Genomic DNA, 144,179 nt, shown 5'->3' with positions numbered 1-144,179 from the left:
TCTGGGTGATCTGGATAAAGTTTCAACAAGATAAGGAAGTTTACCTTTTGTACAAAGAAAACTGAAATTTTACTTTTGTAATTTGAACATCATGCTTTGCAGTCTGACTGGAGCTATATGCATAGGCTTTCTCAAAATAGTAGCAAGAGGTTAGTGTTCAGTTTTGATCTGGATAGATCAACCATAAATATAATCATGGAACTTTGAACATGCAAACACAATTGTAAAAGCTCTTTCTCAATCTCGGCATATTGCATCTCAGTCTTGGTAAGAGTTCTCGATGCATAGGCTACTGGTCTACCCTCTTGAAGAATGACTGCACCTAGACCAAATTTAGAAGCATCACAGCAAAGAGTAACTGCTTTGTGAACATCATATTAGTTGAGAGTTGGTGGATTAGCAATTTTCTGTTTCAGGACATCGAATACTCTTTGGTGCTGTTCTGACCATGACCAAATGACATCTTTGCATGTCAGCTCTTGTAATTGTGCTGAAAGTTGGCTTAAATCTGGAATGAACATGCTTAGATAGTTGACCATACCAAGAAAACGTTGCATTGTCTGGAGCTGGCATCTCGAGAATTGCTGTTTGCTTGAAAGGATCTGGTCCTAAGGCTGAACTGGTAAACAAGTGACCAACATAAGCAATTTCTCATAGCCTGAATTTGCACTTCTGAGGATTCAGCTTAAAATTCACTTCAAGTGCTCTTTCCAGAACTTTCTTGGGGTTTCTGTCATGTTCGCCTTCACTATTGCCTCCTACTAAAATATGATCTACTATAATAGCACATGGATAGACAGGAAAAAAATTTGCTCCATTGCACGCTGAAAGACTTCACTGGCAGAATTTATTCCAAGTGGCATTCTCAGAAATCTGTATCTCCCAAATGGAATATTGAATGTGGTTAACGTGATGATTTTCGGTCAAGCAAAATTTACCAAAATGAACTCTGTGCATCTAAGACAGAAAAAAAACAGTGTTTTTGGTATGAGGGTAGCAACCTTTTTGACTGTGTGCATAGGATGATGAGGTCTTTTTAATGTTTTTTTCAGATCTTTTGGATCAGTACATATTCTGATATCATCTGAGTATTTTTTATGAGCTACCACCATGGATGATACCCATTCAGTAGGTTCTTCTACTGGACAAATTACTCCTAGCAGCACCATTTTTTCTAGCTCAGCTTTAACTCTGCTGTGCATAGCTACTGAAACTTTCCATGCTGGTCTGATTACTGGGCTGATCTCTGGGTCTAACTTCATGGAGTACACAACTGGTAATTTGCCTAGTTTGTCTGCAAAAATATCAGCATACTCAGAAAAAAGTTTGGGCAAAATTTGAGCTATTGTCATGCAGGCTTACATGGTGAACTTCTTTATTAAGTGAAAGCAGTCCCATTTTCAAATTGTCTCTGAGGCCTAATAATGACTGCATGTGGCTCTTGACTATGTAAAATTGCAAGTCATAGCTGTGCCCAGCAGAGTAACATGAAAGCACTCCTGACCCCTTGGTTTGAATCTCTTCACCACCATAAGGAACAAGCTTCACACACTTTGTCAGATCAAGTTGTTGTGTAGCTTTTACTCTAGCAAATGTTTCTGCTGACATAACATTGCACTTTGAGCCAATATCTACTTTGAGCTGTACAGGACACCCATTAATCCAAACAGTACAAAAGCTCTCATTCTTTGTCCACAAATCTACTGCACTGACTGTTTCATCAAGCACAGACACACCATCAACATAAAAAATAGGGTCACAGCTTTCTAGTTGATTAACTTGCCTCTTGGAATGTCCACTTTTATATAAAAGAATGTGCCTTATTTGATTTATAAAATCTTTTGAAATGATTCCACTTATTGTAAAAATGACACTGCTGACCAAAAGCCAAGCACTTTTCTTTTTTGGGTTTGTGATTTCCACCACAATTACAACAGTAGACAATAAAACCTTGTACTGCAGATAGCTTAGTTGGTTTTAGTTGGTATTAGAAATGCAGGTAACCATGAACCCTTTTTGCTTTACTGAGAATGTCCTAGAATTTGCTGGAAAGATTCAAGGTTTCCCCAGGGGCTGTTATACGACCTGCAGTAGCTGCCATGTGCTTCGGCCAGTGTCATTTAACCATGTATGGCATACTATCAACATACACTTTGTCACTGTGCCTTCCACAGCTATTCTTATTTATAAGCATACTTGTGTGCCTTTCTGTAAGCTGTTATATCTAACAAATCTCAATGGCCTTATTCAACATTAAATCACTGTGTCAAAGCAAAATCTTTCCTACTGCATCATTATTAATACCACATACACGCCTGTTCTTTATCAACTCATCTCTCAAATCACCAAATCTGCACATTTTAGCCTTGTTTCTCAAGTCAGTTGTATATGTGGCAAATGTTTAAACAGGCTTTTGATCCCTTGTGTAAAATAAGTGCCTTTCCATTGTAATATTCATATGGGGGTTACAAATCTCTCTAAATTTACATTTTAATCACTCGGGGTCTTCTCTTGTTTCAGCCGGTACCACTATATAGTGGTCTTCCCCCTCCCCTGCAAACACAGCAGGTGCATACACAAATGAATGCTCTCTTTCAATGGCCTTTGAAACAGTTATATTAAGCAGAATAAATGATTTTTTACATGTATCTTTGTCAGAAAAAGCATCCTGTATGAAAATATCATATTCCTGTTCAAACACTCTCCAATTTTCTGCAATACTGTTATCAAACACAAGTGGTGTGAGTCTGCAAAAACCTTATGCCATGCCCACAGATTATAGTAAAACACAATGCAAAGTGGTCCTTGTAATTATGTATGAACATTCACACACACTAGGTACTTGTAATAATAATATTCAAATGGACAATAAACTCTTTGAAATACTGTAAATTGTGAAATATGATTTGAAATAACTGTACTTTATGAAATAACTGCACTGTAATATTGCACACACTTGCAAATACTTTACACACTTCAGATACTTTTAATAGCTTTAGTTAATATGAAAAGTAGCACATAGCAAAAAAAAATGGCCATTTTCCTTTTTTTGCACATTTTATGCAATTAAGATATTGTTTCAAACATTTTCATAATTATTTTGAATATTTTTATCAATATGTTGCAGTTTCGGACATTTTGTTTAATAAGAAATTTGTTTGGAGCATTCTGAGTGCTTCATTTTAGATTTATAGTAAAATAAATCATTTAAGCGAGTTTTAGTACCTGGAATTTGTTTCTGACCTGTTTTTGTGAGTTGTTTTAGCAATAGGGATGACTCACTCTTTTATATTTCTCAAACTTTAACCAGTTTCCTCATGGCTGTAACTCTGGATCCCATTCTGACACTATATTGCTCTTCTTATGTGCATTAAGAAGAACTGAGGCTTGGGTATACATTGTTTAAGTAGTTTATTATATACAAATACCGTACATCAGGATGGATGACAGGAACATTAAACTTAAACTATCTAATTAACTGACTGTCTACATACTCGCATGCTTTCACTCTGGATGCTCACTCAAAATGGCACTCTTGCTTGAATGCACTCAGTACTTATATGTACTACTAACTCACTGGAAAGCTTCTTAAAGTTATATTATACACACACTGATCTACAATTAGCATCCCACAATGTGTACCATGTTTGCACAACTCTGCACAGTGTATAAAGCCACTTACCGATACAAAACAGTGCACTACCTTGTGGGCATCAAGTTGCGATGTGCACGTGGATTTAGCAGACCTTGTGGGCTTTATTGAATCTGCCCCATTATTTCAAGTCCAGTGGTTTGTTAAAGTCTATTAACCTTTTTATAACTTCTTAAACATTCACAGACGCAAAAGCAGCTGTGTCAGTTGTTTTTATTATGTCAATAGCTATCTGCTAACTACATTACTTTAGCTGTCATCTGCTTAACACTTGATTCTCAGTTGCCAACATGAAATGATAAGAACTTTCTTAATTCTATGCTCCTTCTTTTCTTAAAAAAAAAGAAAAATCCAACCTAGTTTTCAAAATAAGAATTATTACACTATTTAAAAAAACAGAGATTGCAGCCACACTATAAGTCTTGGCAAAATAATCTGTTTCTAGTAACTGTGTATCTATCATTAGCTTCACTATGTACTATGTTACTAATTTGTTGTGGTGTACATGTTGCTCATACTCTACTGTTTACATCACTGGGCCTAATCAATAGTATTGGAAAAATACTACATCTGATGTAATAAATTCCACTGCAACAGAGTGGCCCCTTAAGTGGTGAGCATGTGTGACTGCGAACCTTGTGACTCAAGTTCATTTAATAGCTTAGCTGCAGGTTTGCATTAGCACTGTTGGGAAAAAGGAATAAATAGTCTAAGCCTGTGTATCTCTTATAGGAAACTGCATCTTGGGTTGCTGTTGGGAGAGGCAGGCTGCTCTTATATTTGGGGTGAAAACCAAAACAAGAGAGTGACAAGCCAGGCTAAGTAAGTAGGGAAGTCAGTGAGCAAGGCATCCCTGGGCCTAGGGCTGGACTGCTCTAGATAACAACTCAAGTCTACTTTCAGCCTCCGGCATGACACCAGCATGCAAGTTGGGCACATTCATTATTCAGTAAAAGTAAGATTCTACAATTGCTGGCATACAGGCTTGTTCACTTCCTGCAGGAGAACCATACTTGACAACCTAAGGAGAGGTTGATGACCCAATCTAAGAGATGTTAAACTGCTGGGTGAGGTGTCTGAACAGCCTTGCAGACTGAGGGTACTAAGGGAAGCTATGAAGCTATTCTGCAATAGTGGTATACACAGCTTCAACTCACCAACAGTAAATCTAAAACAATACATACATATATACCTATATATATGGATCTAGAACTGTCCTTAGAACACGTTTCACCAAAACATAAACCACTGAACACACTTTCGCAAAAGTGCATTTGTCGAAAATGCACTTTCGCAAAAAAAAAAAAAAACTAAAAATAAAAGACTACTTATGTTTATGCAGGGGGGCAAGCCCATCTGCACCCCCATATGGGGGGCTGTGCCCTCCCACACCCCCTGCTTTAATATTCTCAATCCAATATCGCACTACAGTGGAAAAAAGGGGATATTCCCTTATCCCCACTGTACCGCAATCTAAGCAACAGTTTGTTTAATTGTACAATCTACACCACATGTTGTTGTACAACTAAACCTACATGCAAGCAACTTTTTGCTTACATACATTCTGGCAAAACTGCATTTTTGATAAATGCACTTTCGCGAAAGTGTGTTCGGTGGTTTACGTTTTGGTGAAATGTGTGTTTGATGGACAATCCTAGACACACACACACATATATATATATATATATATATATATATATATATATATATATATATATATATATATATGATGCTGACACTTCTGCAAAGAAGAAGGCTAGCTCATTTTCCAGAATCAGCAGATATCATCATCATCATCATCAACATTACTTTTTTTTGTTTTTTTAATTTATTTTTTCTTTTTATATGAAATCCTGTAATTAAGGTTGCTGTTGGAACTTTTCATGCTGGCCTGATTACTGGACTGACATCTGAATCAAACTTCATGGAGTACAGAATTGGAAGCTTCCTTAATTGTCTTCAAAAAGATAAGCATAGGTAGAAAAAAAATGTATTGGGCAAAATTAGAATAGTGGCCCTTCAAGCTAACATGATGGACCTCCTTAGTAAATGAAAGCAGTCACATTTTCAAACTGTCTCTGAGCCCTAATAATGACTGGACGTGCCTCTTGACCACATAAAATAACAAGTCGTAGCTTCTTCCACTCTGCTGGGAGCAACATGAAATCATTACTAAGCCATTAGTTTGAATTTCTTCATCTCCATAAACAACAAGCTTCGCACACCTTGCCAAATCAAGCCTTTCACCATGACACACTCTCACAAATGTTTCTGCTGACATAACATTGCACTCGGAACCTGTGTCAACTTTGAGCTCTGTTGCCATTTATCTGAACAGTGCAAAATACTTCATTCTTTGCCCTCAAATCTACTGCATTGACTGTTTCATGAAGCACTGACACACCATCAACATAAAGAGTAGGGTTTCAGCTTTCTAGTTGCTGAACGCATTTCTTCAAATGTTCCTTTCTAATAAATGAATGTGGGCCTTTTGATTAGCAAAATATTTTGAAATGATTCTATTTATTGCATTTGTGCCATTGCTGATCAAAAGCTAAACATTTTTTCCTTTTAGATTCATGACTTCCACCACAGTTATGACAGTCAGCAATGAAACTAGGTTGAGGCCCATGATTTGAGTTTGCTGACTCACTCTTATGCTTCACTGAGACTGAGTGAACTCTGGAGCTTGCTGGAAAGCTCTGGGGTTTAACAGTGAGTGTTGCAGGGGCTACAGTTGTTGTCATGTGCTTCGGCCTGTTTCTTTTAACCATGTGCTGCATACTATCAACATGAGCTTTATGACTGCCTTCTAGAGCTATTCTCATTTGTAATCATATGTGTCTGCTTTTCTGTGAGCAAATTTTAATGGCCTTATTTAAAGTTAAATCATAGGTTAATACTAGGCTAACTGCCCTTTTGGGCCATTTGAAGCCCAGCCATCTACCCCATGTTAGAATCAAACCCTACACCTTGCGTCTTTAAGGTAAGCACCTTAACCATTTTGTCATCCTCCCACACTGCCATGAAGCAAAAATCCTTCTCACAGCATCATCTTTTATACCACACACAAATCTGTCATTTATCAACTCATCCCTTAAGTCACCATATCTGCACATTTTAGCCTTATTTCTCAAGTCAGTTATATATGCTGCAAAAGTTTTACCAGGCTTTTGATCCCTTGTGTAAAATAAGTGCCTTTCCATTATAACATTTGTCTGTGAGTTATGCATTTCTCTAAATTTATGTTTTAAGCACTCAGAGTCCTCCCTTGACTCAGCCAGTACAACAATATGAGTGTTTTCCCCCCTCCTGTATAGATAACAGATGCATACACAAATGAACATTCCCTTTCTATGGATTCTGACCCAGCTAAATTAAGCAGAATAAATGCTTTGTACGGTCATCTTTATCAGAAAATGCAGCCTGTATGAAAATATCACACTCTTGCTCAAACACTCTCCAGTTCTCCGCAATATTACCATGAAACAAAAGTGCACTGGTTTTTCGAAATCCATCTGCCATGCTCACTAATTATGCACAAATACACTGAAAATATGGCCCTTGTAATTATGTATGAACAAACTCTTCTGTGAGCTTGCAATAGCATTCAAATGCACAATAAACTTTTTGAAATACTATACTTTGTGAAATATGCAATGTAATGGCTGTATCTTGGGAAATAATTTTACTGTAACACTGCACAAACATGCGGACACTTCATGCACTTCTGATAACTTGGATATGTCCGATTAATATGAAAAATATGGATTGACAAATTATGTATTGAAAAATGCAGTCATTTACTCTTGTTTTATTTGTTTTATGCAATTCGGACTTTATTTCAAACATTTTCCATAGTAATTTGAATATTTTTATCAATGTCATACATATCTGTTTATGCGAATATCATTTAGAATGTTCTGTATACCTCATTTCATATTTTGTAAATAAGAAATAGTGCCGAGCAAGTTTAACATCTAAAATTCATTTCTTACCTGTTTTGTGAAGTATACATACACTAGGGATGATTCACTCCTCTATATTCCTCTGGTTACAACCAAGTGCCTTTCAAACTCAAACTGAAGAATTTGGATTCCATCCTGACTTTAAGTCATTTTAGACATGCCATTTCTGACACCATGCCACTCGTCCCTCTCTACCATAGATGACAAGCAGGAGCAGTATTTCATTTAGATCTTTTAATACATAGAAACACATCAGGATGGATAGCAGCATCATAAAATACAAACAAACTGGCTAACAGACAGACCTTACATACATACATGCCTACATCTAAACAACTTTCTACAAAATGGCAGTCAGACTTGCATGTGCTCAGTATTTATACACTTGTGAAAGCCCTTGGATAGCTTTTTAAAGGTGTATACACACACATTGATCTACAGAAATTATGCGTGCTTTAGTCTGTAGCACAAAGCAACAGTTCCATATTCTCAAATAACAATGAACATGCATCTCTCAACTGTAAAAGGAAACTATACATGCATTAGCTGGTAGGACAAAATAACAGTACAGTATTAGAGAGTGGTCTGAGGTTGTAGGTTCAAAAGCCACAATGTTGTTTTCATCATTATTGCAATGTAACTTCAGACCTCTATACCAGTGGCACAAATGGCCTGCTGTAAACTGTAACTTGTAATCAGAATAATGTTGACACACATACATGCTATATATGCACACATCAAGGATTGCTTGCTAAAATCTGTACTATAGTGCGCATCTATTATGAACTGTGTAGTCTTAAAAGTAATAAATAAATTTGCTAGGAGTTTGCAGTATTGAAAGTAAAGGTAACAGAAAAGAGCTAAATAATTCTATCAATGCTTTGTATGTCACATATGAAGATGCTAATGTTATCCCTCTTTTTTCCTCTCACTCCCAACCCTTGACTTTTTTATTTTTTTAAATATTTTTTTCCCCACAGCACAGCGGGAATGCCTGTCCCACAGGAACCTCCTGCCCCCACTCTGCTGCCCAGCATATCTGGGATGCAACCTGTTAGCACCCCCCTCTGCTGTTTCTGCACTACCTGGGCCATCAGGTAGTTCTGCCCTGGAGGAGAGGCCAGTGGTTCCCTCCAAAAGCAATGGTGGAGGAGGTGAAAGTATCACCTGTGATGAACTGCCAGGGTTGATGCATAATATTGTGCACCGCACTGCTGATGCACGTCTTTGCCAGATGGAGTGCCTGCTCTCCAGCCTTGTACAACATACCGGGAGGAGGTGGTGACATCATCCACTGCAGCCAGCAGTGCAGCAAGGTGACAGTGATGACAGTCCAGTGGGTGAGGACTTGATTCTCCTCTCACCCAGATTGACATTCATGGGTCCTTGATGCCCCCCCCCCCAACCCTACCATGGTGCTCACCCACCTCCTTTGTCCTTCACCATCCCTGTCTTGTCTTGTGCAACCAGTCTGTCTGTGATTGCTTCCTCACCTACCAAACCTACCTGACCCAGACATACCTACATCCCTTCCCCAACATTCGTCTCTCTCTCTCTCTCTCTCAAAAAAAAAACGCCCCCCCCCCCAAAATAAATTGACCTATACATAGCTCTTCATTTCTCAAATGTGTCTTCTTGACACTCTTGATTTGGTCCACTTGACTATAGATTATTGTGTTGTGTCATCCCTCCCTCTGGCGGTGACAGTCCAAATTCAGCTAATATTCTGCATATATGATTAATTTTTTATTGTTGAAGAAATGGATAGCTGTGATTATTTCCTACATCACGTATTCTTGCCCTGCTTTCACTTTATTTCCCCCCAGCTTGCTCCTTATTTCACCACTTTCCTATCTTCCTCATTTCTTTTCTTTAAAGAATTATTGAGCAATGATGTGCATCATGCACCAACATGCAGCAATGGTAAACTACAGCAATGTATGTAAACAGACTCTTGTAAAAATACTACCTGTACCCGTATTAGAACCCAGTGACATCTGCATCCAACAACAATGCATTAACACCTGCTGCCACTGAGTCAGTTAAGTAGCACATGCATTTTCATAATTTTACAATCAAGAGTAACTGTCACAGTTTAGCAAGGATCTCCTTTTGTACTTCCCTGTGCTTGGTCACCATATCATCACTATCCTATCTTCCTCATTAATTTTGTATAAAGCATTATTGCACAATCCCCATTGATGTTGTATAAAGCATTATTATGGGATGGTGCACCATTGCTAAGCAACAGTAAAATAAAAGCAGTTAACTCTGTTACATACAGATATATTTGGAATCAGTACCATCTGAACCCAAAAAGGAACATATTACTACATTAAATGAATTAATACCTGCAGTCAGAGAATCAGTTAAGTAGGAGGTGTATGCAACAGAAGTTAAGTCTGCCATTTGCTATTCAGTCTCTAAAATCCACTTGCTACTCAATTGAGTCTGTGGCACCATCTGCTAATGCATTGATCCATTCCTTTCTGGGGCCCAGATGGTACTGTGTTCGAATCCAGGTGTATGTAATCCCCATGTCCTTTCTTTAAAGCATAATTGCACAATGGTGTGCATCTTGCACCAATGAGAAGCCATGTGGAACAGTAGCTATAGATATAAATATAATTAAAAGTAGTATAGATACTTGAAAAAGTGCTACCTACACCTGTAACTGAACCCATTAACATCTGCTTTCAGCAACAATGCATTGCCATTTGCTGCCACAGAATCAGTTAATTAGCAGGTATATTTTAGAGACTAAATACAATTTGGTTGACTTTAGCAATGCGGAACAAGTTTGAACACTGCTTAACTATGAGTCATCCCACTGGTCGCCACTTTACAGAAATCTATATATCCATGTTGCATTAATGGTGTTTCCTGTCCATTTCCTCTTTATGACATAAAAACAATGTGAAAACATTAACAACTAAGGGCCCTATCTCACTACACAAAGTAATATGAAATGTTGTGTGATTTGCAATGCACATCAATCTTGCAACATGCAGAAATACAACTAATAACCCATATGACTATAACAAGTGTTGTGTGCAAGGCTAAGGAAGGTATCAACATGAGCATTATCCACAAGAACATAGGTGACCTCCTAGCCACTTGAGCTGACCTGTATAAACAGTACACAAACTCAAGCCTCATTTCTAAAGTGTGATAGTTGTAAGGAGTATCTAAAATTTACCAGGTCTATATTACCATTTTGACAGGGCTGATCATCGAATGCCCTTACGTCGACACATGTAGACCAAAATACCTAAATGTCGAACGGCCACATAAGCCATTTTTTTCCCAGGGGAAAAAATTACTGGTCCAATAAAAACCAAAACAAACCAACGGACACAATGAAGTGGGGGGCTTCACCTCCCACACCCCCATACTTAACTATACCAACTCCAAGATCATAATATAGTGTAGGAAATGGCAAATTCACAACAACAGCCCAGCGACTGTTTTACCTGGGAAAAAAATCACTTTTGTGGCCATTCAACATTTAGGTATTTCGGTGTACATGTGCCGACATACAGGCATTCAATGAACAGCCCCGTCGACATGTTAATATAGACCCAATTTATCTACTAATTAACTGACTCTGTGGCAGCACACCTTCATGCACTTAATGCAGTAATATATACATTTTTGGGCTAGATAGTACTAGCTTCAAATGCAACTTTAGCTAATGTGGATCAGAGTGTGCATGTACCTTTAAGAAGCTTTCCAGTGAGCTAGCACATATATATAAATACTGAGCACATGCAAGCAAGATTGCCATTTTTAGTGAGCTGTAGAAGTGTAAGAATGTATATGTAATAGTCAGTCAGTTAGTTAGTTTATATTCTATGTTGCTGCAATCAATTCTGATGTGTTTGTATGTAATAAAGTATATAAATGAATACCTGAGCCTCTTTGTCTTAACTAGCTACAAAAGATGAGTGACATGGTGTCAGAACTGGGATCCAAAGTCAAGACCATGAGGTGCACAGTTGAAGCTGTAGGAATATACAAGAGTGGATCATCCCTACTGCTCAAAAGACTCACAAAACAGGTCAGAAATGAATTTCAGGTACTACAACTTGCTTAAATTACTTTGTACTCAATGAATATGAAACAAAGCACTCAGAATGCTCAAAATGAATTTCTAATCGAACAAAATGTCCAAAACTGTGACATATTGATAAAAATATTTAAAATAATTACAAAAGCATTTGAAATGATATCCGAATAACATAAAATGTATAAAACAAGGAAAACAACCACATCTTCACTATATGCTACTTGTTTACATTAACTAAAGCTATTTGAAATATCCAAAGTGTAAAAATGTTTTTGCAAGCTTGTGCAGTATTACAGTGCAGTTATATTACAAAATACAGCCATTTCAAATAATATTTCACAAAGTACAGTATTATGAAGAGTTTCTTGTGCATTTGAATGTTGTTACAAGTACCTGGTGTTTGTGCATGTTTGTATATAATTACAAGGGCCATATATTGCATTGTGTTTAAGCATAATTTGTTGGCATGGCAGAAGGATTTTGCAGACCAGCTCCACTTGTATTGGATAATAATATTGCAGAAAACTGGAGAGTGTTTGAGCAAGAGTACAATAGTTTCATACAGGCAGCATTTTCTGACAAAGATGTACTTACAAAGGCATTTATTCTGCTTAATTTAGCTGGTTCAAAAGCCATTGAAAGAGAATGTTCATTTGTGTATGCACCTGCTTTGAATGCAGGGGAGGGGGAAGTGCCATATAGTGGTACTGGCTGAAACAAGGGAAGATGCAGAGTGCTTAAAATGTAAATTTAGAGAAATGTGTAACCCCCCAAATGAATATTACAATGCCAAGGCACATATTTTACACAAGAGACCAAAAGCCTGGTGAAACTTTTGCAGCATATATAAGTGACTTGAGAAATAAGGCTAAAATATGCATATTTGGTGAATTACGGAATGAGTTGATACAAGATAGGCTAGTGTGTGGTATTAAAGATGATACAGTGAGAAAGATTCTGCTTTGAGACAGTGATTTAACTTTGAATAAGGCCATAGAGATTTGTCAAATATATGAGCTCACAGAAAAGCACACAAACATGCTTACAAATGAGAAATGCATACTTTCATCACCTTCCAAAGCATTTGGTGATAGTATGCAGTACATGGATAAAAGACACTGGCCTAAGGGAGGGGAAATCTCAGTGAAACCCAGAACCTTTCTAGCAAATTCCAAGGCATGATCGGTAAAGTGGACATGCTCAGTGAAACACAAGGGGGAGTCAGCAAATTCAAAGCATGTGCCCTCACCTAGCCTTATAGTCAACTGTCACAATTGTGGCAGATGTCATGTGTCTAAAAGAGAAAAGTGCTTAGCTTTTGGTCAGCAGTGCCAGAAATGTAAAAAGTGGAATCATTTTCAAATATTTTGTAAATCAAAAGCGGTCCATTCTTTTATTAAAAGAGAGCATTCCAAGACACAGGTTGATCAATTAGAAAGTTGTGACCCTACTTTTCATGTTGATGTTTGTGTCACTGCTTAATGAAATAGTTAGTGCAGTAGATCTGTGGGCAAAGAATGAAGTATTTTGCACTGTTTGGATTAATGGGAGACCCATAGAGCTCAAAGCTGATACCGGTTCAAAGTGCAATGTTATATCAGTAGAAACATTTGCTAGAGTATGTGTTGGTGAGAAGCTTGATTTAGCAAAGTGTGCTAAGCTTGTTGTTTATGGTGGTAAATAAATTCAAACCAAAGGCTCAATAGTGTTTCCATGTTACGGTGCTGAGAACAGCTATGATTTGCAATTTTATGTAGTGAAAGGCATGTATAGTCATTATTAGGCCTCAGAGACAGTTTGAAAATGGGACTGCTTTCATTTAATAAGAAAGTCCACCATGTAAGCTTGAAAGACAACTGTTCTAATTTTGCCCAGACTATTTTTTCTATCTATGCTGATCTTTTTGATGACAAGCTAGGCAAACTCCCAGTTGTGCATTCCATGAAGTTAGACCCTGAAGTCAGCCCAGTCATTAGACCAGCACGGAAAGTTCCAGTAGCTCTGCAGAATAGAGTCAAAGTTGAGCTAGACAGAATGGTGCAGCAAGGAGTGATTTGTCCAGTAGAAGAACCGAATGAATGGGTATCCTCCATGGTAGTAGCTCATAAGAAAAGCTCACATTATATTAGAATATGTATTGACCCACAACACTTGAACAAAGCAGTAAAATGGCCTCATCATCCAATGCATACAGTCAAAGAAGTTGCTGCCCTTATGCCAAATGCCACTGTTTTTCTGTCTTAGATGCAAAAAGTTCATTTTGGCAAAGTTAGCTTGCTTGAAAATCTTCATTGCTAACCACATTTGGTACTCCTTTTGGCAGGGACAGATTTTTGAGAATGCCATGTGTGATAAATTCTGTCAGTGAAGTCTTTCAGTGTTGGATGGAACAAATTTTTTTCTGGATATCCATGTGCTATTATAGTAGAAGATATCCTTGTAGGAGGTAATGATGAAGATGAACATGATAGAAACCTCAAGCCTTTCTTGAATGAGTTTGTGAAGTGAATCTTAAACTGAATCCTTAGAAGGGCAAATTCAGGATACAAGAAGTTACTTATGTTGGTCATTTGTTTACCAGTTCAGGCTTACAATCAGATCCTTCCAAGCAATCAGCAATTCTTGATGCAAGCTCCAGACAATGTTTAAGCCCTACAATGTTTTTTTTTGGCATGTTCATTCCAGATATGAGCCAACTTTCATCACTGTTAAGAGAGCTTATATGCAAAGATATAACCTGGTCCTGGTTACAACAACACCAAAGAGCATTTGATGTCCTAAAACAGAGAATTGCCAGTCTACGTACTTTAAGATATTATGATGTTCACAAACCAGTAACTCTTTCTTGTGATGCTTCTAAGTTTGGTCCTGATGCAGTCATTCTGCAAGTGGGTAGACCAGTAGCCTATGCATCGAGAACTCTAATCCAAACCAAGATGCAATATGCTTAAACAGAGAAAGAGATTTTGGCAATTGTATTTGCATGCTCAAAGTTCCATGATTATATTTATGGCTGACCTATTCAAATCCAGACTGACCACCTACCTCTAGTCAGTATTTTGAGAAAGTCTATGCACACAGCACCTGCAAGATTGCAATGCATGATGTTTAAATTGTAAAAGTTTTTTCTTCCCGACCCTGTACCTGGCTGCTGTGCCCCCTGCCTTGGTGCTCAACCTACACTGTGTGCTTCAGTTTGCCCCTACACCAAACAACTGAATTTAATCCGCTGGATGCCACAGAAATTAAATCTAACTAAAGAAGTAGCTACTGGCTCCCTGAGAGACTTTTCCCTTCCTATAAGCCAATGAAACTGTGTGCTTCAGTTTGCCCTTACACCAAACAACTGAATTTAATCCGCTGGACGCAACAGAAATTATATCTAACTAAAGAAGTAGCTACTGGCTCCCTGAGAGACTTTTCCCTTCCTATAAGCCAGTGAAACTGTGTGCTTCAGTTTGCTCCTACAACAATCAACTGAATTTAATCCGCTGGATGCCACAGAAATTAAATCTAACTAAAGAAGTAGCTACTGGCTCCCTGAGAGACTTTTCCCTTCCTATAAGCCAGTGAAACTGTGTGCTTCAGTTTGCCCCTACACCAAACAACTGAATTTAATCCACTGGATGCCACAGAAATTAAATCTAACTAAAGAAGTAGCTACTGGCTCCCTGAGAGACTTTTCCCTTTCAATAAGCCAGTGAAACTGTGTGCTTCAGTTTGCCCCTACACCAAACAACTGAATTTAATCTGCTGGACGCCACAGAAATTAAATCTAACTAAAGAAGTAGCTACTGGCTCCCTGAGAGACTTTTCCCTTCCTATAAGCCAGTGAAAGTATGTATCATTATAACTAAGTGTTATATGCAACTTGATTAATGTTCAAGCTTCTGCTAGGTTAGTCAAAGCTTCCTAGTCAATGTAGCCAGCAGCCAAACCCCCCCCCCACCTAATTATTCTCCTTAAAGTATCCCTACTTCTAACTCCTAACCTCTCTTTTCTATCTGGTCAATTTCCATCTTTTAATTAGCCTGCCATCACCTATAGAAGCCCTAGCTCTTGCAATTAACTTACTGGCCACTAGGTGGCATCACTCTATAAGCTATTGTATTCCAATTTGCTACACACTTGCTAATCCTACCTCTAGCTCATTGTCCCCAGCTTTTTCACTGACCTTTTTACCATCTCTCCTTATTCCACGTATCCTTTTTCCTGCTATTCTCCAACAGCCTTAATCTCTTCCTATCAGCTCCGTTATTTTTTCTCTCACTCTCTCCCTCTCCAACTCCCATTCTACCAAACTTACCTGCTGAATTTCTCAGACTTCACTGATTGTCTTCCTTGACAGAACTCTCTCTAGTCTCTGTTATCCTGCTGTCTTATTCCCCCTATCTCTGGGACACTTGGTCATCTCCCACCTTGCAACCGCAATTATTTCTCCATATCCTCCTCACATTACTGTTAACTGTGAATCACATCTCCCTCCTCGTCTACGGCCTCCTGCATGAAGCTCCTCCCCCCTGAGACTATTCCTACTTATTTCCCTGCTAGCCCTACTCCTTATCTCGCGTATTTTGCCCATACCTGTGTTTGGTCTTTATACCCTCCCCCTCAGCCCCTACGTCCCTTCCCACCTTACAAATATACCCTACATTTAGGGACGCCATCTTTTCTTCCTGACCCTGTACCTGACTGCTGCGCCCCCTGCCTTGGTGCTCAACCTACAATAAGCGAACCAAAGTTTTGTTACTGCTCATTGTTTAATACTTCATTAGTTTGCTTTTCTGGAGTACATATTTAACTGTAGAGGTGACAATTAAGAGGTTGTACAATGTTTATTGCTGTTGCTGTGAACGCTTACAGCGTTGAGCATGTGTGACTTTTTACTGAAGGTTTGTTTGTACACTGGGAAGAAATTATGCTGTATTCCTTCTAACTTTGAATTTCTGTGCTGCGACGTTTGCTCTTTAAGGAAATTGCTTACTTAACCCTTTTACTACTTACTTTTGGCGGCTTGATACTGGTTACATACTCTTTGAAAGCCTCTCTGAGTTAGAACTGAGATAGTGTTATTGAGGCCGTAAATCATTGCAGCTACTTGGTATTGCCCTACTTAGGGCTCAGGTAGCCCTCGCCTTGTCTGGAACTTTAAATTGTACGTTCCTCTGGACAGGTGCTTATCTTTCACATACGGTATACTTTTACTCATTATAGTTTTTGCCCGATTGCCCATTTATTAACTATTTTACTTTACATCGTTCAAGCGGAGCTTTTTGAGCTGTTTTTTAAGCTCCTGTAGTGTATTCTATTGTATAACATAAACAAGTATTCCTGATTTTCAACATTTTCCCTCCACGAATCCCGTGTGTCCTTTTAAACCTGGTATTAGTGCTATGGCATTTGCCGTACAGCTTCGCACAGCTCTAAATAGCGAATACTGTGCGAGGCATTGATATTTACTCTATTTACACTGCCCAAGGGGCGCAGCGCTGCTACGACCGAGCTTTCAAGGCGTCTTACACCTAAAAGCTTAATTAATTGCACATTTAGATGTGCGGCACTGATATGTACTCAATGTACATTGCCCTAGGGCCCACAGTGCTGTACTGACTGAGCTTTCAAGGCGACTTGCCCCTAAGACTACAACTAATTCCTCCTTTAGCTTACATAACAACTATATAGTCAGTTCCTGACTACGACACAGAGATATCCATCGTACTCTGTCCCCAAGCTCTCAGTGCTGTATTAGCCTAGCTTACAAAGCGACTTACATCAGTGACTTTTTCAAACGGCGCTATTGAACGCGGAACTTATAAAGTGATATTTCCCTTGCAGGTGTGGAAAGGAATGTTTTTTCCCTAATACTCTGTATAGCTAACAAAGTAACCATTTATTTTTTAGTCTACATATCTCAGCGCAGTTTACTGATATTAGAGACATATATATACTAAACACACAGTGTAATTTACTTGATTGTCTGTTAATGGATTTTTAATACTTAAATTAGCAAATGCAACTCTGTGTTTATTCTAATTAGCTGACTGAGTTTGTAGCTTAGAGTGCATAAGAGCTTTGATACACCAATAAGAATACTCTTAGAATGTAACATTGAATTAGAGTGCATAAGAGCTTTGATACACCAACAAGAATACTCTTTGAATGTTACATTGAATGCTGTCTATCTAAGAATAACCTTAACCTGATTTCCTGCTGTATGTGTTGCATGCCTCACCCCCTTTTTTTCTTTCTTTCTCTATATTACCAGCTGTGTGCTTCAGTTTGCCCCTATACCAAACAACTGAATTTAATCCGCTGGACGCCGCAGAAATTAAATATAGCTAAAGAAGTAGCTACTGGCTCACTGAGAGACTTTTCCCTTCCTATAAGCCAGTGAAAGTATGTATCGTTATAACTAAGTGTTATATGCAACTTGATTAATGTTCAAGCTTCTGCTAGGTTAGTCAAAGCTTTCTAGTCAAGGTAGCCAGCAGCCAACCCCCCCCCCACCTAATTATTCTCCTTAAAGTATCCCTACTTCTAACTCCTAACCTCTCTTTTCTATCTGGTCCATTTCCATCTTTTAATTAGCCTGCCATGACCTTTTACCATCTTTCTAAAGCCTTTGACACCATATCCCACACACACCTTCTCTCTCATCTCTCCAACCTTAATCTCTCCCCAAATACTCTTTCCTGGTTCTCCAGTTACCTTTCTGACAGATCTTAGGCTGTCAGATGGAAGGACTCTACCTTTTCCTTCTTACCTACTCCAACCGATGTTCCTCAGGGATCCATCCTCGGTCCCATACTTTTCAACATCTTCATAAATAACCTTCACTCCACCCTCCCTAACACTACAGTCATCCGATACGCTGATGACTCTACCTTAGTCTGTGCTGCCCCAAACTTATCTGAACTTTTGTCCAAAACTCAAATAGCTTTTTCCACAACAGAAAACTGGATGCACAAAAAACATCTCTCCCTCAACTCCAATAAATCTAAAATACTAATTTTCCCCCCTACCAAGACTTCTTCATTTGACAAAACCACTTTCAACATCCTAAGCCAAACCAACACTCCTATAGAAGTGGTCTCCTCCACTAAACTCCTTGGCATTATCATTGATGGACACCTCAAATTCGATCTCCACATACAACAAAACATTAAAAAAAAACCACCAAAAGTTAGGCATGCTCTACAGGAATAATCTATTTCTTTCAAACTCCTCTAGGCACACCTTAGCAACCACCTACCTCCTTCCCTCTCTCCTTTATGGTGCCCCTCTTCTAACTAATCTGTCTGCTTTCCTCACCTCTAAACTTGAAGCTTGCTATAGCAAGATCTCTAAACTTGCCACTAAATCCAAAACCTCAACCCACCACTGCCTTACCCTTCAATCTCTGAACTGGTTAGAACTCCCTAACCACCTTGACTATCTTCAACTAACAACCGCTCACAAACTAATATTCTATCCAGAAAAATGCCCAGCTTTATCCAACATCCTTCCCCCTTACATCCCTAACCGATCTTTGAGATCAGAACACCAAAACCTAATCTCCATTCACAGACCTAAACATTCCGCTGGCAAGCTACTACTATCCTTCTGTCTAGGCAAAAAATGGAACTCTCTCCCTCCATCACTGAGGACTATACCTAACACAGATCACTTCAAGACGCAACTCTACTCACACTTTTCCTCCAAATGGATATGTTCCTGCTTTTACCCTATATAAATCATACAGATTTTCTACACTAAGCCCATCTTTACCCCTTCACAAATCTACTCTCAGACTTAATTTCTAATTCCCAAAAATGATTTAGCCTACTCCCTGTTGACTGTAAAGAAGACAATATTGCAAATTATCTAAAAAAAAAAAAAAAAAAAAAAAAAAATGTTTATGTTCTTGTTATTTTGCACTGTTATTATTATGTATTCTTACTGTTTGTTCTTATTATGTATTCTTACTGTTTAGACATTTCATTGATTGTACTGACTTTGGAGCTTTTCTCCCCGGGCCTCCACTGAAAATGGGTACTTCATGGCCCAGTGGACTTCCCCGGTAATCAAACTGAAATAAAATAAAATAAATAAAATATAGAAGCCCTAGCTCTTGCAATTAACTTACTGGCCACTAGGTGCGTCACTCTATAAGCTATTGTATTCCAATTTGCTACACACTTGCTAATCCTACCTCTAGCTCATTGTCCCCATCTCCTCTCATTTCAATCTCACTTCTAATAATGGTACTCTTATCTCACCTGACCCTACCACTAAACTGCTAGGAATAACAACTGACAACAATCTAAACTTTGATACACACATAAACACTACAATAAAATTAATTAATAAGAAACTGGGATCCCTTTACAGAATCAAACCCTATCTTACTCCAGAAGCTAGGTCTGCAATAGATAGAACTCACCTTTTATCCACTCTGCTCTACGCCGCTCCCATTTATACTAACATCTCTAAAAATAACCTCAAGAAACTAACAACTTCCTATAATAATATTACTCGATTTGCTACAGGCTCTCCTTTCAGAACCCATCACTGTCTTAATCTTAAACAATTAAACTGGCTCGAATTCCTTAACCAGCTTCAATTTCACCAGCTTACAATAGCTCATAAGACCCTGTATCAACCTAGCAATACTCATATACTCTCTAGCCTCATCACACCTCATAATAATCTCAAAAATCTACGTTCCTCAAACAAACTGCTGATAATACTACTAAATCCAACAACTCAGCAGGTGACTTTTTGTTCTCCAACTCTGTAGGAAAATTATGGAATAAACTTCCTTCCAATATCACAGCTCAGACTTCTCTTTTTCTTTTTAAAAAACATCTAAAACCATATCTCAATAATCACTGGCTATGCACCTGTACTAACCCTGACTAATTGCCCCCCCCCCACACTCACTTATCTCACCCTTCCTTCATTTACTACCTATTACAAATTAACAATTCATCCTATTGCACACAAATTATATGTATATATGTATATAAGTAAAATGTATCTCTGTACCTTACAGAACTGGATTACTATTCTACATTATTTGTTAAAACTTTTATATTATCTTATATTTTTTTGATTTTTTTGACAACAATGTATAACTTCTAAGCTTTTAGCATCTATTAACTCTGTACAAATACGTGGAGCTTTTCTCCCCGGGCCTCTACTGAAAATGGACATGTATCCAGCTAGACTAGCCCGGTCAACAAATGTAAAATAAATAAAATAAATAAATAAATAAAAGTATAACTTCACTCTTGTTTACACAAAAAACAAATGTCTTTATCTTGCTGATACTTTATCCAAATCACCCAGAAAAAAAAACACTTAACAGCATGAAAATGAGAAACCTGATTTTGAAGTCATGGAAGTGAGAAATTTTTCTTCCACACATCTTGATGAGCTTAGAACTCATACAGCTTCAGATCCAATTCTCCAGAAGCTCAACCACTTTTCAGTCAAAGATGGCTGTCAAAGCAATCTTGTCTCCCACTAGAAGTGCAACCATATTTTCCCTACAGAGAGGAGATCTTGTCTGACAATGTTATCATCATAAAAGATCCAAAAGTGATTGTTCCAAAAGCCTTGCAACAACAGTATACTAACATCTTGTATCGTGGCCACTCAGGAACTGATTCTTCCAAAAGAAGGGCAAGAGGACTAGAATTTTGGCCTTCTATTTTAAGAGATTTTAAGAGAGTACTTTCATCTTGTTCTCTTTGTAATACTATTAAACTGCCTCAACAGAAATAACCACTTCAGTTAAACCACATTCCTGAACTACCTTGGTCGACAGTAGCTACAGACATTTTCAAATGGAATGGTCAACATTACTTGGTAGTAGTATTCTCTTATCCAAATTGGTTTGAGATTGACCTTCTTCCTAATCTCACATCCAGTACTGTCATTACTAAGTTGATAAGACATGTTTCTGTCCATGGTAGTCCGCATAAAGTTATTTCTGACAATGGTGCACAGTTTACAAGTCAGCAGTTCTAGAGATTTGCTGAAGAGTGGGGCTTTATTCATGTTATGTGTAGTCCTGTGTACCCACAGTCAAATGGTTTGGCAGAATATGCAGCTCAAAGTGCAAAACAGCTGTACAGTTTATAGACAAGTCAAAACGAGACAATACCAATTTTTTTTTTAATCTCCTGAATCTCAGAAACATTCCTTGCTATAAACGTCTTGGTTCATCTGCCCAGAAACTTATGTCGAGACAAACCAGAACCACACTACCAATAAGTAGCAATTTGTTGGTTCCCTGTGTTAAGACCAACAAAGCAGTGAAAGCTCAACTCCTGAAAACACATTTGGCTCAGAAGTCTTATTATGATAAGACCAGCAAACCACTCAATCCATTATGAGAAGTGGCGATAGTGAGGATGCAGGCAGCAAAAGGTTTTGATTGGATTGGAGTTGTGAAAAGTTTATGTCCAGAGCCAAGATCATACATCATGGAATCACAAGGAGTAGAATTTATATGGAATTGGAAACATTTAGTACAGGTGTCTGAGCCAATATTGCAGCATCTTACCTATGATAAAGACTCTAGTTCTCAGAGTGACTTATCCAATGTTCCAGTTCCAGAGGACATTCCAGCAAATATCCCTGTTCCTGAGAATATCCCTGAGAGTCCTGAAGTAGATTGTTCATCAATGACTGTCCCTGTTGCTAAACCCAGTCCTAACTGCTGCATTATGAAATCAGGTTGCATTTCCAGACCTTGTTTCAGATACACGGCAACTTGGACAGGACTGTTGTTTTATTTATTATTGTCTGTATAATTTGCACACCAATTCAAATGTCATTATCATTGCCAGACAGCTCAGTAAATAGGGAGGATGTAGATCAGAGTGTGTATGTACCTTTAAGAAGCTTTCCAGTGAGATAGCACATGTATATAAATACTGAGCACGTTCAAGCAAGACTGCCATTTTGTAGTGAGCTGTAGAAGTATAAGCATGTATGTATGTGTAGTAGCCAGTCAGTTAGTTCATTCATATTTTATGTTACTGCTATCAGTCCTGATGTGTTTCTATGTAACAAAGTATATAAATGAACACCTGAGCCTCTTTGTCTTAGCAAGCTACACAAGACGAGTGACCTCTAACAGTTGTAACTGCTTTTTGGCATTACAGAACAAAACTGAAAGCCACTCAATAAAAGTCAGAGTAATACAAAATAAAATACTCTACGGAAATAAATAAAACTCCTGTCAACACAGCTGAAAATGAATTATAAACTTTAATAAAATAGAAAATGTAAAATAACAGGTAAGCACTTTCAGAGATACTCAATCTGCTTCTTCAGACCATATAAAAACCACTAAAGGACGAGCATTTAAAAATCTAACAAAATCCAATCATTGAAATACATGCAGTCAGCTGCCTCAAGAATCAACCAGTGAAGTGTTCACTATAGGCCAAGCTCCCAAAAGTGTAATTTAATGACACAGGGGAGGGATTTCAACACTGGCTTCAATGAAATCATCACATTCAATCCTGGTGGAAGGTGTGCTTGTAAAAGTAGTATCCAATGTAGTTCATGGCATTCTGTTATTTTATTCTGATTTCCATCACGCGCACTCAGTGAAGTCAGCTCCAGCACAAAAAACTTGAACAAGTGATCACTACCTCCTTCCAATACATGCTTGGCCAGGGCATTAGTTACTTTCTTTTTATTTATACCATTTATATCATTTATGTACTCCATGACCCTTTCTTTTAGTCTGTGACTCTTTTTGCCAACATAGAAGGCCCTGCAGACAGTACAGTCTGCATAATAAACCATATATTTATTCTTACAGTCAGCATAAAAGTCTCTCTCTATTATAAAACCAGTACTGGGTTGCAGAAATTAGCTGTTTGTAAGAATACATTTACATGCTCTACAAGTGCGGTGTTTAAAAGTCCCTTTTTGATCAGAGTGAACTGTAGTCTCTGTCAAGTTATTCTGATAGCATAATTGCTGTTGAAGGGAAAGGTTATTCCTAAAACAAAACCTAAGAGAATCATCAATAACCTTTCTGATGTCAGCGTCAGCTTGTAAAATAGGCCAATTCTTTTTCAAAATATTACATACTATGTTCACATCACTCAAACAGGGTAGACAAACCCTATTCTTATGATGTGTTGCAGCAGAAGTCATGTCTCCAATATTATCATTCCTGAATCTCTCAGAAAAGTAGGGTCTTCCATCACTACCCCTCATACAAAGTACCTCATTCATGCATCACAGACATAGCCGATAGAGTGGATGCAGTAGGATTCTGTGGCACAGGCCTACCCGACTGTGCTGTACGAAAATAAAAAAGACAAAAGACAAAGGTTGGGGTGAGAAAAAGAGGGAAAACATTAGCAACTTCATATGTGACATACAGTGCATTGATACAATTATTTGACTCTGTTCTGTTACCTTTACTGATAAGACTACCAACTCCTAACAAATAACCTTTTTACTTTTAAGACTAACCAGCTCATAACAGATGCACACTATTCTACAGATTGCAGCAATCAGTGCTTGATGTGTGCATTTATTTCACATATGCAAGTTCTTATTATACAGATTACAGTTTACAGTGAGCCATTTGTGTCACTGCTATAGAGGTTTGAATGTACTGCACAATATTGATGACAAATTAACAGTATTATATAGCTGGGAAATGTGGTATGTGAACCTACAATGTCTGACTAATGTTTAATACTGTACTGTTGGTTTGGTCTACAGACTAATGCATGCATACTTGCTGTTATAGTTGAAATATGCATGCTCACTTTGATACAACTGTAGGAAATACCCCCTAAAAATAGCTTAAACTTTAAATTCAACAGTAACAGCACTGTTCTGCTACATACATACCACATGCTTCTTTCATACATGCCAATCTAGTGACATGAGTTCGCACATTCATTTATCAGTCTGTCATGGCTGTGGAAAAAAACAAAAGAGAACATAATACCATTATGAATACCAGTCCTGTACATATTCAGCTTTGAACTCTTACAAGTAGTCACTGTAATTGATAATTACACATCTGTGGGATGGCCCTAGTTTACATTCCTCGGTCCAGCATTCAAGGGTATCTCTCTTCCTCCACTGAAGGTCACTGTAGTGATGTCTACATTGCTCAGCAGTGTGGGGGTTACCAGTAGCACTGGCCAAAGCCCAGACAAGGCTATTTCATGCCTCTGACTTGTAATCCAAGTCACAGTAGTCCCTCTGTAATAATCTGGGCCCATGTTCATTCACTAGGAGCCCAACAAACACTTTGGACACCTGGACACCTCATCTTTGAGCACAAAATCTCAATTCCTCTCCATGAATGCCTGCCATGCCTACCACAGAGCAAGACCAATGTAAAATGATATTTTTCCACCAATTGCAGGTATTGTACTTATTGGGAGCGCATACTTTCCCCCCCTAACATTTCAAACTGCTGCACGTCGCTTACCATCGCTCAGAGTGCTCAAGTGTGTGCACTGCTGGGCAATGTGTTTAGTATTGATTGAATGCATCTGGTTTCTATTTGTGGCTGTCTGGCTTCTGTCTACTATCTGAGTGGTCCATTTTTCCAGTTTGTCACTGCTGTGCTTTGTGCTAACCAGATACGCACAGCCAAACCTGTTTGTGCTAAGTGGCGCATCACGCAAACACTGGCTCAAAAAAAATTTAAAAAAGGGAGAAATACTTGAAATAAGGAAAATTAATCTATGCCATACACAGTAGAAAATGTTAGTACACATGAGATATGTCTACATAGGTCTGGATTTCAACTCTCACTCCAATGCACCTTCAGAAAACAGGATAGGTGCCTTATCCGTCTTTGTCACATAAACAGCTTTGCAGCAAAGAACTGAAGTCATTCCTCACACAACCAGGTGCAGCTGAATGTACATTGATATCAAGGTGTAAATTATTTGTGCATTTATTATATTTAGTATATTTTGATGTAGTGCACTTACTGATCACACAACCTGTTATGATTATTTCTTGCAAATATGCACCTCTGTCTTACCTTTCTGTGTTTCTTGGTCATTCATCATTTATCTGACCAGTACTCAGAGACATGCAGTGCGTAAGATGGTTTCATCATTTATCTGACTAGTACTGAGAGACACGCAGTGTGTAAGCCAATCTATATCATTGACCGTACAATCTGTGAGGATATTACCTGGGTATAATATGATATGCAGTTGCCAGCACCTGAAGAGAAGGTTGGATGGCGCAAACAAGCTTAGACTGCTCTTGTGGGGGGAAGGTAAGTTCCTGTTATGGCACATGCAAGGGTACACTGTTCTTTCAAGGGGGGAACAAAGCTGAGTTACTATTATGGCACAAACAAGCACAGAGTGTTCCTTTAGGGAGAGCAAAGGTAAGTTACTGCTATGCATATGTTGCTCTTGTTACTGTCCATTACTGTCCTTGTTTTGCATCCTGCCTGTTGTTTGATCTTGTGAGGGTTGTGAAGTCAGAAACTGCACTGTGTCTCATTCCTTTGTAATTTATCTCTTTAATGATTTTCCATTACAAATGTATGTTGCTAAACTGAGGGCATGCAGTGGTCGTAAATATTTTGGAGCAGTATCAGTGTGTGAATCTTTCATGCATGAGACCTACTACTTGTTAATGGACACATACAAGTCAAATAAGCTTCTGATGTCACATGTTATTGTAATTTGTGTACAATTCTTCTACCTTTGACTTGCTTACAGTACCAAGTGATGAAATGCAAGGATATGCTATGATATTATTAAACAAGATACTCCAGGTTCAGGACATGCCTTGTAAATGCAGCACTTGTCACAGTGTTAGTTCAGGGCTGACTCTGTCTAATGCATACAGTACACAGCCAATACATGGGAAGGGAAGGTAAATGTTGTGTGAGTTGCCTGGTGCCAATGTTAGCATATGTAAGTGAGTAGGAGGAAGGTTTTAGGCCCCTAGGTGGTGACTGAGTGCGGTATGGCATTGTCTCTTTGCCAGGGTAAGGCCATACTGAGCATGTGTATGTCTGCCTAAACCCACAACAGCTGGTGATTCCCCCTGTGACACAAACATAAACAGTGGCAACAAATAAGAACTTTAAATCAAGAACACTAAAGAAAAAAATGCCATGCTGTCATACAGTCCTAAGATCGGAACATCATGGCATGACCTGTGATGTGCACCAGACATTTGGACTTGAAAAGCCTGTAACAGACATGTCAGAAAGTAATTATCCACACTGCAGTTTCCTACTTCACAACCATCTCACAAACATCCACTATAACGTGAGATTTTGATGCTATCAACTATGGAACTTTCCAAGGCCAATATAAGTTAAATGTACAATGGACAGTCAAGCACCACAAATGCAGATATACTTAAACATAAATTAGCTATGCACCCTGAACATCAGATAGACAGCCTTTGCCTCCCTAAATCCAAAATATAGAAAACAAGGATATGGCACAGTTATCATCACTTGCACAGGGTGTTGTGTGGTGGTCATTACAGAAAGAATTTTCAAAGTAATGAAACACATTGCAGTTTCTGACTTCACATCCCTTACAACAGCATTCACTATAAGTTGTGACATGTGGATCTTATCAACTGTCTTAATTTTCAAGGACAGTATAAGCCACAGGTACAATGAACATTTCTACAACAACAATGCAGATATAGTAAGCAGTAAGTTAGCCTTGCACCCTGAGCATCAGATACAGATTTTGTATCCCTGAATCAGAAAGGTAGAATGATACACAAGAAGTTGATGCAGTGGTAAATGAGAAGTTAGAGGGCACAAAGTCAGAAAATCACAAATCCAACTCCAAGAACGCCAAAAAGAATTTCATGCAAAACTTCTTCAGTGCTAATAAATTATTATACTATTACTCATTTTAAGTAGAGCAGGCCTAAAAACATGTGATCACAGTCAGCCAAAAATCACATCCATTCAATAAAAAATGTTCAAGATAAATTAGAAAAACATTTTTTTTTAAAAGGAACATGTCAAACTCTTTAAAACATTTAGAAACTATAACATTCATAAATACAGAAAGTACAAAAATGCAAAATATATGCATCTCTAATAGCCATAAATAATATTTTCATAAATATATTAAGTAACAAAAAGGAACATAGATAATCTACTACTTCACTGTTAGTGAAGCTCCATTTGTCTTTTAGGTAAAATGGGTTTAATACAAACAGTATTATTATTAACCCAGGTTCTGAGTCTGCCTGCAACCTTACTATCCAGCTATATTCTTTATTTTCTAATATATTGTTAACATCCCCACCTCTAAGCTGCCTATGGACAAGTTCAATCATTCTAGATTTAAAACAGTGCTCTGGACCCTTATCCAAAACCTGTTTGGTTACAGCATTTAATTGAACCTGCCTGCGTATGCCCGATTTATGCTGAATTATTTGCTCTTTTAACTTTTTAGTACTTTTACCTACATAGAAGGATGAGCATCTTACGCAGGTCACTAAATATACACCAAACATTGTGTTACAGGTGGCTGCACAGTGAAAAACATAATTCCTCTTTGTAACTGGATGAACAAATGTATTATTACTTGAAAGAATATCTACATAACAACTACAATTTAAGCATGGATGGGTGCCTGTTTTATGTGTAACCAAATTATCTTTGTGGGACTCTAAATCCTTATAGCATAACCTCATTTTCAAGTTATTAGAGTTTCTATACATAAAACTTGTTCTTTCATCAAGAATTTGTTGAGAAGCTTTCAACTGTTTTAGAGAAGAAAGTGCATGCTTACAAGAAGCTCCAGTGGCAGTGGCTAAGCATTAAAGTTTATCTGGAGCTTGGAATCGCACCTCAAGGTTTGCATGTTTTAAAGATGCCATCCTGTACAAACACATACCCTGAGTTGTTAAAAAGATGGCAGCAACTGAACTTAAAATTAAGTGCAGGCTATATGTTATTAATGAATGAGTTTTTCACTTGTATTGAGTCTGACTTAATGGAAGAAATCATCAGAATGGAGACTAAACTCACTAATTTGCTGTCCTTTATCAGTTTGTTAAGTGCCTAAAAACAAATGTAGACTGCAAGTATTGGATAACAAATTGGAATCCGGTAAAAGGTGCACATTATTAAGAGACATGGATGATTACAAACTAGGTTATATATTTTCTTGGCTCAAAACTGAACATGTAAATAAATTAAAACAGACATCTAAGGACAAAATGTATTGGTTAGATTCCATTACCATGGAAAATACAGCTGCAGCCAATAAAATGCTTAGCTGTGTTGAGAACAACAAAGGGAGCACTTCTATTGCGACATCATGGCAGACAGAGAGTAACACCCCCTCATCCTTATTGGAAGCTCTACAGCAACCTGTAATGGCTAAGAAAGCTACTAACACTCAGCATCCTGATAATGGCGTATTGAGTAATGCAGAAGCACTAACATTTACACCACCAACATTTTTAAATGGCAATCAACAAAAGGATGGATCTGCCACCATTAATAACGCAAAACTGTTTTTTTCCAAAACAGATGCATCTTTTTGGCTCAATCTACCAGAGAAGGTAGAAATACATCAATGGAGCCATTTGAGAGGTTGATCCTCACAGCTGCACACCAGCAATGCTGTCAATGGAACCAAAAGAAGGAACAGCAGCCCATTCATTCAAAGCAATAATGCACAGCGATAAAGAACAAAATAGAAGGTACTGTAAACCTCTTTGACTGAACTGTTATCTGCACAAATCTTTAAGGATGTGCAGTCTGCCAGTAAAGATATATGTAAAAAGTCAATTTTGGTTGTACCTGTTAGCTATCCAATTATATCAGTGTTTCACAATGTATGTGATAGAGAGTTAAGGAAGTTATATGCGAGTAAAATTATGAAAAAATACTATAACTTAACACTTGATGAAAACGAAGGACTCAATCAATTGGAAAGAAAGAAAGAAATAACATAATTATAAAACAAGCTAATAAAGGGGGAGCAACAGTAATTATGAACAGAACAAAATATATGTCTACAATGCATGATCTTTTACAGGATGCTGATACTTTTAAGAAAATAAAATTTTCAGATGTTAAAAAATGTATTATGGTTACAACATGTTAGTTTATGATATGCAATTGAATGATAGTATAACTGTAGATTTGTTTAACTTTTTCACAGTGTCATGCCTGAAGATTCTGTTAATTTATGGAATTCCTAAAACGCATAAATCTTTAGTCCATCCACCAATGAGACCTATTGTCTCAGGGAGGGGGTGGATTACAGAGCCTATTTCTTTATATCTTCAAAACTGTTTAAGCAAATTCTGCCACAATTTCAAAGCTATATAAGGGATATGAATGACTTCTTCCTAAAATTGAGTGAATGGTTTGTGATTAACAGTTGTGAGAACTTTTTTTTGTAACTTTGGACATAAACTCATTGTTTACTGTAATACCCAATGAATATGGCATTAAAGCCATTTGTAGTTTTCTTAACATTGAAGTAGGTATGTCAGCAATGGAAATTGAACATATCTGTTATTTATTGGATATAGTGCTAACAAAAATGTATTTTTGTTTGATGAAGAACCATATTTGCAACTAGCATGTGAAGCCATGGGAACTCTCATAGCCAAAACATATGTTAACCTGGTTATGCATCAGTGGGAGGAAGAATTTGTTTTTAGTAAAAAAAAGTGTTTTGAATGAGATTTTGTTTTATCAACGTTTTGTCAATGATTGTTTTTTTTAATATGGAATGGAACAGAAGAAATGTTAAATGGTTATGTGAGATATTTAGAAAGTACCACAGGCTTCTTAAGATTAAAAATGACATGTTCCACAAATAGAACATAATTTCTAGGTGCAGCACTTGAAAAGAATGAAAAATTGATAGAAACTAGTGTGTGTATAGAAAAGATGTGCATGTGAACCGTTATGTTCACAAAGACAGTATGCATCCACCTCATGTATTTAAAGGCATAGTTAAGGGCCATTTTACTAGAGTAAGTAGGCTGAATACTAATGACATTAAGTGTGAGGAGTAATTACATGAGACGGTTGCAGAATTTCATGAGAGGGGTTATGATAAATATATGGTAAAACAGATATTTGAAGAAATTTTAGTTAATAGAACTAGTTTAACAAAATCCATATTTAACATTGAAAAATCCTGTAATATAGTAAGAAATTAACAAAGCAGTAAAATTAGATATATGACTACTTATAATGTTAGAACTAAGGATGTAAAAACGATAACTGAAAAAAAAAAACTGGAGCATTTTAATGGCCATGCCAGAGTTACAAGAAATTCTTGATGAGATCCCAAGTTTTACTTATAGAAAGTATAACAACTTGGAAATGAGGTTATGCTATAAGGATTTAGAGTCCCACAAAGATAATTTGGTTGTACGTAAAGCAGGCATCCATCCATGCTTAAATTGTAGTTGTTGTGTAGATATTCTTTCAAATAATAATACATTTGTTCATCCAGTTACAAAGAGGAAATATGTTTTTCACTGTGCAGCCACCTGTAATACAATGTTTGTGGTATATTTAGTGACTTGCATTAGATGCCCATACTTCTATGTAGGTAAAAGTACTAGAAAGTTAAAAGAGCAAATAACAGAGCATAAATCAGACATACACCGTCAGGTTCAATTAAATGCTCTAAGCAAACATGTTTTGGATAAGGGTCCTGAGCACTATTTTAAATCTAGAGTGACTGAACTTGTCCATAGGCAGCTTAGAGGTGGGGATCTTAACAATATATTGGAAAATAAAGGATATCGTTGGATAGTAAGGCTGCAGGCAGACTCAGAACCTGGTTTGAATAATACTGTTAGCAGTAAATCCAGTTTACTTAAAAGACAAATGCAGCTTCACTAGTAGTAAAGTAGTAGATTATCTATGTTATTTTTTGTTACTTAATATACATGAAAATATTATTTATGGCTATTAGAGCTGTATGTATTTTGTATTTTTGTATTTCCTATATTTATAAATGTTATAGTTTCGGAATGTTTTAAAGAGTTTGACATGTTCCTTTTAAAAAAAGTTTTTTCTAAATTTTCTTGATAGTTTTTTATTGAATGGATGTGATTATTGGCTGACTGTGATCACATGTTTTTAGGCTTGCTCTATTTAAAATAAGTAATAGTATAATAATGTATTAGCACTGAAGAACGGTTGTTACCCGAAAGCTTTGCATTAAATTCTATTTGGCATTCTTGGAGTTGGATTTGTGATTTTCAGAAAAGTAGAATACAAGGATATGGCATAGTTTTGATCACCTGCACAGGGTGTTGTGTGGATGGCAGGAAGCCTAGGCTGACACAAGAGGTTGTGAGTGTGTGTATGAAGGAGAAGAAGGGAGACATTTGGGCAAAAAAAAAAATGGACAGTGAGGCAAAATAATTAACTGTTGTGTGTGTATCTGTAGGGGTCCTCCAGGTGAAATTGGTGTGTGAGTGTGTGCAGGAACAGTCAAGCTGGGTGCTAGCTCTACATGGTGATGTGTTGTACAGGCATGAGATGTGCATGGTAGAGGTGGGAGTTCATGGTTGTCATCCTAGTGATGGTTGGTGACTTCAAATCAAAGAGGTGCTGCAGGAGACAGCTGAATGGGTGGGGCCAACAGGAAGAGTGTGGCAACTTGAAAGGGGTGGAGCTATGCTGCCAGTCAAAATCAAGTATAAGAAGCAAGCAGTACTCAACTCAAAACGCTTCTCCTTGTTCTAAGTATAATTTATATTTAGCTTTATAAAAGTACAAAGTAACATGCTGAAAGTAGCAATCCCTGGGATACCCCCAGTTATAAAAATGTTTCTTATCCAAAAAGGAAAGAAAAAGAAATTATGGCCATATAGTTATTCTTAAATGCTTTGCAACTCCCCCAGATACATGGTATAAGCCATAGCAATACTAGGTTTACATGGATTTCAACAAATAAAATACAATGCATAATAATATTGCAGCCACATCAGATTGGATTTATGTGGAGTCACTGAAATTACTTTCAGTGATAGGAAACAAATCTATAACCTTTCACTGAAGCTACATTCAGCAAATACTACAACAAAATAGTTTTGCAGGGGGCAAGCCTCCCTGCCACTTCCATGTAGGGGGAAACCACACCACCCACAACCCAGATTTATATAAACTAACTCCAAGGTCACAAAAAACAGTGGAGAAAAAAGCAAACTTTATTGTGAGTAAAAGTAGTTTCAGTGAACAGTATCCATTCTTTTACATTTCCCAAAACTTCTGTTTCGAAGTGACGTGTTCCCACCAGATAAAAAGATTGTTATTCAGCAGTGATCAAACAACAGCAGAGAAAAGAAACTTAATCTACAGATCTCCTCCATATCCATCAATTACGGCCAATTTACTGACTGCCTGCACCTCAAATGTGTGCTTGTGGTAAACAATAAAGAAAAATAAATAAACAATAATAGTCAAAGTAAAGCAATCTCAGTAATGTAATCCATCTTTCTTTACACAAATGCACACTAGTACTTATACTAACTGTTTAAACTGAGCAAACAACAAGAAAGTCAGTTACTTTCAATTAACAGCTCCCAATCCCTACCCATTAGTTATAGCTAATTCTAGATGTCTATGAGGCAACTATGATAAAACAATGACACCCATATATTGTATTTCAGCTTTTTCCATTTAAACAGTAGTCAAACATTATGCATTACAAAATTATGTCTCAAGAAATCATTAAAAACATATTCTATTATACTTACTCCATTTATGAAATTACAATAGCAAATAGAAATAATTGAAATTACTGTTATAAAAAGTATTTAAAAACAATACCTGTAGGAATTTGATTCACAGATTCCTAATCCCAAAGTCATAAAATCACTAACTCACCCAATTTACATCTGTGAGATGACATGAGATGCACTGCTTGACTGGAATCTGCTCATATGGCAGTTGTATTTAAATCCCATTCTCTGCATGTGAGTGGATGAACCCTCTTCTTTTGAGTATAATAATCAAAAATAAAAACTGTGTGTTCCTTATGTCTTTAGAAAGATAGCAGAGAGCACACAAAAGAATTAATAACAGCAGGTGTCACATTATTGCCCTTAGAAGGGCATAGGGTTAGACACAAAACAAAAAAAAAATATTATCAGCATAAGAGTTCACCTACACTGCCTCTCTAGTTGTTAGAAAAATAAGTAATAGTAATATGCATGCTTAGTGCATTTAGTGCATTCGAGATTTAAAAGGTTTAATACATTTATTCTGTTCACACTGCATGAATCTGCACAGCCATTAGAAACTTAACAAGAAGCATTCTGTTTCTGCTAATGTCATGAAAATAATAAGAAGTAATTCATTTCTGCTAGTGTCATGAAAATTAACAAAGGGATATTGATTTCTGCTTATGCCATGAGAAAACATGCAGCTGTTAGAAGCTATTGATAAAGAAAACAATAGATGCTTGAAAGTTTAAACCGTAGTCAGCATGACTTGTACTAAAGCTAGAAATGTACCTTGAATCTAGGTAAAATGTAACACATGTGTTAGAACAGTAAAATAGAAGAACTGAAATGCTGAAATGGACTGACATAAACCCAAGGCCAGGTTGTTTTTCTCAAAATGTTTTGCAGAATGACAGATATTTTAACTTGGTCAGCAATAGGTCTAACAATATTTTCTGTAGAATATACAGAAAGCTGTGTCTAACTATGTCAGCAATAGAATGTAACATTTTCTATGTGACAGGAAGAGAACTGTATAAGTATAACCTACTAGTCATTAATCATTTAGACAAACCTTATGCCTACATGCTTTGTCTCCTTGCTGCAAGTAATAAAGGGTGCCTTGCTTGAACCTAACGTGAATTGGTCTTTGAAGTTTTTCCTTTGACAGATTGGTCCTTCGGACCGGAATCCTCTCTTCACCTTGGATCAGACGGGCCAGGTGGTTGAAACTGTACGGGGAAGAAACCAAATCGGTTCTTCTTATCTGAAAAGCCCTCCGGCTGAATTGTCGTTCAAAAGAGGCCAGCCACTTTCTGATCTGTGACTGAAGGGTGGGTCTCCATGAATTGGTGATCAATCACGTGAGCTCAGGTAAGGTGAATCTACTTTTTTCTGTTTTCTGTTTTAGATCAGGGACTAGATATGTATTGTTTTTGTTAGACTGTTTTTTTCTTACAAGTCAGGGACAAAAAAGATTACTGTCTTGTCATAGATCAGGAGAAACAGAATAAGTAGGCAGTCATTCTGAGGAGACTATAACAAAATCCGTTGTACCATGTTAAAAAATAAGAGAAGTTATGTAACGATAAAAGGGTAGAACAAAATGGGTAATAACTGCACAAAAAGACCCCAAAATCTGCCCTTAACAGAAGATGCAAAATACATGCAGTCGCAGTGCGCCGACAATATTAAATATTATTCAAAATGGGTTAATAAGTACGAATTCGACGGAAAATTTGAAAAATCCTCGCTTATCAAACTTATCAAACAGCTCAAAACTGATTCCAAAGGTCGGGTAAAAAAACAACGTAAATTAGGAATTCCTCAGGCACACAGGTGGATTGAGGAAGTAAACCGTAGGGAACAAAAGAACAAAAATTCAAAAGCAATGTTTTTAGATAAGGAGGACAATAACTTAGCAATAACATCAGCACCTCTGCCTCCCTTACCAGAATATGAAGCAAGTGAACAGGTTAGTCCACCCCCACAATATCCTGTGGTCACTGAAGAAAGAGGCATTATGAAAATAAAACAGTTTATTAGAGATCCCATCGAGACCAGGTCTCGAACAAAGGCAGGTAACTCAAATGAAGGCATCGAGTTATGGCAAATGGTTAAGAATTCACAATCTATAAGTGAAGGAGAAGAAATATGTCCACTTATAGAAGTACCCAACCCTCAGGCAGGTCAGGACAATCAGGACCCAACTATTTTAGTGTATAGATCTTGGACTCCGGAAGACATCTGGAAAGCCACTGAGGGAATCCCCCATCTAAAAGTTAATTTTAGAAAATTCTCTGAAGATTTACAAGGAATGAGGCTGAGTTATAACTTAAATGGAGAAGAGGTAGAAAAGGTAGTTAGACAAATTGTAGGGCCAGATTGGCATATGATTAGTGGGAACTGGAATCCCCGTAATGCTGCACAAAGACCCCTCCCACATAGCAGCTCAGAGTTAGACACCAGAGTAAAAGGTCTTACAGACTGCATCTCTGAAAAATGGAAACCTAGGGCAGACTGGACTTGCATTAATCAATGCATCCAACAAGAAGGTGAAACTGTTGACCAGTATTATGCCAGACTATTAGAATGTTTTAATAACCACTGTGAAATGCAGGTTCCTGAAGATCAAACACAAGATTCCCCATACAAACAGCAGTTAAAGAATGCATTTTTAAAGGGCAGTATTGCACCTATAAGCAGTTTTATTACAAAACACATGGTAGATCATCGTACAAGCAGGTTACAATCATTGCTTGAATATGCTAGGCATGCCAAAAGGCATTTTCATAGCAAAAAGAAAAAGAAAGCTCAAATATTTTCTGTAGAAGATGGAGCAGAAGTTTACGTAGTACAGTCCAGGAAAAAGGGCAAGAAAAATGCACAGGGAAACAAACAATCTGATCAACGATCAGAGGACTTTGAAGGGCGAAAGAAAAGGGGTGAATGTTTTAAATGCGGTAAAAAGGGACACTTGGCAAAGGATTGCAGGAAAAATAAGAAGGCAACAACGGAAGACAGGGAGGGTGAGGACTGACTATATGGTAGTCAGGAATCACTAGAAGGGGATAGCAAAGAAGGGACAAATGAGAATGTGATAGAGGGAGTAGAGGAAGTGCAGGGAGTTAGTGACAATGAAGAAGATGAAATATTAGAGCTAGCTTTATTGAGCTTGGAGCTCTATTTAGTGGACACAAAACCAGAAGTTGCACTTTTGGAAGAAGGGAGGGAAGTCAAATTCTTGTGTGACTCAGGGGCATCACGAACCCTGATACATCCCTCCAAACTACCAGAAAACACAGAGACACCTGATTACATACTGGTTAAAGCAGCTAATGGACAGCTGTATCAGGAGCCTCTCTCCCGCAACATTGCAATAACTGATCCAGTTTCAGGATTGACACAAAAAAGCAAAATTGTTGTTTCTGCAAAATACCCAGTATACCTCTTGGGCAGAGACCTCATGCAACTATTTGGTATAGCAGTAGTCCCAACAATGCAGGGTATGGAAGCACAGCGACAAATTGATACCTTTGCAGTGCAATCAGAGGGTGAAATGTTTTATTGGTACAGCCAGGACTTGGTTACAACTGGTCCAGGAACTGTAACCGAAGAGTTAATGAATGTAGCTATCAGCAAGTTCCCCTCCCTTGACATTGACAAGCAACAACTGTTGCACTGTACCCTGCATTATTGTAGTACACCAAGACCTGATAAGGAATATGAGCAAGAATTGTTTAAGAATCATGCAAATAGATTGATATTGCATAACCTATACTGGGACACAGAAGGGAACAGTGTAGCCAGCTGTTCATTGCCCCAGGAGTTCTTTGCACTCTATAAATCTAATCGATTACCACGTTAGCTTAACCAAAAACAGAAATATTGAATGTGCAGACCTAGGAGAAAAAGTCACGAGATGGGAGAAACAGACAGAACTAGAACTGTCAGAACAGGGAATACAAATACAGAAGTTGAATTGGATAACTCAGACCAACCCAGCTGTGCACTTACAGTCTGGTGAGGACAGCTGATTGACACTCCTGTTAAAGGAGAAAGAAAATGCCTTACAAAATATACCAGAGATTCTCTTGTCAACAGGCAAATCAGCTGTAGGACTTATTCGTACAGTGGGACCAGTTATTATCACGTCAAAGTCAGCATTTAGACTACAAAAAAGACAGTATCCCTTAAGAAAAGATGCAGAGGCTGGGATAAAGCCTATTATAGCAGCCTTACTTAAAGGAGGGATACTAGTAGAATCTCCCGATTCACCATGTAACACATCCTTATTTCCAGTCAAAAAAGCAAATGGAGAATGGCATATGGTCCAAGATTTACAAGCTGTAAATGATGCAGTAATACCAAGGGCACCCATGGTGCCAGACCCACACACCCTGTTGAATGATTTAAAACCTCAACAGAAGTATTTTTCTGTGGTAGACATTAGCAATGCCTTCTTTTCGATACCGATACACCCTGACAGCCAGTATTGGTTTGCATTCACATTTCGGGGAAAAGGTATACATATACTCGACTACCACAGGGATATTGTGAAAGTCCAACAATATTCTCATAAGAAATGGCAAGCAATTTGGCGACATTCACCCCACCAAGAGGCAGTCAGATTTTACTTTATGTTGATGACATCTTGCTGGCAGCCCCCACCCAGCAAGATTGTAAAGAAGATACCATAGCACTTTTACAATTTTTAGCCGCTGAAGGACATAAGGTAAATAAAAGTAAACTGCAGCTTTGGAAAAAAACAAGTTAAATACCTGGGATATGTAATATCCAAGGAAGGCAGAACACTAGATGAGGACAGAAAGATAGCAATTTTGAAAGCACCAAAACCCACTACCAAGAAGGAAATGATGTCCTTCCTGGGTACAACTAACTTTTGCCAGAGCTGGATTCCAAACTATGCTTTGGAATCTGCACCTCTGACTGACCTTATATATAAGAAGCCTATGGCAGCGCAAGATTTATTACAATGGACACCAGAAGCAGAATCTGCTTTCTGTAAACTGAAGCAGTTAATAGCGTCCTCATTAGTTCTGGGATTGCCAAACTATCATAAACGTTTTTTCCAATCTGTAGATTGTAAGCAGGGTTACATGACATCAGTATTAACACAGCAGTATGGGGATAAGCAACACCCCATTGCTTACTATTCATAACAACTAGACCTAGTGGCATGATCCTTACCCCACTGTGTACAAGCAGTAGTTGCAGCTGCAATGGCAGTACAGGCTTCGGCCTCAGTAGTCTTATTCCACCCTGTCACTTTGAGAGTGCCTCATGCAGTCACGATTATTTTACTACAAGAAAAGGTGGCATATCTTTCCCCTGCTAGGCATCTTTCCTGTATGACTATATTGTTGAGCCAACCTCACATGACAATTGAGCGATGCACGACTTTGAACCCTTCTACTCTGCTCCTAACCCCTGCAGATGGCACACCACACCGCTGCCTGCAGGTGATTGAGCAAAAGACACTACCTAGAAAAGATCTCACGGATGTCCCCTTGGATGATGCCGAGGTGACATACTACGTGGATGGCTCGTGCAAAAGGGGTCCTGCAGGACAGAACCTAGTAGGATATGCAGTAGTTTCTAATACTGAGATTATAGAAGCAAAACCTTTACCACACAACTTATCTGCACAGGCGGCAGAATTGATTGCCTTGACACGGGCATGTACCTTAGCAAAGGGTAAATGTGTGAACATTTTTACTGACAGTCAGTACGCTTTTTCTACTGTACATGTTTTTGCGCAACAGTGGAAAAACCAGGGAATGATAATATCTACTGGCAAACCTATCAATCATGCACAGTTTATTTCAGATCTTTTAAAATCTATTCAGTTACCTCAGAAAGTAACCATTTGTAAATGCACAGCTCACACCAAGCAACAAGATAGGATTTCAAAAGGTAATGCGAGAGCTGATACAGCTGCAAAACAAGTAGATACAGAAGTATTTCTTTTAAATGAGGAATTACAACCCTCTGAGATTTTAGACTTAGAAATGCTAAAAACAATGCAGACACTCACTACGCAAGCTGAAAAACAATGATGGGTAAAACGAGGAGCAATTCTCGAAAAGGGGCTGTACATCTCTAGAGAAGGGAAACCAATACTACCATCTAATTTGTTTAGATATGTAGCTTTGTTGAGCCATGGGTAGTGCCATGTCTCAACAGGGGGGATGGTACAGCTGGTGAACCAGGTGTTCACAACATACGGATTTACAAACTACTCTAAAAAATTTTGTTTGACATGTCATATTTGTAACAAACATCATGCACAGGGGGCGGTAAAGCCCAAGCAAGGGAGTTTCCCTACACCACCATATCCATTTCATACTATCTGTATGGATTTCATAGAATTGAATAAATGTGAAAATAAGAAGTATTGTCTTGTCATTGTAGATATGTTTTCCAGATGGGTAGAAGCCTTTCCAACCAAAAATCCAGATGCAGCCATGGTGGCAAAAGTACTTGTCAAAGAAATCATCCCTAGATTCGGCATTCTAGAAAGGATCTACAGTGGCAATGGTACACACTTTGTAAACCAAACCATACAGCAGTTAAGTAAGCATTTTGGTATTTCTTTAAAAAATCATTGTGCATACCATCCACAATCTGCAGGGCTAGTTGAAAGGCATAATGGTATATTAAAAAACAAATTGAGAAAATTGATAGCTGAGACAGGGAAAAATTGGATATACTGTTTTCCCCTGGCACTGTTGACCATGAGAACTGTCCCTACAGCAAAAGGATTGACTCCTTTTGAAAAGTTATTTGGAAGGGCTTGCTATATACCCCAGTGGAAACTTCTCATGTCATCAGACCAGGAAGCTGATTTTACACTAGCTGAATATATGAAAAAAGTCATGAATTCTAAACATCTGTTGCAGTCAAATTCTGTTTCAGATAGAAAGCAAACCGAGACATCAGAAGTGGCAGTGACACCCGGGGACTGGGTGTGGATAAAAGTTGTCAAGAAGAAGAATTGGTCATTGCCAAGGTGGGAAGGTCCCTACCAGGTGCTTCTTTCAACACCCACTGCAGTCAAGATAGCAGAGCGAGCTTTGTGGATCCACATGACGCACTGCAAACTTGTTAAGAACTTTGAACTGGACAAAAATCTTACCTCTCCATCGGGGCCCTCAGCACAAAGTCTGGCTACAAAGGGGGGACAGATCAATAGGACTGATCCGTCTCAACCCCAGTGAAGAAACCATCAGTGCTGAAGGTCCTATTAGGGCAGAGAGTAAGAACACGTGTCTGAAATAAAATGACAGAATCCAGTAAGATCCAAATGTACCTATTCGGAAGAGTCGGAGAAAACAGGAATGCAGAACAACCATTTCCTCTGAAGTATTGCATAACCATCCTGTTGATTGTACTAGTGACAATAATCTTTTTGTTGCGGCCATTCCTTTTTTCAGCCACACAAACTGGACTAAACAAACGTGCAGAGTTGTACGCAGAGTGGCACCCAAACTTCAACACTTACCAGGCAATCAAATATGTGTATGCTGAGACCTTCAATGTTTCGAATTGCTGGATTTGTACAGCATTGCCAACAGCATACAGGGGGTTATTGTTAACTTCAGTCCCCCTAGGAGCCAACAAGACCTGGGAAAACTTAGTGTATGATACATCAGATATCACATCACAAGATAAAGTAGCATTGCACTTGTCTGTTCGACAGAAAGGGACTGTGTGTTTTTACAAAAATGATACAGTTCAGGTGGGTTGGAGCAATTGCAATGTGACTGTTCCCTATAGATGCTACAATAAGACTGATAACACAGGATCCTATTGCAACATGAGCTATGATTCATTTGTTGAACTGATGCATAGGACAACTGATGAAGTAAAACATAATGCTGACCTTTATAAACAACTGTCAATGATAGACAAAAAAATGTTTCATCCAGAACCGTGACATAGTAAAGTTACTACCAAAGTAGAAGACTGTTATTTTGTATGTGGTAGGAAAGCATACAAGTGGTTACCTGAGAATTGGTCCGGCAGTTGTTATTTGGGGTACCTGGTTCCGGCCATATGACACACAGCAGTTTTACCTCAAGGGAAAATTTGGAATGTTCGACGAGAAATCAAGAAGCCTGTCAATCCAGTGGGGCAAATCAACGCAGGCTGGAAAAAACATCATGCCATGGGCTTAGGGAAAAATGGACTGTCACATATGTACTTGGGTGATGCCATCATCTCGTGGGCAGGTATACTGCCAGCATATGGAGCAACGAAATCAATCTGGGAACTGAGAAAATTGTCTAAACTTCTTGAAATAATGAGCAATGCAACCTTTTCTGCCCAAGAATTGGTGACTGATGAACTGCCCGCCATGAGAACTGTAGTGCTTCAAAACCGCATGGCTCTCGACTTCACCCTAGCGATTAGAGGAGGTATGTGTGCTTTAATCCAGGAGGAGTGCTGTTTGTATATTCCTGACCATAAACACGAGACAGACAATCATCTTGAGGTAATTCAGCAGGTGTCAGCCATGACCAAACCAGGACCAAATCCACTGATGGACTTTTTCCAGAGATTGTTTGGGGGGTGGGGCAGTATCCTGATGAACATCCTGATTGCCATCTGTGTAGGAATGATCCTACTGGTGGTATGTGTGTGCTGCTGCTGCATCCCCTGCATGAAAAGACTGATTAAACACTTTATAGACATGTCAGTTTCAGAAACCTTATACCAAGGTGCTGAACTTGAAGAATTGTTAAAAATCTGAAAATGCTTTCATAGGTTTAAACTGAATGACTCTCTTAACTGCAAATCCTGAGCAGGAAGAGGTTAGTGGAAGAAAAACTGTTTATGCTTATCTTGAAAGCAGAATAAAAGTATTAAAAGGGGGGAAATGTTAGAAAAATATGTAATAGTAATATGCATGCTTAGTGCATTTAGTGCATTCAAGATTTAAAAGGGTTAATACATTTATTCTGTTCACACTGCATGAATCTGCACAGCCATTAGAAACTTAACAAGAAGCATTCTGTTTCTGCTAATGTCATGAAAATAATAAGAAGTAATTAATTTCTGTTAGTGTCATGAAAATTAACAAAGGGATATTGATTTCTGCTTATGCCATGAGAAAACATGCAGCTGTTAGAAGCTATTGATAAAGAAAACAATAGATGCTTGAAAGTTTAAACCATAGTCAGCATTACTTGTACTAAAGCTAGAAATGTACCTTGAATCTAGGTAAAATGTAACACATGTATTAGAACAGTACAATAGAAGAATTGAAATGCTGAAATGGACTGACATAAACCCAAGGCCAGGTTGTTTTTCTCAAAATGTTTTGCAGAATGACAGATATTTTAACTTGGTCAACAATAAGTGTAACATTATTTTCTGTAGAATATACAGAAAGCTGTGTCTAACTACGTCAGCAATAGAATGTAACATTTTCTATGTGACAGGAAGAGAACTGTATAAGTATAACCTACTAGTCATTAATCATTTAGACAAACCTTGTGCCTACATGCTTTGTCTCCTTGCTGCAAGTAATAAAGGGTGCCTTGCTTGAACCTAACGTGAATTGGTCTTTGAAGTTTTTTTCTTTGACACTAGTAGAACATTATGTTACATTCTGGATGATCATATGTGACACAAGTGATAGTAGAATTTTTATTTTTCTTTATTCCCCTTTTCCTTTTTGTCACTGTCCTTCATTTCATTTGTATATTTGTTCTATTTCTATACATTTATGTTAACACTTTCTACATCATCTGCCACAGTTGTCCTAGGTGGTTTTACATACCTCTCAACCTGTTAACTCAAGAAATCAGGACAAAACCAAAAGTAATGGGGGAGATAAAGATGCAAAATAGGGACACATTTTAATTATTGCTCTTATAAGCTTAAAAACTGCTGGAATAAAAGGTTTTGTATCAGTCTGCATTTTCTTAAGAATATGAAGTTTGACACTCCATTGACTGCCATTATTTTGTGACTAGTTCTCAGTGAATTTCCAGGAAAACATAGATTTTATGAGGAACAGATCAAAAATATTCTAGAAAAACCTGGACAGTTAAGAGGTATGGTGACTGGTATACCAGAAAATCAAAAATTGTATCATACCTCTCAACCTCTTAGAGCAAGAAATCTGGACAAAGCCATATATAAAAGTGGGATAAAGGCCAAAAAATAGGGACAATTTTTAAATATTGCTCTTACAAACTTAGAAAGTTAATAGAATAACAGGGGTTGCATTAGCATGAATTTTCTGAAGGGTATGAAGTCTGAAACTGAAATGTCTGTCATTATTTTCTAACTTTAATCTTTAGAAATTTGCCAGTAATTTGGCAGAAAACCACAATTTTATGAAAAAACAGACCAAAACTATGACTATGAGGCAAAAATCTGGACATTCTGTGAAAATCTGTAGAGTTGAGAAGTATGACTGCATGACGGTCAGATGTCAGGGCAAGCATATGAGAAGATAAACATGAGGATTACAAGTTACAACTACAACTTGAACTTAACTTTTTTTAGCAATCTCGATTGGATTCACTAACCTACTTTATTCAGTTCCACTTCCTTTCCTTCCTTTTTACTTTCCAAGGTAACAGCCAACAGGTCAAAGTAAGGTGCACTGCACTGCTCTCTGTCTGCATTCTCTGCTGTCTGACGACTGAAGTCCAAACAACAAGTACTAGTCTAGTACTGTAGTCTGCTGCTGACTTCCTGACTGTTTCTTGCTCTCTTTTTCCCAAAGCCAGCATGGGAAGAGAGTGAGAAGAAAACCAACCAATCAGTACCCATCCAGCCATCCACATTACATATATGAATGCGGACGTGGCAGTCTGATCCCCTTCCATTTTACTACAGTTACAAACCACTTAAACTTGTGGGCATCTACACTGATTCCTTCTCTTGTAAATCTGGACTGGTTTTACAGCTGTCCAGATTTACAGAAACTAGTTTTTTTTTTAAACCCGGAACTTGTCAAGCACACATGTGCTCGCAGTTCGAGTTCTGGGACTTTAACAGCAGGTCAGTCAGACTCGCAGGAGCTATGCTAAAAGTAAAATATTTTATTTTTTAATTTAAAATGTTACACTTAGTCTTCTTTTTTTCACAGTCCTGCAGTCCGATGGCACGAGCCGCCCCTGTGTCATCCCCAACCACAAGAATTAGCTCTGCCAGGAGTTGTACTGACACATTGACATCCAAGACCATGCTCAGATGTAATGCTGCTAACTGAATGTCACTGTTGTCTGCTGGATGAGCTCCCTTCATAGGAATGCCCAGGACCATGACCCCATGGCTTGCCATGACTGGTGTGTACAGTGCACTCACTGATGGAGCATTGGAAGTACTGCTACTATGGGAGTGTGATCGGACATGGCCATGTTGACTATCAGCAGTTGTAGCTGACCTATGCATAGAAGGAGGACATTCCCCTCCCAGTAGATGTTCCATCACAGAAACTGCTCATTCCATGCCAGACATCCCTTGGTCCATCATAGGCACCCCACATTCCAATGTGTCATTCATCCCATCCAGTGAATTGGCAACACAGTGGAGGCAGTCTCGCATGTTAGTCTGAGTTGCATCCACAATCTAAGCATTTGTCTGCAGCACCTATGGGAATGTGTCTGTGCCTCCATGATTACCCAAAACATAGCTTCATGGTATTATATGCAGATAGTAGCCTAATAGCAGTAGTAGGACAAGGCTGTTTAGAAGCCTAGCTGTGAAGCAACACAAGTTATTGAGCATAGTTGCAGGTTTGAGTTTAGCAGAGTGAGGTAGTGAGCACCACTGAATGGCCATATCCATGATGGAGCACACAGTATTATATATGACACTTTGTAGTGTGGTTGATATCTGCCTGGAAAAAGTACTGAGACCCCAGTGTTGTAGTGCTTGGTGGTGTTTGGGGGGGCAACACATTAATGTATTATAAATATATGATGTATAGTTAGATCAAGCCCTTGGTTTGTAATGTTTCTGCATGTAGTTTTATGTCAGACAAAGGAAATGGACAATAAACATCACTAATGATATATATATATATATATATATATATATATATATATATATATATATACATATACACACAGTCCCATAGTGCAGTGAACAACTGGTTTGTGTTATGGTGAACAAAGTGTAAACACATGCGATATATGTCTGTTTGAGAATGGGTCAGCAGTGCGCAAACGTGAGCTGCATTGCAAACGTCTGGTAGTTCCATCCGTACTCCAGACATTTTTTTGTAATGGCCAAGAGCATTAATTCAATATATCTGGTTTATATTTGTGGCTGTCTGCTTCCTAGGTCATCTGGCTTGTCCTGTTTCTGCAGTGCGGTGCTTTAAATAAACCATATGAGTACAGCCAAACCTGTAATGTATTTGTTTCTGGTAAAAGTAATAGGAATATGGAACTAAAAAAAAAAAAGGAGAAATATTTGAAATGAGGAAAACCAACACAGTATACACATGAGATACTTCTACATAGCTCAGAATTTGAACTCTCACACCAAAGCATCGTAAGAAAATAGATGGATGCCTTATTCCTGTTTCCCACTGAAACAGCTTTGCAGCAAAGAACTGAAATCATACTTCACACAACCATCTGCATCAGATTGTACACTGCTATCAAACCATTAGCTGTGATTTGTACTGTGATGACCCACCAATGGAATAGCACTGAAGGAATCTCAATCGTAACCACTGGTGACAGTGGGGGATGTAGACTGGGAGGATGACAAGTACACACACACACACACACACACACAGTATTTCCAAATACAGCTCTTTGTATTAACTGCAATTTCCCTTAAGAGCAGAGACTACAGTCAGTCCTGGGCTGGTTTCTTCCTCTTTCTCCATATCCCAAATATGACTCCCCACTGGCACAGCAATAGAGTTGAGATCTCAGCTGAGTGGCCAAGCCAAGATCACCAGACGTATATCGCATGTGTTATCTCTACCACCAGCCATCTCCTTATCTGATACTTTAAGACCCTTAACAAAGGGTGTCCAATTTTACTGTGTAACATTAATATTAGTGCAAATGGTAGTTTGACCAAGAGAGAGAGAGGCTATTTGGAGTGGCCCACACATTGTCACCAAATAAACATGCAAGTACTCTCAAAACTTAAATATATTTCACAAAGATCAGCCACAATGAAAGGTTTGCATATATTTAATAATAAATAATAAAATAGCAAGAAAATACTCAGTATATATTCAGAGTGACATCAGAGTTCAAAACCACAGGAAATATTTAAAACAACATTGCAGGACAGTTTCAAATATATAAAGAAGACATCTAAACTATGATTCACTTTATTCCTGACTGAATCTAAGAGAATTACTATACCCTAGTTAACTTACTTAAGAGCAAGGCAGATGTGGTGAATGGATCTTCTAGTTGTTGTTGTCATGTCCAAGAAAGAATACAGAATGCTGTGTCTCTCTAAGAGACTTCTTAAATTAATATATTAAAGATTATTGTTGGGATAGCTTGCTGAATGATATCATTTCTTGTCATCTGTGTCTATCCCAGTTGAAACCCCTACTGCTGGAAGCTAGCAGTATTTAGCATCTATCTGTGAAAATACATAGACCTCAGATCTTTGGCAGATGCTGGAAGCCATAAAACAATTGCATTCCTTCACATTTCAAGCCTAGTAATTATCTCCTTACAGACAATACAGAGAGCTCCCTAGACAGTGTCTCTCGCTGCCATAAAAGTAATTTAATTCCAGCTATTTTTCTGAAGTTTTGCTGTACTGAAGTTAACCTCCTGTGTTACAGTTTCTGCTGTTAAAATATTTACATTTAAACAGTTACAATATGGAATATACATTTTTGTTCTATTCCAGAAAGGCACAGTGTTGATACATCTTTAAGTTCAGTACTTTCCAAAATACCTTTTTTCAGCACATCTGTACAAACAAGTTAGATATACACATGGCATACAGGTCTAATACATTTGTAATACAAGCATCTTATATGAATAATGTTGATATTCACAAATCACATATAATTATTTACAAAATCCCAGATAGGTGTGTTGGGAGTATCTCCCGTTGTCACACTTTTTCTCTCCCTCGAAGACTCAAGCTAGTTTTTCAAGTGACCATTGAGAAATGTTACTTGAGAGGGATGAGCCTATCTGGGAATACCTTACCCCATTCCCTATCTTGAGAGCCCATCTGTGTTGGCATTGCTAACACCACTGCAGTGCTGCACTGCCATATCATATGTCTGCAACCCTAGGCTCCACCTTAGTAACTTGGCATTTTGCTGGCTGGCTCAATATAGCCATGTTAAGGGATTGTGGTCTGTAACTACAGTGAATTTCCTTCCATACAGATAAGGCTGCAGTTTCTGCAGTCTGCACACTATGTCTAGACATTCTTTTTTTACAGCTGCATAGCATTCTTCCCTGGGTTGGAGCCTATGACTGAGGTATACCACTAGGTGCTCTTCTCCCTCTGAGGAAACCTGGCTGAGTACAGCCCCCACCCCATGGTTTGAAGCATCCACATGCTCAACAACTTATTTGCTGTAATCTGGACTGGCTAACACAGGGAGTCCTCCCAAAGCTCATTTAAGCTTCTAGAATGCCTGCTCACATGCTGGGGTCCACAGTACCTTATCTGGCCTATTTTCCTTGTCAGGTCTGTGAGGGGAGTAGCTATACTATTATAATTGGGGACAAATGTTCTGTAGTACCCTGCTGTCCCTAAGAATGCTCTCAGATGCTTTTTGGTAACAGCTGCAGGCTTGCCTGAATGGCTTCCACTTTGTCAGGTTCTGGTCTGATCTTACCATACCCACACTATGTCCCAGGTAGGAGACCTCTGCCATACCCAACTGACACTTACTAGGCTTAATGGTCAACCCTTGCATCTGCAGTCCACGCAGCACCTCCCTGATATGCTGAAGGTACTCTTGCTAGGAATGGCTGTAGATGGCAATATCATCCAGGTAAGCTAGGACAAAATTTCCTGCTCCTGCTAGGATATGATCTCCCAGCCTCTGGAAAGTCACTGGGGCATTTTTCATCCCAAAGGGCATCTTTGCGAACTCATACAAGCAGAAAGAAGTCACAAAGGTTGACCTATCTCTAGCATTGGGAGTCAAGGGCACCTACCAGTAGCCCTTGGTAAGTTCAGTAGTTGTAAGATACTTAGCCCCACCCAGCTGCTTTATGGCTTCATCTGTCCTAGGCATGGAGTAAGCATCTGACTCTGTGTGACTATTTAATTTCCTGTAGTCCACACAGAACCTAGTGCCACCATTCTTCTTTAATATCAGCACAACTGGGGAGGCCCAGGGACTGCTGGACTCCTGAATTACCCCTAGTTCCAACATTTCTGTACCTCCTCCCCCAGAGTCTGTTTGACTCTCTCAGGCATCCTATAAGTGGCCTGCTTAATAGGCTTTTGAGGTCCTGAATCAACATGGTGCTATACCAGGTGAGTGCACCCTGGTCTACCCGTGATCATGCCCCCAAACCCCTGTAACACTGCTCAGATTTTTCAAATCTGGGTAGGGGATAGCTACTGGGACTTTGATATCCCTTCCACTGAGGTGTCAGTCTGAGATTCACTGAGATCAGTCATCAGATCTCCCTCAGACTCCTCCTGCCATCCACTGCAAATACTCACCAAAAAGGCTTCTACATCATGGTAATGTTTCATCATGTTAACATGTAAGGTTTCATCATGTTAACATGGTATAATTTGTGCCCCTGCCTCCTGGCTAGCAGTTCTACCATGTAGTTAACATCACTGACCTTCCATACCACCTTGAAGGGTCCCTCCCAAGCTTCCTGCAGCTTATGTCTAACAGGATTGAGAACCATAACCTGCAGCCCCTCAGCATACTCTCTAGTTTGAGCATTCCTGTCAAACTAGACCTTTTTCTGCTGTTAGGCTTCTGCCAAGTTCTTCTGGACTAAGCACATGAGTTCCCTGAGTCTTGTCCTGAGGTTTAGGACATATGCAACAACAGACTCCTTGTGGGATTCACACTCACCATCCCACTCATCACAAATCAAATCTGGAGGTCCCCTCACTCTATGCCCATACAGCAACTCAAAGGGTGAAAAACCTGTGGATTCCTGGGGCACCTCTCTGTAAGCAAACAACAGGTGAGGAAAGTATGTGTCCCACCCCCTCTTAAACTGGTCTGCAAATGCCCATAGTATGGTCTTTAGTGTAGAGTTTAACCTCTGACCAGACCATTAATCTGGGGTTGGTAGGGGTGGTTTTAGGTGCTTCACTCCACAGTGCTTCCACAGACAAGCCAGAAGGTCTGACATGAAATTGGCACCTCTGTCAGTCAGTATTTAATTTGTGAAACCTACCCTGCTGAAAATCTGTAACAAATCATTTGCCACCTGTTCTGCCTCAATGGAGGACAGAGCTACTGCTTCAGGGTATCTGGTAGCATAATCTGCTACCACTAGGATTTATTTCTTCCCTGTGGAACTTGGGGTACTCAGAGAACTCACAATATTCATAGCTACACTCTGAAATGGCTCCTCAATCACAGGCAAAGGCATCAAAGTAGCTTTGACCTTGTCTCTTACCTTGCCTACTTTTTGGCACTGCTTACAGGTCCTGCAGTACCCTGTTACATCCTTGGATATCGCAACCAATACAAGGTTTGCATAATATGTCTTATGCCCATATGACCTGCAAAAGGAATACCATGGACTATGGCTAGAAGTGCCAGATGGTAGGCTCTGGGCAGTACCAACTGTGGTATTTTCTCACCTTCTAGCCCTCCTTCAGCGGTCCACTGTCTATACAGTAACCCTTTGTCCCAGTATACAGATTCTCCCTTTCCTTGAGAATCAGGTGCCTCACTGGCTACCTCCCTCAAGCCTTGTAATGTAGGGTCTGAGAGCTGAGCCTGTCTCAACTCTCTTTTTGTAATCCTTGCAAGCTCCCCTTCCACAGGAAGTCTGGTATACTCTGACAGCAGTACCTCACTGTCAGCCTGGGTACTACTACTCCCTTCTCCCCTTGCAGTTACTCTTTCCAAGGAAACATCAGTACCCACAAGCAGCTGTGGATCACTTTCAGTCTCACTGCTGTAGGGTAGCTACCTCACCAGTCCTGACTTCAAGTGTGTGGTCTGTCTGCCCCCCCCCCAGGCTACCAGACTCACACGCTTGTCTCTAAGCCTGACTGCATTTAACTGCTTGCACACAAGATACTGCATTATCAAAATCATTCTCTATCAGGACATCTGCAGGGATATCCTCAAACACACCTACTCGCTTGCTTCCTTTTCCACCCTCCCAGTCAAGGTGAACCTTATCCAAAGGTATTTTGAATGGGGTCCCGCCTAATGCTTTGACTGGAGTAGGCTGCCCAAGCAAGTAGTGCTCCTCTTCAACCATTGCAGGCTTCACAATGGTTAAGTCAAAGGCTGTGTCTCTCTTAGCAGTGGCCTGTTTTTCATCTACTAATATCGGATATAAACTCTTGTGGTAGTTTCTTACCCTTGTTGTCTCCAGATAACTTAGTACTGGCATTCTGTCATTCCCACTTACTGGTTTTCCCACCTTTTGTTCCCCACCTTGCCTCTGATGAAATTTATATGCTACGTGACCCCATTGGTTACATTTAAAACATTTAACCTTTGATACTGGCTGTGTACCTGAACTAGCAGGGGGTTCTGTTGGGGCAGTTTAGGCTGCCCACCATGGGTTCCCTTAGACCCATGTGCAGCATTGGGTATCCCTTTTCTGTGCAGTGATGCCCTGCTTACAAGGAATAGGTCTCCATTTTCCAGAACTCATCTGCATTCCTGCATTCCCTGTCTGCCAACCAGATTCTCATGTCCTCAAGCAAAGTGCTCAGAGCTTGTTCCCTCACCAAAAAGTTTGCCAGCCCTTTAAAACTGGTGACCTGATACCCACTCACCCATCTGTATAAATAAGTGCTTAACTCAGCAATATATTCACACACACTTTCATCTCCCTTGTGTCTATGCTTACAACAAAACTTTTTTTCTATAAACTCCAGGTGTTAACTTAAAACACTCTAATAAAAAAAAATCAACAGTATTATAATTTAAGCAATCAGTAAAACAATTTATAAATAGCAGTTACAGCTTTACCATGGAGTAATGGGGTCAGAAACTGTACCCAGACCCCTTGGTCAACATTATACTATTTGCATACTTTTTCAAACATATGAATAAAACTATCAAAATTATCACCCTCTGTAAATTGTGGAAGAAATTTACTGACCTTTATTCTTCTGGGGTTCAGTTACTCCCTCCCCCATTACCTCCATGGCCCTGGTGAAGAGTCAGCACCTCCTTTTCATGTTTCCTCTGCCTCTCATTTTCTTCGGCTTCCAGATGTCTCAGTCTCTCTGCTGATTCTGCTTTAACCTCCAAATGCCGCAGTCTCTCTGCTGATTCTATTTCCAAACGTTTGGCCTCCAGTTCAAGTCTCTTTAACTCCAAATGGATTTTTAAGTCCTCGGAGGCAAAGTTGAACTGTCCATTTTTTTAGATTTGCACATTCCCAAGGCCAGTCTTATTGTTCTGCTTGCTGGTCTATGATGTAGCTGAGATTAAGGCTGCAATCATTTCTTCTTTAGTCAGGTTGGCATGCCCCAGTCCTTTGGCTTGGCACATCTCAGCCAAATAGTTCCTTGTCAGCTTGCCATACTCCTCTGCTGACATTCTTGCCTGCTCTCCCTGACTAATTAAGCTAACAAAAAAATAAATAAATAAAACTATTGTGGTATGAAACTTTGAATGTCTATGTGTGGCTGCTTGAGAGTACAAACACCTTCTTTAGTGACCACTGTTTATAGGCTTCAGGAGTTCAATATCCACACCACTGAATCCCAATATGTGATGTGGTGATCCCACCACTGCCAACCAATAACTGTGATGAACCACCAATGGACCAGCAATCAAGGAACCTCAATCCTCACCACTGGCAACAATGGGGGGCGTACACTGTGAGGATGACAGGTACACATACAGTATTTCCAGATGCAGCTCTTTGCATCAAGTTCACATTTTCCTTAAGAACACACAGTGACCACACTCAGTCCATGGCTGGTTTCTCCCTCTTTCTCCAGATCATCATTAGGACTCCCCACTAGCACAGCTCTAGAGTTAAGATCTCAGCTGAGTGGCCAAGCCAAGACCTCTAGCACCCTTTGTGTCCAACCAGTGCTTCGTGTCCCTGCCCAAGTAGCTGACAGGCACACTCTTTGAGGTTTGATTTACACACACACATACACACACACAAAAACACACACACACACACACACACACACACACACACACACACACACACACACACACACACACACACACACACACTCCTGAGAAAAGCTGGCACAGGTTTACAAGCTATTCTCCCTTTTCCCCCAGACTATAAGGTCATTATCACTGCCATCATCTAACTCCTTATCAACTACTTTAAAGCCCTTAACAAACAGTGTCCAATCCTACTGTGTAATATTAATATTGATACAAATGGTAATTTGACCAAAAAGCAAGGCTATTAGGAGTGGCCCATATAGTGTCACTAAATAAGCATACAAGTACTCTCAAAACTTAAATATGTCGCACAAAGGTCAGCCACAATGAAAGGTTTAAATATATTTAATAACAAGTAAGAAAATAACAGGAAATACTCAGTATATATTCACAGTGACATCAGAGTTCAAAACCACAGGAAATATTTAAAACAGCATTGCAGGACAGTTTCAAATAAATTAAAAATATCTAAACTATGCATCACTATATTTCTGACTGAATCTAAGAGAATTACTATACCCTAGTTAACTTTCTCAGATGCAAGGCAGATGTGGTGAATGGATCTTCTAGTTGTTGTCAGGTCCAAGACAAAATACAGAATGCTATGTCTCTCTAAGAGACGTTTTAAATTAATATCTCAAATATTACTGCTGGGATAGCTTGCAGAATAACATCATTTCTTATCATCTGACTCTATCTCAGGTGAAACCCCCACTGCTGGAAGCTAGCAGTATTTAGCATCTACCTGTGAAAATATGTAGACCTCAGATCTTTGGCAGATGCTGGAAATCATAAAACAATCACATTCATTCACATTTCAAGCCTAGTAATTATTTCTCCTTAAATACAACACAGAGAGCTCCCTAGTATAGAATCCTGTCTCTTGCTGCCATAAGTAATTCAATTTCAGCTATTTTTCTGATGTTTTGCTGGACTGAAGTTATCCTCCTCTGTTCCAGTTTCCACTTTTAATGTATATACCTTTAAACAGTTACAATAGTTAATGTACATTTCTGTACTATTCTAGTAGGGCACACTGTTGATACATCTTTAAACTCAGTACTTTACAAAAGACCTTTTTCCAACATGTCTGTACAAACAAGTTAGTTATACACATGACATACAGTTCTAATAAATTTGTAACACAAGCATCTTATATGAATCTTGTTGATATTCACAAATGACATATAGTTATTTGCAAAATTCCAAATAACTGTGCTGGCAGTATCTACATTTGTCACGTGTACATTTAATTCTCTTTATTATGTTTGGATACAGTGCACTTAGTCATAACAACCTGTTATGATTATGCTTACAAATACACAGCTTTGTCTATCTTACTTGTCTATGTTTCTTGGTACTTCATCAGTTATGTGACCAGTATTGTGAGACATGCAGTGTGTAAGCCATTCCATATCACTGGCATTAAAATGTGTGAGGATATTAACTGTGACTTATATGATATGCAGTTACCAGCAACTGAAGGCCAGGTTGCATGGCACAAACAGGCATGTACTGTTCTTTTGGTGGGAACATAGCTGAGTTACTGTTATGGTGCAAACAAGGGTACACTGCTTTTTTAAGGGGAGCAAAGCTCAATTACTGTTATGTCACAAACAAGCATACCCTGTTCTTTTGTGTAGGAGAAAAGGTGTTACTGCTATGGCACAAAAAAGGATATTATGCTCTTGTTACTGTCCTTGTTATGCATATGCTCTTGTTACTGTCCTTGTTATGCATCCTGCCTGTTGTTTGATCCTGGGAAGGGTTGTGAAGTCAAAAACAGCAATGTGTATCAATGTGTTCTAACTTCTCTCTTTAATGTTTTACCAGTACAAAGGTTTGGTGCTAAACTGAGACCATGAAGTAGTCATCAGTATTCTTGAACAGTATGAATTTGTGAATCTTTGATGCCTGAGGCCTACTACTTACTACTGGACACCTATAAGTCAAATAGGTTTCTGCTGTCACATGTTAAAGTGCATTTTGTATAAATCCACCACTATTTACTTGATTAATTTACCAAGTTACAAAATACAAGGATATGCCATAATATTATTCAATAATACAGTCTAGGTTCAGGACTTAGCTTGCAAATGCAGCAGTTGACACAATTGTAGTTCAGGACTGACTCTGTCTGATTCAAGCAGTACACAGCCAATACATGGGGAGGTAAAGGTTGTGTGAGTTGCCTGACATCAATTTTACTATATGTATGTGAGTAGGAGAAAAGTATTAGGACCCTAGGTGGTCAGTGAATATGCTATGCATTGTCTCTTAGCCAAAGCAAGTGTACCCTGAGCACACCTACATCTGCCACCAGGCACAACAACTGGTGGTTCCCCCTCCAAGTCCTCCCCTGACTGTGGCTGTGGTGACCTAGGTGTTGGTGGGGGATGTGTGTCTCTTCCCTTTATTGATACTGCTGCAGCTGTTTCCACAGGATCAGACTGTGTAACATAGCACATACTGTGAAGACTTCTGTACATGTGTATGGATTATACTGCAGGGCTCCACCATATGTACCTAGGCACCGGAACCATGACTTCTGCAGCCCAAACACATGCTCTATGTTGTTCCTGGTTTGAGCATTTGCCTCAATATGGCATTCTTCCACGGCTGTGTGTGCACTTCTGATTGGTGTCATCAGCCATGATTCCAGTGCATAGCCAGCATCCCTCAGTAAATGGCCTCTGGGATGTCCACCCTAGGAAACATCTGGTACAGCTGTGATGTGTACCAGATATGGGAGTCATGATAACTGCCAGGGTTGCTAGAGCACACACTCAAGATAATTCCCTGGGCATTATACATGACTTGGCAGTTTATGGAGTGGTATCCCTTGAGATTAATGTAGATTCTACCCTGCTCAACAGGTGGTGCTTTAATATGTACATGAGAGCAATCTATGACACCCAGTACTTCAGGGCACTGTGCTACATGGTAGAACTGTCACATATTGCTGGCCATCTCCTCAGAACTACAGGGAAAAGATATGTGCTCACTGGCATGTATGAGCATAGCATACAGGAATTGGTGGAGGATCCTGGATGCTGATGTCTATGACACACCCATCATATCCCCAGTTGGTCTTTGAAAAGTACCTGTAGCTAAGATTCTAAGGGCTACTCATACCTTAGTTTCCACTGGGATGGGTTCCCCCTTGGTTGGCTCTGAAACTGAGATGAGGACAGCAGAGCTCACAATGTTCTTGTAATGTGTCCCTGTCTACCCTGTAGCACTCTACAATTTCCAGGTCATGTGGCATCTGACAAGTTACCCTGGGCCTGTGCACTCTTCTCCTTCTCAGCCTAGGCCTACTGTCACTAGCACCAGCAGCATTGTCTTCGGCCTCTAGCACATACATATGGAGCAAAGCTGCAGCAGCCCCTAGCATTGTGTCCAGTAATCATTTTCTTGTCACTACTCCAATGTTATTGAGGAATTCAGGAAAAAACAGACTGGAGGCTACATGGCGGCGTTATAGCTTGTTGAATAGCTTCACTATGTTGGCTTGGTTCATTACAATGCAATTCACCTGCTTATGCTGTCATTAGCATCTATTACACTCAACTACTGCTTGCTCATTAGTATGCTATGTACACCTCCATGCACCTTCACACACCTTTGTGCAAATAAGGTAAGTACAGGCAAAATTGGTATTACTTTCCTCTGTTCCCGTGATATAGTGCAAACATGGAGAACAAAAAGGAAAGGAAAGGTTGCACACCCTGTGCAAGAACACAGGTCCATCTATACTCTAGCCCTACATATACATGTGCTGCCACAGGAATAGTTACATGAGAAGCAGAGTGAAACCTGCCATTCATTCCTCCATTTGCCATGATTGCGCAAAAAGCCACATCATGCAAACAATGAAAAAAATAAAAAAATACTTAAAATGGACAGAAATGACACAATGTAAGATACATTTCAGATGATGAAACAGAACTTGTGCATTGTGCACTGCTTACATGCACTTTCACCCTTCACAGACTTATAAGTACATATTTTTAAGTGTAACCTGAGACATCCCCCTTATGTCATCATTTACTGTTGACATCCACTGAAAACCAACACTGTGGAAGTGCCTGCATGGAGTGAAACTCCCTACGTGGTTACTATTTTTTGCAATTCAGAAATTCATTTTCTTCTTCACCATGCTGACAGCCCTAAATCTACATGGTTGGTAATTGTGTAGGCAGGGAAACTGAAGGAGGCTCCATTGTTGTAAAGATGAGAGATAGTATTACTTTGCTATATATCTGAGTAGAGGAATACAGTTTTGTATACAATTTGACTGTATTCTATCAGCTACATACTGCATATGCTTACATGACAGTACAAATAGTCTGTTTTATAGGGTTTGCACTTTTAGCTGTCTACATTACTTAGTAATATATTCTTCATTTGTGGGTGGGGGAACAAAGCTACATTTATGTTGTGACGGATAGCTGCTATTGTTACTCTACTTTTGTAGCATCCACCCATTCTAATAATGTCATAATGTGTCTGATGTTACATGCTAAGGTCAGCTCTGTACAAATCAGCCAAAAAAAAATGTGATGATGACAATGACAATGAGGGGCCTGGACCTAGCCCTGCTCAAGCCATTCTGTTTGCGCCCCACTGGAGACATCCCCATAGCCATGATAGACATGATTTTTGGGAGGAGATCTGGGAGATCATTACCGATTGTTGATACACATGTGATGGACATGATGGGGACCTTCTTTGATGAGATAGCATGGGCTATGCAGGATTCAGGATGATAGTTTGTGAGATCATTCAGGAGTTTGATACATATTGGTGTGGTCTCTCCAATAGGTAGCTATTGTCTATGTACTCCACGTTTGCTGCCAACATGGTGGTTGATGTTTAATTGATTGTTTGTAAATGCACTCTTTGTGTATGCATACCATGTATCTGCCATGCTTATATGTTATTATCATGTGCCATTCACTGCGGTTTCAATGTGTTCATGACACACATGAACATATTACACTGTCCACACACACTCAACTGTCCATGTATTGTGGCAGTTAATGTGTTGATACCACTGTAACAGGCATCCTGTAAACTTTCGTCTTACTGAGATGACTGGCAGACAAATATGTTTTCCATAGTCCAACACTAACAGTGTCATATCCCTTGGATGTCTGTTTTGCCATATCAGATATATGCACCATACCTGATATGGGAAAACAGACATCCAAGGCATATGACACTGTTAGTATATATATATATATATATATATATATATATATATATATATATATATATATATATACATGTCATTCCACATACTTTTGGATGACATGATGTGGCATTGTGTCATGGTTTGGCAATACTGATGCCATGTGGGATCAGATACAGGTATACCCTGTGTATGTGCAGTCCTCCTTATCTGAATGCATCAAAGAGCAAAGTAACATTAATCTGTACACAATGTCACAGATTACACAGTGTTTTACAGTACATTACAACATGTTTGTTGTATGTAGCACTTCCACACCCATGATGCAGTGCCATTTTGTCTATCCCTTCCATAAATAGTACAATCAATATACATAATGATTGTATGTATGTGTGCACAGCCAGATACATACTGACACAGATATGTAACTTTGACAAGTAAGCACTCAGTGATGTACCCCAAATGTGATGTAATGATGGTCAAAGAAGTATCCTCTAGTCTGTAATGAGCAGTGTGGCTGACATACACATTTCTTTATTTGACATTTGCTTGACAGTATATGTGCATGTGATTGAAATTTTTAACTTGCTTACTTATGCATGTTCATGTGACAAGATTGCACATTACTATGTATGTGTGTTTTATACACGTCCAGTTTTGTGGACATAAGCAGTCCATCTTTTCATTTGAAATACATTTTCCATTTGTTTAAATGGATGTAGGTGTCTTCTACAGGTGTGTGCTTTACACTTGCATTTGCATTGTGTCACCTTACAGTGTCCTGTTTTACCATAATGTGGTCCCAGGTTGTCGACCTCCCTACACTTTCATATGTCCCTATTCTTTAGTGCAGGTATATTTGCCTTTGTCAAAACTACTGTCCATTGCCAGTTATTAATTTGATACGTGAACATGTTCTAAATGTATGGGCATTTTACAATGTGGGACATGTGCATACAAGTTGCTGGCTAATGCTTGCAATACATCCTTTCTCTCATTCTACTTCTGTGTTTTCCCTGTATATTTTTCACATCTATGTGCACAACCTGCTACATTCAATATTTTGTCCTGTTAGAGTTTTTTAACATTTTATTGCATGTCATCGGTGTATGTATGTGTATTGACCTTGATTTCATGTACATTCCATTTATGCCACTTACACACACACATACATATACATGTACACCTGTGTGTTGTCTTTGACATGGCAACACACAAGTGTACATGTGTATGTGTGTAAGTCTATCTGTATAACTGTATAAGTCTATCTGTATAAGACTTATGAGAGTGTATTTTTTTAGTTATGAATCTCTGAAGTCTCGCCTGTTGAATGATTTGATTAGACAAATGCATGCCAACAGGTGCATTATATTCAACAATGGGTTTAATGAGATTTATTTATTTTTTTATTTATTTTACATTTGTTGACCTGGAAAAGTCCGACTGGACACATGTCCATTTTCAGCAGAGGCCTGGGGAGAAAAGCTCCAGTTACATCTCAGGTACATAAACATATAGGGTCTATATCAGTCCGTTGAAACGGCTGACGATCGAACACCAGATGTTCGAACTGTGAAGTCAAAGCCGCGGAACACCGAATTCTTTCACAGGGAAAGAATTTGGTGGGCTGTTTCTGTGGCTTTGCGATTATCAGGACTGTGGTGGGAAGTTACGGGCCAGGTTCAGGTAAGTGTGCAATTGTGTGGACATTAGAGTTAGGGCACGGGTTAGGTGAGTTAGGGTTAGGGCGTGGGTGATGTGGGTGTGCGATAGTGACAGACTTTAGGGTTAGGGCGGGATAGATGAGTTAGGGTTAGGGCGCGGGTCAGGTGAGTGTGCGATAGTGACAGACCTTAGGGTTAGGGTTTGGATTTAGGTAAGTGGATAGATAGTAGTGTATGTACAGTTTAGTGTAGGGTTAGATGCAGGATTTTAAGTGTTTGTTTGTGGATTACTGTTTTTTTGGTGGCTTGTGTTGTGTGTGTGTTTCTTGGAACAGTGATTTTTTTCCCCTGGGAAAAAAATCGCTGTTCTAAGACTTTGATGTTTTTGTACTTCGTGGTTAGAAATTCGAACATATGGTGTTCAAACTTCAGCCATTTTGGTGAACTGATATAGACCAAAACATATATGATCAAATTAATACAAATGATGAAATACACATACAAAAACAGGTTTCAAGCACAGGTAAATATGGCCTGTTAGAAGGCTCATAGTTAGTTGTCATAATAAATTAATCTTGCAGTAAAATACATTCGGTACATACTCAACAAATGAAGTATATTGTAGCCTTATAGAGCTAGGATATAACAGTTATTCTTAGAATAGCAGATAGCTACGTTAGAAGCTAGAGTTAACATTGCCAGTGACTGTAGATATTTCTAGTATTTCAGCCTTTATCCAGGGGTAAGTCAAGAGCATAGCCAGCTGTTCGTGACGTGTGTTTTTAGTAGTTTTTTTTTATTGTGTTGTAGAGTTATATGATGTTATTTGGGTAGGGAGGGAGATCCAGAGTTTGGAAATGTAGCAGCTAAAGAGAGATTTACCTGACTCATTGTTACGTCTTGTAACTTCAAGGAGGTTAAGGGTACTTGATCTCAGGGTTCTTGTGGTGGTGTGAGGGTGTATTAGGTTTTGGGGGCTGGAATCTTATCTGAGTGATGGTATAACTTATGTGCTAGTGACAATTGATTGAGTTGAAGTATTTGAGGGAACTCCAACCAGTTCAATTTCTTGAGAGCTACACAGTGGTGTGTTCTATATACTGATTCTGTTGCAAATTTAGCTATTGTATTATAGTAGGTTTCTAGTTTGGATAGTTCAGATTTATGCAGGTTGGTAAATACTGGGGATGCATAGAGGAGGGTGGATAGTAGATATGTCCTGACTATTGTAGTTTTAGATTGATTGGAGAGAAATTGCTTGTTAGGGTAAAAGAGTGCCAGTTTTTTGTGAACTTTCTTTACAGTTTGAGCAATATGCAAGTCGAATCTTAGGTGATTGTCTATTTCTACACCTAGAAGTTTGGTGTGGGTAGTTGGGGTAATAAGGGTTTTTTTATTCACAGTAATAGTGAAGTTGTCTGAATGGGGGAGAGCTCTAAAACTTGGTCTAGGTGGCGTGCTACCAAAAATATCTCAGATCAGCAAACATTCAGAATGATGAGAAATACTACAAAAAAGCCATAATTACAGACAAAAAGAACTTCTATTGTAAACTACAACAAACCCACCAAAATAATCCACAAAGGTTCTGGACTAGTATCAATAGACTCCTTCACCCAGGGCACTCTAGTACACCAACCCCTCTAGGGGCCAATCATAATACTCCCCAACAAACTGCCAGTGCCTTCAATACATTCTTCACAGAGGCCATACAATCTCTAGCAAGTCAGCTTTCCCCACATAGCTCAAGCCTTCCTACCTCCATTCCAAGCTCTCTTGATACATTCCAACTGCAACCCATCTCTACCTTCGTCATCTATAAACTTATCCAAAAACTTAAGCCTTGTACTCCTTCTGCTGACCAGTTACCATCTGAATACCTGCAAAAATCAGCCAAAGCAGTAGCCTATCCTATATCTATATTTATAAACAGAACCATTAATGAGGGAACTATCCCTGACATCTGGAAAATCTCACACATTATCTCCCTACATAAAGGAGGTAACTCAAATGATTATTCTAACTATTGGCCTATAGCCCTTCTATGACCCTTAGCAAAAGTCATGGAAAAATGTATTCATCAGCAGCTACCAAACCATTTAATTCAACACAACATACTAGCTAATAGCAAACATGGCTTTAGGCCATTCCATAGCACCACTACTGCCCTCTTATCCTTCACCGATTCCATTAATAGAAACCATAATAATAATATCCTCTCATCTGCAATCTTCATTGATCTCTCAAAAGCTTTCGATATGGTAAACCACCCTCTGCTAATAAGTATTCTTAAGTCCCTTTCTCTTGACACTCAGGCTGTTCAATGGTTCAATTCCTACCTCAGCAATAGGCAGCAGGCAGTGCTCTGGGAGAACAATCTTTCATCCCACTTGCCAGTCACCCTGGGAGTCCCTTAAGGCTCCATTTTAGGATCTCTCCTCTTCTCACTTTTTATCAATGACCTATACATAGCAATTCCTCAAGCCACCTGCATACAATATGCAGATGATTCTATGCTCATCTGTTCAGCCACCTCCTCATCTGAACTGCAATCCTTGACTCAGAAAGTATTTAACAAAGTGGAGACGTGGTTCTTAAAACCTTGTCTCCTCTTGAATCCCAAAAAAAATGAAGCTTCTCCTCTTTACTCCTACAAGCAAGTCCACCCCTATAGAATTCTCAGTCATCTCTAACAATGGCACCCTTATATCCCCTGACACTACCACCAAACTCTTAGGAATTACAATAGATAATAACCTTAACTTTGATAGCCATATTAACAACACTATAAAAACAGTAAACAAAAAAATGGGCTCCCTATACAGGATCAAATCCTTCCTAACTCCAACAGCTAGAACCACAATTGCCCACTCCCACCTAATCTCAACACTTCTTTATGCCTCACCCATATATACTAACCTGAAAAAAAATAACCTTCTCAAACTTGCCAACTCCTATAACATTGCCAGATTTGCCACTGGGAACCCCTTCAGAATCCACTACTGTCAGAATCTACAGCAGCTAAATTGGCTTGAACTTCAAAACCAACTACAACTTTCCCAACTTACCATTGCCCATAAGATCCTTAATCAACCTAATAACACTCCTATACTTTCAAACCTCATAATCCCTTACAAAAATTTCAATACTTTACGCTCTTCTAACAAACTTTGAGTTAGCATAAGCAAATCCAACAACTTGGCAGGGGATTCTCTTTTCTTTAACACTGCAGGAAAAACCTGGAACCTACTACCTAGTGAACTAACTTCACTTCCTTCCCTACCCCTCTTCAAACAAAATCTCAAAAGACACCTCAAAACACATTGGTTATGCCCCTGCAGCAACCCTGACTAATGTTCTGTCTTTGCTGCTATTATCTTCATGATCCTACTTGTATGCTAACTCAATATTGCTTGCTATTTCAGAAAGGCGTACTGTAATCTAGGATACTTAAATGAATTACCTTTTGTTAACATCATGTACGTTTTACTGTAAACATTCTGTTGTATCTTATTCTTAAATGCATTATTTTATCCTGTATACCAATATTTTGTAATATTTTCTTCCTTTTACTACTGCTATGATGTCTTTGTAATAATTTATTATTCAGCTTATTGTTAAGACTGTTTTTTTATTACTGCTTTGTGTTACTCTTGGAGCTTTTCTCTCCGGTCCTCTACTGAAAATGGACATATATCCAGTTAGACTAGCCCGGTCAACAAATGTATAATAAATAAATAAAATAAATAAATTTGGTTTTGGCTAGGTTGAAAATAAGCTGGTGATTGCTAAGCCAGTTTTCAGCTTGTGAGAAGCATTCTTGTGTTTGGGAGTGGAGGTGTTCGAGTGTTGGGGTGGCACATATGATTGTGGTGTCATCAGCATATTGAATTATTGTGGCTTTTGGCATGGAGAAAGAGAATTGATTGGTGGATAAAGTGAAGAGTAATGGACCTAGGATAGAGCCTTGTGGGACTCCTAGAGGTACTGGTAGTAGAGAGGATATCTGGTTCTGCCATTTTACAGCTTGTTGGCAACCTGATAGATAGTTCTCAAACCATTTGAAGGAGGAGTAATTGAGTTTGAGGGTAGATAGAGTATGGAGAAGTTTGTTATGATCCACCATATCAAATATTTTAGATAAGTCTAAGAATATGGCAGAGACTAGTTGGCCATTATTTCTATACTGATTAATACTGTTAGTGAATGCTACTAGTGCAGTGGTGGTACTGTGAAAGGGTCTAAAGCCATGTTGGTTTTTGGATAGCAAATTGTTTTTTTAAGGTAGTCCATGAGTTGTGTGTGTATGACCTGTTCTAAGATTTTTGATAAGGGTGATAAAATAGCAATAGGACAGTAGTTGTTGAATTCAAAGGAGTTACCTCCTTTGTGTAATGGTATAATATAGGAGGTTTTCCATATGTGTGGTACTTTGCATTCGGAGATGGACCTATTGATGAGGATTGAAACAGTATAGGCTATAGCAGGTGCAGCTATTTTGGAGGTATTCAGAGGGTAGGTTATCAGCAGCCAGAGTGGTGGGTTTGAGCTTTTGGAGAAGTTTTTGTATAGTTTTGGTTGATACTGGTTGAAAGGTAAAGTGGGATGTATTAGTTTGTTGTTCAAGTGTGTCTGTTGTAGTTGGTGTGTTTGTTAAGGGGGGGTAGTAATCAGTTGGTTATTAGCTAGGGGTTGGATTGTATCAGTAAAATATTTATTAAACTGGGTATGGATTTTTTCATGGTTGTTCTGAGTTGTGGGTGAGGGTGTTGTTGTTTTTCCAGGTTGCAATGCAGAGCTGATTGCAGCCCAGAACTTCTGGGGGTTGTTTATATGTGTTTGTTGTAAGTTTTGGTAATAGTTGACTTTGTCCATTTTGATGTGTTTTTTGGCTTTATTCCTTAGTGCTAAGTATGTTAGTTTGTCTAGTGGGGTTTTGGTGTTTTAAAATTGGTTCCATTATTTATCCCTTTCTAAGAGAATAGTTTTGGTGGGTTTAGTAAGCCAGGGTGCGTATTTGTTTTTTATTCTTGTGGTCCTAGAGGGAGCATGGTGGTTAAAAATCTGTATGAAGGTTTTGTTGAAGTACATTACTGCCTCTTCTAGAGGTAATTGATTAAGAGGGGTCAATTTGCAGCATCTTAGGTCATTGATGAAGTTGTTAGGGTTAAAGTTCTTTTTAGTTCTGAGTTCTCTTAGAGTTACATGGCTTATTTGGGGAGACTTGGCTCTTAGCAGATATGTTGGTTGGTGGTCACTGAGAATGTCTGGTAGACATCCGGTTAGGGATGCAAGGGATGGGTGGGATAAGAGTATCCAGTCCAGTATGGACTGGCATTTGGATCTTTTGTAATTCCTGGTGGGGGTAGTGATACCTGGATAAAGCCATGGAGGTTGATGTGGGTGAGTGGAGTTTGGCTAGAACAGTTCAGCCAGTCTATGTTAAAATCATCCAGCAAGATATTCTCTTGGGGTAGAGAGGTAGATATGTATTCAAGCAGGTTTTCTAAGGTAGTGATATTCTTTCCTTGGGGGATGTAGCAGCCAATGATATTAATATGTTTGTTTGGGTTTAGTTGAAACTTGGCAAGAATACATTCTGCATTATTGAATTCTGGTAGGGTAATATCAGATTGTTTGGAGATAAGGTGGTCTTTGTACATTATGGTTATCCCCCACCCCGTTTGCGTACTTTGTCTTTGCGAATGCTATTATATCCTGGGGCTGTAATTTCATTATTATGGATTTCTGGTTTTAGCCAGGTTTGAGATAATAGGGCATGAAGGTCATGTTTTTTTTTAAGGATACTCCTTATGTTTAGATTAAGAAAGAGGAGAGAGGATTTTGGTCTATGGAATAAGGGGTTATGTTGATTGGTGTTTGAGATGGTTATTGTGTGTGGTCCTAGTTTGGGGTGAATGTCCCCACAGCATGTGAGTTGCTGGAATAGATATATATATATATATAAGTGTAAAGGGGAAGAAACACTTCTTTGGATCTAGTAGAGATGCCTTAGGTAAATACAAGAGTCACACTGAAAGCTTTCTAAACTAATTCTTAGTCATGGTGGTCAAACTATGTTGAATTATAAACAACAGTGCCTAAATGACTTACAACAGTGTCTGACTAGAAGGGTGTATAACTTTTATGGTATATGGTTTATGAAACAGTTTTGCTTACCAGACTCTGCTATGCTATATTTATTTCAATTTAATCTGAGACTATTTCCCTTGCATGATTTGTTAAATGGTTTAGTGCATGTTGGAGCAACTGTGGGTCAGCAGAAGATTAAATAATAACTATATCCAATTTACTGTCACCTGCAAATACAGATAACTATAGGCCAAATGTTTTGGCTTGAAGTTCTGATAAATACACATCAGATAGCAGAGGGCCCAACACCAAGCCTTGTAGTACATCACTGGTATTTTTTATTTCATCTTTTTTTTACTTTCAGAAGTGGTACCCGAGATTCTAACCACAATATACTAATATGAAACATTGTATACTGACAGGAGCCTTTTTCATAGATATTAAAAGAGCCTTTTTGTGTGTTAACCATAACATACTGACAAGGAAAGTAAAATGGCAGAGATTATCAGGAAATATGTGTGCTTGGCTTACTAATTATCTGAAAAATAGAATATTTGCCATTTGAATAATAGACATGAATTTTACTGTAAAAACAAGTGCTCCCAATGGATCAGTTATTGGTCACTTTTATTTAATCATTCTATAAATGATCTTTAATGGGAGCTTTCTAAACAAATGACACAATCCTCTCAAGAACAAGTTTCCTCACATGAAATACATTACACATTACAAAATCATTAACAAGTATGCAGTTGGTTTCATATTAACAGGCTAACTCAAAATACAACCACATCAACAGTTATCATTTTTGGATTCAGTAAACAACTAATGTCAACTAACCTTTATAATTGACCCAGAAGGACAAACCTTCCCTGTTATCCCCCATAAAATATATCTTGAAATAAATACATAATGTTCTAATAAATGAAGCTATCCAGGCTCAAGATGTTCCCCATTCCTCCCAGTCTTGTATTCACCAAGAATGTGAAATTTAGCATTAAAAATAACAGGATGCCAGAAAGGTCTGAGTGCCTCCATTAAATTAAGTTTTCTCGGTTACAGTTTGAAACCTCACCAAGTCATCATACATCATGTCATCAGCCTGCACCCATGGCCCAGCATCATCACTAATATGAAGGAATCAGTAGAGCCATGACTGCATTTGTTATTGTATTTGTAGATATGTAAGGTGAGAAGTAACTCAGCATGGGAAGCAAGTAGACAAACCAAGCATGAATATGTAGTCTCAGTTGCAGATAATACCAACAAGACTTATCCCAGGATTTAATAAAATCCATGTAGGCACAGTGTAGAGCCTACATGGAACGTATCTGTATACATGTCCACGGTTCCCCCTTGACAGCATCCCATGCATATTAATGATGGTGCACTGCCAAGGGATACCCGAGGAACATGGATATTGAATCAGTGTAGGGAAAGGTGTAGTGGCTACCCATTGGTGCTGATGAGTGTGAGTCTCCCTGTAATGCGCCCCACCACTGTTGTAATGCTGTGAAGTGTGTCAAATGTATAATATGTCATTTATATGATGTTTTATGCTTTTTTTTAAACTGCATGTTTGCATGGTGCAGTGTGGAGCACAGCAATGCCATGCTGTGCTCACATATAGACAGCTGACACCTGCCAGACATCTAAAAATAGAAACTGGATGTAATTAATTATCATAATTAAATTTTCTTTTCTTTTTTCAATTGCCATTTGTGTGGCACAGCATGGAGCTCAGCTAGCCAAGCAGAACGTATACATCCATAGCTGACACCTGCCAGAGATCTAAAAATAGAAAACGGATATAATTAATTATTTATTTATCGGTGTGTTTAAGCGTATTTGCATTGTGCAGCATGGTGCTCAGCAACACTAACAGATAGCCTAGTAGTATATGTGAAGGTATACTAGCTTTTATAAAATCCAACTAGCTATATGGGTAGAGTTACGGTCTTATGTGTAGTACATCCTGGGTCTGAATCCATGACAGACAGAATATGTCTGTAAATGAATGTGCTATTTTTTTCTTAATTTAATTAAACTATTGTGAATTTTGGCAGTACTGCACTTTGCTAAGCACTGCTTATTCATGCTAAGCAGTGCATAAACATGCTAAAGACTGCCATTGTTTGCATGGTGCTAAACCTCACTAAAACCATGGTTCTGCAAGTTTTTGCATTGCTTGGCTTCGCTTAGCTGGTATGCACTCTGCTAAATGATGCAGCGCTTTTTTGAATGTTGCTCAATGATGCGTAAGGGTGGGAAAACAGCCTATATTGAGCCCAATAAGTGGTAATTCTGCATCATTCATTGACGTTCAAGCAACAGTTGGTATGGCTGGTGGTGTTGGCAAAGATGTGCGCTTTTGGGTTTAGAGATGGAGTATTCAGGAATCCTGGGTCATTGTTGGTTTCCTGGGTAAAAACCATGAACCCAGAATGATGCAGGGTGGATTCTAGGGCTCTGAGTATAAGGCAGAGGCCTGGGACCATTTGACCAGTGAACAGTGTCGTCACCATTATGATGGCCTGAAAAGGAGAAAGAGGGGAACCTTGGGCACCTGGGTCCAAGAGGCTAGAGCAGGGAATGGCCCACAAATATTTACATAATTTTTCTTCTGTTTTACCAATATGCAAGCTGAATGCCTGCAAAACCAGTATGCATAATGGTGTGCATCTCTCCCAACAGCTGCAGCTCAGAGGGCTCGTAATGTTGAGTTCCATGCAGGGCACCTGGCCAGGTTGTGCCATGGCATGGTAAGTATGGATTTAGTATGCTAACTGTAGTGCAGTAATCAAGAAAGTGTAAAGCATGTACTGCAATAAAGTATACACAAGAAAAACTGTAGTGCAATAAATGGTCAAGTAGAACTGTAGTGCAATAAATTGGCAATTAGCGCGGTAGTGTAATACATGAACAATAACAACTGAAGTTCAATAAGCAATAAACAATACCAATAACAGTAAGCAAAATGGTGTTCAGCAGGATTGTGTCATTATAACCATTGCAGTAGAGCTGTATGCATTGATTATCTATGGTAAGGTTGCTGTAGTCAAGTGTAACAATGTAATAGATGTAGAATGCAAAACTAATGGCCTGCAAACTGTATTGCTTAACTCATACTATTGTCCAAGGCAGTCTCCAGGCCAATATTGATCACATAATGCTGTCTGTTCTTCCTACTTCAGGTAATAAAGGTATTTGGGTGAGGTAGCCCACTCCGTGGGCAGATATTGTATGTGTGCTTCACAGATATTACAAAGCAATAACAAAACAAAATGTTCACTAGCATTGTTGATACTGAAATAAAGCTGTTTTAATATATGCAGTACAGTTGTATTCCATGCATGTGTGTTCTACGGTCAGTGTAGTCAATTATAACACTGTAATAGTTCTAGCATGCAAAAATAATGTCCTGTAACTTGTATTGCTCAACTCATAGTATGGTTCAAGGTTATCTCCAGCCTGCTATCAGTCATGTAATGCTCACACTTTCTCTCTCATCAGGAACAAAACGTATAGAAGTGAGATAGCCCATGTTATGGGCAGATATTGTGTTTAGATTTCACAGAGTTTTAAAATCAATGAGAAAAATCGTGCTCACCAGCATTGTTGATTCATAAATAAATCTGTCATCTTCCAGTATAGCTGTATTCCTTGCATGTCTGTACTAAGTTGCTACAGTCAATTATTACATTATTTGCAGATGTCCCCTGCAGTCACAGCTATTGGATTCTATTCCCATGCCTGGCAACTAAGGCATGACTGCTGTCTAGTTTATGAACTGTACACAAACATGCCTCTCAAGTGTCATGATTTCTTGTACTGTAATTAATATTGCGTAACCCATCTGTCACAGTAATACCACAAAAATGATTACCTGCAATGCAAAGTATTACCAAATCTGCTTACAGAACACATTGCAAGCTATATAAGTCCGCATGATGTGCAAGCGTTCTGTCTAGTTGTGTACCTGCATTTATTATTGCTTGGCCCATACTGTCCTATGAAACAGCTTGAGAGGTATGTACATGCTACATCACGTATAGCAGACTTGTAGTCAGTGTACAAAAAACTGATAATACACACCTGTAGAGTTAAAATCACCATTGTTTGCATATATATATATATATATATATATATATATATATATATATATATATATATATATATATATATATACATATATCTATCTATATATATATATATATATATATATATATATATATATATATATATATATATAGATATATATAGATATATATATAAAACATCTTGTTAAATTAACCATTTTGTTGGCCTTATGTGGTTTGTTATTGTTAAATTAACTGTGTGGTTGCCCTTATGCTTTAACTGTTACTGGCATGCTGTTAACATACTGTCTGTTCTGTTATTTCATGTTGTGTCATACATAATATACATTGCTATGTATTTGGGTTAATTAATATGACTTGTTCATAACTAACTTATTGCTATACCTCAATTACCACAGCACATCAAGGTAGGCCGGTTCTGGCTGATCCCCCTACCTTGCCTCAACCTGCCATGGCACCAGGTCCCAGCACATCTGGGACCCAGACCAGTGGTGCCCCCTCTGCTGCCACTGCAATACCTGTGGCATTAGGTAGTGCTGCCCCATGGGACAGGGACAGGGACGCCCTCTGGGAGGGTGGTGGAGGGGGATTTGTCACTTGCGCTGAGCTGCCAGTCTTGGTGTACAGAATAGTCCACTGTGGCTATGACCACCACCTGTGCTGGATTGAGGACATGCTGGCCAACCTGGGGGGCAGCCTTCATTATTACCAACTGGGGGTAGTGAAGGAGCAGTGTCAACAGTCCCATAGGTGGGGATGTGAGTCTCACTGCTGCTGTCTGGAGGGACATGGGACCTGAATTCCACAACACCCTCCTTATCCAAGGTGTTCACCATCCTCATGTGTCACACACCACCCCATCTGCTATATTGTCTGTCTTGTCTGTTTGCAAATGCATCCTCACCTACCCAACATATGACCCCCACATGTACCCATGTCCCTTTCCCAACATTCCACTCTCACTTTAAAAAGAAATGGGCATCTGTGCCCCCCAAAAAAGTTTGTCCCATACATAGCTTTCCATTCTGCACACGTGTCCACTAGACACATGTAATTTGGTCTAACTGGGTTGACTCCAGCTAAGCTCAGCTAAATAGAGCTATAATGACTATATGTGTTTATAACATTGTAAGATACATATACAAAATAAACACCTCTGCCATGCTTTGAAGCTGAGCCCATTACAACTATTGCACACTGCATTAACTATGCCATGTGACTCTTAACTTAAAACAGGTGGTTTAAACAAAACATAGTAATTGCCAATTACAATCATTAGGCATGTTTCAGTGGATCTGCATGACATGCCGCACCACACAAACTGGAATAAAAAGCAATAGAAAAAATTAAAGTGTACCTTGGACTCTGGTGCTATAGTACACCACTAGACAGCCAAAGACATAAAAATGGATGTAACTGAGGCCTGTGATAGCAGGTAAATGTGCCCTATTATCAGCAGCATGTAGAAAGTCACCTGATAAGGCATTAATGGCAAAATACATGTTCACCTGGGACTCTAGTGCTGAAATACATCCATATAAAGCCATGCACATAATGATGGATGTAGAAAATGTTTCTTCCAGCCTGTATGTGTGCACATATATCTTGCAAATACACCTGTTGTAGCAGGGACTCAGTAGCTCAGTCTATTAAATGGCTTGCATGCAGAACATTTTTCCACACACAGTCCTGTCATCAAATCCTGTATTATGTTACATTTCAATTACACTATTGTGAAGATAGCAATTAATGAATGACTCATGCACTCTTTATCCACACAAAGCATTGCAAATTAAATAACTGCTTTTCAGTGCTGGGAGTCACAGGCCTGCAAGTAGGGACACACTTCACATATCCTTATAGCATTACTATACATCACCTAGTACTCTGTTATTGACACAGTTGCCTAACATACATACCTTAAACACATGCCTTAATAGGAGTGTAAAGGGTACCATCACACTGTCTCTGCCTCTACAATAAGGCTGACACAGCTGACACAGATACACCTTCAGCTTGTTTCCTCCAAAGTGTTTGCACTCTCTGCCTGTGTCTATTACTTACAGTAGTAGCTGCAGCCTGTGGTACACACAGCTCTATGTAACGGTTTCTGCTACAGACCTAACCTCTGTGACAGTGTAGTCTCATCACCCCAGTAATGTCCATCTAAACAGCTAAGAACAGGGACCACTCTACATGAAGGCCTTATATATTGCATAGTGGTTGCATGTAATTGGCTAATGGTAGTGGAATTCAGCTGTTTTGGCTGCAATTAGCATATCAGAGCCACAGTCTGGTTTAGAGGCAATTAATTGCTAATGAGAAGCAGGTTAAAAATGCAAGCAGCTGGCTAAGGGGAAACATTCTGTATGAGACTTTCTTCATACAGAGCATGCCTTTGTGAAACATTACTAGTAGCACATTTCAACAGAGGAGTACTGCACGCCACCAGGTATGTAACTGTTTTTTTTTGTGTATAACAGGATGCAGATAGGAGGATAGAGGTATAGGGAATAGAGATTACAACAGTAAGCTTGTGTTAGACCTCTGATAATGACATGTCATTGATATCCTGCTGTCTTACACCTACAGGGGACATACAAAACTTTTAGGTTGCATTGTCCTTTGTCATTGTGGCACACTGGTGTTGTTGGACTGTCTCTTTATAGTGGTTGTAATAGCACACTGCTATTTGTCTGGCACTGGTCTTATGACATATTATTAGGTGGTTGGCCTTAGGGGACACACCACAGTTCACTGGTGTGTTAGGTGTATGATCATACAGCAGAATCTCTCATGACATACAGAAAAATACCTCAGTATTGATACTATCTCAGTTGTATCCACACATGTAGTATGTTGTAACTCTGTGGGGTATGGCATGTGTGAGCAAGCAGTGGATAGTGCCAGCCATTTTGTCCTTGCTGTATCTGTACACAGTGGATGTCCACATATCTGATACTGTAATGTGTTCCCACTGTGTTGTCTTTCAGGAATAATGTACCATAGACACCATGCCCCCTTCACAGATGTGGAGAATGAAATAATATTTGAAGAACTAAGGTAGCATCATCAGATCCTACTATCCAGGTTTGAGGCATAACAGGGAACAACAGGCTGCATTGTGGGCAGACCTTTGTCCGGGATGTGAATGTCAGTGACCACCAGGAGAGGACATATGAGCAGGTTTGACACCACACAACAGACATAGTGAATGCTGCATGATGAAGGGCAGCTGATTTACAGGGTAGCCAGGGATCATTCTGTTACTGGTAGAGGGCCTGCAGCAGAACAACCACTCTTGGCCTCTGAGGAATTCCTGGTAAACCTCGGAATACACAACAGCTCCCAGGTATCCATCACACCTGCATTGTGGTGGTGGGTGCCAGTGTCCACAGCAGAGGAGCATGCAGGTAAGCTTACTGTGATCATCACTGTAATACTGTAGCAGTCATTGTGTTAGGCTGCACATACTTTTACATGGGTGTCAGGTCTATCTGTTTGAGGGGGTGGAGTTTAAGCTCAGTTGTACACTCATACACAGAATGTCACCAATGCATCAAGTAACATGGTAGGTACTGCACAAGTGAGATATATGCGCATATTACCTTGTTGTGCTGCAAAATGCAGTGGTACTGACAGTATCTCACCCTCACCTTTTTACAAGTCCATCAGGTGTTGTCCAAGGCTGTGGTCCTGCTCCTAATAAGCTTGATACTGTTTTTATATGGACCATATATATGCTATTAAAGTTAAGGGCCAGAATAATGCTATTTTACCTAAAGTTATTATAGTGGGTAATCACAGGAGTGTAGCTGAACAAACAGAAACACTTTTGCAGTTATAGTTATGGACAAATAAGCCTCCTGATTTATATGAGCCAATTAATCCAACATGTCTTTTAAAAACCAAAAAGATGATGGTACAGATCTTAGGCATCAAAACATGTATTTGTATATATTTGTCAAGATAAGTGCACTGGGTTCTATGTGTTGGTTTACAGTGGTAGCTGGTGACTTCAAATCAAAGTGGGGCAGCAGGAGACAGCTGAATGGGTGGGGCCAATGGGAAGGTCTGTGGCCAACTAGAAAGAGGAGTAGCTATGCTCAAAACCATAAAAAACTGAGACTTTAATCAAATACGCTGCCCTGGGTGCTAAACCATCATTATGAGAGTCCAATCAAGATAAAATGAAGTTGAGAAGAAAAAAAATATTTCAATGCATTGGCTACATGGCAGCTTATTTAATATCTAGATGTAAACAAAAAGGTTGTGAGGCATGAAAAAATAAATTACTTTTTAAATACCTTACTGGAATGCCAGTCAAAATCAAGTACAAAAAAACAAGTAGCACTCAACTCAAACCACTTCTCCTTGCATTGCAGTTCTAATTATAATTTATATTCAGCTTTATAAATGTACCAAATAACATGCTGAAAGTAGCAATCTCTGTGACACCCCCAGTGACGCCTGTGCCTTGGCCCAGGAATCAAGGAGCCTCAATCCTCACCACTAACACTAGAGAGGGTGTCTCATATATGAGGAAAGGATAACAAATACACACAGTAAAGTGCAATTTCCCTTAAGAGCACACAGAGATCACAGTCAGTCCAGGTCTGGTCACTCCCTTGTTCCCCAGGTCCCCAATAAGACTCCCCACTGGCACAGCTATAGGGTCCAGACCTCAGCCTAGCTGGGCAAGCTAAAATCTCCAGCATCCTCTCTGTCCAACCAGTGCTTCGTGTCCCTGCCCAAGTAGCTGACACACACACTTTGAGATAAGAGTTTACACAACCACACAGATACTTCTGGGGAAGGCTGGCACAGGTTCTCCAGATGTGCCCCTTTTACCCAGACTATACGGTAGTAATTACTCCCACCACCCAGCTAATATTATCAGCTGCCTAAAGGCCCTTAAAAGGGTGTCAAATTATTACGGTGCAATATCATTATCCAATTGGTAAGTGTGACTAATCAGTCAAGGCTTATTAGAGTGGCTTTGTTCAATACACTCTATAAATATGCAATGTACTCTAAAGCTTAACTTATCTCTATACAAACCAGCCACAGTTAAAAGGTTTTAAAATATTTAATAATAATTAAAAACCACAAGACAATACTTTCTACTACACAATGCTAGTCAAAAGAGTTCAGAGATCACAGAGAAATACTTAAAATAAACCAATAATACAGTTCTGACATCACAGAAAAACACTTAGCCTAAATTTTCTAATTCCCAGCTACTGCTACAAGAAAACACACTTCTAAAATAACTTACTTACATAGAGCAACAGGCAGTGCTGTGAGTTGAATAGTCAGACAAAATGCTTAATAATCTCTGGTTCTCACTGTTTAAATTGAAACTGCAGTTCTGCTAAAACATTACATCATCTTTTTATACTTCCTGGAGTTCCTAGGCTGACAGAAACTGCATTTACATTCTTTTCCACTTAGAGCAATAAAGGACATTCCACATGTAAATTCTGGTCATTAACTTTAGCCTTAAAACAATGACTTGTAAAACATCAAAGGCAGTGATGAAATAATTTTAATTTCAAAGGACCAACAAGAAATGCTTGACTTAGCTTTCTTTACAGCAGATGGCAATGTTGCCACATTGTTTTAAGCTCAACATTCATATTTACAAATGATAGAATTATATGCACAATTCTATCTGGCTAGGCTGGCAGCCTTCACCCATCTCTACCAGTCTTCACACCCCCAATTGTAAAAATGTTTCTTATCCAAAAAAGACCTGCTGCCTGACAACAGCTATCTACTTGTTTAAGGGGAAAATATGGTCAAAGTAAAAAAATGAATAGCAAACAAGAAATAGGCTCAAGATAAATTGCTAAAAAGGATTACTGCATAGGTTATGGACCGCACATGATAGATTGGTATTCTGTTTAGTTTACAGGGTAAAGCCTGCAAAGATGACTGCAAGTCTCCAACAAATGTAATGAGCTTCTGAAAATACTGTAATGCTGTCCTTTATTACAAGTTCTGTCACATGCATTTCAATACCTAAGGCATATACATTGTCTAGTTATGTAAATATTCTCTGCATGGTAACAACAAAAAGGCTTTCAATGTTGATAATTCTTTAACAGTATACTTAGTAAAGCTTAATTGCATCTTACAATCTCAGAGAAGCTTACCTGATGGTCATTAATGCATTGTTACTTAAACACAGAGCAACAGGCACTGCAACAGCATGCATTTTCTGAATAATAAGCATAAATCAACAGTATAAAAATATAACAGAAAACCAGAACATTCTGCAAAATCAAGGACAGATGAAAAGCCACTGTGAGTACTTGTGTCTACCTTGGATGGGGGATACTCTGCACTCTTACACTGCATAACTGCTCCCTGCCTTGACTGGACACATCCAGAGTCACTACATGGGGGAGTGGGGTACAACAAGTATGTCACAATTTGAAATGTGTCTGGCTGACAGTGATGGCCATGACATATTTTTCATACCGCTCAACCTCAGAGCAAGAAATATGGACAAAGCCATAAACAGAAGTGGGACAAAGGCCCAAAATTAAGGACAGTTTTTAAATATTGCTCTTATAAACTTAGATAATAGAATAATTATAATAATTAAAATAATAATAATAGAATGATAAGAAGACTTAATGCATTGTAATAATCTTGTAACATTGCTGTTTAATGCTAATTTATAATGAAAATTGTATAATATGTTGGAGATTTTCTCCCCAGGCCTCCACTGCAAAAGGGCTCTTCAGCTCAGTCGGACAATCCCAGTCAACAAATGTAAAGTAAAATAAATAAATAGTAGGTCTTGCATTGGTATGAATTTTCTGACGGTTATGAAATCTGAAACTCAAATGTCTGTCATTATTTTCTAACTTCAATCTTTAATGATGTGCCACTGATCTGCCAGAAAACCACAATTTTATGTAAAAGGGACCACAAATGTGATGCAAAAATAACAAATAGCCACACAATACAGCTGGGAACCTGTCAAAGAAGAGACACTTTTTTAATATTAGTATTGTTAAGTTGAGCAGCTGACAAAAATAAGAAAATCTACATTCATTTCTGAAATAAAAGTAATCTATAACTCTGATCATTACAATTATTTATTAATTGTAAACCCTCCATATTTTCTTCGAAAATTGCCATTTTGCAGAGGAATTATTAGGGGGAGAGCAACATTTTGAGCCAAAATCAGGGATAGTTGAGAGGTTTGGATATACCTAATTCTATAAAGTGATTTATTTGCACATACCTCTCAACCTCTTAATGCACGAAATCTAGACAAGGCCAAATACATTGGTGGAACAAGCAAACAATACTAAAAATTGCTCTTGTATAAACTTAGTTGATAGAATAACAGGTCTTGCTTTAGCATGCATTTTTCCAAAGGGTATGAAGTCTAAAACTCAATGTATGTCATTATTTAGTGACTTCATTCCTAAATGATTTGCCAGAAAACCACAAATTTTATGAGGAACAAACCAAAAATAAGTAGCAAAAATCTATTCATTCTGTGAAAATCTGGACAGTTGAGAGGTATAGTTCAGCCGAGGCTATCTTTGAATTTGCCACCCTTTCCCCCTCACAAAATCATGGTTGATTGGGGCCTCCCCCACTGCAGTCATTCCAATGTCCCATTAGTTGGCTATTTCACTCCATTTACCATAAACACTGTAATGTGCATACTGCTTTACTTCTACAATGAGTTGGATTTCATTTAAAAGTTGTATTTTACATTTACAGCACAAACACTAATAGATGTCTGCTAAACAAAGCAATGCAGTCTCACAATGAAAATAGACTTAGCATTAAAACTTCTCTGCCCCTGAAATTCACATTCGTTGAGACAGCATTGAAACTTGCAGTCAAAGAAAATACATCTGGCTAGTGGCAGATAAAGATTAACTTTGGGCTGTTTTCAAATCATAGGCCCCTTGCACACGAAACATACATGTGTTCTTTGATACACTTTCCTGATTGTATTAAATTATATTCCTTGTATAATACAGTACAGTTGTTAGACCGCATTTTAAATTTATTGTTTTGAACATTTTTCCAGTAAACAATGAAACAAAATGCATACACCAATAATGACAAAACTGCCCAACTTAGAACATTTCCATCAAAAAAGTCTACTCAAGCTTCTACAATCCACCAGTATCAGTAAATATGCACAATCTCTGCAAAAGTAAGTCATCCAAATAACTCCACATTAAAGGGATCTGTAACTAATGAAGAGGTTGCTGCTAGCAAACAACTTTATATTTCATTGTTCATCTACAAATAAAGTGCCTGCTGCTCTTGAGGAATAAATTTCCTGTGTTACATTAAAAATGATATGCTAGTAATATTGCAATAGGAAATGTATGACAAACTGATAACAGGTTCATAGTTACTAGGTAACTTCACCAAAGAGGACATTTCAGGACTGAAGAATCCACCCCCTTTAAAAGTACAACATAGTACAAGATCAGCAATGCCTCTACATACTGTGGAAGTTTAACCCACAGCCTTCTGCATCAAAAGCAAGTATTCAACCTGTTATGTTATTAACAATGCAAGCAGACTCAGCGTAAGCAGCACTAAACTTCGCTTCTGCTGAAGCTCTCAGCTCCTTGTAAAATTCACTCAGCACCCAACTGTATCTCTTATCTTTGCAGCACAAGATATTTGGAAAAAGCCAAAATTTATTGGGGGGGGGGCAAAACCCAAAAACGAGGGACACATTTTAAACATTGCTTGTATAATCTTGGAAAGTTGCTAGAATAAAATGTTGTGTTACCACCATGCATTTCACTGCCAAGTCTTGAACCCAGGAGCTTGTACATTCCAATCAAAGCAACATACCATTATGCCAAATCAGCTGCTTCTTGAAAGATAGGAAGACTGAAACTTAAATAGCTATAATTTAGTGAATTCAGTTCTCACCATAGCTCTCAACCTCTTAGCACAAAACACCTGGACAAAGCCAGTAATGGGGGAATACAGCCCACAAACATATTCAGTGAATTCAGTTCTCACCATAGCTCTTAAACTCTTGGCACATAAAACCTAGACAAAGCCAATAATGGAGGAATACAGCCCCAAAAATAAGGACACATTTCAAATATTGATCTTATAAACTTAGGAAATTGCTAGAATAAAAGGTTTTATGTTATCATGTATTTTCTGAAGAATATGAAGTCTGAAATTCAAATGCCTGTCATTATTTAGTGAATTCAAATTTTCACTGATTACAAAAATCCAGAAAACTACAGATTTTATGAGGAACAGAACAGAACAAAAATATGAGGCAAAAATCTGGACAGTTTTCACAAGTGGTGGTGGGTAGGAAATTCAGGTTCTTGCTACCTGTACCCAAAGTATAGGGTTTGAGCCTGAGTAATTCTAGCCATCAGGTATATTTATCTTGGGCATTACACACACTTGCAGCAGCTTTATTCGTTCATTACAACAGGTTCATTCCAAAATAATTAACCTGTGCCTGGTGCAGCAGCAGCTTCGTTCATTCAAAATAATGAACCTTGCTGATAGAGAACCAGTCATTAGCCATCCATGTCACATACGTGACTGCAGACATGGCAGTCCGATCCCCTTTCACTTTAACCACATAGACCTTTGGGCATCTGTACACTGATGCCTTCACTTCTTAATTCGGACTGGTTTAGCAGCAGTCCAGATTTACATAAACTAGTCACCGAGCATGCCTGCACAATTCTGGGACTTTAACAGTGAGTCAGTCGGACTCGCAGCTATGCTATTTTGTAAAATTCTTTTTTCTTTCTTTTTACAGCTGGGGGGCTGCAGTCCTGCAGTCTGATAGCACAAGTTGCCCCTGTTGGTTTATCAAGTATAGTTTCATATTGAATAACTGAAAGGGAAATTGTACTGGTCAAGTTTCACTTGATTTACTTGATATGCTTGTTATACAGGCCTTGAGATGAATGTGTATTTTGTTATGAGGTCTGTTGTGCATGAAAGCAGAGATTAGAAGATGTGAGACTGGTACTAAAAAACTGAAGCACAAAAGAACAATCAGGGTAGATCCAAGAAATGCAGTAAATCCAATTTATTGAGTGCTTTCATCACCAATTATCACCAAAAAATCAAAAGATGTGAGACTGATAATACAGTTGTTGATCCTCATTATTATGACTCTTGGTGGATTTTCCTTACATAATAGTGCAGGTAGTAATGTACTGTTTTTGTTTTGGTTTTCACAGGTGATGTGGGGGTTGGAGTCTCTCCCCCACACAACCTGATGACAGTGTCTCTTTAGAATTTGATGATGATGGTGGCTACAGTGAGGCACAAGTGGGGTTGTTGGGGCTGAATCTGTCCCAGAGGTTGACATCCGTCTTCTTCCCACATTGTCAACACACACAGTCAGTATGCTCACACATACCCAGTCCCCACAGGCCACAGATATTGGACAGTCAGAGGGTGGAGACATTTCACAGGAAAGTGTGGCAAATATGGCTCCAGTGAGTGTAGACAGTGGCCATAGCCAGACAGCTGGTGAGGTCCCACACAGGCAGATTGACAGGGGTGCTTGTAGGAAGACTGCTGTCTGTCCACCACTTGTTGCAGGTGTCACATCACGGGTCACTCGGACATCATGGAGGCACAGGCACATTCTGAACGGAATACCAGACATATGCTTAGGGTTATGGATGTAGCACAGTCTGACATCTGTGACTGCCTCCACCACATTGGTGACACCCTGGATCAGTTCACTGATGCAGTGGACAAATGGTGGGCTGAGGCAGTGTCTGTCTTGGACTGCACATTCTATATGCCGGAATGTGTGGTTGGAGTAGGGTGTAGGACCCATGGACATAGGTCAGCAACACCATCTGCTAACAGTCCATTTGGCCATGCACAGTAATGCTCCCATAGTGGCAGTACATCCAGCTCTACAGAGGGGAGTGTGCTGTCCCATGTGGGACAAGGTTCCAGCAGACACCAGTCACCATCAGGTATTAGCACCACATCTGACCTTGGGCATGGTCGTGTCAGTGCAACTCCTGGCAGAGTCAGTTCCCATGTTCAGGGCTGGAGACAGTGAGCTGCATACCTCTCAACCTCTTAGAGCATGAAATCTGGACAAAGCCATAAATAAAAGTGGGACAAAGGACAAAAATAGGGACAATTTTCAAATATTGCTCTTACAAACTTAGAAAGTTGATAGAATAACAGGTTTTGCATTAGTATGAATTTTCTGAAGGATATGAAGTATGTAACTCAAATGTCTGTCATCATAGTCCAACTTCAATCCTTAATAATTTGCCACTAATTTGCCAGAAAACCACAATTTTATGAAAAACAGACAAAAAATATGAGGCAAAAATCTGGACATTCTGTGAAAATGTGCACAGTTGAGAGGTATGGTGAATTATCAACTCTACCATGTATGGTCCACAGCTGTCCAACATACACATGTGTAGGGCTAGCACTGGGCTTGACTGTGTACATTCACACACCACTGTTACATGCAGGTCACCTACAGACACACACGGCACCTCTCCATGGTCCATCTATCCAGGTCCTCTTCCTAACTCACACAAATGCTGTCAACCATTTGGGCCAGCCTAGTCCTCCAGCACCCTCACACAACACTGTGCAAGTGATGATACCTGTGCCATATCCATGTCATCCTTCCCATCAATGCAGGGAAATGACGCTATGTGCCTGATGCACGGGGTGACTATATTACTTGACATGTAGTTGTGTAATGCAGTATTGTTTTGCCATGCCACTTGTAGTGATCACCAACAAATACTGTATGCTGGCATGTATCATGAGTACACAACATACTTTGTGTACCTTATGTTGTATGTTGTCCTGGTGGTATTGTTATACAATGACAGGTGTGTCACAGACCTGTGTATGTTTCTTTTCCAGGAGTCTGAGGGGATAACCTATGGACACACGGCGACAATAAAGTTGCATGGGATGGCATGGCAGCACAGCAGAAATATGACTTCAGCAAGGTACAGCAGTATACGTGCATGGCTCCATAGGTTCATATGTGTATAACAGTCTAACAAGAACAATTGCAGCAGTCAGCAGACTCATGCATTCATAATTTGTGATACGGTCTGCTATCTTAATTCATGTCACTATAACTCTCAATTCTCCAGATTTCCACAGATTCCACTGATTTTTGCCTGATATTTTTCACCCATTCCTCATAAAATTTGAGGCTTTCTGGAAAATTATTCAGAATTAAAGTCAGAATTAAAGTCACTAATTAATGACAGAAGTTTGAGTTTTAGACTCCAAACCCTTCAGAAAATACATGCTAATGCAAAAATTGTTATCCTATCAACTTTTTAAGTTTATAGGATTAACATTTTAAAATTTTTCCTACCTTTGGTCCTTTGTGCCCCACTATTTTTTGCTTTGTCCAGATTTTATGCAATAAGAGGTTGAGAGGTATGCCTGTCACATGGGTTTTTGAAACTTACACATCTACAAGCCATGGTGATGGAGTTGACCCATCTACAGATATCCTGTGTCTGGTTCAGACAGTTGCCCAATATCACTTATGCTTGCTATGTTCTGCATCCCATTGTGTAACCTGTGCATGATGTGTGTCACAGCAGATGTATGCTTTACACGCATGGGGGCCTGTTTCATGTAGGGTGTACTGTCTGTGTTACATAGCAGTCTCCCCAGTGTGTACTATGAATACCATATTGGTGGTGTAGATGTGTAAGAATTTGTGAGACATGTGTTACTCCTGTCATGGCAAGACAGGAAGTACACAGTGGGATCTTACACCTCCCTGTATGGGGACATACACATCCCCTTCAAAGCATTTAGGAGACAGACTATATTTGTATGGTCATAACATGGACTTCATAGTACATGCTATTTACACTGTGTATTGGTATACCATGGCACCTGTGTGGCTGCTACAGTACAATATGCCTATGTGGTGACATGGCATGGGTGTCATTGCACACAATGGTAGGTGTGCTGGCTACCAAATTCAGTATAGCTGTGATAGTCACAGATTTACACCCAAAACCTATCAGTATAATTGGTACAACAGTGAATGCATCCCCCATCCTAATTATCAGTGACCGTCAAAGGATACAGTACTGTGTGCCCATTCCTTTGTGTGTAATGGTTCAAGCGTGTGTGACATGTGAACACTACAATATTATCCCCGGTTAGTAGCACATCAGTCCCAATATGTGATGTACATACTTAGGGGTGGAAACTGGGCACACAGACCTGGCCACACAGGTTTACACCTAATGTGCCTCAGATCACCAGGTCTCTACAGTGGTATGGCAGGAATCATATGGCATAGCTGAAGGCACAGTCACCAGTAGGTGACATACTCATAACCTTGACATACTTTTCTCTCATCATGCCAATATCTGAGTGCAATGGTCATTTGTTGATGTACCTTTTTAAGTTGTACTGGCACTTGCACTCAACAGTATGGTCGTCACAAGGTCACTTCACATCTTCAGTATGTACTCACTGATCATCTGCAATGAGTGTCATTGCTGCCTGTGGCATATAGATTACTCAGAGGTGATAGGTGACTTGTATTCAGGGCAAGTTGTGACCATGCTGGATTGCATATGCTGCCTATCTGTAGGAAGCATAGTAGATGGATGACTCACTGTAAGGACATTAACATACTATGTGACATTAGTACTACATGCTTGTGGGACATTTGTTTAGCAGACTTAAATACACCTTTGAAACTGACCCTGCCTAATAGTACACAGAGCACCTCAGTGGACCTCAGCATATGCTATCTGTATGATTGGGTGGGCAACCATCATCTCAACACATGGTGTCTGCCTGAGTACCTCTTGGACTGGGGCAATATGTGTTGATCCTGTACTGAGGTGTATAAAGATGTCTGTGATTGTGTGGACTATATGCCCATTATGCTAGTTAAGTTCACATGTCCTATGGCTCTGTAACATGTTGTAAAATGCTGTAACAGCCTCACACACTAACATGGCCACATTCAGGAAACATCACTTCCACTCACTGCATACAGGACACACCAGGGCACACACATAGTGAAGGTTGGCTGTATGTAGATTAGAACACTCACCTATGTACTGGTACACACTACAGATCAGAGTACCTGAGGCATGCAACACACCTCATGTCTGCTAGTACTATCAGTTTAGAACATATAATGCTTGTTGATATCAGCAGCCCTTGTTCTGTCAGTCATTTGGAGGGCCACAAAGTTGGCTGTATGTAGATTAGAATACTTATCTATATACTGGTACACACTACAAATCACAGTACCTGATGCACGCAACACACCTCAAGTCTGCTAGTACTATCAGTTTAAAACATCATATGGCATAGCTGAAGGCACAGTCACCAGTAGGTGACATACTCATAACCTTGACATACTTTTCTCTCATCATGCCAATATCTGAGTGCTGAATAGTACTATACCCTACCTATGTCTAAGTTACAAAGTTTATCATACATATGCCATATGGATATACACATGCACCAAGTTGGGTGGCATGAGATTAGGATTCCTACCTATTTGGTCTTATACACTATAGCTCACAGTACTTATAGCATGCACCACAGCTTTTGCTCATGTTTGACTGTCAGCCACCAGTCTTAAGGTGGATGACATCATCAGACCTTGCAGAAGAGGGCAGTTTGGAAGCTGGCAGCTAGTTACAGGACCAAAAAGTGCAATGGTGCATAACCATTGCAGGTGGATAGCCCATGAGGGCATGTCCATTGTGCTGCAGGGGGATATATACACACAACAACTTGGCTGGAGTGAGATTAGAATCCTTACCTATCTAGTCTTATACACTATAGCTCATAGTACTTATCGTACATGCCACAGCCTTTGTTTGATGTCAGACTGTCAGCTGGCAGTCTTAAGGTGGATGCTATCATCAGGCATTTTAGAGGAGGGCAGTTTGGAAGCCAGCAGCTAGTTACAGGGCCAAAAAGTGCATAACCATTGCAGGTGGATAGCTCATGAGGACATGTCCATTGTGTTGTAGGGGAATACACACACACACACACACACACACACACACACACACACACACACACACACACACACACACACACACACACATATATATATAAACACACACACAGTCACACACACACCACTTTGGCTGGAGTCTGATTAGAACCCCTACCTATCTACTTGTATATACTATAGTTCACAGTATTTATTACACAAGCAACAGGTTATGTCTGTTGTATATATGATTGTAGGCACAGTACTTGTAGATTACACAAACTAGGCTTGTGTTGCACAGCATGTGTGGCCTGCAGAGTGATTTTGCTTCATACTGTTATCTGCATATAGTGTCCTAGCAGTGAGATAACTGTCATTATACTTGGTATGTGTGCACATTTACCAGTATGGCCATATGCGGCTAATTGCAGTTAGATAGGCAAACCGTTGGCCAGTGACATTGTGCCCTGTCCATGATGCATTGATAACATTATACATTACACCACCTGCTCACCTGTGTCTGTCTACATGGTGACATCCAGCAGGAAGGGGGGTTGGTAGGTGAGTGGATTATATACTGTTGTGCCCTTAGTTTGGTTCCTTTGAGCAACTGTATGGATGTGTGAGTGCAGATTTACTCACCATTAATAGAGTATGTAGGACAATACACACATCCACACATATATCTGTCTATAACAGGGATGTCTGTATAAATGTAGCTGTGTGTGTATGATATGTATGTGTTAGGTAGATATATGTGGAGAGTCTATGTATCATTGTAATATATATATAGCTATATATATATTTGTATATATCTATTTGACAGCACATAGCGATAGATATACTAATTATGTGAGAGATAGGAACAGATGGATATGTATACATATATGCCTGTATGTACAGACGTATTTACACATTGCAGGTCACCTTGATGATGAGTCAACAGAATTGCTCTCATTTTAACTAAGTGTAGGAGCATGCCCAGTGGGACTGTCAGTACTTACAAGGTGACTCCAGGCCAGATCTACCTGTATAGCCTGGGATTATGTATGTTGCAGACATAGCCAGCTGCACCTGTTTCTACAATACTGCACTTCCCTCAAATTTTCCATGGCAATCCCCAGCTGTCTGTTGTACTTAATATGTGACTGAGTTTCATACTGTTACTCTGCACACAGGCTGACAGTCTGCAACCTCTCAACTGTACAGATTATCATAGAAAGTGCAGAAGTTTGCCTCATATTTGTGGTCTGTTCCTCATACATTTCTGGTGTTCTAGTAAATTATTGTACACTGAAGTCACTGAATACTACTAACTACAAACAAGCATTTGAGTGTTGGACTTTATTTATTTATTTATTTTATATTTGTTGACTGGGAGTATCCAACTGAGCACAAGCCCTTTTTCAGCAGAGGACCAGGGAGATAAGCTCCAAAAACATGTACAAAGCAATTAACATAGAAGTAGAGGTATTAAGCAGTTTCAGGTTGCATACAGTGTTTAACAATTTAAATAATACTATAAACAAAAGGATAATAACAATAAAAGATATAGTAAGTAATATGTTACAGTTAAATTTCCTAATATAAGGTTTAGTAAACAGAGTATAGCAAAAGTTTAGGAAGTTAAATAGAACATTTGCTAGTCAGGGTTTAGTCAACAGAGTAAAGCTAAAGATTAGGTGGTTACAAAAAGCATAGGATGTATGTTATTCAAGTTAAGTATTAAGAGTTAGTTAGACAGTGCTATAGAGGTAGGTACAGATCAGGGAGGGTGCGCACAATGGCAGCTCCAGTGATTTTTTAAAGTAGTCTTTGATGGCTAACTTAAATTATTTGGGATGAGTCAGATTCCTAATTTCTAGTGGGAGTTTGTTCCATGCAATAGAGGGGTGGTAGTTGTACAAGTTACACCCCGATTTGGACTTAAGTTTGTAGATATTTAATAGGTCTTGTGTTGCCTTTCAGAGAGGTCTGGTGGGGGAATAGTGGGAGATGAGGGGGGATAAACTCAGACAGAAGCCAGGCTGATATAGAATAGAGTGTATGATTTGGAGTTGAGATTGTAGGAACAAGTATGGTAGTTCAAGCCAGTTTCGGTATTTTAGGTAGACACAGTGGTGTGATTTATATGTTTGTTGATCTACAAATATAGCTATCTTGTGATAGGTTGACTCTAATTTGGTAAGTAGGGAGGAGTTGAGAGTTGTGAGTATTTGGATCAGTAGGTTAAGCAGGGTAGGAGGTAGGCATGGGTAAGAGATCTTAGCTTCGGTAGTGAGGAATTTATTATTCCTGTATAGGAGTCCTAGCTTTTGGTCGGTTTTCTTTATGCAGTTGTTAATATGAAGATTGGATTTTAGTTGGTCATCAATGGTAATGCCAAGTAGTTTTGTATTAGTTTCTACCTTTATAGGAGTATTGTTAAGGGACCTAATGGAGAAGGATAGTTTAATGTGGTTTGTAGATTTAGGTAGAAAGAGTAGCAATTTTGTTTTTTTAGGGTTGAGGATGAGCTGATTGTTAGTGAGCCACCTCTCCACTGAGCTGAAAGATGCCTGGGTATTTGCCAGAAGTTCTGAGGGGGAATTTGCGATAGCGATGACTGTTCAGTCATCTGCGTATTGGATAATGATTGGGGACAAGAGGAGTGAAGAGAGTTGGTGAAGTTATTAAAAAGTAGAGGTCCAAGAATGGATCCTTGGGAGAAACATGCTCTTACTGAGAGGGGGCTAGATAGTGCAGAGTCCCATCTCACTGACTGCCTATCAGAGAGATAACTAGAGAACCATGCAACTGTATCAGGGGACAAATTTAGGTCTGCAAGTCTGTTAAGTAGAAGAGAGTGTGAGATGGTGTCAAAAGCCTTTGAGAGATCAAGGAACAGGCAAGATATGAGTTTATGATCATCTTTGGCTAGTGTTATGGTGTTGAGAAAGGATAGTAGAGCTGTGGCTGTGCTATGTTTGGGATGGAAGCCGTGTTCTGTAGAAGTGAACAGATTTTTCTGTCTGAGATAATGCATACCTTGTTTGTGTATACATTACTCAAGGACTTTAGAGAGAGGGGAGAGGATAGCATAGGTCTGAAGTTAGAGATTTCTGTGGAGTTACCTCCTTTATGAATAGGAACAGTGTAGAATTGTTTCCAGATAGATGGCACTGCAGACTCAGAGATGGAGTGATTTATTAGGATAGATACTGGTATAGCAAGGGAGTGTGCAGCAATTTGGAGGAAATAGGAAGGAATGTTGTCTGCAGAAACAGAGCATGGCTTGAGCTTTGAGAGTAGAGTTTTGATATAGTTAGTGGGAACAGGTTTGAGAGAGAAGGAGTTGACTGAGTTAATGTTTGAGGGGGGTAGAGAGGGTTAGAAGTATTGTTGTTTGAGAGATTGGGGTCAAAAAGTTTGGAAATTGATTCAATAAAACAGGTGTTGAAAGTATTGGCAGTTTCATCAGGTGACTTGTCAGGACATGGATTTGGTGAAGTCAGGTTGCCTGGATGTACTATCTGGTTTATGGCATTCCAGAATTTTTTTGGGTTAGATTTTAGTGTTTTGGGGGGATTATAATAGAAATTATTTTTGTCTTTGTTGATGAGTTTTTTTTTGTTTGATTTCTAATCTCTTTGTACTTTTGCAAGTCAGTTGGTAGCTTAGATTGTATCCACATTTTCCAAGCCCTATCTCTGGTTTTCATAAGGATATGGGTGGATTTAGATAGCCAGGGAGAAATAGTAGACTATGGCAACACCTCCACCTTTTTCTTTAAGCGGTCATGGCGAAGTACGTTGTAGCCTGGAGGGAGAATGTCTTTATCTGAGTTTTGAGGTTTAAGCCAAGTTTCAATTATGGAGATAACATCTGTGGTATGAAGAGATATCCATGCATGAAATTGGCTTAGTTTGTTAATGATACTTCTATTGACAGAATAGAAGGAAATTTGCTTTTTGATGTATACAATTGGTTAGAATTTGTGGTTGTATTTTGTGGAATGGTAGAGTTAGTAGTAGGACCAGGGTTTGTATGTATGTCTCCTGATAAGACCAGGGAACTTCAGAAATAGTATGGTTTAATTTTTTGTGTGTAGTTATGGAAGTATTTTGTCTTATACTTAGATGTAAGAAGGTTAGAGGGAGGGATTGTTTTATTTTAGGATATAGTTTAGTTATGGGAAGGATAGATGCAGAGATGACTATGGGCTGCTGAGGGTAAGAAAAGTTGTCTGAGTGAGGGTAGGTGGGGGATATATAGATAAGCATTAGAAGTGTGAGAGGTAATGTGATCATGAGTTGGAGGAGCAGTGGAGGATAGTAATGATTAAGTCTGGAATATTAGAGTGGGAGAGAGGCCTTATAGTTAAGTGATGATAGATAGATGTGAGCAAGTAGGTTTAGAGTCAAGGAAGGGGTTGTAGAAAGCATTTGAAGGATAAGTATTGAGACAGGGGTGTAGTACAAGTAGATTGAGATGAGTTAATGTGAGTTTAGATTAGGCTGTGGGTGTTAGCTTGGGTACAGAAAGGGGAGGAGTTGGAGTGGGAGGAAAGGGTGGGAGGAAGTTGTGGTTAGCTATAAAGGTAAATATATGAGGGGGTGGGTGGTAATGGGGGTGGGAAGTGAGCAAAGTGAGCCTGAGAGTAGCGAGGGTGAACAGAGCAGGGCTACACCTGGGATGGAGGATAGCACAAGAAAATTCAATCAGCCAGTATAGTCAAGTTTTGGGGGCAGGGGGAAGTTAGTTGTAAGGCAAACAGACAGGCTATAATCTAAAGGAAACATGCCTTTCGTGTGTATTATTTTATTTTTCTTTTCTCTACAGAAATGGGGAGCTTCAACTCACTAGGAAGGAGGGACATACCATAGTTTAGCCAGGGGTTTAGGAAAGAAAAAACAGTAAATTTGGTGTCAAAATAGGAATAATTTTAAATATGAAGTGATAAAGATGATGTCAGGGATTTACTGTAAATGGTAAAATTAACAGTCAAGAGTGGGTGAGGTGGGAGAAAAGAGCAGACCTGGAAGATGGCGGCTGGCATAAATGTTAATGTGCTCACAATGGATAGGTTATCCAGATAATCCAGGTGGTTTACATGAAATGAAATACAGGTAGTGCACTTGTATATTCATTAGTTATTAATAGTAAATATCAGCATAGTTAGTTTCAGTCTCTGGAAGTGGATTAGAGTTGCACTTGAGTGTTGGGACCATTTCTTGGTTTGGGAACACTATGTCCACACCATGCACTAGGTTGTCAGCCTATGGAAGTGGTTGAGGAGATAGCTAGGAGGTAGGGAGGGAAGGCAAGACATATAATTATTTTATAGTCATGCAGGAGGGAAATAAAAAGGCTACAACAATCAAGTAACATGCTAGCATTACAATATGGGCACTTTGCCCAATGGTAATGTGTAGTATATGGCCCAGTTAATTATTAGCTATGACATCTTAATACAGTATTAGTATTAGAAACTAAACCATGTAATAGCACTTTAAAACTGCTACAGTTTGTAAGCAAGCCTTTATGCAGGAACAAAACCACCACAAAACAAACTGCAGAACAAAAAGGCAGCACAGCAACTGAAGAGACACAACTTTAATGAACAAGGTTAAGTGCTTTCTTCCCTCAATACAGGAACTTCCTCAGAACAATATTCACGAATCAACCCAGCCCTTAAATAATGGATCCAATTAAACTAACTAGATAAAAATATAATTATACAATTCAATTAACAAACAATTCCGTTGCTCATACAAAATTATGACAATATGTCCTAGCTAAAACCAGAATTCCATCTTAAAATGTTTTTTTTTAATTTTAAAACACTTGAAATGTTTGTAGACTCATTAATACCTGGATGTTGAGTTGCATTTAAATGCAACTGCCATTTCAACTCACATATATCCAGGTGTATTTCCAAACATTTCCCTTGTGAATCTTTTACTAATTGTTGTATCACTAAAAACTTAAAATTGTGGTCATTGCATTCCTTTATATGCCTACTCAAGGCATTAGTCATTTTACCAGTTTCAATGTCCAATAAATGTTCACTAATTCTATTCTTGACAAACCTACTTGTTTTACCTATATAAAATATATGACATTTTTGGCACTTAGCCATATAGACCACATTTGAACTACAGCAATTGAAATGACCTTTAATAAAAACATCTCTACCATTCAAATAAAAATTTTCTCCAGTTTCCAAAATGTAAGGACAATAATTCCACATCCTACACTTAAAATTACCCTTTAATCTATTATTGTACACATTACTCACCATACCACTTTTTTCTAAAATATTTTTGAATTACCTATCTTTCCTGAACACTATTTTGGGTGCCTTCCCCACATTTTGCCCCACATTCTGATCATAAGACAATATTTCCCAATTGTTTTTAATTATTTCAGAAATTTTGCTGGCGTCCAGGTTAAATGTGGTAATAAAACTAAATCCAAAATTATTAATTAATCCACCTTGTCTATTAATAAGTCTCTGGAGGTGGATTAGAGTTGCACTTGAGTGTTGGAACCATTTCTTGATTTGGGAGCATTATATCCGCACTGTGCACTAGGTTGTCGGCTTATGGAAGTGGTTGGGGAGATAGCTGTGAGCACATTATCAAAAGAGATACGTTCAGTGAGGGGAAATGTGAGTAGGTACAGCCTAGCCTTATATCCTTCAAATATTCTGCAATAATGCAACTTGATTTCATACTAGCAACTCTCTAGGTTAATCAGAACAATCTTTACTCTCTGTCTCTATTTTTGGGCCTTATCCCCCCCCCCCTTCCATTCTTTCTGGCTTGGTCTAGATTTCTTGCACTAACAGACTGAGATGTAAAACAGTCTTTGGAAACACCAGCATACTAATACCTCACATGCAAAAGCTGTGCATACGTCCAGATTCAAACGAACAACACCATTACCCATATTAACATCCCTAGCCCACTGAGCCACACAGGCTGCCAGACAGAGATGTATACTTCATCACGCAGTCATCATACATACTTATGTTGTTATCCCTGCATTACATGAGACATACACTATGTGATTGGGTATTATGTCACAGCCCTGATATTGCCTGGTCTGCTGATATACCATCGCTGACTTACTGTTACAGCATTTGTATGGTAACACTGATGTGTTAGAGGTGGGGGAAGAACAACACATGATCTGCTGGCATAGACAGTAGTGCAAATATCATGTGATCCCACTGTTTAACATCTCCCTTGACTGCTGTAGTGAATATTCCAAGCATGAGGCCTAGTGAATATTATGGAACACATTCTATTGGACTGGGTATCTGTAGTCCAATGTGGATGTTACATCTCTCCAAATATCCCACTATATTCCCTTGCATACATGCAGCAGGTCCATACATACAATACCATATTATATTACTCCTTACAAGTGGTGTGTAGTTGAGTGACTTACCTTGCGAATACAGAGGTTGACAGAACTGTAGTTCAGGGCTGACTCTGTCTGATGCACACAGTACACAACCAATACATAGGTACAGGTTGTGGGGATTGTCTGGCATCATTTTTAATATATGTATGTGAGTTGGAGTAAGGTGTCAGTCCCTAGGGCCCTAGGTTGTCAGTGCATGTGCTATGCACTGTCTCTTAGCCAAAGCCAAGGCATACTGGGCATGACTATGTCTGCCTATAGGGACATCATCAGGGGGTTCCTTCTCCGAGTTGAGTGTAGCTGTGGTGACCTAGGCACTGGTGGGGGGCTGTGTATCCCTTCCCTTTGCTGATTCTGCTGCAGCTGTTTCTGCAAGATCATATTGTATAGCATGGCACATACTGTGAATATCTGTGTACATGTGTCTGGAGAGTATTTCAGGGCTCCAACAGCTATATCAAGGCACTGGAAGTGTGATTTCAAAAGCCCAAACATATGCTCTATGATGTTCCAAGTTTGTGTATGTGATGTGCCTGATTATGGTGTTCTTCTGTGGGTACATGTGCATTTCTGATGGGTGTCATCATCCATGGTTCCAGTGCATAGCCAGCATCCCCCAGTAAATGGCTGTGTGGGATGTTCCCCATAGCAAGCATCTGGTACAGCTATGATGCGTGCCAGATATGGGAGTCATGAAACTGCCAGGGCTGCAAGAACACACACTCACGATTATACCCTGGGCATTACACATGACCTGGTAGTTGATGGAGTGGTACCCCTTGTGGATGACTTAGATTCTACCCTCTTCACTGGATGGTGGCTTGATGTGTACATGAGTGCAATCTATGGTACCCAATACCTCAGGGTAGTGTGCTACCTGGTAGAAGTGTTGCATATTGCTGGCCCTCACCTCAGGGGTGAAGGGAAAAATGTGCTCACTGGCATGTGATAGCATGAAATCCAGGAACTGGTGGAGTACCCTGGATGCTGATGCCTGTGAGACCCCCAACATGCCGCACAAACATGCACAGATTATTAAAATATATATATTTTAACTTATTTTTCTTATTTTACACACACACACACACACACACACACACACACACACACACACACACACACACACACACACACACACACACACACACACACACACACATATATATATATATATATATATATATATATATATATATATATATATATATATATATATATATACTGTATATGTGCTATGCCATTTCCCCTCCATCTAACTACATTTTTACAGCTCCTTTTGTTTGTTTACATTTCTGTACACAAACTTTTTCCATGTACTCTGCAGACACTGACACAGGGTCTGCAGAGCTGCCTATCTACTTGCAGGATCGCTCTACCTGACTCATTTGCATGAGATTCACCTGCTTATGAGGTGATTTGCATGCCAAGGATATTTCCTTGTTGGTGGGTGCATGTGCACAGCGCTGCTGTGTTTACTGAATCTAAAACCTGCTTTTTTCGTGTAAGCAGCACGGCACGATGTCTACTTGGAAATGAGACTGTTGGCTTTATTAACTTCCCCCTTAGTCAAATGCAATAAACACTATGTTTTTAGAGCAAATAAGCACTCTTACCCAACAATGATTTACTTACCTTTTACTTAAGGTTGTAAGAAACAGAACTGCTAAAAAGAGTTCCCAGGCAACAGTGTAATTTATTCAAAAAAGGGATATCTCTTTTTAAGAAATAATTGGCTCTTTATTTCCAGATTCCATTCCTTCATTTTTATGCTTTGTACTACCAATACGGAATTCAAAGTTTTGCTGTCTATATACCAAGCTTGCTCAAATCAAACTAAGGTGCGAAAATATCTCCTTGATTGTATATATGCCTCTGTACAGAAATGTTTTAGTCATTTGTTGTATTTGTACTGTTATGTTATGGAGCTTTTCTCCCCGGGCCTCAGCTGTAAATGGATCTTGTTCCAGTCGGACTTTCCCGGTAAACAAATGTAAAATAAAATAAATAAATAAAATAATAGCTAGGCTTTCAGTTAAATTGATTTCTTTATGATTTTTTTCCTGCTTTTCTTTAAATAATGCTGACATACTTTTACTATTTCCAGGGTTATAAATTATTGGTCCAAGTGTAGACCATTTGTGCATATGTTGAACGTGCCTACAGTCACCATTATTTGGCACAGTTGGGGATTCATTAAAAACTATGTACACTTCGCACTGTCTACACATTTTATTCATATTAGTGTGACAAGCATCAATGCTCATTAAATATGCAAGCTGCTGAGCACCCCTACATGATAAGTATCACCTGTTCATGGCAAGAACACCTGCTAGAGACCATGTTGAGGTGCACACGGGCTTAGCACACAATATAAGCAACAGGTTGTACATAAGCTCGACCACAGTAAGTGAGCACACATGGACAACACAATACAAGGCAAGGACAACATGAATTATGTAATTAAGAGGTAGGGGGGAGTTTAATGAGGAATGTGTAGTTATATAAAAGTACATTAATGTACAAACATAAGTAATTATAATCACTGATCATTAAAATAATAAGTCTACTAAAGGCACACATATAAAATGTAAAGGAAACATTGAGAAAAGGAGATGATAAGGACACAACTACAGTGTAACAAAGGGGGTGAATGTGATACATGAGAAATGATGTTAAAGTGGAGGGGTGAGATAACAGCTTTCAAGGAAAGCACATATAGTAGATGATATTTCATATACTGCAGGTAGTGCACGTCAGCTGTGCATTCACAAATGCACATATTGTACCATACTTTATGCTCTTTCTGACAGCAGCCACCTACCATTTTAGAATACTTAATTCTCAAGCTATTGCCCTATACAATTGAAAAAGTGATTTTATTGTCAGCTGCTGCCACTTGTAACCATAAAAATGCTACTTTAGAGGTAAATTTATCTTAGGAAAGCACTTATTTTATAGGAAAGTACATAATACTATAGACAATTAAAAAAAAATTACTTTTTTTCTGTTTACAATTTCTGAGACATGATCAACAAAATGCCGGTGGAGTACATTGAGTGCTGGATTCCATAACATTTGTGGATTTTGGCACATTATGCCAATATCAGTGCTAAATTTATGGATACCATTGTAATATGTAAATGTACTTTAAGAAACTCAGTGTAGCTCAGAGCACAGTGCTGTATCACAGCAGCAATGGTGAACTAAACAAATCTACAAGTAATCCATAAGTAATTGAGAAATGGGTGTCAAAGCATGCTGTACATTAACAAAGTTATGGAAAGATGATCACAGTTCAATCATCCTGATAGTTATACAGCCATATATAATAGAATCTGCACAGTAAGGTTAAGGACAACTACGGAATATAACTGACTTTGCTATGATAGAATAAAAAAGAAAATAATGCCTACTATCCCAATGTAAGCTGCATAGCATTTATAATACACATTTTCACAAAATTGCCCAGAAACATTATAGACAACTACAGATATTTCCATAATTCATTCAGTAACAAAAAATACCTGCTTCAAAGCTCCAATGCTGTTTCTAGTATATATCATCAGCAATCTTTGCAGTAAGCTCAGAAACAACTTTGGATATCTCTGTAAGACGTACTATTAAAATTTGCCTGCTTGCACTTAGGATTCTGGTGAAATTTGTAAAATTTCTGTTAAAAAAGTAATGCAGGTTCAGGATAATCATGGCCACATCACCACTGCTAACATTTGCTAACAATGGGTTTGGGACTTTTGCAGAGAACACAAGTAATTCACATACCCAGGGAAAGTGGGAGCTAGAAAAGAAGACATGTTGTATGGGCCAAGTACAGGGACACATAGGAGAGATGATGGAAAAGGAAAAATCTGAGGGAAACTCAGAGGGGCATGGGCATTTTTTTTGATGGAATAGGCTCCACGTTTTTTTTTTTAAATAGAAGTAAAGGTAAACACAGGGAAAGAAGTGGAGAAGGAAATCACAGCAGATATACCCATAGAACAAATAACAAAACACAAAATAAAGGTTGGGGAAAAACAGTAAGGGCAGGTAAGTTATACAGATGGCACACTGCACAACAGAGGCAATGGAAAGTCGACCAACAGGGAGATGATGCATACCAGCCATGATGGAATACAGAAAAACATAACTACCTATGTACTACCATGCTATGACATGTTTCCAATTGTGTGGCAGTCATGCTTGGATGTGTATGACCAATGGTAGATATATGTTGGAGGATAATAAATTAAGATCATAGTACAAATTGGATAAATAAGTGCATATCCAAGTAGTCCATCTGCAGGTGTAAGCCAAGCATCATCATAGATGAGCAAATGTGGATCTAACAATGCTAGATATCTCCAGAAGAGGACAGATCCAAATCTACAACAGTGTATGTGAAAGGAAAACAACCAAGCACAATGTCAAGCAGAAGTATTGTAGAAAAAGCAATATACAAGTGTAGATGTGTATGTATGACAGTCAATGGCCTAAATGGAATGTACATGGAATCCAGGTCAATACAAATACACACACTAGGACACGTAAGAATATTTACAAAAATATAACACTACAGGTTAACACTGGTTAGCATGCAAGTATAATGAGAGCAAGGACACATTCACGTAGTAGTCAGCAACTTTTGTGCAGTCGTCCCACACTGTAAAATGGCCATACATTTGGCACATATTCACTGTGTCAAAATTGATACATAGCAATAGTCAGTAATTGCTACAAGGGCAAACATATCAGCAAAATGTAACAGGGAAATATGTACATGGAAGGGAGGTGGTCAACTTCCACCTACATCAGGGAAAAGCAGGACAAGCTAAGGTGACACATTGCAAATGCATGTGCACAGCTCACAGGGTGCAGTAGAAGCCAAAATAAAATACATTTAACCAAATGGAAAATGTGTGTTACATGGGCATAATAATAATAGTAAACAAACATAGGTGTATGTCACCCACCTTGCTCATTACTGAGCAAAGGAGACTCCTGTGAGCATCATTACAGCGCATCAGTGATAAGTCAGTGAATGGTCACATCAAAGGTACAATTGTGTGTCACTATGGATCAGACTATGTGGACACGTACAATGAGTTAATGTGTACAACTATTTGGAGAAGGTATGAAATTATGAGAATAAGTAATGGATGTGGAAATTTAAGATACAGCAAACAAGGCATAATGTACTGTTAAAGAACAAATTATCTGCAAGACTGTGTATACATTAATGCTACATTGTTGTTTGATGCAGTCAGAAAATGAGGACTGCACATAGACATGATATACCTGTAGATTATTCCACATGTCATCAGTATTGCCAACCCATGGCACACAGCACCACATCATGTCAGTGGGACATCACTACAACCATCATCCAAAACTTGTGGTGATTAACACATCCTTTAGTTACACAAACATAATATGGCAATACACAATTCCAAGCCATCCCACAGTAATAGTGATGGATTATGGAAAACATATGTTGTCTGTCATTTGCCCCAGTAATACTCATGTTTACAGGCTATGTCTTGCAGCACTAGCTAAAGGTAAACCACCGCAATGCATGGAGAGCTGAATGCGGGAGGAAAGTGTAATATGTTAATGTGTGTCATGAACACATTGAAACAGAAGTAAATGTCACACAACAATAACACATGAGCATGACAGCTACATGGTATCCATGCACAAGAGTGCATATACAGTCCACTCAATTATATGGCAATCAGCATGTTGGCAACACAACAAAAGTGGAGCACATAGACAATACTTACAGATGAAAGGGACCAGGCTGATGGAGCTGAGACTCTCAAATGACTTCTCGAGGTACCTCCTTGAAAAAAAATGCATAGGTCATTCCATATCCTGAAAGAATGTCCACATCATGCTACTGTAGATTATTTCAAGTCCATATTTCTCAACATACTTAACAAACTAGCACCATCTAGAATGATAAGAATAAAGTCGGATTATGCCCCATGGCTAACTAAGGAAACAAGGACACTACTCAAACTAAGGGATATGACCTGGGAACTATGGTATATAAACACATATAAAAAAAAACTATGAATCATATCAACAACTCAGAAACAAAACCAAAAAGCACATCAAACACGATAAAAAAAACTATTACAGTGGCATCCAAATAAAACACCAGAATAAACCACAAAAATTCTGGTCCGCAATTAAAATCTCCTCCGAACTGGGCAAGCTTCAACACCAACCCCTTCATCCACAAATAATTTAGATAGAACTGCAGCACAATTTAAGACATACTTCACTGAAACCATACTATCACTCTCAGAAAACAACTGCTCTTCTCCTCCAAAATTTCCTTTAATATTCAACAATGATGACAATACCTTCTCCTTTCATCCTGTCTCAACAAATAACATAAAAAGAACTTAGAAAACTTAAGCCAACAACCATAGGAGCCAATTACTTACCAGCAGAATATCTTAAACTTTCAGCTGATGCCATCTCCTACCCTATGTCCATTCTCATCAACTGCTCCATCTCTGAACACCAAGTTCCACTTAATTGGAAAATCTCATAAATAATCCCCCTACATAAAGGTGGTAACTCAACCAAACTGTCCAATTATAGGCGTATAGCTATTTTATCACCATTATCCAAAATACTAGAAAAATGCATACACTCACAACCTTTGGACTATCTCTTAACTAACAATCTACTAGGCAACTCACAGCATGGATTTCATCCCAAACATAGTACTACTACTGCCCTTTTAAGCTTTACTAATACCAATAGTATCAATATAGGTATGAAGGCAAACTAGTCTCATCTATTGTTTTAGATCTCTCTAAGGCTTTTGATACATGGTTCCAAAATTATCTAGCTGGTCACAAGCAAGTTGTAAAATAGCAACAAGATCTCTCTCCTCTACTGCGTGTTACTTTGGGGGTTCCACAGGTTCAGTCCTAGGACCCATCCTCTTCAGTATCTTTACTAATAATGTTCACATTGTTACCCACCTTACCCCCCTTGTCCAGTATGTACATGATTCTACTCTTATATATCCTGCTCCTCCCTAAAACAACTTCATGATATACTACAGTCCTTCTCTGCAGTGGAATCCTGGTTTTCTAATTCACAGCTTATTCTCAACCTAAACAAAACCAAACTTATGCTCTATCAATCAACAAGAACCATAGACCCCATCCTGCTTTCTATATCACCTCTACAGGTAATACCACTATTTCTACAGTATCCCAAACAAAACTCCTAGGTGTTGTAATTAACAATAACATGAACTTTGACATTCATATACTTGAAACAATAATGAAGGTACATAAAAAACTAGGTACCCTATATAGAAGCAAACACTTTCTAGCCAATAATACAAAATCTGTTGTCGCTAGAACCCACCTGCTCTCTACACTCCTATATGCTTCAACCATACTCACCAATTTAAAGAAAACAAATTTAGAAAAACTAGAAGCTTGATACAATAAAATAACAAAATTTGCCCAAGATTATACATACAGCTCCCATCACTGCTTAGCTCTGAAACAACTCACATGGTTAGAACTACCTCATTACTTATTGTATATCCAGCTCACAGTAGCTCATAGACTACTACACCAAACTGAAAAAAAACCCTGCCCTCCAAAACTTTCTATAAGCTTATTCCAATATTGCCTTATGTTCCTCTAATAAATCGCTTTTACAAATATCCAAAGCCAATAAGCCAATAATAGTGCAGGTGTCTCTCTTCACTCAAATCACATAGCCAAAAGGTATTAGATCTACAAGTAGCTCTGCCCACTTTAAGAAAATACTCAGAAGCCATTTATTCAATAATTGGCTCTGCCCATGCGCCAGCTCATACTACTCCTTCCATACTACCCTACCTTACTGTTCAATCCTCTCTCTACTTAACAGCTTCTCCATCTAACCTTTCCTTCTGCTATTCAGATACTCTACAAAGTGAGATACCAGCTATTACTATTCCACAATTGTACTAGAACCTTTCTTGTTAATCTAATAGTTCCCCATGACATATGCTACTGACAGTGTAACTTCTTTGTTAAAATGTTTTGTAGGTAAGGAACAATGATATGTATCCATGTATTTCTGCTTTCTTTTCCTACATATCCATGTATTAAGCTTTGAATTATTTGTGTCTATGTAACATATGTTTCAATTGGCTTTACATCTATGTAATTTTTGTCTTTTGTCTGTGGAGCTTTTCTCCTCAGGCGTCTACTGGAAATGGAATTTTGCCCAGTTGGACCTTCCTGGTAAACAAACATCAAATAAATCATGCCCCTTACCTGTGTTTGGAACATATTGGTTACTAACTCTGGATCGCCCCTATAATTATTTCAGTTCTGGAACTGGCATCATCTTCTCCAGGCTGCAGGCACAATGCCTTGCATACAAACTATTCACCTTAAATATGTGTGACAGATACACCAACCCATTTGTTATTTAGGTTTTGGAATACAATTCAAAAGCTGTGTGGTGAAACAATGGTTTAGTGACATGTGGCAGTTCCAACAGTTTTGGATTCAAATCACAGTTGCAAACACAGCTATAGTGTGATAATATCACTTACTGATGCGTGATGGGTATTCCTGCATTCTATTCAATATACATGCTATTGTGAAAAATGCAGGCTTGTAAACAGGATCATAAGCATTTCATGTCATAAAGCAGAAAAAGTAATCAACATACCCGTCTGCCTCTGGCTGCTCTTCAAGCCTGTTCATCTGCTTGATGCACAGACCCCAGTTCTTGCTCCAGTCTTCATCATCTGATAGCTGAAATGAGAAAGAATGAATAATACATTCCTTAAATAACAGATACATTGCTCAGAAGAGGTTCTAGACACATTTTTCATGAAGAGCATTACATATTGACCATGTACAATTTTTAGTGCTATATACAAATTGTAACACAGACTGGAGATATGAGAACCTGCAACTACAATGTAGAGACAAACTCTAACCTGAAAGGGCTACCTGCCTAGATAACCCATTTTGACTTAAAATGCATCTTTTGATTGCATTGAAAAGACTTGATTTCATGACATCCCTGAATGGGGATGGTCTACTAATATGGATCCTGGTTTAGGATTTAAAAGTATGAACACGTGCTGGTCATTTAGGTGAAGAGTTGGAAAAACTTCATTTATGTCAGCATTGTGTTCAGAAACATTAACAGTAATGAAAATCATTCATACCTCAGACATTGGGACAGTGTCATGAATAATAGAGCTTCTGTGAACAGAACCATACAAGTTTCTGGACATAAAGGACACAGTAATGTATGTGCGAGGACAATGATATTTTTGGCAAAGTGCACATCACTAAGCAAATACATACATCTTCCCTGTTCTGCATTTCAGCTGTAAGTCTACCCATCCCACTCCCTCAAAGGATGAGGATGATAGTGTTCTTGAACTGAATGTAATATTAAATGATAAAACAGAACTTGATAGCACTTTTAAAATTATACAATATCAGCAAAACCATTGGTCAGACATATAACAGTCTGCAGCAAGCTTTACTGACCTGCTGTTAAAATGCAATGTTAACCCACCATTACAGATTATGAATACATTTGTAGGAATTCAATGAATAACCAAGTTATTTGCAACAATGCACAGAATATACAATAAGTGGAATATGCTTCTATAGGGAAATGCTCTGGGTAGATTAAACAAAGTTTAAAACAGTTTCAAATATATTTCCCCATATAAGGATTGGTGCCCACAGCACACCAACATGCAGGAATTCAGACCTGCTTCTTTACAGGCCAATCTAACTTACACTCTTCATAAATAAACAAACAAGTACTGTTCTACAAACCCTGTTGTTAGAAAGCTGATGTTAGCAGAGTGTTTTGGATTACAGACATATTTGTAGGATTAATTCAATTATTTGTAACCATGTACAGCATAAACATTAATATCATTTTATGGAATATGCTTCTCCAAAGGAATGCTATGAGTGAAGTAAACTAAGATAACAGTTGCAGATATGTTTACCCTATGTATATTGGAACCCACAGCACAGCAAAATAAAAGGATGCTACGCACTCTCCTTACAGGCCAAGTTCACAGGAAGCAGGCTTTTTGCTTTATTGCCCAGGTACTGCATTTATGCTCAGCTCCCGAGAGACTTGCTTGGTTGCAAACATCTGCATTAGAAGCTGAAGCTAAGTGAAACTTGTAGTAGTGCATTTAATATTTTGTTAAGTACAAACCTGCAGTTTTAAAAGTACTGTATTTTCTTTTTTTCTGTTTCCTAATTGTGTGTTTCTGAAGAGTGTACTCTGTGTCTGTCTGCTATAGTGAGGGTGGTATTATCACTTCTTTGTTATCTGATATTTAATAGCCTAGAGGGATTCCTCTGTACTTTAAGTGCTATCCACAAAGTTTAAGAAATCATTTTATGCTGAACTCCTGAGAGACTTGCTTGGCTGCAAACATCAGCATTAGAAGCTGAAGCTAAGTGAAACTTGTAGTAGTGCATTTAATATTTTGTTAAGTACAAACTTGCAGTTTTAAAAGTACTCTATTTTCTTTTTTTCTGTTTCCTAATTGTGTGTTTCTGAACAGTGTGCTCTGTGTCTGTCTGCTATAGTGAGGGTGGTGTTATCACTTCTTTGTTATCTGATATTTAATAGCCTAAAGGGATTCCTCTGTACTTTAAGTGCTAGTCACAAAGTTTGAGAAATCATTTTATGCTCAACTCCTGAGAGACTTGCTTGGCTGAAAACATCTGCATTAGAAGCTGAAGCTAAGTGAAACTTGCAGTAGTGCATTTAATATTTTGTTAAGCACAAACTTGCAGTTTTAAAAGTAATGCATTTTCTTTTTTTCTGTTTCCTAATTGTGTGTTTCTGAACAGTGTGCTCTGTGTCTGTTTGCTATAGAGGGGGTGGTGTTATCACTTCTTTGTTATCTAATATTTAATAGCCTAGATGGATTCCTCTGTACTTTAAGTGCTAGCCACAAAATTTGAGAAATCATTTTATGCTCAACTCCTGACAGATTTGCTTGGCTACAAACATCTGCATTAGAAGCTGAAGCTAACTGAAACTTGCAGTAGTGCATTTAATATTTTGTTAAGTACAAACTTGCAGTTTTAAAAGTACTGTGTTTTCTTTTTTTCTGTTTCCGAATTGTGTGTTTCTGAACAGTGTGCTCTGTGTCTGTCAGCTATAGAGGGGGTGGTGTTATCACTTCTTTGTTATCTGATATTTAATAGCCTAGAGGGATTCCTCTGTACTTTAAGTGCTATCCACAAAGTTTGAGAAATCATTTTATGCTCAACTGCTGAGAGACTTGCTTGGCTGCAAACATCTGCATTAGAAGCTGAAGCTAAGTGAAACTTGCAGTAGTGCATTTAATATTTTGTTAAGTACAAACTTGCAGTTTTAAAAGTACTGTATTTTCTTTTTTTCTGTTTCCTAATTGTGTGTTTCAGAACAGTGTGCTCTGTGTCTGTTTGCTATAGAGGGGGTGGTGTTATCACTTCTTTGTTATCTGATATGTAATAGCCTAGAGGGATTCCTCTGTACTTTACGTAATAGCCACAAAGTTTGGGAAATCATCTTATGCTCAACTGCTGAGAGACTTGCTTGGCTGCAAACATCAGCATTATACAATGACTCCCGATTAATATTCAAAAATGTGCACGCTGATTGGTCAGCGTGCACGTTGTAAATCAGAGTTATAGTAATGGAAAAAGGTCCGGTCGCCCGGACTTTTTCCATTACTATAACTCTTTTTATTAACAGCAACAGAGAACGCAAGATCTCCGTTGCTTCACACTGTCTCGCTATGTTAAACTCCTTTAACATAGCGAGACAGTTTGTAAAAAGCAACGGAGATCTTGCTTTCTCCGTTGGTTTTTTCAAAACTGTCTCGCTAATTTAAATGGGTTTAACATAGCAAGACAGCTTTAAAAAAAGCAACGGAGATTCTCCGTTGCTTTTTTTAAAGCTGTCTCGCTATGTTAAACCCATTTAACATAGCGAAACAGTTTGCAAAAAGCAACGGAGATCTTGCTTTCTCCGTTGCTTTTGCCCACAGCTCTGATGTACTGCGTAGGCATAACCATACGCAGTACATCAGAACTGCCGCAGAATACCAGACAGCTGCGGAAGGGAAGCAAGAAGGCATTGTACAATGCCATTATTTAAGAAAAGTAATTATTTTTTTTCTTAAATAATGTCATTGTATAATAGCAATAACCCACTTCTGGGTGTGGGTAATGCTGGATTTACCCACAGTTGGCTTTGTTTGGCCACACGGGCTTCGCCCTCGTGACCAAACCACACCAACAATGGGTAAATCCAGCATTACCCACACCCAGGCGTGGGTTATTGCTATATTAGAAGCTGAAGCTAAGTGAAACTTGCAGTAGTGCATTTAATATTTTGTTAAGTACAAACTTGCAGTTTTAAAAGTACTGTATTTTTTTTTTTTTTTTTTTTTTTCTTAATTGTGTGTTTTTGAACAGTGTGCTCTGTGTCTGCTTGCTATTGAGGGGGTGGTGTTATCACTTCTTTGTTATCTGATATTTAATAGCCTAGATGGATTTCTCTGTACTTTAAGTGCTAGCCACAAAGTTTGAGAAATCATCTCATGCTCAACTCCTGAGAGACTTGCTTGGCTGCAAACATCTGCATTAGAAGCTGCAGCTAAGTGAAACTTGTAGTAGTGCATTTAATATTTTGTTAAGTACAAACTTGCAGTTTTAAAGTACTGTATTTTCTTGTTTTCTGTTTCTTAATTGTGTTTCTGAACAGTGTGCTCTGTGTCTGCCTGCTATAGAGGGGGTGGTGTTATCACTTCTTTGTTATCTGATATGTATTAGCCTAGAGGGATTCCTCTGTACTTTAAGTGCTAGCCACAAAGTTTGAGAAATCATCTCATGCTCAACTCCTGAGAGACTTGCTTGGCTGCAAACATCTGCATTAGAAGCTGAAGCTAAGTGAAACTTGCAGTAGTGTATTTAATATTTTGTTAAGTACAAACTTGCAGTTTTAAAAGTACTGTATTTTCTTTTTTTCTGTTTCTTAATTGTGTGTTTCTGAACAGTGTGCTCTGTGTCTGTTTGCTATAGAGGGGGTGGTGTTATCACTTCTTTGTTATCTGATATTTAATAGCCTAGATGGATTCCTCTGTACTGTAAGTGCTAGCCACAAAGTTTGAGAAATCTTTTTATGCTTATCTCCTGAGAGACTTGCTTGGCTGCAAACATCTGCATTAGAAGCTGAAGCTAAGTGAAACTTGCAGTAGTGCATTTAATATTTTGTTAAGTACATACTTGCAGTTTTAAAAGTACTGTATTTTCTTTTTTTCTGTTTCCTAATTGTGTGTTTCTGAACAGTGTGCTATGTGTCTCTTTGCAGTTAGTTTCCCACCCTCCTTCCTTGTTCTTGTGTTGGTATTAGTGTTGCTGGCTCTTGAATTGCCCACCCCTCCTGTAAGTTTGTATTAGAACACTCCCCCTGGGTCCATCTCATTTGCTCACATAGCCAAGTACAGTGAGATCATATTCTGAGTCTAGTGCTCACTCTACTTAATACAGAGAGTTGATTTGAGAAGGCCCAAAAAAATTAATTTGCTTTTACTGTATTTGTCTTTCATCCTACTTTATTTTGCTTTTCTTAAAAGTACTCAATTTTATTTATTCTGCGGCATTTATTACTGCTTGGTAGTAGCCTGATTGAATTGTAACTGTTATTCTAAGTCTTTTGGTTTAAGCACTTGAGCTTCATACAGGCTGTTTTACATTAAGAATGTTTGTGGTCTGCACTGTTGTGGCAGGACAGGTGGCTTACATAATTCTAAGCTGGGAATTGCTGATTGAAGGCCCAATGTCTGCTATTCTAAAAGTGTATTAGTTCTGGCTTAATCACTTGGGCATCAGGCCAGTTATTCTACATTAAGAAGGTTTGTGGTCTGCACTCTTGTGGGAGGAGAGGCTGGATTCTACCTTTCTGAGCTGGGAATATCTGGTCACAGGCTTATTGTGCCTGCTTATTTGAACTGTTTCTTTCTGAAATTGGTGCGGCTTGTTGCTGTAGCATAGACCAGATTCAGGCCTGCTGAATCTAGCTTTGTTTGTATAACTTGAGCACTGATCCAGGCCATCTTTTTTGGAGAAATTTCCCCTGCACCCTAGTAAGCAGGGGTGTGCACTTAGAACTTGTCTGATTGAAGACTGCTGGAACAGGGCTCAGTTTTGAGCTTTTTTTCTGGTTAATTGGGTAACTAGTTTAAATCAGTTTGTTTGTTTTCTATTGTTTTATTTATATATATATATATATATATATATATATATATATATATATATATATATATGTATATATATAATTGCACTTTATTCATCTGCTTTTAGTGTATTTGCGTTTCTTCCTACTTTATTACTAGTGGCATTCACTACAACTCTGATCTGCGATATATAACAATAAGTATCCTTTTCTGTGCATTTAAAGTGTTTTTGAGGGTATCTGCTTTATTTTCTAAAAAAAAAAAAAAAAAAAAAACAATATATATATATATATATATATATATATATATATATATATATATATACTTGTTTCCCACCTTTCTAAGCTAGTGTAGTCCAGTTTTCAGGTTAGTGCTGAATTCAGGGCTGTGTTACAAACCTCTGTGTTTGCCCATACCTTACTTGGATAGAAGGAAGTTCTCTGTTCACCTGTGAGAGAGAGGAGCTTTGAGCAGCCTGTCTGTCCCTGGATTCAGCCCAGAAATTAGTAGTTTATTGGCCGTTTTGGGCTAATTTCTATCTCTTTCATTTCCTTGCTATAAATACCGTATTTGCCAGGCAGCGCCGGCTAGCTAGGGTAAAACTATTCCCGGCTCCACAAAGTCTCGTCTTCAATTTTTCCCTTGGAACTAGACAAACTTTCAACTTAAGCACTCAAGCCACTCATTTCTCAGCCTGGCACTTACTCAAAACTTATAGCAAGCACTTATAAACCATAGCACTAGACCCTCCTGTACTGTACAGAAGGACAAGGCTCTCTATTCGACCTTACCAGCCATCCAGTAAAACAGTTCACTGTATCTATCCAGGCATGTCCAAAGGGCAGTTTCAGGTGTACTCTCCAGTCCAACTGGTGAATCTGGGCATTTTGAGGCAATGTTACAACTGCCTCATGTACACAGACAACCCCCTCCTCCTACCACCAAACACTAATACATGCGAGAGATGCAATTATACAGCCAATATTGGAGGCTAAGCTCTCTCAACCCAAGACTGGATCAGACAGTCAAGAGGAGAAGGGAAATACTTGCATCACACCACCAGTCTCACATAAATCCATTAAAGCAGCACTGGAAAAAAACACACATAAATAACATGAAATCATATTCGGAGGCTCTAAATTAAAATCTGCAAAACCAAAAGGGACCTCCAAAGCAAACATCCAAGCAACCTCCACCCCCCAACACAAACCATGAAACACATACTTCACAAAACCAGTGTGTGCCATGCAATCACAGCCCTTAAGGCAAAATAACATACCCAACATACTAGTAATAGGTGACTCTATAGTCAGGCACACTGACGTCCCACTCACTAGGCTGAATAAGGAGAAGGTTACTGTTAGCTGCCTGTGGGTGCCAGGATCCGCCATATAACACAAGCACTCAGGTCACTACAAAACAAGTACAAATATGACTCTGCCATTATCCATGTTGGTGTGAATGACCTGAGCCGTACCTCTCTGGACTACATGAAAAGAGACATGGAAGAGCTCTCAGATCACATAGCCCAGGCCGGTATGACCCTGACCCTGAGTAGCATCCTGCCCTTACCAAGAATGATACCATGGTATAAAGAAAACATTCTCAATTTCAACAATTGGCTAAGTTTTTGGTGTCATTCAAAGGGGATCCAGTGTCTGTTCACCTGGGATGACATGCTCGACAAGCCACGCTGCTTCGCTAGAGATGGTTTGCACCTGTCACCCTTAGGCTTTTGAATACTGGCCAAGGCTCTTGCCACCCCCATAGTGCCTTTTTTAGGCAAGGCTCAAAAGACAAACCTACCACCGTAAATAGCACAAGTAACAAAAAACTGAGGGTAGTGCTACTCAATGCCAGAAGTCTGAACATCAAAATGCATGCACTCGAGGCACTCCTCACTATGGAGAAAATCGATATATGTGCAGTAACAAAAACCTGGTTTAAGGCTCCAGAGAGCACCCCAGCACTACCAGGCTACAACTCATACCATATATTTCAGCCACAGAACCCAAACTGAAATACAAAAGGCGGGGGCGTATCCATATTCATCAAGTATACCCACACCTGCAGGCTAGTGGCACAGCACGATGCTTCAGAGATCATCCACGTGCAACTAACAATGGACAAAACTGCAATTCAAATTGTAGCTTGCTACAGATCACCCACCATGTCCCTGGACCCCCATTCCAAGTTCCTGGAAACACTAGGAAAGATAAAGGTCCTACCAAACACCCTAATATTGGTTGATTTTAATTATCCAAACATCAACTGGGAGAACTAGTTAAGTACTAACTCCCTTGCCCAGCATTTCCTAGAATTTATAAACTCAAATGACCTGGTTCAACTGGTCAACACTCCCACCAGAGGTGACAACATATTGGACCTGGTCATCACCAACATGGGCAACCAGTGTTCCACACTGGAGGTCAACCCCTCGCTGGTTAGATCTGACCATAAACAAATCACTTTGGATATCCACATTCCGCCCCCACCCCCGGACAAGAAAACCACCGTGAAAAACTTTTCAAAAGCAATCTTCACGTTACTTAAGACCGAGGTGGAAAGTTTCAAAGCCCCCATGCTGAAGGATAACGCTGTCCAAGCTGCAAAAATCTTTACTAATGCATTCTACGGGCACCTACAAGAATGCATGGATCATGCCATCCCAAGCAAAACCAAGACTCACTCCTCCAAGAAAAGGAAACCAGTCTGGTGCACTCCTGCCATAAACAAGCTATACAATAGAACAAGGAAACTAGTACAGAAAAGAGTAAAATCCCAAGAAGGGAAGACATCCCTGATCAGTATCAGCATGAAACAACGATCCCTCATAAATTCATCCAGGGCGAGCTTTGAAAGAAAAATTGACAAGGACTCCAAAGATAACCACAAGGCATTTTTTAGCTATGTAAAGAATCTAAGTGGCAATGCTCAGATCTGCTCGGAGTTAGTGCAGAATGGTACAAAATACACTGAACTGACCAATATCTCCAACATCCTGGCAGACAGGTTCAGCGCAAACTTCACCCCCCTCTCACCCCCAAGAGGGCCCATAACCATACCAGAAGAATGTAGACTCCCTGAAATCACAGACATTCAGGTTAAAACAGCTCTCTCCAAAGCCAAAAACACAGCATCAATGGGACCGGACGGTGTCCCAGGCTGCGTCCTACATGAGCTCAAAGATGAACAAACCCCTCACCCAAACACACTGTTCAAACTCAGCCTCTCTACAGGCTACGTATCCATAGATTGGTGCACAGCAGCGGTTATTCCGCTCCACAATGGTGGAGCCACAACAGACCCCGGGAACTATCTCCCTATAAGCCTGACTAGCTTGGTCTGCAAGGCTGTGGCGTGCATCATCATGGAACTCATTAACAGAGACATTGGGAACCTCCAAACACTGGACCCGACCCAGTTCAGCTTTGTTAAGGGCAGATCATGCCTACTAAACCTGGTGGACTTCTTTGAGACAGTTACCAAGGCTATAGATGAGGGAAAGGTGGTACTCACAGCCTACCTAGACCTCGCAAAAGCCTTCGACACCATTCCCCATTCTGGTATTATAGACAAGCTCACCAGCCTGAACATAAACCCCTACATCACAAAATGGGTTGCCAACTGACTTACGGACAGAACCCACATGGTGAGAGTTGCAGAAGCTAGGTCTGACTCTAAATCGGTTACAAGTGGAGCTCCCCAAGGCTCAGTCCTAGGACCCCTCCTGTTTGGCATATACTTCTCAGAGGTACAGGCAAGCACAGGAGGACTATGGCTGACCAAGTTCACAGATGACTGCAAACTAGGGGCTATAACTGACTCTCCATCTGACACAGACATCCTCCAAAAGGGTCTCACTGAGATGGATACCTGGTGTCAAAATCATGGCCTCTAGCTAAATGCCAAAAAGTGCATAGTCATCCCCTTTGGAAAAAACAAAGTACTCACAAACCACCACATAGGTGGTAGTCCACTAAATACAGAATACATAATAAGGGATCTGGGGACCCAAGTAGATAGTAATCTCAAGTTTGATAATCACATTGCCAAAGTGGTTAGAAAATCCTTCTACGTGGCCCACCTAATCACGAAAGGGTTCACATCCAGATCAAAAGAGGCCATTGTACCCCTGTACTCATCACTCATCAGACCCATCATAGAGTACAATGTCCCATTTGGGATGTACCTTACAAGACACCTACAACAGCTGGAAAAACCACAGAAGTACCTCACCAAGAGGATCATTGGCCTCAAACAGATGCCCTATGCAGCTCAACTGAAGAAATTACAGCTATACTCAGTTGCATGCTACCTACTCAGAAGTGATCTCTGCCTGAAATACAAGGCCATGTCCAACCCAGAATTGATGGACATGCTCCACCTAAAGAAAACATTATCCCTACGAGCCACATGCTCTAGGTATCTAAACCTCACCACAACAATAAATAGGATGTGCTAGAGGGATAGATTCCTGTCCCAGAGACTTCCTATGATTTGGAACAAGATCCCAATCTACATCAGGCAGAGCTCCTCGCTAACACTCTTCAAAAGAAATCTTGACAAGTGGATGGGAAACAGAAAGTTTACCTCAGGGATGACTTCAGTGGCTCTGCTGGACAGAGGCACAGGAAACTAATCTAAGGGGGCGGCGAAAGCCAACACATTCTGGCTAGGCTTATAAATGCCTAGGACCTACCTATGGACCTATGAACCTATTTGAATTACTGCAGAGAATGGATGAATATGGAAACTGCAAACACTTATTGGACATTTTATTGTAAAGAAATAACAGCAATCAACACATAACTGATAACATGTGTAAGCAGTCGAACAGACATTCCTTTTTGTCTTAAATAAATGGGACTGTTTATTAGGAGGAATGAATTAAAGAGTTTATGCATGAGATTTTTATTCTGAAGTGTAACAGTGCAGTAAGTGATACTGTGGTACTATAATGGAAAACTATGAAGTGCGCAGTCATCTGTGGCCTAGGTGCTATAAGTGTGAGTGATGCATGAGGACAGTGGCTGTGTGAAATGATGTTTATTTATTTATTTATTTATTTATTTATTTATTTATTTATTTATGTGCATTTGTTGACCGGGAGTGTCCGACTGGACGTAGGTCCATTTTCAGTGGAGGACCGGGGAGAAAAGCTCCACAGTTAAAATAAACAGACAGCAGTTACATTGGATTACATAGCGATTAAAAATTTAACATAACAACTACTTACAGCATATTTACAGATGAAGAACATACTACATCAGTAGACAATTAGAATTTTTATCTGTGAAGTACATAACAGACATTAACAAATGTTACAAGGGTGGCCTAATGGTTAAGGTGTTTGCATTACAAACACAAGGTACAGGGTTTGAATCTCACAAGGGATAATTGGCTAGGCTTAAAATGGCTCACAAGTGCAGTTAGCCTAGTACTAAGCTATGAACCTATAAGAAGTTCCTGCTGTATAATAAGTACTAGGCTTATGAGCATCTGAGCTTGCTATAATCAAGGTAGTTAGTGGAGTGGAAAGAAAGGTAGTGGTTGGATGGGGTGGGTGATATTAGAGTGGGAGTTGCAAGGGCATAGCCAGCATGTTTTTAGGTGCACTTTTAGTAAAATTTTGAAGTAGGTGCATGATGGTATGGTGGTAATTGTGGGTGGGAGGGAGTTCCATAATTTGGTTATGGTGCAAGAGAATAGTGCTTCACCAGCAGAGTTATTGGCTTTAGTGATCTGCAAGTGATTTTTGTTGCTGGATCTTAGTGGTCTGGTGGTGCGATAGGGTTGGAGTACATTCTGGAGGGATGGGACATTTAGTGGATGGTTTATTGGTTTGTGGGCGAGTGAGAGTTGATACCATTGAAGGAGGTGAGGGAGTTCAAGCCAGCCCAGTTCAGCAAGTGAGAGACAGTGGTGACTACGGTAGGATGCCCCTGTGGCGAATTTGGCGATTTTGTTGTATCAGGTCTCTAGCTTGTTTAGATCGCATTGCCTTAGGTTGGTATGTATTGGAGACGCATAAAGTAGGGTGGAGATTTTTATATCTTGTAAAGAAGATGTACATCTACAAAGGTCAAAATTATGAATAGTATAAATTTTATTAAATAAATTAACAGCATGGGAATTTAACATGCACTTATAAGGACAGTGATTACCACATCTACTTAATTATCCCCATGAGCTAATTGTTATAGCAGCTAATAATGGTTATAAAACCATCTATCTGATATATATATATACATATGAGAGATAAATATATCTCTATATCTGTAGAAATGCTCAGGTAGGCATAGAATAGTGACATTTACTGTACAGACGGATGGGCTGCCTCCTAACCTCGAGGACTCTCTGTTGAAGCTCCTCCATATCACTCTGATGCAGGTCATCATAGTGGTGGTGAACATGCACTCCATTGTGGTAGATCCCTGTCCATCTTTGGTGTTTCCTTGCAATCTGGTTCCATATGTCTATCATGGTGAACTTCCTGGGCCTGGCTCTCATTTGATGTTCTATAGGCAGAGGGCATCTACACCCCTGAAAAGGCATTAATTACACATTAACACACAGCCTGGAGGGCATTATTGTGCTGAGAGAATGGGATCTTTGTAAAATTATTATGGTTTACTTACTTATTTTTTTTTAAGTACAATATTATTTTTTTTTAGATTTTTGATGTAAAATAGTTCCTCTATCGAATGTTTCAAACTTTCTGTAGTATATGTTAATGGTGTTGGAGGAAGCATTTTACATCAGAAATATATATAAAAAAATACAGCACTTAAAAATAAATAAATAAAACACAATTTTACAGACAGACCACTCTCTCTCTCTCTCTGTCATACACAATCCCTCGGATTCACTATCCTTCCATGCAGGACTAGCTTAGTTTTGCACGGAAGTGGCCATTTAGGAGCAGGATGGCAGCGTGCCATGCATATCAATGAAGGCGTGCTGTCTGTGCTCCTAAACAGAAAAGGATCATGTACGAGTGCAGGGGGCGTGTCTGAGAGCAGAGCTCTCAGAATATACACGCCCCTACAATGAAGAATAGCAGTGTAAGAATAAGAATGAGCAAGACCGCTCATAGGTGTTCGCATACCCCCAGCAACATCCCTCCATGTTTACAAGAGCAATAGAAATATAAAGAAGTTTTTTTTTTTTTTATACAACAGAGTAAATTTAACTGTAGGTGCATGGGTTTGCCCATTGCTTAGCTACAGTTAATGCAGCTTAAATGGCACAAGACAATAAAAAGCAAGATATATACAAACGACGCAGTACAGCAATAGTGTATTGGGCAGAGCATTTGCCTTATGAGCAGACATTCCTGGTTCAAGTCCCACTCAAGTACAATCCATTTTCCATATCAAATCACTTTATGATCAATTTATTTTGTTGCATAACCTACGGCATAACATATATTTGTTAACTGGAGTACTGCATTAAATGCAGATGTGAGATGTCATTGTCATAATGTTGTAAAGTCCACAGATAATCACAAGTGTCCCATATAGTATATGTACACAGGAACCATGGATACAAATGGAAGATAAAATGTGTAATGAATGATAAATACATACAGTTTCCAAATCCACCACCTTCCCAAGAACCATTAGACATTACTGTCTAAATTAGTGCAGTGGTAAGTGGGAGTACGCAGTAGTAAGCTAGGTGTAAGCATATTTAAGCAGTAGTAATTGAGTTTAAGCCCATTTGTGCAGGAGTAAGCAAAGTACATACAGGTTAAGCAATATTGAAGCTAACTCTCTGTAAGCATATTTAACCGGAGGTTAGCATTGCTTACCTTCACTCAAACCCACTGACAATTGCTTAAAAGTGCCTTAATCACTCTGTATGCAACAGCCACTGTTCTGGCCAGAAACAAAATAAACACCCCTTTTAGGTCTTGAACCCAGGATCGTGTACACTATAGTCACAGTAATTAACCACTAAGCCATCACAACAGTACATAAGACTGAGATATCACCAAACAGATCCTCACTATAGGAAAAACAAACTTAACATGTGAAAGGAATCTATATACAGTTTTATGTTATATAACCTACTACATAACATAAATATGTGGACTGGAGTACTACATTAAGTCCGGATGTGAGGTGTCATTGTAATAAAGTGTTGAAATCCCTTAATAAACTCAAGGACCCCATACAGTGTACGTACACATGAATCATGAATACCAAACACATATATAACATGTAAACAATAATAAATCAATGCCAAACAGCAAATAGCATGCAAATTAAAAATTAAGCAATGCTAAGCATTGCACAGCCCAGCTTACTAGGTGTAAGCAATGTGTAGGCCAGCTAAATCAGCTTGCCCATTGGTATACCCCTTTAAGCAATGCCAACCTTAGGTAAGCAGGTTTGCCCATAGCTTAGCATTTTGAAAACTGTGCAATCATGGCAAAGTGTGGGAAACTGGCCCTATGTAAACCCAACAGGCGGGAATACATCTCATAACTGGTTGTAGCTTCCCCCTGTAGGCACTATGTCTGGAATGGGAGAGGGTGTGCGCTTTCAGATGTAGCACTGAGGCATCCAGGAGTCCAGACTCATGGCAGGACTCCTTGTGAAAGACCATGACCAGAGACTGCTGCAGGGCCAGTACCAGAGTTCCCAATACAAGGTGGAAGCCTGGGACCATCTCACCTGTGAACTCACCAGTGCCACTGGCATAGCCCAAACTGGAGAGCAAGTCAGGCATCACTATGCCAGCCTGAAACGGAGAAAGGGGGATCATTTGGATCAGTGGATCCAAGAGGCTAGGAGGACAGGGGATCTCCCAGCCATGTGTAAGTATCAGTCCACTACCTGTTTAATAATTGCCAGCTCATGTATATTATGGATAGGTATGGCTAAATATTTCTCTTATGTCTTTCACAGTGCCAGGTAAGTGGGCTGCGAACCAGGAAGCCCATGCCTGTAGGCTGCAGCATTTGCAACACGAGGCAGGTTAGTAATATTCTTGCATGTACTGTCATAGAAAATAAATCTAAAAGTAGTAGTAAGTTAATTGCCTGTATAAAACCTGCATTGTTTAAGACATGTACTGCATACACCAGAGAACAGGCAAAAAGAGTCTCATATAGGTTGTATGTAAATAAAAGCATAATAGCCTGACAATAAAGGTCTAACTGCTGGACTGCATGTGTTCACTCTGGTATCATATGATAATGTAGATTTGCAATCACTTAATAGTACTGTTGTATTAAGCACTGTTACCCACACTGTGCTACATAAATAAAATGTGTAGGAATGTCTGTATATGACTGTTGTGACCACAAGAGGTCAAATAGTACAACTTAGAGAGACTTAGAAAACAGTGAGAAGACAGACAACAAAATCCAAATAGCACACTCAACTGCAACGTAAACTGTTGTATGTTTTGCGCACACAGCAATGGTTTGAATCCTAGGAGTGGTAGTAGGCTGTATGCAAAATCATACCCCACAACTGTACAGATATGTCCAGAATGTCCAGTAAATCGGCCCATAGCTGCTGACTGTCCCCCTGACAAATCAGTGGGATGATCCCAGATATTTAGGCAGCAAACAAGACATACAACTGATTGTCAGACATCTATAAGAAAAAAACTGTCACTCTAGTGACACCCTAAAATGTTATGAGAATAATTAGCCAAGTATGTCCCATCTCCACCCCCATGTTGTCAAGCTGTGACCAGAGTGTGTACAGTAACAGAGTAAGATGTATGTGCACAACAGTAATGTGGAAACTGGTAATTTGTGTGGCAATGTTCAGGAAGACCTAACAAACATTGCTCCCACAGGTCTGTCAGATACAAACACTGCACCTATAAATAAAAGATTGATACCCTGTACTGGTACTGTTTACTCTGGTATTGTATGGCATTGTTAGTGTTGCAGTTGGTCAGAATAATAAGGTATTTTAAAATATCAGTTTAAATATTAAATGTGCTCTTGAAATGCTATTGACATTTTGACAAAATATAATCTGAACTGTAAAATGAATGACTTGAAAGAAGTGAAGCAATGCATAGATTTCAAAGAATGTTCTTGACACTATAGTAAAAATAAAAATATATATTTACAAGGAAGTATTGAAGTGTTTTAGTTTTCCAGTTAAAATAGCTTACTGTCAACATTTTGCGATATCAGAAAGTTTGAAGAGCTAGGAAATTACTATTCTTTGTCTTTATAATGATTATTAGACAGATGTTAGGCTCTCAATAAGTTTATTCTTCCAAAATCACTTCAACAGATAAAAAATCAGTATAACGGTACTGCCACGTATTAGTGATGAAAACTGTAATGAGAACAACAAAAAAAATTCATGAATTTAAATGAAACTGCCTGATTAATAAGCATAATTTACTTTAACGACCTGAATCCATAAGCTATCTGCTCTATATATGCTACATTACATATGTCACTTGCATATAATAGTCTTTAGAGCACACGAAAAAATACATATTATTTTTGCAACATGCTATATTTGCACTAACCATACATTCTAAATTAACTCAATTGGCAACTGATAAGTTAATTTATTTGAAACATCAGTCTAAATATTAATTGTGCCCTTAAAATATTGTTGCCGTTTTGACGAAACAAAACCTGAATTGAAAATGGAATGATTTGAAGAAGTGAAGTATTGTACAGATTTCAAAGATAGCTATTGACACAATATAAGTAGAAATGTATAGATGCAAGGAAAAATTGAAATGCTTTATACTTTTAGTTAAAATAAACCAAAAACATGAAGATGCAATAGTGCTAAAAAACAGTTAAACCCAATGAAAGCACTATTTGTTGCGAGTCCAAACCTTCTTTATTATAACATCAAAATTAAGCGCTTTCGTCAGTTAAAACTTTGACTTCATCAGAATTCACTAGAAAAACTTACAAATGCTGTTTAAATACACAGTACTGTTGAATTATTGGTTGAATTTTTTTCACAATTACCAAACCCAATGAAACAATATTTAATAAGCGAGTTCTGTTTATACACCAGACTTGAATAAAATCAAGTAAAGTCAAAATCTTTGATTTCTTAAGAAATTGTTGTTGTGAGGAATATATAATATACAATAATAATATAATAAAATAATAAAAAAGGAAAAGAAAAAGAAACCAAAACAAAGAAGGAAAAGGCATCAATTTCAAAAATGAATACAAAATGTTTTCATAAATGTCGTATATATGAATTTCTTTTAGTTAAATTAAACATTTTCAGCCCTTTCCTTCAAAATCGGTGCCAAGTTCAAATGTTCATTCAAACCAGGGGGAAAGTTTGCTGCAAGTTTGAGTTGCCACATCAGTTCCTTTTTTAATAAAATGTTTTGCCAGTCCCCACCTCTGGCTTCCAGATGTACGAAATCTAAAATAGCAAAATGAAAGCCTGTGTGGTTATTACAAACTATACTGTGCTTGTACAAGGCATTTGTAACTTTTTTGTTTTTTATATCGTACAAATGCTCATAAATTCTTGTCTTGAGAAGCCTCTCGGTCTTCCCAATGTAAAAAGAGCTACAGGTGTCGCACGTAGCAATGTAAACCAACTTACTAGAAAAGCAGTTGCCTCTCCTAGGGTATACTATGCTGTTATTCTGTTTTTTTAAACAGATATTGGTTTCCTGGGAGACATAAGAACAATATTTACATCTCCCACAGCATCTGGTACCATTGTTGTAAATTCCATCAATGGTAAAACATTTTGGTCTACTTTCCAGAATCTTTTTCAAGTTAAACCCAATTTTAGTGGTAAACACTGGTTTTTCACCTAAGACTCGATATTTGTCATAATCAAATTTGAATATACTCCAATTTTTTTACAAAACATCTTTAACTTGTTGGCATAGTGGACTGTACTGTACAATACAAGAATGTTCAAAACATCATTAAGAGTTTTTAGTGAATGGGGAAAAAAATACACCCCATTATTAGGTAAGGGAACTACCAAAAAACAGTATTCTGAGGAGAATAATAAAAAATTGAATGAAACACATTTTGAACATTCTTTGAACATAACCACACAGGCTTTCATTTTGCTATTTTAGATTTCGTACATCTGGAAGCCAGAGGTGGGGACTGGCAAAACATTTTATTAAAAAAGGAACTGATGTGGCAACTCAGACTTGCAGCAAACTTTCCCCCTGGTTTGAATGAACATTTGAACTTGGCACCAATTTTGAAAGAAAGGGCTGAAAATGTTTAATTTAACTAAAAGAAATTCATATATACAACATTTATGAAAAAAACATTTTGTATTCATTTTTGAAATTGATGCCTTTTCCTTCTTTGTTTTGGTTTCTTTTTCTTTTCCTTTATTATTATTTTATTATATTATTATTGTATATTATATATTCCTCACAACAACAATTTCTTAAGAAATCAAAGATTTTGACTTTACTTGATTTTATTCAAGTCTGGTGTATAAACAGAACTGGCTTTTTAAATATTAATTGTTTCATTGGGTTTGGTAATTGTGAAAAAAAATTCAACCAATCATTGAACAGTATTGTGTATTTAAACAGCATTTGTAAGTTTTTTTAGTGAATTCTGATGAAGTCAAAGTTTTAACTGACAAAAGCGTTTAATTTTGATGTTATAATAAAGAAGGTTTGGGCTCGCAACAAATAGTGCTTTCATTGGGTTTAACTTTTAGTTAAAATCGCTTATTGTTAACTTTTTGCTTTATCAGAAAATTTAAAGCGCTAGGAAATTATTTTAAATTTGTCTTTATAATGTCTACTAAAGTGATGTTAGTCACTGACTTGTTTAATGGATTGCGAGTCATGTACAAGACGGACTACTGAATATTTCTGTTTACCTATGTTTGCTGAATTTCTTTTATTAGTACTGATTTAAATCAAGGGAAAGAAAGGGAAGGGAAATCTCTGTTTTTGGTCAAGGGAGGAGAGGCTTAAGAGTATTCTAACTGCCCCGAGAACTCTCTATGATGCTCTAAATACTATTTGATTAATACTTACCTAAGGTAAGTCTTGATTACCATATAGGCACCTTCACATTCATTCTAGACCTGAAGTGATTATCCATTCGGGAGCAGGAGGTGCCCTATGCAGGATGGGAATTGTCAGGGTGATCATAGTTCATTCTTAGACTCTGCTTTGTAAATCTATAAATATGTAAAATCACTGCACACTAGAATGTAGGGCAGCTCTACTCTGAGTCAGGATACCACTGATAAGCCATGTCTTTTCATAAGTGTAAGTTGAAGTTGGTGAGCTGAAGAGTGAGAAAGTAAAGGAAGACTATACACCTACAGTAAATTCATATTTCATTGGTAATCACTCATTGTCTCCTGTAGAGTCCTTTTAGTCAAATTATGTTAGCAATAATCTATTTGTTGTTGGCTTATCTAGTGTATGCTCCTCTGTTGCATTTAATTTATCCAAAATGACATATCTGACATGTTTGGGATCTCTTAAGGGTAACTAAATATTGGATATTTTCTAAGTCAACATAATAATTGTTTACACTAGTAACATTCCATCCTGATATATAAAATACTGCAGAACAATAACAGAATAATCTAGAATTTCATATCTCTTTTAAAAAAAGTCTCCATATAATAATTTAACATATGGAGCTCAGTTGATATTGTTGGTTAAAGGAATGAGTGATAATCCAATAGATCTATCTTTATCTATTGGATTAGGAATGACGTTCATTCCATGTTTAATGGGACATTCATATTTACTTGTATTTGATACTTTAGAATTAATGTTTTATAGATGTACTTTTTTAAAGCCTGACCAGAATTTTACCCTACTTATATTTAAAGAAGAAGGAACATTAAATTATAAACAATCGGCATAAACGCTAGGAAACAAAAGTGGACACGGTTGCAATAAAAGGCGTCTTCCTCAAAATCACAACACCTCCAATAACTCCTCCAGTATCTGCAGGGTTCATATGCCAATACTTAGACCAAAGTAATCCAATAATATCTTTTATTAGACACAGACAGATGTACACCAAAAGAATAGTAAAAAACACGATATAAACTGGGTAATGAATGAAAAAAAATAAAATAAAATAGAATACAATCAATAATGCGATTCCATACAATAAAAATATCATCCAAAAAATCGGTAATAACTATTAACATGTTTGAAAAAAATCGCACCAAAAAAAACAGTGTTTTTCCCAATATAATATAACTATATTCGCATATAATGGGGCACAGGCCGAACCCATAGCAACACCTTGTTTTAGGTGGTACACATCCCCCTGGAAAAATATATAATTGTTTTTTAAAACTAACTCCACACATTCCAATATCAATTTAAACTCATCATCTGTCAACAAATTCATCTCAAGTATCATTTCTTCGAACCATTCCATACCTACACTGTGTGGTATGACCGAAAATAAGTCCTTAACATCAACTGTAATCAAGATACTTTCATCATTGTATGGATCTTTACCTTTTTTTTTTTGTAAAAAATCCCATGAATCAACCAGTATGTGTGGATATTTAGTGTGAAAGCTTTTTAACTTGGTGTCAACATATATGGCAAAAGGTTGAGTCTTAGATCCTTGGGATGACACAATGGGCCTCATTGGAGGATCAGCTACATTCTTGTGAGTCTTAGGAATACCAAATATGGCTGGAATTATTGGTTTGTTCACCTTCAAAAAATGGTATAGGTGACTATCAATGAGGCCTTGTAATAAATTATCCTCTAAAATATAATCAATTTTCCTATAGGCTATGTTTATTTCATTCTTTGAAACCAATGCATATCTACTATCGTCATTTAAAATCTCCAACATACTGTTAGTGTAATCCCACTGATCCATAATAACCTCGCCCTCTCCTTTGTCAGGTTTCATCACACGAATCTTGCTATTACCCCCAAGTTCGTGTAAAAGACTACATTCTTCTTTGGTTAAATTACTACCATATTCATGTTTGTCCTGTTTGTATTCAGATCTAACCTTTCTAATAAGAGTGTTCTCAAAGTGCAAAATAAAATTGCTGAAGCGGAGGATTATATGTACTAGTACTTTGTAGTTTGTTGGCCACAAAATTATTATTATTATCCTGCTTAAACATATGTCTAAAATTCAACTTTCTAGTGAAAGTTTTAATGTCCAAAATAATATTTTCTATTCCTGGTTTCTTTACTGGCACAAATGTAAATCCTTTAATAAATAGTTTAAAATAAACATCATTAATAATAACATCTGAATAATTAAAAATGTTAAAACCATCAGAAGAATAAATTATAAATGAAAAATTGTCATCATGAAGCAATTCATTTGTAGCAGTACTAGTGACAAACACTTCACAACTGTTAGTCACTATCTGTAAGTTCTCCTTGTATAACCTTGTTGGTGATGGTTCTCTGCTATTTCTGCATAGGAGGGTTGTTGTTGGGCCCGGTTCCTCAGTCTCTCTGACCTCCTCGGGCCTTCTACATCTAAAGGGACCCCCTCCCTAGAAACATTTCTTAGGTCTTCATAGAAGTCCTGCTCATAGGACTGATGCATATATTGTCCTTGATTGTTGTTATTATCTCTGTTGTTATTACCAGCATAATACTCATGCCTGTATGTTTTATGCATATTCTCCATCCCATATTTCCTAGCTTGTGAATACTGCCAGCTATTGCTAGAATTGTAAGCTGTCCCACATTTGTAATCATTCAAATCTCTTTCAAGATTAGACAATTTTCTATTATAACTTTGTGTGACCGTATTGTCAATATCATACAATGTTCTCGTAAAGACAATTTTATATTCTTCTACTGAAAATAATAAATCTTCTTTAATTTCTTTATATAATCTATCTATTTCCTTTTTATCCAACTCCATCTTCTTCTCATTGAAATTAATAAGTACTTTAAGCATAGCCAGCCCACATTCATTAAAAATACTACTTATACTTTTAAACAGTTCACCATCCATGTTATCATTAATATTACTAGGGAACTTATTGATCCTAAGCCCCTTCGGAACAATTTTGTCCTTAAGACATTGGTTAAAATACCAGTTTTCAACAGCTAAATTTTTATATCTCATAAGTAAAGATTTAAAAACTTTACATTTCTCTTTATAGTCCATAGTGCGATCACAGTCACCTTCGTGTGTTCTGTTCATTTTAACAAAAGATTTATTCAGCCATGAGTTAAAGTCTATATTGTCGTATTGTGAAAAGTTATTAGAAACTCCAGTACCTGATCGCACTCTGTCCTTATAGTGTCCATTACCCAAACGTTTATTGCCAAAATTGTTATCTCGGGTGTCAACTCTCCTCGTCGCTCCATTAGACTCCATCCTGGCGTCTGACGTCATATCCGCGTTGTCACGAACCCGCTGACTACTTTGTGCACAAGGTATTTCGTTCCCCAAATCCCCCCGGGGAATTAATAGATTGTGAGCGGTTCTGGATCACTCGAACCAACTCACTCAATAAACTAGAACCGTCCATACTATAGTGGGGAGTAGAAGGTGAAAAAAATCAAAAAATCAAAATCTTTCCAGGAGACTCCTCGAAACTGGACCACAGAAAAAACGAACTGTCACCAAATAGTATAAACACTCGGCACAAATGCTAGGAACCAAAAGTGGACACGGTTGCAATAAAAGGCCGTCTTCCTCAAAATCACAACACCTCCAATAACTCCTCCAGTATCTGCAGGGTTCATACGCCAATACTTCGACCAAAGTAATCCAATAATATCTTTTATTAGACACAGACAGATGTACACCAAAAGAATAGTAAAAAACACAATATAAACTGGGTAATGAATGAAAAAAATAAAATAAAATAGAATACAATCAATAATGCGATTCCATACAATAAAAATATCATCCAAAAATCGGTAATAACTATTAACATGTTTGAAAAAAATCACACCCAAAAAAACAGTGTTTCTCCCAATATAACATAACTATATTCGCATATAATGGGGCACAGGCTGAACCCATAGCGACACCTTGTTTTTGGTGGTACACATCCCCCTGGAAAAATATATAATTGTTTTTTAAAACTAACTCCACACATTCCAATATCAATTTAAACTCTTCATTTGTCAACAAATTCATTTCAAGTATCATTTCTTCGAACCATTCCATACCTACACTGTGTGGTATGACCGAAAATAAGTCCTTAACATCAACTGTAATAAATATACTTTCATCATTGTATGGATCTTTACCTATTTTTTGTAAAAAATATCATGAATCAACCAGTATGTGTGGATATTTAGTGTGAAAGCTTTTTAACTTGGTGTCAACATATATGGCAAAAGGTTGAGTCTTAGATCCTTGGGATGACACAATGGGCCTCATTGGAGGATCAGCTACATTCTTGTGAGTCTTAGGAATACCAAATATGGCTGGAATTAATGGTTTGTTCACCTTCAAAAAATTGTATAGGTGACTATCAATGAGGCCTTGTAAATTATCCTCTAAAATATAGTCAATTTTCCTATAGGCTATGTTTATTTCATTCTTTGAAACCAATGCATATCTACTATCATCATTTAAAATCTACAACATCCTGTTAGTGTAATCCCACTGATTTATAATAACCTCGTCCCCTCCTTTGTCAGGTTTCATCACACGAATCTTGCTATTACCCCCAAGTTCGTGTAAAAGACTACATTCTTCTTTGGTTAAATTACTACCATATTCATGTTTGTCCTGTTTGTATTCAGATCTAACCTTTCTAATAAGAGTGTTCTCAAAGTGCAAAATATCCTGCTGAAGCAGTGGATTATATGTACTACTCCTTTGTAGTTGGTTGGCCACAAAATTATTATTATTATCTTGCTTAAACATATGTCTAAAATTCAACTTTCTAGTAAAAGTTTTAATGTCCAAAATAATATTTTCTATTCCTGGTTTCTTTACTGGCACAAATGTAAATCCTTTAATAAATAGTTTAAAATAAACATCATTAATAATAACATCTGAATAATTAAAAATGTTAAAACCATCAGAAGAATAAATTATAGATGAAAAATTGTCATCATGAAGCAATTCATTTGTAGCAGTACAAGTGGCAAACACTTTATTTATTTATTTTATTTATTTATTTAAATTTGTTGACCGGGAGTGTCTGACTGGACGTGGGTCCATTTTCAGCGGAGGCCCGGGGAGAAAAGCTCCACAGTAAAATAAACAGACAGTAGTTACATTGGATTACATAGTGATTAACAATTTAACACAGAAATTACTTACAACATATTTACAGATGAAGAACATAGTACATCAGTAGACAACTAGAATCTTTATCTGTGAAGTACATAACAGGCATTAACAAATGTAACAATGAGAAGTTCCTGCTGTATAATAAGTACTAGGCTTATGAGCATCTGAGCTTCACAACTGTTAGTCACTATCTGTAAGCTCTCCTTGTATAACATTGTTGGTGATGTTTCTCTGCTATTTGTGCATAGGAGGGTTGTTGTTGGGCCCGGTTCCTCAGTCTCTCTGACCTCCTTGTCCCTTCTGCATCTAAAGGTTCCACCTCCCTAGAAACATTTCTTAGGTCTTCATAGAAGTCCTGCTCATAGGACTGATGCATATATTGTCCTTGATTGTTGTTATTACCTCTGTTGTTATTACCAGCATAATACTCATGCCTGTATGTTTTATGCATATTCTCCATCCCATATTTCCTAGCTTGTGAATACTGCCAGTTATTGCTAGAATTGTAAGCTGTCCCACATTTGTAATCATTCAAATCTCTTTCAAGTTTAGACAATTTTCTATTATAACTTTGTGTGTCCGTATTGTCAACATCATACAATGTTCTCGTAAAGACAATTTTATATTCTTCTACTGAAAATAATAAATCTTCATTAATTTCTTTATATAATCTATCTATTTCCTTTTTATCCAACTCAGCTAGAGGGTGCACACCATACGGAACAGCCAGTATTCCTACATTTGCCACCTTATCAAATAGACACTCTATGAGTGACCCATACAAAAGACAATTGTTGTCTGAAACATATACCCACAGAGAGGTCAAAGGATATAACACCACACAGAGGTTTACATACATGAGAAAGCTTTATTTGTGTACTATTACAGTTATATATGCCATGTCATATAGCTGTTTAGACTTTGAAATACATATAAACAAATTAATGCAACTCTCAAACAGATCAATTAATACTATATTCCGGAAAGCATAACATATGTTGCTGTCCAGGCCAAGGCCTTCAAGATGTACAACAGTAAAAACAGACTGGGTCACAGGATAACAATCAATCAACAGTAAGTAATGCAGATGTATGGTCCAGCAGCCTCTAACTACACTCTGTATGCAGTCCCTAGGGTGAAAAGACTTCAGTTGACACAATGAGATGTATCTGTTACATAACAAGGCCATCACAATCACAATGACAAACAGAACAGTGTATATGGCAGGCAGCAGTAGGCCTGCATTTTTCCAAGGTGAATTGTTTGGTAATGTACATCCAGATACCTTAAGGCAGCTTACTCCTGATATCCCTCACATGTTGTAACAGCCTAGGTTATATATGGTGCATCCCCCCCATAGACTGACATACAGGGGCATATACCACTGTTACATACACTGACCTCTGGACTGCAGAAGAGCACACATGTATTGTGCAGATGAAGCCCACACACATATATGGACCCAACCCCACAATATGTGTGGGTGCCACAATAGCAGTGGAATGGTGGCAGGGATGGCAGCATGACATAGTCACAGGCCCCTACATAACAACCCCTGACAGCATGTCATATGGACAAAGCCTAGTATGTAGGTGGAGGACAAAGGCTGGAACACAGGCCCATATGTGAAATAGTGTTGTCATTCACTAAGCAAGTCACTGGTGTTACAGGATAGTCTGCAACATACCCTTAGTCAAGAATATAAAGTCGGAAACACAAATGGATGTAGCCATGTACTGATAACACTCAACACACACACTGCCAGTGATATATCTGATGCAAGACCTGTGTGGTGGACAGACAAAACATAACAGGCACACCTCTGGCCATCAAGTGGATAGGCCCACATTTGAGAGCTGTGCAGACAGACTGCATTCCATGTTAAACTAGTATGTACACACAAGTCCAGTAGCATTGCATACAATGCATACAACAACAGAGAGAGAGAGAGAGAGAGAGAGAGAGAGACCAAAACAGAAACAAAGAAAGCAGGCTAAAACCAAAGCCAAGGAGATAAAAAAATACATCTACAAGAAGTCCATCCAAAATAGACCCCATTACCACAACAGGTATGTGAAATATATATGCATGTAATGGACTGTAGTACTTGGTCCATAATACTGGGATAGATTATGTGGAATGATGTATATGGGTCATCAGGTGTTGTTGTTGTAATGATGTTCAGCTGAACAACTGCTATGGACAGTAGAGTCTGTCCCTGTGGGTAGTGGGCCATACCCATCAACTGTGCAGAGCAGCACTGACTGACAAGATGTAAGCCATCATAGTGTGTTGACTACAGATATACAAACATATATGCAACATAATATATATCTACACACACACACACACATATCTATATGTATATGTATATATTGTGTATGTCTACATATTTATACAAACACACACACACACACATATGTATGTAAATACATGTCCCGTATATTACCACCACAGAGCTGCATGCTGTGTGTGACAGAACATCACACATAGCAATACACACAGATATATACAGCTGTAAGTGTGTGCAACATGGACGGTTATGTCACATGTGAGCCCCTTGTTGGGACGACATTGTCCTTATCTGTGAAGTAGGGAATGGGAAACTGGGGAAGGATAGCAGGTATATTTGTGAAGGTGGTTCAGGTTGGTAGATATAGAGGACAGCCTACATGGGTGGTATATGACACGTGGTGGGTAAACACCCTGGATGGTGTGGGTGGTCTGCGATGTGGAATCCCTATGAGCCCCCATATAGAAACAATGGGAACAAGGCCCCCATCCATTGCTAGTTACAACAGCAGTTTCACAGCCCTGAAGGTGCCTGGGGTAGAGGCTCAGTAGGAGGATCATGTGGACCCTGTGATTGTGTACTGGGGGCCTCAAGGTGCTGTAGTACATCCCACAAGTTTCTGTGGAGCCCCCTATGGAACAGACCCTGGACCTGACCTCGGGTTACAGGATCATGTCTATGTGTGCCCCCGGGGGGGGCACTATCCCCTAAGGTGGTTCCACCTGATGGTAGTGCTGGACCAGTACATGAGGAGACCCCAGGGTGGGTCCCACTTGTGATGTGGCCTGGTAACATGGCCGGATGAGGAGGGAGAGGTGGTTCTGCTTGCAACTATTCCCTAAACATGCTATTGTGTCACTGTTATAGAACATATGTAGGTAGTAATAGTCCACACAATCCCAGAACATGTCCAATAGCATGCATAGATATCCCCAATAAGACAGAATGACAGATGTGCAGAAATCACATAGCAAGCATACCATATGCATATATGGAACCATAGTGGCCCTGACAATGGCATTTTTTTTAAATTTTATTTTATTTTATTTTATTTTACATTTGTTAACCAGGGTATCTGACTGAGCAGAAAAGGTCCTTTTTCAGCAGAGGCCCTGGGAGAAAAGCTCCACAAAGAAAAATTACAGACACATTTAGTTATTTAGACATGATCAGTATACACACAAATTACAAAAGACGTGTTTTTACAGTGGTATGTGGCACATAAACAGTTACAGTGGAGAGAACAAACAAAAAATATTAATTTTAAAAATAAAGGTAATTAGTAGATTAGTGGTGTACAGCTGAAATTTGGAACATAGGTAGAATACATACATAGTACACAGGCATAGTACATACATTGTTGATTAGCCAGTGTTTGTGAGTAAGATTAAAACTATTATCAAGTGCTCTAGATTTAGTATGTATATGTTATCCGCTTTCATTAGCCTGGGGAGCAATCATGGCACTGCCAACTTTGCTTGAGATGTTCCCTGATGAGGTCTTTAAAGGAGGCTTTGAATTATGTGTTTTGAATGCTAGTAGGGACAGAATTCCATTTTTTAGCCACTGAACTACTATATAGTGCATCTACAAAGCTATTGTAGCTGTTGATGACTTCTAGTAGTAGTTTGCTTGATGATCTAAGAGGCCTTTTGGCTGAGTGATGTTGTACTAGGTTTTTTAGGGCAGGACACTTATTGGGGAGGTAATAGATAGAATGACAGAGGCAGAGCTGATTTTAGGTTAGGAGGTTGGGCAGTTCAAGCCAGTGGAGCTGTCTCAAAGCAGTACAATGATGAGTTCTATATGAGTAATTTGCAGCAAAGTGGGCAATTCTGTTATAGGAGGCTTCCATTTTGCTTAGTTCAGTTTTGTTGAGATTAGTCAGAATGGGAGATGCATAGAGTAGGGTGGATAGAAGTTGGGAGTGAGCAATGGCTGATCTTGTGTTGTTGGTAAGAAATGGTTTGATACAGTAGATTGACCCCAGTTTGGCATGTACTTTTATAATAGTTAAGTTGAGTTGACTATCAAATTTTAGGTGGGAGTCTATGGTTATTCCCAATAGCTTAGCCTGTGCCACTGGAGCAATTGGAGTAGCATTTGTGGAGTAGATAGTGAATTGACTGTTAGTGTTTTTGTTAGAACTGGTTATAATCATAAGCTGTGTTTTCTTTGGATTGAGGATAAGTTGGGCTTTGGTAACATAGTTTTCAACATCAGAGAATGCTAGTTGAGTTGTTTGCAGGAGGGTGGGAATGTTTTGTGCAGCACAGATTAAGGTAGTGTCATCTGCATACTGAATTATAGATGCATGCTGTGTGGGGGTATGGAGGTCATTTGTGAAGACTGTGAATAGTAGTGGTCCTAAGACAGAACCCAGTGGGACTCCTATAGTTATGGGTAGCTGAGGAGAGAGAGAATGTTCCCATTTCACAGCTTGGTACCTGCCAGTTAAGTAGCTTTGGCACCAGGTAAGAGTGGAATTTGATAGATGATTGGTTTAGTTTGTTTAGCAGGATTTGGTGTGAGACTGTGTCAAATGCTTTGGACATATCCAAAAAAATAGTTGACACTTGTAGGCCTTCATTTTTGAGAAGGTTTACTGTGTCTGTGAAGCAGAGGAGGGTTGTAGTGGTACTATGGGCAGGTCTGAAACCATGCTGAGTAGGTGACAGGATGTTGCTGTCTAAGAGATAGTTTAGCATCTGGGTATGAATGCATTTTTCTAGGATTTTGGCCAGGGGGGAGAGTAAAGCAATGGGTCTGTAGTTACTAAGTTCAGTGGAGGTCCCGCCTTTACGTATGGGTGTAACATAGGATATTTTCCAGAGTTTGGGCACATAGTTTTCAACAATTGATCTGTTTATGAGTGTGGAGACTGGGATAGCAATAACATCTGCTGTGAGTTTCAAGAAATAGCTGTGGAGTAGGTCGGCTGCTGTTGATGAGGTTTTTAGTTTGGAGAGCATGCTTTTGATTGCAGTGGTGGAAACTGTTTTGAGGGTAAAGCTTGTATTAGTGTTATTTGTGTTGGTGGGGATAGTGAGGAAGGAATTTTCCTGTGATACTAAGGATAGAATTGAGTTCACAAAGTGGGAGTTGAATTGTGTTTCGATGGGAACTTTAGTGTCAGGGGTGGTTGGTTTAAGGGTAGTCTTTTGGGTGGATTTTCATAACTGGTTTACATTTTTCCAAATTTTTTGCAGGTTGTGTTGGTATTTAGTTTGTAATGTTGTGTAGTATGATTTTTTGTCTAGCTTAATGCATTTTTTGCACGGTTGTTTGCAAGGTGTTGTAGAAATGTTTTGTTGAAATATGCTACAGCCTGGTCAAGTGGAAAGGTTTTTAGGGTGGTCCAGTCACAGTTACAGAGTAAAGTGCTGAGGACCTCAGGAGAGATTTTTTTGTGTGTTTCTAGTGGATATATAGTTAGTGGTTTTGCATATGCTTGTTCTACTATGTATAAAGTATATTATGTTGTGGTCACTTAAGGTGTCTGGGAGACTGCCTGTGTGAGGGTACAATGTGGGGTTGTTAGTTAGGACCCAGTCAAGGATGGATTCCCTTTTAGATTTTTTATCACATCTAGTTGGAATTTGGACTAGCTGCTGGTAGCCATGGAGATTTATTAGATTACTTGGTGGTTCTGATATACAGGTGAACCAATCTAGGTTGAAGTCCCCCAGAATAAGGGTTTCTTGTGAGTATGTGGAAGAACACCAGGATAAGAAGTCTTCAAGGCTGGCAGGTGTATTACCAGGTAGAATATAGATCACAATTGTGGTGATGACCTTTTTAGGGTGAAGTTGAAGTTGTGAGATAAGTATATCCCAATTATTTGGGGAGGGTAAGAGTTTGGTAATTGATGGACAGTTAAGTTTGACTTGTACAGTAAGGCAGTTCCACCCCCTTTATGAAGTGGTCTGTCTTGTCTAATGCTATTGTAGCCGGTAGGGAGAACTTTTGAGTTAGCTATGTTTTTATTTAGCCAGGTTTCTGTTAAAGCAACTATGTCAGGGGAGTAGTGTGTTATTGTGGGCTGGAGTTCAGGTATTTTATTTTTGATACTTCTAATATTAATATTTAGCATTAAAAGATGGTTGGTTTTGCTGCTGTTGTTGATTTGCCCAGGGATGAAGAAAGTGGGGGGTGTTATGTTCTGACATTTGGGTTGGAGCAGTTTGTGATTGACAGGATGGATTTGGGCTTGGGTTGGGGTGGATATCCCCACTTATGTTGCGCCTGGAGTTAAAATGGTTATACAGATGTTGGAGTTTGGTGAGGAGTGTGAGAAAGTATTGTGTTTTTTGGCATGCAGGTGAAATAGCCCATAACAGGCCAGCAATGATAGTGACCCACAGGGTACATGGCTACAAACACAAAGCACAAAGCGTGGTACAATACACTATATGTCCCAATGGTAGATATGCTGTAGCCATACCTATTGAGTTGTTTGAACAGTTTGTTGCCTCTGATATTGTGTGTGGGGGGGGGGGGCAGAGATGTGTATTAAGAACTGTGGTAAGCTTGCTGTATGAGTTGCTCAGACCTGTTTCCATCTTTATGTCTTTCAGGCCCCATGGTCGTTTACCAGTGTATTCAGAGACAGAAAATGAGATCATTTTGAACCACCTTATACAGCACTATCAGGTTCTGTTTGGCAGGACAACCCATGCGCAGCAGGAGTGGACCATCCTGTGGAACAATATAGTCCACAGTATCAATGATGTTGGCCTCCATAACTGCAGTTATGAGTAGGTCCGGCATCCTTATAGTGACCTGCTTTGCAATGCCCGCTGGTATGCTGCTGCAGTCCGGGGGGATCACCTTGCAACAGGGGGTGGTCATGCTATCCACCCCCCCGACAAGTGTTGGAAATCTCCTCTCCAGCCTCATGGCACCTGCCTGCCCACACACCCAACAACTGTCAGAGACCATTGTGGAGGTGGGTGCTGCCAACACACCGGCTGAGGAGCATGCAGGTAAGGCCACGGGGCACATCAGTAGACTACTGTTGTGTATGCATCCACATCTGTACACTGACATCACATCTCTCATACTCATATGTAGGTCCCTCTGGTATACCACCAAGGCAGCAGCCTGTAGCTGGTGAGTATGGTTTATGTTCATGCTGGCCAATACACTGGGCATGTAATGGCTATGGTATATTCCATGCACACATCTAACACACCTTCCCATAATGCATGCCGTACATGTTCACGTATTGTTGCTGTTAACTGCACTGCATCACAGTGGTGACCATGATGGGGTATCTGAAGTGTATGTCAGACACCTGCAAGATAACTAACATCCTGTCATTGTAAAATGTGTCCACAGGGATGAACATAATGGTGGGACACATGGCCTACAGTAGGGACATGTGTGAAACATCACCCTTATACAATGCTACAACAGTGTATTTTCCAGTATTACAATAGTAACTCTTACAGATCAACACTGTGGCATATCATAATACTGTGGTCCACAACCCTTAACACCTGCAATTTGGTTCCAGCATGAGCACTGAGTGTGTAATATGAAAACATAGGTTAGGGCAGCAAATATGAGGAATACATACCTTCACAAACACTGGTAACATATGTGCACATGCAGTCCAGAAAAAATATAGTGGAGGCAACTGTTGAGGTACTGCCTGCATGCATTTGTCATGGAAATGCACCGTTCAGCAAGTACACAGCCCCAATGTCACACCACATAGTGTTCAGCTGTCCAAGACATTTGGCCATCAAATGTACACACTTACCTGCAACAGAGGCAGACGTGGCTAGCACACATAGTACATGACATGGCATGGGCCCCATACCCAACAGGTAGCACCCATGAGCTGCACATGTAGCCATACCTCACCATTGCATATGCCATGGCAAACAGTGCAGACAGTCATGTATGTGGCAAATATGTATGGCATAGGAATGATATAGGACATAAACAGATGGCCACGCAAGACAAATGCTGTCACATATAGCAAACTGGTCATGGCAGCTGCCCACTAACATGCCACAACACTGAGGGGGTAGCAGGAATGTCCAGCAAGTATTGGCTGTGTAGTACCTGTGTCTGCAATTGCCTGGAGACTACAAGTGTGTGGCCTATGGGTTCGGGTAAACAGTTATGACAGTTGTACCACAGGAAACATCAGCCAGGCCTCTCTACAGGTAGTGTATGCATAACAGAAGAGGTCCCCAACAGTCATGCATTGCAATGTGTACTGATGCACCATTACCACGTTCGAAACCTACAGACAGTATTATGCAAGATACAGGTGCTGCACAGCCAATGCCTCACCCCACTTCAGGATCACCATCCCCATCTGTACTGTGCCGGTGCTAGTGTACATCTATATGTTCGCCAGTCATTAGTTGGGACTAGGCTGTTACATGTGGTGTTTAGTATTTTGGATATTGCAAAATGACACACATGTGTAGGCCATAGTTGTCAAGCATCTGCAAAAAGGCTGAAGGTGGGGAAGATGTGCAGCAGGGATACTAAGGATGCTAATAATGGCTGTATCTGCACACAGTCAGGTTCAGGAACTGTGGTAGACGTAACCCTAACTCCACAGCAATAGTGACAGCAGTGTGTGAACACCAAGGGTTGTGCACATGAGTAGACCTTGCAATTATGCAGAGTTGGGAGACATGTGTAGGTCAGACTGACAATATACTGGCAAATGCTGATGGCCCATGCTAGTATACCCCTGCCAGGAATAGTGACTGCTGTAGTACACATAACAATAGGTGCAACAAACCATCATGATAAGGGCGTGCACACATATGCACCCACAGAGTGTATGCATCATGGTCAGCATCTGTACACCTAACACATTTCTTAGACACTGCATGTGAATGTACAGGACATATGTCACATAGCAGGCTCATGTAATGTTAATATATGTGGTGATGTGGTCCCATGGCATATCAAGGAAAAGTGCATCATATCAATAAGGGTGTGTACACTCCCATAGCGACGGTAAGATTTAACGGTTGTCAATGTAATAGTATTGTATTGATCATACATGCACTGCTGATATTGAGATCTGTAAACCAGACATCCGGAATTCGCAAATGACATCTGTCCACATATATTCCCAGGTATGTGTCGCTCAAACACATAGGGGCTGTGAGCATTAGAACAGACATAACTGACACAGTAATACACATTCAGCAATGGTTTGTACACCTGTGAGGATTGGTGCACAGTACATGGCAGGGTGCAGAACAGGTGCACAGCAATACTGTGTACATGGGTGCAGTGTTTTTCAGGGAAAGGGGCATCACCTACTAACACAGCCCAGGCATAACACACATGCATACTGTTGCTAGCATGGATTGACTATAGCTGCACTTCATGCTTTTGACTGCCATATGTTATGTATGTTGACAGATGGGTAATGGGAGGACTGTGTGTACTATTTTTGTGCAACCTCACCTGTAGGTGTGTGTGTGTGTGTGTGTGTGTGTGTGTGTGTGTGTGTGTGTGTGTGTGTGTGTGTGTGTGTGTGTGTACATGCATGTGTGTGTGTGTGGGGGGTTATTTTGTCTGTAAGTGCAATCTGGTGGAGTGGAGGAGGGTTGAAGCATGTAGGATGTGTGTGTGTGTGTGTGTGTGTGTGTGTGTGTGTGTGTGTGTGTGTGTGTGTGTGTGTGTGTGTGTGTTTGTGTGGGTGTCCATGTATGCACATGTGTGATTGTGGGGTTGTTCATACGGCAGTACTTCCCTTTGGAATCGTACAGTACATGGACATGGACTAACACATGAGACACCAGGAATACTTGTCTGATATGTAATCACAGGACAGCTGATAGTATAATAAGGTCTGTAGCATGGAACAAGCATTGGGAGGGAAAGTAGACACCAGGTATACCCTTAATATTGCAATCAGCAGAAAGGTGAATGACTTCCCACATATGCAGCACTACAGATGCATTGGGGAATTACTAGACAACACCAGGAAGTTTATCCATATATTACTGTTGTCCACATCATAAGATGATTGAGCATCAGATCTGGCATGTACTGAGCAATAGTTACATATGACACCCTAGTGCGTGACATTATGGAGTGAACATAGTAGCCCCTAACATATGGGGGCCATGCTCACAATGTCTGGACATACCCAGGGTGAACACTGGATGACAGCAGTGAAGCCATGTAAAACCTACTCCACTCAAGTCAAGAAGGTAATGGAGTAACAGGTCTTGTCTTGTGATCCCTCGTCTAGGCATTTAGAGGAATGATACATTAATGAGTGGTATTAATGAGTGTACGTTACCAAGTGTGATGCAGGATTGGGGAACTTATGTGAATAAATGTGGACTGTCTGTAAACTCAGGGACAGTGTGTGTGTGTGTGTGTGTGTGTGTGTGTGTGTGTGTGTGTGTGTGTGTGTGTGTGTGTGTGTGTGTGTGTGTGTGTGTGTGTGTGTGTACTGTTATGCAATTCTGTACAGGTCTTAAAGTGTGTTTCTTGTTCTCCCCCATAGGTGACGAGGTGGGTCACGGTCTCTCCTTCATGCAATCTGATGGTGTCCATACAGCCGCCGAAGATGATGATAGGACTGTTGAGGCACAGGTGGGGTTGTCAGAGGCCGATACTTTGCCATTGTTTGACATCCCCCTGTTAGCCACCCCAACTCTGCACACAGTTACAGTGCCTATACATACCCCGTCATCAGTGGCCATAGCAGAGGGACAGTTGGCGGTTGGTGGCAGTGCACAGGAGAGTGTGGTATCTATGCCTACTGTGTCTGGTCACAGCAGGCACAGTGGGATGTCTGGCAGGGCTCCACATATGCAGATGTACCAGGGTTCCCATGGTAGGGCCGCTGGACATCATGCCCATGGCAGAAGTATCAAAACTGGTATCACCAGGCGCATATTTTAGACTGTCATGGGGGTGCAGGCACATATGGAACTGTACACCAAACAGGGCCTGAGGCTGCAGAGGGCTGCTAGCTTATCTGTATGCGACAACTTCCATGAACTTGTTGGTGCCCTCTGTGATTATACCGAGGTCATGGATAGATGGTTGGGTGAGATGGTGGGCCTCATCAACCGTGGTTTGTCCTTGCTCAAACATGTGGTGGGAGTGGGTCAACGGCAGCAAGGACGTAGGTCAGCTACACCAACAGCTGGTGGTCAACATGGATGTGCCAGGACACCAAGGTGCTCCCGTAGTGGCAGTACTAGCCCCAGCACTGCAGGGGGGTGCTGCCCACACCACACCATGGCAGGCCACGTGCACATGGCCCTGGCCAGTCCCAGGAGGGACCTAGTTCCAGCGGACATCTGTCATCATCAGGGGAGAGTAGCACATTGAGGCCTGCACCTGGACGTGCCCATGGAACCCCTGGCAGGCACAGACCATGTGTCCATGACTGGAGGCAGTGAACTGCACACCCTGCCAGGTATGGTCTACAGCTGTCCAAGAAATACCTGTATAGGGCAGTCACATGGCAGTATTATGTGCATGCATACCCACACACTATACAAACACACCTAGGGCAACCACATACCTACACACACCACATCACTACACCCATTCAAACTAATTACATACCTCACCCACACACGTGGTGTCAAATGTATGGCCCACCCTCGATCTCTGGCAAACCAACACACCCAGTGCATATGATGATACCTATGTCACATCCCTGTCATCCATAACATCGATGCAGGGACCGGCTAATATGGTTCTGATGCACATGATGACTGTACTACAGTGCACCAATGTACTGCTGTGTAACATGTTGTAAGGAGTAATGTGTAATGCATACATGTCAGGTAGTCTAGCTGTTCAGCTATGATGCATTATAGCTGTTAGTAACACTGATTGATTGTGGTCTCCATAATGTTATAATTTTGTGTTATAGATGTACATGTGTCAGCAGGAGTAGGATGGTCTGCAGTCATATTCCACAAGGGGTATGGCACTGTGGTGACACCATGGCTGTGACATATCCTGGGTACAGTTGAACACATGTCACAGGTTTGTATAACAGTTACTGCCTGTGCCACATGGACAATTGTCCTGCTGGGGCATGTATAATCAGCAACCTTATATAGATCCATCCACATACATGCACACTCTTACTTGGCAACACTGGGACTAGACTCCTACCTAGGTATGTAGTGCTACTAAAGTGTGTGGTTTTCATTAGAGTGAGGTGAGTTCCAGGTTACATGTTACATGCAGAACATCCCAAGACATGTACAGTATGGTAATGGGGGATGTAATGGTTGTATATGGACAATACATAGTGCGACATACCATCATATACACAATAACAAACACATAACAGTCAGACATACATCAGAGAGACCTGGGCCTATCAGTGCTAACTAACTTGTCAGTGTGTCCAATGTGTTACAGGTAGACTGCACACAGCACATGCATAAATGGGCTGGATTGTGGTATCAGTTACCTGTATGGTAGATAGTGACATTGTTCAACATACAGTGGTACATGAGACATGTACCAGGTGCACCATGGTGTAATGACAGTGTACAAAGCACCTACATCCCACATTGGGTATTGTACTCACTGGAACCCATGATGACACTATGACATACCCACCATCACACATTGCCCACAACTGCGATACTACCAATTATCCATCTCAACAGTGGTACTACAGGGATATGCATCTAATGCGCATGCCACAGGCATTGTAGGGTGATGCATCGTCATGCCTCACCTATGGGCAGCAACAACACTATCTGTATTACTGTGTGGCAATGAGCATTGTAATAGAAGTATGTGGCCTCAGAATGCTGTACCCTACAGATATACAGACATGCACACATACACACACTTGCCAGAACTCAATGGGTATCTCATGCCTATCAACTCATTTGTACAACACTGTTGTGCTGGTACTGCAAGGCTCATGTAACTATTAGGGAGAGGAACGTAGCAGGGTACATGTAATGTCCAGTACAGCAGCAGCCACATCTTACTATGGCAATGGGTTTTGCAGTGTGTGTGAAGGCCCTCATGGTCTTGCCAACTGCAGGTGTACTAACACACAGACACTGCTATTCTCAGTAATACACATGTACACATTTGTTAGTACTGGGGTGCATCATTGCAGGTTGTCATAGGTGTGGGCATGGCTATTGTCCATGGAGAGATGGGAAGTGTAGGGTATGTGTGTACAGTGGTATCATGCCACCTGCCATGTGCCAGCAGGCAATCTATTGACAGACACCACTGTGGTGACCCTCAGGGGGAGAGTGACATGCATCAGCCAATCCTCTGGGTTCCTCCTGCAAATGGCCACTGAGGTGAATGCAGTTGACATGTATGCAACATGTATTACAACACATGTTTAGTGTCTGTGATGGAGACCTTTACCCAAGAATGTTCTGTTGACTGTGGTAGTGTAGTGGAAGTACCCATGGCATGTGCTGCGTACAGGGTGTTGTCTCCTATATGTGCCAGTTATAACACAGCTGGGCAGACATGCCAGTGTCAGTCAAGCATAGGTTGCCTGAACATATCCAAGCTGAATACCTGCCATCTGCACATCTGTACAGGGACTGACAGACATCATCTTGGCAAGTAGCTATGCAGCTGGATGAATGTGTCAACAGATAAACGTCTGACACCAATATTTATGGCATTACTACATGTTGGAAGCCCTCACTGACATGCGCTGTACAGACAATAGTCTACAGTTATATTCCACATGTCAGATCATTATCCAGTAGGGGATATATACTGTGATGCAGCTCACACACCAGGAACATGACAGTGAGGCCTCAGAGTCCAGCTATGCCTGCATGGGTATTGTTGTCAGTACTACATTTAGCAATCTACTCTTGCCTGGGAAAGCACTGTCAACAGTAGTAACGCCATGATACACTACATGCTGGTGTGACAGCACATAACTTGGGTTACTACCCTTGTATGTAACACATTCACATGGATATAAGTGCTGTACAGGTCTTATATACTTGAGTGGCCCAGACATGACACTCATACCTCTTGCTACTGTAATGATGGCACATAGACACGTGTTTTGTACATGGCATTACATACGCTTATTACAGATGTCATTACCATGCTATGTTATCAGACTGGAATGTGAGCACTGGTTACCAGGGCTGAGCCATGCTTCACAGGTGTCAGCATTGCTGCAATTTAACAGCTGAGCACATTTGTACACTGGTAAGCAAAGCCTACACGGGGTAAGCGCCATTACGTTTAACCGTATGCAAGCACTACCTAGCTTCACGCAAACCTGCGCAAACATGCTTACAGCTGATCAAACTGTCTTAATCACTCTGTATCCAACAGCCCTTGGCCTGCTAGCAACAAAATATACAACCCTTGCAGTTCTTGAACCCAGGACCCTGTACGCTATAGTCACAACAGTTAACCACTATGCCATGACAACTGTGAAGACAGTTGTTGTTTTTGCAATATATCTGTCAGTACACATATTGGATAGTATTAAACAATTGCTTTGACTTCCACTAGTTCGTAGTACTTGTTATTGATGTTACTGTTGCATCACATATGTTGTTATATCTAAATATACACATAGATACATCCGGTGAGATACATCTGGGAAGGTATACACAACCGTGATGTTTACACTTGACAAGGATATGGATATATACATATACATATGTAGCTATATGTCTACATGTACATACACATATATATTCATATATATGTATTTGTACACATCTGTATTGTGCATCATATATATGGCCATATTTAGATCTGTGTGTGTGTGTGTGTGTGTGTGTATATATATATATATATATATATATATATATATATATATATATATATATATAGATAGATATAGATATAGATATATAGATATAGATATATATGTATGCACATCCTATGTGTACAGATATACCTATGTATGTTGATATATATATATATATATATATATATATATATATATATATATATATATATATATATATATATGTACATATCTATAATTATATGTGCATCCATATCTAATCAGATATACCTATTTAAGTCGATATTTATGTAGATATGCATAACTATAGGTGTATATATATATATATATATATACATATATATATATATCTGTATATGTGTAGACATATATAGCTGTGTATATGTATACATTTGAGTTTGTATATGTATGTGTATATATATATATATATATATATATATGTATATATATATATATATATATATATATATATATATATATATATATATATATATATATATATATATATATATATATATATATATATATATGTGTGTATATGTAGATATGTATACGTCTATAAATATATATATATATATATATATATATATATATATATATATATATATTTACACAAATATGTGTACCATATGTAAAGAACATGGGGTGGAGTCCTACCTCAGCACCAATAGTCCCAACTTCTTAGTGCAAGGGGATGTCATGTATGTATTGTAGTTATATATGTAGACTGTTGCTACTGTAACAGGGGTTGTCTTAGACATGTTGCGTGTGGAAGGTCACATCTGCTTTTGACATGTACGCCATTGGCTACTGACAGACGTCCTAAGGACATCATAGTACAGTACCACTGCTAGCACAGTAATGATCCTGTGGACTACAGCAGATATATAACCAATATATATGGACAGTCTGGCACTCTGTGGTCAGTCCAGAGGTGTACACAGATCCCCTTCGTGTGTGACATGTGGACCACACCTGACAATGTGGATATTAACAGCCATGTACATGAGTATATCACATAAATATTGGACTACATATGCCCACACAGTTTATGCATTCACACACGCCAGTCTGTCTTGACACATAATACCTGGTGGTGCGGAGGTCACATGGCCACATTCTACACAGTAGTTAGTGACATACATCTGTACAGAATCCTACTGTTTTGTCAGAAATACACAACAGTTATGGTGGTCTGGCAGCAGTATGTCTTGCAAATAACTGGACATAGCACACTGGGTAATTACACAAAGCTGCTAGGCATGTAACAGTGCACTGTGCAAACTACAGGCAGACTGCCACAACACTGGACTACATTTTGTATGGGGGAATACACATGTATCTGCAAATATAGCAGGCTCTACATGCATGTCACAGCACAGAGTAACAGACATCTGTGAGAAAGTGCATACCCACAACCAATGTGAACACAGCACCAGCCACATATGGTACACAAGCTTAATATGACACTATATGGGCTGTCTGATAAACACCATCCTCATATGTGCCACTCACACACTAACTCTACATAAACTGGGTCACGGCACAGTGTGCTCCGATGCCTGCTGTGGTATGGGACACACGTGTCTTTGGCCCTACAGACATGTGACCCGATTGGGTACCATACACTGGAGCAGCATATAACATCAGACAGAACAGGACTAAGAACAATGGCATCTAGCACAATCTGTGCACAGGACAAGGTACCTATGCGCAATACACATACTGTTGACAATCACCATAAGTACACAGACCCCAGTACTGTGCATACAACCACAGAATTCCCAGGTTATGGCCTCATAAATAACCCCTACTATATATAACATGTCTAGGAGTCTGATATCTGACTGGCTTATCAGGTATGATGTCAATAAATAATGGTGTGCAGAACATATGCACCTCTTACTGCATGAGACATGTACAAAGGTTGACAGACTTGTGGCTGGAGTCACAAACACTGGGCCAATATTGGCATGTTGCTGTGATAACCTCATACATTTACTGTTGTACCAGGGTTAGTTGTGACATATGTCCTATGAGGGATATGAAGTCAGTAACTCTCATGGCTGTCACCATGTACTGACTGCAATCCTCAGACTATGCTTCTGCAGTTCTAAGATAGATGTTCTGTGAGTAACACAAGAAACATAAGACTCCACACACTGCCCAGTCTGCAGATAACCCTACAGGTGGGAGTTTTCTCAAAAACATAATACTGTCATGACAGGTATCAAATCATGTAGACCAGCCATATCCACACACACCCTCTTAAACCAACATTACTTCAAATGCAGAAGAGCAACACTTAAATTTTGTAGTCATGTCTGGCACATCCCCCTCTTGTTTGTTGGCCTGTCTCCACAGTGTATGTTGTTAGTGGTAAATCCCAATACCATATGTGATGCTGTTTGCCAAACACCAAATTGGGGTCCTGCTCACAGTGAATGAAAAGTCCCAACACCCACATTATGTTCCTAGATATTGGATGGTGTTTCCATGCAATTGGCTATGGGAATGTTACCACAGCTGATCCACATGCAATCAGCTAAAGGGGAACTGCAGTTCATAAAGACGCCATCAGCTGATCATGAACATCACTTAGAAAACACAAGCTGCTGCCTAAGCAAAGCAGGTGTACTTCTCCACATCCACCAGAGAGGGAGTGAGAGAGACTGACAGAGACAAAGTAAGTCAGGGAGGGGGTGGTAGAGTAAAACCTAAGCATGTCTGTGTCACACACATACAAGTATGGGTCTTCAAACCCCTGACTGACTATGTATTGCTATCACATGTCTATGCAGTTATCGTATGCACCACATAGCTTACATGCTGGGGAGTTTTCCAAAGGTATATCTGATGGTGTGTGACATCTGCAACAGTGATATAGGAGTGATACGGTAGGTGTAGTACACGTGCCTATCCACATGAACAGGTGTCAATGTCAATACAGCCACACTCTCTCAGGGACTGACACACATTAATACAGTTAGCAGGGTCAGACATAGACTTCCTAACTAGCTAGTTTGCCATAATACAGTAATATGCAGGTATCACATGCACCACATGGGTTATCCGGATGATATGTGGGACAGGAGTATGGGAAGGTGTCTGACATCAGATGGCATGCTTCAGTAGGCCAGTGAGAGTTGTAGTGAGTGTGAATGGGGTCAAAAGCATCATACTCCACACACACACACAGACACAGAGTGCCAGTACTGACATGCATGGGTGCATTGCTTTACAGGTGTGTAGTGGTTGACTGTTCCAGAAGGCTGTACAAGGTTAGGTGAAGGGTATACCATGGCATCAGGCCACATGACAATGGTCTGCAGTGTGGCTCAGGGTTGTAGTGTCTGGATTGGCCCACACAGGTGGATTTTGTATTCACCATCCAGTCATCTGGGTTTCTATTGTGTGTGGTCAGTCCTGTGCAATACTTGTCATGTATGTGTTCTATAGTCCATGACATTGACAGTGTCTCGGATGTGCACATGTCCCACATGCATGTTCAGTGACATATGGAACTGTCCCTGGGGTGTCTGGCTCATGTTGTGTACACAGATTGTTATCATCAGATGTGCCAGTCCTGGCCTCATGTGGCGGGAACTGGTAATGGACACAAGGTTGACCCTGCATCTACATTGATATCATGATACAGATATTCCCTGGTGTCAGTGGCATCTGTCCATACAGGGCATGTGTTTAAGGCATGGTTTGTCCTCTGTGGGTCACATTTGATGGCACTACAGTTGTTGCAGGCGTCCAGTGGGGAACATAGTGAAGGCGCACTGTCTGCAATTATGTGCCTATTGTAGTGATGGGACAGGGTGCCATGACCTTTGTAGCCCACTGCAATCACACCATGGTTACTATCTGTGGGCAATATGCAGGGTTCTACCAATAAAGCGGCTGTTGCCTAGGCAAGTGTGTTTGTGTATGAGACATGGGTTGAGAATGTTCTCTGGGTAATACAAGGGGTGCCTAAGTTGTTTGCCAGGCCATAATGTCACATGTAGGGGTATGGATTGGCAACCCCAGCCTCTCAGCTATCTGACATATGTTATCCTTGTAAAGTGGACATTGTGACATATAATAGGCCCACCATATAAGAAATTTTCAAAACCCACTCCACAATGAGTCCAGTTGTTACACACTCACAGCCACCTCCAGACAGGATACAAATGAGAAACACAGACACACACACACACACTAAGTCTCACAGTTCCCATGTCTGGGATTAGCACTCCTACCTCACTAGTTTATCACACTACAGCATTACGCAGTGATAGGACATTCCACAGAAATTACTGAAGTACTCTTTCCCCAAAGGTGTAGTTCAAAGGGAATGACATCAGCAGGCTTGCCAAAGAAGGGCAATGGAGTTTGCATTGACTGTGAATGGCCTCAAAAGCATTACTCCCTACACAGACAAACAAACACATGCTCCAACATCCACACTTGTCATGTCTGGGAACAGAACTCCT

The sequence above is a fragment of the Protopterus annectens genome, chromosome 5.part0, assembly GCF_019279795.1.
Source record: "Protopterus annectens isolate FY-2018-M chromosome 5.part0, PAN1.0, whole genome shotgun sequence".
Taxonomy (NCBI): Eukaryota; Metazoa; Chordata; order Ceratodontiformes; family Protopteridae; genus Protopterus; species Protopterus annectens.
The sequence above is the reverse complement of the archived record's forward strand: the minus strand, read 5'-3'. Positions refer to the sequence as shown.